General features: G+C 50.1%; 6 protein-coding genes and 1 long non-coding RNA gene across 12 annotated transcripts in view; 2 read left to right on the top strand and 5 right to left on the bottom strand.

The window, feature by feature from the left end:
• Window positions 1-2,268, top strand: part of ZNF546 (zinc finger protein 546) — a gene marked incomplete at its 5' end in the record, with an annotated part of 10,510 nt that extends 8,242 nt beyond the window's left edge. For all 3 annotated transcript variants that reach the window (XM_082863259.1, XM_082863260.1, XM_082863258.1), the window contains one exon: window positions 50-2,268. In XM_082863259.1, the coding sequence (XP_082719385.1) occupies window positions 50-2,166 (2,117 nt within the window). In that variant the 3' untranslated portion in view covers window positions 2,167-2,268. The remainder of the gene's footprint in view (window positions 1-49) is intronic.
• An 18,185-nt stretch (window positions 2,269-20,453) lies between these two features.
• Window positions 20,454-37,240, bottom strand: LOC309977252. Its single transcript, XR_014327038.1, has 3 exons — window positions 37,053-37,240; window positions 22,698-22,814; window positions 20,454-20,583 (listed from the first exon to the last, which is right to left on the bottom strand). It is a non-coding gene; the product is annotated as an uncharacterized lncRNA (long non-coding RNA).
• A 199-nt stretch (window positions 37,241-37,439) lies between these two features.
• On the top strand, window positions 37,440-53,688 carry MAP3K10 (mitogen-activated protein kinase kinase kinase 10; the record flags this gene model as incomplete). The annotated part of the gene is made up of 10 exons (XM_082862845.1): window positions 37,440-38,589; window positions 42,748-42,928; window positions 45,804-45,952; window positions 46,432-46,607; window positions 47,435-47,681; window positions 49,200-49,316; window positions 51,137-51,314; window positions 51,414-51,526; window positions 51,901-52,581; window positions 53,366-53,688. The coding sequence occupies exons 1-10, from the start codon at window positions 37,908-37,910 to the stop codon at window positions 53,686-53,688; spliced, it is 2,847 nt and encodes a 948-aa protein (XP_082718971.1). The 5' UTR covers window positions 37,440-37,907.
• Window positions 53,689-54,239: 551 nt separating this feature from the next.
• Window positions 54,240-56,393, bottom strand: TTC9B (tetratricopeptide repeat domain 9B; the record flags this gene model as incomplete). Its single annotated transcript, XM_082863151.1, has 3 exons — window positions 54,240-54,349; window positions 55,225-55,407; window positions 55,973-56,393. The coding sequence occupies 3 exons, from the start codon at window positions 56,391-56,393 to the stop codon at window positions 54,240-54,242; spliced, it is 714 nt and encodes a 237-aa protein (XP_082719277.1).
• Window positions 56,394-58,884: 2,491 nt separating this feature from the next.
• Window positions 58,885-63,194, bottom strand: CCNP (cyclin P). Its single transcript, XM_082862004.1, has 7 exons — window positions 63,123-63,194; window positions 62,846-63,043; window positions 61,323-61,412; window positions 61,089-61,244; window positions 60,108-60,266; window positions 59,867-60,018; window positions 58,885-59,109 (listed from the first exon to the last, which is right to left on the bottom strand). The coding sequence occupies exons 1-7, from the start codon at window positions 63,126-63,128 to the stop codon at window positions 58,944-58,946; spliced, it is 927 nt and encodes a 308-aa protein (XP_082718130.1). The 5' UTR covers window positions 63,129-63,194; the 3' UTR covers window positions 58,885-58,943.
• Window positions 63,195-68,642: 5,448 nt separating this feature from the next.
• Window positions 68,643-117,440, bottom strand: AKT2 (AKT serine/threonine kinase 2). Of its 2 annotated transcripts, none has more exons than XM_082862932.1 (14): window positions 117,330-117,440; window positions 98,030-98,159; window positions 88,687-88,815; window positions 87,077-87,192; window positions 78,419-78,568; window positions 77,803-77,934; window positions 75,942-76,007; window positions 74,770-74,838; window positions 73,862-73,984; window positions 72,626-72,754; window positions 72,194-72,408; window positions 71,639-71,726; window positions 71,427-71,529; window positions 68,643-70,316 (listed from the first exon to the last, which is right to left on the bottom strand). In XM_082862932.1, exons 2-14 carry the CDS (start codon window positions 98,073-98,075, stop codon window positions 70,237-70,239), a joined length of 1,446 nt encoding a protein of 481 aa, XP_082719058.1. In that variant the 5' UTR covers window positions 98,076-98,159; window positions 117,330-117,440; the 3' UTR covers window positions 68,643-70,236. The 2 variants fall into 2 exon arrangements, with proteins under 2 accessions (XP_082719058.1, XP_082719059.1); XM_082862933.1 differs by lacking the exon at window positions 117,330-117,440 and adding an exon at window positions 109,614-109,699.
• A 12,747-nt stretch (window positions 117,441-130,187) lies between these two features.
• The window catches only part of LOC309976551 (uncharacterized protein C19orf47), a gene marked incomplete at its 3' end in the record, with an annotated part of 15,526 nt that continues 3,826 nt past the window's right edge, over window positions 130,188-141,887 (bottom strand). The window contains exons 4-9 of one of the 3 annotated variants that reach the window (XM_082862201.1): window positions 140,528-140,609; window positions 136,309-136,446; window positions 134,633-134,782; window positions 133,409-133,479; window positions 130,963-131,311; window positions 130,188-130,288 (exon numbers count right to left, since the gene is read on the bottom strand). In XM_082862201.1, the coding sequence (XP_082718327.1) occupies window positions 130,188-130,288; window positions 130,963-131,311; window positions 133,409-133,479; window positions 134,633-134,782; window positions 136,309-136,446; window positions 140,528-140,609 (891 nt within the window). Of the gene's footprint in view, window positions 130,289-130,816; window positions 131,312-133,408; window positions 133,480-134,632; window positions 134,786-136,308; window positions 136,447-140,527; window positions 140,610-141,887 lie in introns of those variants that run through there. The other 2 variants (XM_082862200.1, XM_082862199.1) reach the window with 2 other exon arrangements.

Here is a 141,887-nt window from a genome sequence, read left to right on the forward strand (position 1 = left end):
TTCCTTCTTGGTTTTTTCTTCTGTTATTTTTTTTTTGTTTTTTTTCCAGATTTGGAGTCTAAGTATGTCACCAAGAAGTTATTTCCAGAAAAGGATATTTGTGAAATATATCTGTTTCAGTTGCAGAGAGTGGACAAAAGTAAAACTTACATCCGTGAGGATACCATTTTCAGAAATGATTTGCAGTGTAAACATGAATTTGAGAGACAAGAAGGACATCAAATGAGATGTGCTAGTCAAATGATAATCCAAAAACATATACCTCTTCTTCTGCATCAGAAAATTCATGCTAGAGAGAAATCATACGAATGTAAGGAATGTAAGAAGGCTTTTAGACAACAGTCATACCTTATTCAACATCTGAGAATTCATACTGGTGAGAGACCCTATAAATGTAAGGAATGTGGGAAAGCCTTTTGTCGTGTAGGGGACCTTAGAGTACATCAGACAATTCATGGTGGGGAGAGACCCTATGAATGTAACAATTGTGGAAAGACCTTTAGGCTTCATTATCATCTTACTGAACATCAGAGAATACATTCTGGTGTGAAACCCTATGAGTGTAATGAATGTGGGAAGGCCTTTAGTCGTGTTCGAGACCTTAGAGTACATCAGACAATTCATGCTGGGGAGAGACCTTATGAATGTAAAGAATGTGGGAAGGCCTTTAGACTTCACTATCAGCTCACTGAACATCAAAGAATTCATACTGGTGAGAGGCCTTATGAATGTAAGATTTGTGGAAAGACCTTTAGGGTACAACGACATATTAGTCAACATCAGAAAATTCATACTGGTGTAAAACCCTATAAATGTAATGACTGTGGGAAGGCCTTCAGTCATGGCTCATACCTAGTTCAACATCAGAAAATTCACACTGGTGACAAACCCTATGTATGTAAAGAATGTGGTAAGTCCTTTAGTTTTCATGCAGAACTTACTCGACATCATAGAATTCATACTGGTGAGAAACCCTATGAATGTAAAGAATGTAGAAAAGCCTTTCGTCTCCAAACAGAACTTACTAGGCATTGTAGAATTCATACTGGAGAGAAACCCTATGAATGTAAAGAATGTGGGAAGGCCTTTATTTGCGGCTATCAACTTACTTTACATCTGAGGGTTCATACTGGTGAGATTCCCTATGAATGTAAGGAATGTGGGAAAACCTTCAGTAGTCGCTATCATCTTACTCAACATTACAGAATTCATACTGGTGAGAAACCCTATGGATGTAAAGAATGTGGGAAGGCCTTTCGTCTTCAAGCAGAACTTACCAAACATCACAGAATTCATACTTGTGAAAAGCCCTATGAATGTAAGGAATGTGGGAAGGCCTTTATTCGTAGCAATCAACTTATTTCACACCAGCGAATTCACACCAATGAGAACACCTATGAGTGCAAGGAATGTGGGAAGATTTTTAGTCGTCGCTACAATCTTACTCAACATTATAAAATTCATACTGGTGAAAAACCCTATGTATGTAAAGAATGTGGAAAGGCCTTTCGCTTTCAGACAGAACTTACTCAGCATCACAGAATTCATACTGGTGAAAAACCCTATAAATGTAAGGAATGTGGGAAAGCCTTTATTCGTAGCAATCATCTTACTCAACATCTCAGAATTCATACTGGTGAGAAACCCTACAAATGTAAAGAATGTGGAAAGACCTTTAGTCGGCACTATCATCTTACTCAACATCACAGAATCCACACTGGTGAGAAACCCTACATATGTAATGAATGTGGGGATGCTTTTATTTGTAGTTATCAACTTACCTTACATCAAAGAATTCACACTGGTGAGATTCCGTATGAATGTAAGGAATGTGGAAAGACCTTTAGTCGCCGATATCATCTTACTCAACATTTTAGACTTCATACAGGTGAGAAGCCTTATGGGTGTAAAGAATGTGGGGATGCCTTTCGTCTTCAAGCAGAACTTACTCGACATCACACAATTCATACTGGTGAGAAACCCTATAAATGTAAAGAATGTGGGAAGGCCTTTAGTGTTAAGTCAGAACTTACACGACATCACAGAATTCATACTGGTGAGAAACCCTATAAATGTAAAGAATGTGGGAAAGCCTTTATTCGTAGTGATCAACTCACTTTACATCAGAGAAATCATATTAGTGAGGAACCCCCATTCATAATGTAAAGATACAGTGGCCTTTAGAAATGCCTTTTATAACAACAGAATTCATAATTGATTTAAGAAAGTTTTTACTTGTTAGGGAACATATAGGAATCCCTTTTGCTTCGTGCTCAAAACTTAACAGCAGTAGTTTTATACTATATATATTGATTTAAAGAGTTGAAAAATTACAGCATCGCCCAGCCTTGGTTAACTTTAGAGAATGATACTGCTGCAGTACATCTCAAACCAAGATAAAGGGTACCCCTTCCCCCCTCAAAATTGTTGTTGACCAATACTTTTACAAGATACAATGAAATTGGATTACCAGATACATGAAACTGAAAGAAAAACAAACATACAAAATGAAAGCCCCCAATTTTTTATTATTGGACTTAACAGACATAAATTAGCTCTGTCATTTTTCTGTAAATGTCTCTAAATGTTTGCTCTCGGTGTCTGTACCTTAAATCATTGCAGACCAGAAGCAAACAACCTGTGGACCAGCATCAGTACATGAACCACACTTTATATAGCATTGTAACAGAAAATAATTCTGTTAATGTAACAGATGTGGGAAAAGACTTCAGCCATAGCAAATCTTTACTATAGTTCTCATAATCCCACCCCTGCCTGTGTGGTATTGGCAAGCACTCCCCTCTGTGCTTTATTTTATTCTATTTTACTTTATTTAATTTCTTTTGTGCCTCAGTTTTAAAGTGGTGATTATAGTACCTACCTAATAGTACTTTTGTAAGGATGAAATGTTAATAAAAAACAAAACCTTTAGAAGAGCACTGTTCAATAAATATTATTTTATTATTAGTGATATTAGTAAGTTCATGTGAGAGGAAGACCCTGTGAATATAAAGAATTTGTAAAAACTGTCCACTACCTTTCATTTTGTTTACTTAAATTAATAATTAATTATGGATAAAGTTTAGTAAAATAAACTTTCACTTCTAAAATTCAGAAGTCATTTCTGAAAACTAATGTGAGAAAGGAATCTCTAGAGTTGATGGATATGGAGATTATGAGAGAAAGCTTTTGAAGAATCAGGGAGAGCTGTAAAGCTTTTTCTTTTATAATCCATAAAGCAGACGTGTTACAGTCTTCTTTTTCTGCCCCAAATTCATGATAAATGAGAAACTAACAATGAAAAGGCCACTGTCCATTTGGAAAAAAATAATAGTACAGGGAACACTTGTATGCCCTCTCTAGATTCAGTGATTGTTAAAACGTTGTCATATTTGGTTTGCTTCTGTATAATTTTTGACATTTTTTGCTGTGTTATTTAAGTATAAATGTAGACATTATAACATTTCACCTCTCTCTATATATATCATGTAACTCCTAAGAATAAAGGCTGCCTCCTACTTAATCACTATATAACTTCACACCGAAGGAGAGTAACAGCAGTACCATATCTGTAATATTACAGATAGATAAGCAGTGCCTTAACCCAACATATCTAAAAGAATGTTTCTGGCAACGGTAGTATTTAATGGTACTTGAAAAATGTTCTGTGGTCAGAGATACTTATGAACTTCTAAGTACTAAATCCCTTCCAAGAAAAAAATGTTAATTATCACGCTAGCAAAGGACTTAAGAGGCCTACAATAAAGAAAATTTGCTTGACTTAGTTTATCTTACTGTATCTTAAACTTTACTGAGGAAGTCCCATTCATAATACCTAATTTCTTTGGGATGTGAACCCACACTGACAAGGCTGCCATAACTGAAAAACAGTGACCCTAAAGATGGACACTCCAGATAACCATGGCAGGTGCTTAGCTATGTTGAGAAAGGAAATGCATGACGTATTTCTCTGCTGCTCACATCTCTTCCTCTGCAGTCAGTTGCTTGCCCTCTGAATGTAGGGCTGATACTTTCTACAAAATTAAAAACCCATTTGGTTTAGTTTTTTATATGAACATACCATGACATATTTAAACCTTCTCTTCTTTTTTAGTGTTTAACAATTTTTTTACTATTTCAGATATACTTCAGTGAATATCCTTGTCTGTGACTGTTCGTTTCTGTGAGCTGGAATTTCTTTACACATGTGGAAGTAGAACTGCTCATACATTATATATTCTTTCAGTTATGTTAGATATTGCTACATTGATCATAGGTCACATACACTTCCAATTCTATTAGATATTGCCAAATTGTTCTCTTAGACTCCTATCAAATTGAGTATTCCTACAGCCTTATATTAGGTATAAGTTTTAATAAATATTTTCACAAATTTCAATTTCAGTTGCACATTTTTTCAAACGTGTTTCTTGGCCAATCATTATTCCTTTACTTTGAATTTCCAATTCTTGACTTTCTCCATTATTATTGTTCTGTTGTTTGTTTGTTTTCTAATTGACTGGAATGGCATTCTGGATAATTCATTTGCAATTATTTTCTCCTACCTTAAATATAGCATTAGTTATGTATCTACTGAACACTCATTCTATTTTTATGAGACAGATTTCTAGGTTATACATTGTGTAATAATAAGTTTTATTTATTTTCTAATATTTATGTCTATTACTTTATTTACTTTTCTTTTTGAGATAGACTCTTCAGAACAAAATTGAATATTATGGTGATAGCCGTCATCAATTTCTCTGAATTTAATGGAAATTTCCCAACATTTAATCATTTACCATAATGTTCACTCTATTTGGAGATAAATTCTCTTTGTTGCCTCTAAATAATTTCCTTCAATATTTGTAGGGGACCAGAAGATATCTACTTTGTTTGGTAGTGATTGCTGAATTTTGTCCAAGGCCATTTTGTTATTTATTGGTATAATCTTATGTTTTCTCACCTTGAATTTATTGATGTATTGATTTGTTTTTATTAGTTCCTTGATATAAATTTATTGATGCACTGATTTGTTTTTATTTAAAATTGAATTTTAAACAATTCTGGTCATATACTGTGATTTTTCTCATACTGCTGAAGTACATTTGGTAATATCTTACTTAGAATTTTTCCATCTATAATCATATGTGAGGCAGTATTATAGTTTCCTTTTTCTTTGATAAGATTTTAGAATTCAAATTAACTGTTCTTTAAAAATTAGAAAAAACTTGTCTCTAAAATATGCTGAATTTTGTTTTCTATTTTTTGGCCATGCCAGTTGGCATGCGGGATCTTAGTTCCCTGACCAGGGATCGAACCTGCACTCCCTGCAGTGGAATGCAGCATCTTAATCACTGGACTGCCAGGGAAGTCCCTGTTGAATTTTTATATATTGACTATGTATTTGATATCCTTGCTATAAATTCACTTAGTTCTAGAAGGGTTTATTTTTTTTTATAAATTAGTTTTCTATAAACACAATCAAGACACATATCAATATAAAGATAATTCCTTTTTCATTTTCATTTCCTTTTATGTCCTTCAATTGCCTTATTGCACAGGCAAGGACAGTGTTGAAGAAGCACTCAGAATGGACCTTGTTTCTGACCTTAGGGAAAAAGCATTCAGTATTTTATCATAAAGTGTTATGTTAGCTGTTCATTTCCATAGATATCCTTATCCGATTGTGAAAGATTTTTTCATTACTTACTGAGAGCTTTATCGTGAACAGTGTTGAATTTTGTCAAATACATAAAAAGCACCTACTGACATGATCTTTTGGTTTCCCTCCATCTTTAATGTGGTGAATCGCTTTGATTAATTTTAGAATGTCATACCAGCCTTGTGTTCCTAGCTTATGCCCCATTTTGTCATGATGTATTATCCTTTATATATGTATATATTGCTGAATTCCACTTTCTGATTGTTTTTTGGAGATTTCTGTGTGTATGATTATTATTGATATTGATCTGTAATTTTTTTTTCTTATGATCTCTTTTTCAGGTTTTATTATCAGTTAAGTTGATGTCATAGAGTGAGATGGAAAGTGTTCTTTATATTCTGAAAGCAATATTGTAAGATTCATATTATTTCTTTCTTAAATTCTGGGTCAAACTGCCATTGAAACCATCTGAGCCTGGAGTTTTCTTTGTGGAAAAGATTTATAGTTTCAACGACAATATATGCCCCCAAATTGAATTTTTATATTATACCAAACTAGTGAAAATGAATTGTAAAAGAGAAAAGTTCCATTTTTAGAGAACATAAAATACATAGCAATAAGTTTAACAAAATGCATGCAGGACTACTGCTTAAAAATTATACAGTTTTGCTGAGAGAAGCTAGAGAATACCTAAATAAATGCAAAGATATGCCATAATCATGGGTGAGAAGACCCAAAAATGTATGAAAGGCAATTCTCCTCAAATTTACCTGTACATTCAATGGAAGGTAATCAAAATCCCAACAGGCATTTTTGTAGAAGGTGCTACGTTGATTGTAAAACATATATGGAGGGCTTCCCTGGTGGCGCAGTGGTTGAGAGTCCGCCTGCCGATGCAGGGGACACGGGTTCATGTCCCGGTCCGGGAAGATCCCACATGCCGCGGAGCGGCTGGGCCCGTGAGCCATGGCCGCTGAGCCTGCGCGTCCGGAGCCTGTGCTCCGCAACGGGAGAGGCCACAACGGTGAGAGGTCCGCATACCGAAAAAAAAAAAAATTCATAGTAGTTCATAATCCATAGAGACAGAAAGCAGAGTGGTGGTTGCCAGGGGCTGGGAGGAAGGAGGATTGGGAAGGGATGCTTAATCGGTGCCAGGTTTCCATTTGGAGTGATGAGTAAGTTCTAGAACTAGATAGTGGTGATGCACCACATTATAAATGTACTTAATGCCACAGAGTTGTACACTTTACAGTGGTTAAGCTGGCAACTGGTAAAATTGTATGTAATGTGTATTTTATCACTTTTTTTTTTTAATATGCTCACAAAGGACACAGAGAAAGGGTAAATGGATGAAGAAAGGCAAGTGTAGGGCAATAAAGAGGGAAGGGGACGGGGGCAACCCCTGAACAGGTCAGGCTGGTGATCACTACTCAGCTCAATCGATTGTCACCATGGGAGAATGTGGGTCAGATTTCAGAATTTCTCAAGTTAAGACAGAAATAGGGATTTCATGTGAAAACAACCCATCTGGATATGTGGCAAGTAAGTGAGGCTTTTAAAAACAGAATGTGGGCCTGCAGGTCCCCAGTTTACAACTTTGGCAGCAGGTGACCTTTTGGGTTCAGCCAGCTCTAGGAATGTGGTATATAGGGACAGGGACCAGGCACAGGGAGGTGTCCTACACGGTGACACACTCTGCGAGGGATGCAAGTCAGCTCTCTGACTGGAAAAGGAAACCAGCCGTGCATACACTGGAGTGCAGAGCCCCTATCTCTGAGGTTGGGATTAGGCACCAGCATACATTGGCTCCTCCCACTTCTGCAGTGGGCAGAATTTAGTTTCCCTCCCAGTTGATGGTGGGCATGGCCGCATGACTAGCTTTGGCCAAGGGAGGAATGTTAGCAGACACATAGGCGCACAAAGCTTTACAATGATGTTAAACACTCTAGCTCTTGAGGAAATTATGCCCCCTTCAGCCTGAGCTGCAGAGTAAACACATACAGAATAAACCTGAATCCAACCAACAGCTCAGGGCCAAGCCCAGCTAACATGGGGGCTGGTGCAGAGTCACCCACTGAAGCCTGCTCTAGATCAGACACACTGCAGCTGACCTCAGTCCAGTGATCAGGAAGCTAAGTGTTTGGTGAAGCCGCTGAAGTTTGTGGGTAGATTATTAAACAGGGTTGAGTCAATATCTGATACCACCGCCAGGAACCAAGTGGGTTTGGTAAATCCAAACCCCAATTCCTCGTTCTTAAACTTTGTGCCATTAGATAGCCTAATCTTTAAGCTATCTTTACACTCTTAAAAATTATTGAGGACCCCAACGCACTTTTATTTATGTGAGTTCTATCTGTCAATATTTACTATATTAGAAATTAAAACTGATAAATATTTAAAATACAAGAACAGTACTCAACATTAGCCATGAAAGAAATACAAATCAAAACCACAGTGAGGGGAATTCCCTGGTGGTTCAGTGGTTAAGACTCTGAACTTCCACTGCAGGGGGCACAGGTTCCATCCCTGGTCAGGGAACTAAGATCCCATGTGCTGCGCAGTGCAGCCAAAAAAACCCCACCAAAACCAAAACCAAACAAACAAACAAAACCCACAGTGGGATACCACTTCACACCTACTAGGATGGCTATAATCAAACAGACAGAAAATAGTTATTGGCAAAGATGTGGAGAAATCAGAATCCTCATACACCACTAGCGGGAATGGAAAATGATACAGCCACTTTGGAAAATAGTGGAGAAGTTCTTCAAAAGGTTAAACATAGAGTTAACAATTCCTCTCAAGGAATTCCCAACAATTCCTCTCAGAAGTATATATTTTTTTTCAAGAGAAATGAAAACATATGGCCACATAAAAACTTGTACACAAATGATCATAGCAGCATTATTCATAATAGCTCAGGGGTAGAAGCAATCCAGATTCCCCTCAACTGATGAATAGATAAATATAATGTGGTCTGTCCACACAATGGAATATTATCTGGCAATAAAAAAGAATGAAGTATTGATACAGACTACAATGTGGAGGAACCTTGAAAATATTATGCTAAGTAAAAGAAGTCAGTCACAAAAGACCACATATTGAATGATTCCATTTTATGTGAAATGTTCAGAATAAGCAAATCTATAGAGAAGAAAGTAGATTAGTAACTGCCGAAGGCTAGGGGTCGGGGGAACAGGGAGTAACTGCTAATGAGTGTGGGGTTTCTTTGGGGGGAGGTGAAAAGTTTCTAAAATTGATTGTGCTGATAGTTGCATACCTCTGAGGACATACTAATAACCACTGGATGGTATACTTTTTTCTTTTGGATAGTGTACTTTAAATAGGCAAATTGTATGGTATGTGAATTATATCTCAAAAAAAAAAAAACTATGCACACATTCCATTAGCTGGCAGAGTAATGACACCACCATACATGTAACCTCTGGAAAACTCCACTAAGTCCTCATGGGAGAGTGTAAGTCCTCGTGGGAGAGTGAAAGTGAAAGGGGAAAAAATATAAGGTCCAGGAATTAGTGCCAAATAGGGAACAACTCTAATGGGCTATCTATACTCCAGAGCCCCTCGTGGGGTCAACCAAGGTCAATGTTGTACCTGCATCACAGTTCAAATTCTCCATCCACGCAACCCTCGTGCCTCCCTCTCCCTTCCACACGTGTCTTGCACTTCAAACTGCATTTCAGTGTCAAACTGCAACAGGATTTATCGGCGTATGGATGGACTATGGAGCCTAGAAGTTGGATTTAACATATAGGCAAGCCCTAGTGTATTTCAGGCCTGTATTTCAGTACAGACTCATAACTGTACTGTGAGCCTGACATCCTGACCTGAAACACAAGAGAAGAATAAAAAATTGCTGCTAGAAGCACTATTTACAATAGCCAAGACATGGAAGAAAACTAAATGTCCATCGACAGATGAATGGATAAAGATGTGGTACATATATACAATGGAATATTATTCAGCTGTAAAAAAGAAAGAAATAATTGCATTTGCAGCAACATGAATGGACCTAGAGATTGTCATACTAAGTGAAGTAAGTCAGACAGAGAAAGACAAATATCTCATGATATCACTTATATGTGGAATCTAAAAAATGATACAAATGAACTTATTTACAAAACAGAAATAGACTCACTGACATAGAAAACAAACTTATGGTTACCAAAGGAGAAAGGCGGGGTGGGTAAATTAGGAATTTGGGATTAAAAGATACACATTACTATATATAAAACAGATAAACAATAAGGACCTGTATAGCTCAGGGAACTATATTCAATACCTTGTAATAGCCTATAATGGAAAAGAATCTGAAAAAGAATATATATATATATTTTTTTCCTGTACTTTGCTTTACACCTGAAACATTGTAAATCAACTACACTTCAATAAATTTTTTTTTTAACTTTAAAAAAGCGTATGGAATTCCCTAGCAGTCCAGTGGTTAGGACTCCATGCTCTCACTGCTGAGGGTCTGGGTTCAATCCTTGGTCGCGGAACTAAGATCCCACAAGCCACACGGCATGGCCAAAAGAAATTTTTTTTTTAATAATAAGAAGTGTAAAAAAAATAGCTGCTATAAGCATTTCCTAGAGGCCACAAAGGGAAAGAGCCAAAGATGCCCAACCTCATTAGAATTCAGTATTCAGAAAGATTCTAATTAAAACCATAATAGCATACCGTTTCATATCCAGCCGGCTGTCAAAACTTTAAAAGACTCTCAATATGATGTTTTAACCCACAGAATAAAACAGATATCCATGAGTCCATGGTGATCTAAGTAAATAATCAAATAAGTAACGGGGAGAAGGAACAGCTCTTTCTTTCAATAGAATTCCAACTAATAGACGTAGAGGAGAAAGGGACATGAAAAATCACTATTAGGCAAATGCCCCAGTAACAACTGTCGCAGACCAGATCCACCAACAGATGCTAAAATTAGCAGGTGCGAGTTTGAGGAGAATCAAGACTTGTATAGTCATGAAGTATCTCCCCCAAGATACTTATTAATTGCAAAGGGAAAGACAGTAACTTTACAGTGGAGAAGTGCAGCAGACTGTGCCTTAACCTAGTGACCAAGGTCAACATCGCCCATAACAAGACATACTGACATGTCTGATATGATGCACTGAGAAAGACACAGCATCATCTGTGTGGTGTTCCTGGCAAAAATGTATAACTTCATTTCAACCATGAAAAACATCAGACAAACCCAAATTTAGGGACATTTAATAAAAGAGCTGATAAATACTCCTTAAAAGTGTCAAGGTCATGAAAGACAAGGAAATGCAGAGGGACATGACCAAGCCAGCCTGGTCTTCCAGATGTGGAATTGAGCCGCCTTGGGAGGGAATTCCCCCAGCTCCATTCAAGCCTTCTGATGAGTGAGGCCCTGGCAGTGAGGATGAGCCAGGGCTTCGAGCCAGGAACATTCAGATAAGCCTCCCTCCAAAACCTGACTCACAGAAAGTGTGTGTGAGGTGACAAGCGTTTATTGCTTTGAGCAGCTTTTTTAGAGAAAATAATTGCTGTTGTGAACAGTGGTCACCAGATGGCGCCCGGATTCCAAGGATGGAAACAAAAATGACTGCCAACATTATAAGGAGGTCATTGCCCCTGAGTTCCTTTGTAAATGTATCACAAGCCTAATAAAAATGTCATTGGGGTTTTTTCCTAGAGCTAGACAACTTGATTATAAGGTTCATTTGAAAGTAAAACAGGCAAATATGGGGGGAAAAACTGAAAAATAAGAAGGAGGAGGAGAAAACAGATATTAAAAACCATATAGGGCTTCCCTGGTGGCGCAGTGGTTGAGAGTCCGCCTGCCGGTGCAGGGGACGTGGGTTCGTGCCCCGGTCCGGGAGGATCCCGCATGCCGCGGAGCGGCTGGGCCCGTGAGCCATGGCCGCTGAGCCTGTGCGTCCGGAGCCTGTGCTCCGCAGCGGGAGAGGTCACGGCAGTGAGAGGCCCGCGTACCGAAAAAAAAAAAAAAAGAAAAAACCGTATAAAACAATGTGTTATTGGTGCATCAATAAGTAAACAGATCAATCGAGAAATAGAAACAATTGCTTACGGAAATTAATATGATCATATAATACTTTTTAATTTAGGAAGGAACTTTAGGGAAGTTTTTAATTTAGTGGTATTAGAGCAACTAGATAAACAAAAAGAAAAGTTTGAGTCTGTTCCTCACACTGGATACCAGATTAAATTCGAAGTATATCAAAGAACTAAGTGGAAAAATACAACCTCATAAATAATAAAACACTGGTGAGTCTCCTAATGACCTGAGAATGTGGGAACAGGGTAAACTTGCCAAACTGGTCATCAAAGTCCAGAAGCAATGGGGCTTCCCTGGTGGCGCAGTGGTTGAGGGTCCGCCTGCCGATGCAGGTGACACGGGTTCGTGCCCCGGTCCGGGAAGATCCCACATGCCGCGGAGCGGCTGGGCCCGTGAGCCATGGCCGCTGAGCCTGTGCGTCCGGAGCCTCTGCTCCGCAACGGGAGACGCCATGGCAGTGAGAGGCCCGCGTACTGCCAAAAAAAAAAAAAAAAAAAAAAATCCAGAAGCAATGAAAGAGAATTTTGTCAAATGACCAAGCAAAAATGAAAACCTTTTGCAGGTTCAAAACATAAACCCACCAGGTGCAAACTAAAAACTACAGATGACAAAATGAAGGAAAAAAATTTACAACTTGTATCACAAAGGGTTAGTATCCCTAAAATATAGAGAGCATCTAAAAATTGAGGCAAAAAAGACCAAGAAACCTATTGGAAGTGGGCAAGATACATGAAGAAGTTCACATAAAAAGAAATGCCAATGTCCTCGACATATGCAAAAATATGCTCAACCCCACTCGTAATTTTTAAAAACCACAAATTCAAACCACACGGAGATTCTTTTTCTCACTTATCAGATTAGCAAAACTCCAAGCATTTGACAACACTCTGTTGGCAATGCCATGGGGACACAGGGGTTCTCACACCTTGCTAGTGGAACGCAAAGAAGTAAAGCCTCCATGGAGGAGAATTTGGCAATATCTAGCAAATTCACCCTTTGTCCCCACAATCCCACGGATTCTAACGCAAAGACACACACCAAGACCCTATGGCCATCTGCACCTGAGTATCTCTATTGGAACCTGATCAAATCCAAAAGCAAATCAATCGTCTCCACCACCATCACCCCATCCCTCTTCCTACATTGCCTGTATTGTGTGAACGGGCACCACAGTCCATCTGCGACCCAGGCCAGGAAAGTGGGAGCTGTCCTAGACTCCTCCCTCTGCTCAAATAGTAATCAAGACCTTTTAAATATCTTCTGTGTGTCCCTCTTCTCCACCCCACTCCCACTATACTCTAGTTTGGACAGTCTTCATCTTTAACTTGTATTACTGCAACAGGCTCTGGATCAGTCAGTCAGGGTCCAGTAAGGAGAGAGAAACCACACCAGGTACTCTAACAGAGGAAATTTAACACATGGACTATAATACAAGGAACTGCCAACTTGGTATAAAGTTGTTATCTAGACAACTGAAAGGGTAAAAAAAAAAAGAATTCTAAGGCAGCTTAGCTGTTCTTAAACCTTAGCCAAATCACCTGGAGGACTTGTTAAAAGGCAGACTGTTGAGGACAGCTACCAGAGTCTCTGATGGGTCTGGGATGGGGCTTGGAGTTTTGCAATTCTCACAAGTTCCCAGCTGATATTGATGCTGCTGGTCTGGGGACCACACTCTGAGAACTACAGCTCTAAGATAGGAGCGAAGTAGCAACTGCAGGAAGCAGGGACAACACCTAGAGCTGGGGGAACACAGATGCAAAAGAAGGGGCACTAGCCAGCTGGCGCTGCTGTTTCTGATGAGACTGGTTTTGCCAGAGTTAGAAAACTACAAATTGGATTCAGCAGCTGCTACAGGAAGACAGTACTGCTGCTGCTGCTGCCACTGCCACCACCATCAGAGTGAAGTGTTGCTGGGTAACACTCACAAGAACAGCGGGCAAGTCAGTCCCTTCTGCATAAGGTGACCAAGCACCCTGGGAAGAGTTTCCCAGGAAGCAGAACTTTCAGTGCTAAAACTGGAGAAGTCCTGGGAAAACCAGGATGAGTTAATCACCCCACTTCTGCAACCTCCTAGTAAACCCCATTGCCAGGGTCTAAAACAGAACCACCTGGTAAAGCAGAAATGTGGTTTCCCAGCTCAGCATCACAAAGCAAAACATAGGAGGGTGGGTTGGGAGCTCAGAGACAATAGCTTCATAATCGACGCTGACTACACGTGGTCTTCCCGGTCCTCTGCAATCCATCCTCAGGGGCGCCGTCAAGAGAAACTTTATAAATAGGTATAACCGATCACTTCAGACTCTTGCCAAAGTTTTTTCAATAGCTGCCTGTGATATTGTGATTCATATTAAGAAAGATACGTTTGGTTTTTGTCCCCTTTCCTGACACAGAGTCCCTAAAACCCTTGGATTTCTTAAGTGATGAGAGCGATAAAAGTGAAAAGAGTGTCTCATTCTTCACAAGCCCCTTTCAACCACACCCGAGTTTATGGTAATGCAGTGGCTGTTGCCAACTTTCACTGTGTCCCACACTTCGCCCTGTGAATCTCTTCCATTCAACCATTCCAGAGGTGCATCCTTTTTACAGGTAAGTAAACTGTTTTCCTGAGTTCTGTGAGCTGTTCTAGCAAATGATCGAACCCGAGGAGGGGGTGATGGGAACCCCCGATTTGTAGCCAAGTGGGACAGAGGTTGCAGGTAACCTGAAGACCCACTGCTTGCAATAGGTATCTGAGTTGGGGGTTAGGCTTGCGGGACTGAGCCCTTAACCTGGGTGGGATCTCAAGCTAACTCCAGGTAGGTGGTGTCAGAATTGAATTGAATTCTAAGACATGCAGTTGGTGTCCCCAGAGAATTGGAGAATTTCTTGGTGTGGGAAAAACCTCCACAGGTTTGCTGAGTGGTACTGACAGCTGAGTGGTGACTAGAGGAGGAAACAGCGTTTTTACTTTTCACTGCCTGCCAGCCAATCAGGGTGAAATTCCAACTTTATTTCTAAATTTAATTATTTACTTATTTATTATTTTTGGCTGCATTGGGTCTCCGTTGCTGTGCGCGGGCTTTCTCTAGTTGTGGAGAGCGGGGGCTACTCTTCATTGCCGTGCACAGGCTTCTCTTGTTGCGGAGCACGGGCTCTAGGTGCCGGCTTCAGTTGTTGTGGCACGCAGGCTTCATTAGTTGTGGCATGAAGGCTCTAGAGCACAGGCTCAGTAGCTGTGGGGCATGGGCTTAGCTGCTCTGCAGCATGTGGGATCTTCCCGGACCAGGGCTCAAACCCGTGTCCCCTGCTTTGGCAGGTGGATTCTTAACCACTGCGCTACCAGGGAAGTCCCCCAACTTTTTAATGTAGCATAAAAGGCTCTTCAAGGTTATCTTCAGCGCAGTCTCATCTCCTTTCCTGAACTTTATGTTCCAGAAATACAGAAATTTTTGAGTTTCCTAAAGCAAATCGTGTTCTCAAGTCGCTATGCTCTGAATATACTATTGCCTCATCTGTCGAAAAGCACATAAATTCCTTTTTCAGAGGAAAACAGAAGATCAGAATATGTGCTTCCCCTTTAAGAATGGAAGTAGGTTTTCAATCCATAAAATGTTAGCTGGATTTGAAGGCCAAAGACAATCTCAAAGCAAATGAGTTTTTTGAATTCCACAGCAGTTACTGTTCTCAAGTTTTTAACACCCAAGGAGAAAAAAGATAAGAACACTTCCAGTGTTAATGAAACTTGTTAGTTTTTTTGTCCTGTTAAAGATATTTATACTTGAATTTTTTTAAGGCTTGAAATATTTTTAGATGAAATCCATAAGTGAAAAGCAATGGTTGCTTTAAAAATTAGAGACGGTTTATAAAGTCGTAAAAATTAGAGTCGGTTATGAAGTCGTATAAAGATGATAAAAAAAGATTCAGTAATAATTTACAAAACTTGTTCTTAAATTCAAAGTCTATTAAGATCCTTATGTGGTTATGTGGTTAAGAGAGAGATTTTGCTTTTTTTCTGTTTCTACTGCAATACTTTTTGTTTTAATTAAGTGATTTATGACCAGTCTTGTTTGGTTTTTCTCCAGCATAAATTCCCCCGTGAAAAACGACTTCCAAGGCAAACACTGAGCTGTGTATAGGACCCCACTGGATTCAATATCTTCCTCCAGTGAGTTGGATTATAACTATTTGCATGACCATCCTTCCCCTACACTGATCCTCCTTTTAGCCAGTAACTGTGGGTTTTGGTCTTCAGACTCCACACTGGTAGCACAATATCTTTCGTAGGGTGGACGCCTGTGAGTGAATGTAACAGCACTTTTGATGAAACCGAGTTCCCACGCAGCCCAATGCAGATGATCGTTATTTAACCCTGGGCAAGCTTGACTTGGGCAATGGTTGCCTGACTCTCCGGTGACTCGCGGACAGAAGGCGGAGTGCAGGGGGCAGGAGTGAGCGCTCTGGAGTCAGACTGCTCTACTTGGCAGTTGCCCGTTCCGTGCACTTGGGCAAGTGATTGAACTGCCCAGGGCCTGCCTGCCTTTCCTATAGAATAGTGGTGGTAATGATGGTTCCACCTCCTCCTCCGTCGCAGTGAGGATTAAATGAGGGGATGCATGTTAGGTCCAGAGCACAATGCTTGACACTTTTGAGTGTAAATATTCACTGTTGGAGTTATTTTCTTTGAAACACGGTCAGTGGTACTCACTTCATAGTGTTTTGTTTTAAGGACTAAATGGAGTGACGTGGTCAGTGACTGACAGTGATCTGACATATAGCAGGCACTCCTGCTTGTCTCCTTTACTTATTCTGGGGCAGTTCTGTCTCCCCAAAATGCACCCAGCTGAGTGGCTAGCTCTGCTACTTCTTGTGTATCACCCAGGGGGAGAAAAAGTTCTTCTCCAAAAGAAGGAACACTGGCTTACGCCAGAACTAATGGAGTGGAGTTGAAGGGCAGCATTGAAGACTGGTGAGAGGTGAGGTAGGTGTTAGTTTGCTGGGGCTGCTATGACAGAATAGCATAGACTGGGTGGCTTAACAACAGAAATTTATTTTCTCACAGTTCTGGAGGTTGGAAGTCCAGTATCAAGGTGCCAGAAGGGTTGGTTTCTCTTGAGGCCTCTCTCCTTGGCTTGCAGACAGCCACCTTCTCACTGTGTCCTCACGTGGCCTTTTCTCTTCGTGCACATGCCTTTCATGTCTCTTCCTCTTCCAATAAGGACACCAGTCCTATTGGATTAGGGCCCCAGCCTTATAACCTCATTTAACCTTAATTACCTCCCTAAAAACCCTATCTCCAAACTCAGCCACACTTGGGGGTCAGGGCTTCAATGTACAGATTTGAGGGGGGAGGGCATTATTCAGTCCAGAACGATGTGATAAGGCAGGAGATGAGTAGGGACCAGAACCAGATCACAAATGGCTGGCTTGGGGGCTTTCTTCTTCACCCACCCACCCCTGGTCTCCTGGGAATTGGCTCCATGGAGAGTCTCTTTCTGTCCTTTACCTTCCAGACAGGACTAAGCAGAGCTCAAGGGTGCATTTTTCAAGGTTGCCTGGGATTAGGGAGTTCCCTGATGGCCTAGTGGTTAGGATTCCAGGCTTCCAATGCCATGGCCTGGGTTCAGTCCCTGGTCAGGGAACTGAGATCCTGTAAAGTGCATGGCACAGCCAAAAAATAAATTAAAAAGGGTTGCCTGGGTAAGAGCGGACCCAGTGGAAATCACTAGAGGGAAGTTGCCTGGACAGCAAGCACACCCGGGAGGGATTATGCAAATTAGATGTACAGGATTCCCCCCTCCCCCCACTCCCCCCCCCCCCCACAGTTAGGCTTCCTTTTTTTTTTGGCTGTGTTGGGTCTTCGTTGCTGCACGTGGGCTTTCTCTAGTTTCATCGAGAGGGGGTTACTCTTTGTTGTGGTATGTGGGCTTCTCACTGAGGTGGCTTCTCTTGCTGCAGAGCACTGGCTCTAGGCACGCGGGCTTCAGTGGTTGCAGTGCATGGGCTCTAGGGCGAGCGGGCTTCGGTAGTTGTGGCTCGCAGGCTCTAGAGAGCAGGCTCGGTAGTTGTGGCACACGGGCTTAGTTGCTCCACGGCATGTGGGATCTTCCCGGGCCAGGGCTCAAACCCATGTCCCCTGCACTGGCAGGCGGATTCCTAACCACTGTGCCACCAGGGAAGTACCAGGCTTCCTTCTTTGAGTCAGTGGCCCAGGGCTTTTGAAAAAGAGCCTAAACCTGAACAGAGCAGTCCATTAATTCCTGCATTCCACAAATCTGAGTGCCCACTGCTCCAGGGACTGTTCTAGGCCCTGGGGCTCTCGCAGAGTTTAGGTTCTAGGCCTGCACCGTCCAGTATAATATTATCAATATTAAGCACTTGGAATGTGGCTAGTCTGAATTGAGATGTCCTGAAGTATAAACTACACACCAGATTTCAAAGACAATATAAAACATCTCATTAATAATTTTTCTATTAAATGCATGCTAAAATCATATGTCCAATACACTGTATTAAATACAATATGTATTATTAAAGTTAATTCCATCTATTTCTTTTTAACGTATTTTTTTTAAACAGGATTCCTGGAAATTTGACATGATATATGTGACTCACATTTGTGGCTCACATTCTATTTCTCTTGGACTGCGCTGTTCTAGAAGCTCCACCTGGAGACTCTGATCAAGCTCCTTCTAATGGACATAATCAGAGGGGACCTTAACTTGGACCACCATTCTTAAGGATTAGGCAATTTGGAGCAAATGCCTCTAGCTGATGATAGCTGTTTTAAAGTAAGCTGTGAGGATGGGGGAAAAAAATGGGAAAAGGGGGGAAAGAAATGAGATCAGCAACAGCTGGAGAGACCAGAGAGGGACAAAGAGTGCTCTGAGGCCTGAGAGCACATTTCCAACTTGCCCTCTGTAGTAGGCAGAAAAATGACCCTCCAAAGATGTCCATGTCCTAATGCCTGGAACCTGTCCATATGTTATCTTACATGGCAAAAGGGAGACGCTGCAAATATGATTAAGCTAAGGATTCTGAGATGGGGAGAGGATTCCAGATTATCCAGGTAGACCCAATGTAATCACAAGCGTCCTTATAAGTGAAAGAGGGAGGCAGGAGAGTCAGAGAAGATGTGAGGATGGAAGCAGAGCTCGGAGTGATGTCACGCTGCCTCTGAAGATGAAGGAAGGGGCCACGAGCCAAGGAGTGCAGGTGGTCTCTAGAAGCTGGAAAAGGCAAGGAAATGGGTTCTCCCCTCAAGCCTCCATAAGGAATGCAGCCCTATGACACTTTGATTTTAGCCCAGTGAGAGGGATTTTACACTTCTAACCTCCAGAATTGTAAGACAGTAAATTCGTGTTCTTGTAAGCCACTAAGTTTTTGGTAATTTGTTATAGGAGCTATAGGAAACGAATCCACTTACTTGCCTGCTGGATCTTTCTTTCTTTTTCCTTTCTTTCTTTCTTTTCTTTCTTTCTTCTCTTTCTTTCTTTCTTTCTGTCTTTTTCCTTCCTTCCTTCCTTCCTCCCTCCCTTCCTTCCTCCCTCCCTTCCTTCCTTTCTTTCTTTTTCTCTCCCTCTCTTTTTTTTTCCTGGATATTTCTTTTAAGTCACACTCCTCACTAGCTGAGAGAGCCACTTCCTTCTAAGGCGTAGTGGGGAAAGCCCTGGCTGGGTCTTCAGTATACCCTGTGGGTCTCTGGACAAATCTCTTTTCCTCTGTTGAGGAGCAGGAGATTGGGAAAACTGTGTGGAGTTCTAGTGGAGAGGACTGGCATATTTGTCTGCACTGGGTATCAGCATAGACGCCTTTCTAAAATTAGGACAGAAGAAGTCCCAAAGAATTGGCTAGTTGTTCAACATGCTGAGTCCTTTAAATGAGATAAACCATCTCATTTAATTCTGAGAAGAGCCCTATGACTTAGATATCTATGAGTATCCCATTTTAAAGCTAAGGAAACCAAGGTCAGAGAGGTTAGGTAACTTGCCCACAATGACTAAGACAGAAAACTATGAGCCAAGAGTCAAACCTAGGTTTACAGACTGCTGAGAACCACCCTTCTTACTGATGGGAGAGACCATGACGAACAGGATGGATCCATAAGTTTTATTCATTCATTCATTCATCTCACAGGTAGCTGGGCCCCTGTGCTTAGAATTCAGGGTACAGTGATAAACAACTCAGGCCGGACTCTTACAGCATGGAAGTCTCATTCTATCAGAAGGACACCAACAACTCAGAAGCGAGCTGATTGTGATGAGAATGACGAGGAACATTAAGAGAGTAAAGTGAGAGGGAGTAGATGGGACTAGGAGGCTACCTTCTGAAGCAATATGTGGTTCTGAACTTGAGAGCCCACTGCCCTCCAAGGGGTGTCATGACCAAATTCATCATGTTTCCTCTCTTTTGTTTCCCTTGGTAATCCCCCCAAACACAAGCTCATCTCGTCATCTCAGCTTCTCTCATCTCCATCATTCTCTGTGTTGTCTTTTGCTCTACCGGCTCCTGCCTCACTCCATCCTTCCCAAACTCTTCCACTGCAACCCCTGTAAACCTTTCCCTCAATGTTCCCTCCAACTCTTACCTTAACTAAAACAGGACCATTCTCCAAAGATAATCCCACAATCCTAACTGAAGGCTCTTCATCCCCCCCGCTTGCCAAACACCTCAAGGTCTGGAGGAGGAGAGAAGTAATCAGGATATGCTGTGGAAACAAATGAACCCAAATCCCAGTGACTCACATAAACGTAGAGACTCACTCTTGTGCCATGTCCAACATGGGTGGGCTGGGCTCTGCTCCACTTCTTCCTTCGTTAACCTGGGCTGATGGGGCAGCCTCTGAAACACTGCCACCCTCCTGGCAGAGGGAAAAGAGACATGGACAGCCGTGAGCTGGCTCCTGAAGCTTCAGCTTGGAAGAGATGTACATCACGGTGTTCACATTTCATTGGCTAAAGCGAGTCATATGGCCAAGCTTGATATCAAGTGGGGATATTTCAGGAGAGACAGCAAACACTGTGGACAGTAATACACCCTGCCATTCCTTGGCGTCCCAAAGCTGTGTCCAGATATTATTATTCCTTCTCCATACTCAAAAAAAAAGATCCTTCTTCCCCTTAACAGACCTCCTAGAGTAACAGCTAGACCTCTTCTCTCCTCTCTCTTCTCTCCTGGCTCTTCTGTCTCCCTAGAAATCTGAGAGTCACACTTACCTCCACCTGCTCCCTCACTCCATATCAGATCCTTTACCATGTACCAGAGATTCAAAATCTGTCACTTCTCTCGGTCCCCACAGAAGCTACCCTCCTCCAAGCCATCACCATCTCTCTCCTGTACTACTACAACAGCAACCTTCCAAATCTTGCTCTACAATCCATTCATGATCTAGTAGTCACTTCCCTGCTTAATCCTTCTGTGGGCCCTTCCAGGGCCCCCACTGGGACCCCACGGACAGACCAGGGCCTCACCAGGACCCCATGGACAGACAAGGGCCCCACCAGGACTCCACGGTCAGATCAGGTCCCCCACCGGAACCCCACACAGAGACCAGACCATTGTCCTTCAGGGAGAGTCTAAAATCCTTATCCTTTCCCATTCCCAGATCCCTCTTCCCAGCAGGCTTCTGCTTGCTGCCTCAGCCTGGGCCACCATCCCCGTCACTCCACGGTCCCGCCACGTGGGGCTTCCTCAGTGTCAGGAACTGATACTTTAATTACTTTAGGGCTTTCACAACCCAGTTCTCTTGAATCTGAAACTCTCTCCCTTCCCACCCCTCCTCATCTTTCAGGTCTCAGCTTCCTCACTGAGGCCTTCAGGTCTAGTTGGTTCTTTCTGTGCCTGTGCTCCTGCAGCACCCCTACTGCCCCTTCTGAAACACTCACTCTTTTTTTTTTAATGATATTGTAGATGTATTTAATGTTTTTTTCTTCAACTTTTTCTTATTGCAGTATAGTTGATTTACAATGTGGGCCAATAACTGCTGTACGGCAAAGTGACTCATTTATACACTTATATACATTCTTTTTTGTATTCTTTTCCATTATGGTTTATCACAGGATAGTGAATCGAGTTCCCTGTGCTATACAGTAGGACCTTGTTGTTTAACCATTCTAAAGGTAATAGTGTGCACCTGCCAACCCCAAACTCCCAGTCCGTCCCTCTCCCTCCTCCCATCCCCCTTGGCAACCACAAGTCTGTTGTCTATGAGTCTGCTTCTGTTCTGGATCAATAGATAGGTTCATTTGTGCCACATTTTAGATTCCACGTACAAGTGATATCATATGGTATTTGTCTTTCTCTTTCTGACATACTTCACTGAGTATGATGATCTCTAGTTGCGTTGCATCCAGGATGCTGCAAATGCCATTATTCCATTCTTTTTTATGGCTGAGTAATATTCCGTTGTATATATGTACCACATCTTCTTTATCCATTCATCTGCTGATGGACATTACATTTATGTCAGAGAATGTTTTGCCTATGCTCTCTTCTGGGAGTTTTATGGTGTCATGTCTTATGTTTAAGTCTTTAAACCATTTTGTGAAACATTCACTCTTGTGAGAGCTTGCTCTCCCAGATTTAGAGCTGTGTGAAGGCAGAGACTGCCTGCTCAGCTGCTATATGCCCAATACATTGATTGTGCTCCGGAAATATTTTTCCAGTGAGAGAATGAATTTGTCATACATGAAGGCTGGGGGAGGGAATTAATACAGGTGAATAGATGCAATTATTTATGATTGAATGAGCCCCCCGAGTTAATCAAGAGAGGCAAAAGAGGGCTGGGATGCTTGCGCCACCGCTGAATCACTTAGTCCTAAACCCACTGGACATCATTCCCTTCCTGCATTTCCCCCTGTGTTTCTAGACGTCATAAAATGCCTTCCTCACCCGCACCTATTCAGAGAATCTGGTTTCGGGCCTGAGAGAGTGCTTCTGCCCCCCTTCCCCCTCTCTAACTCCTGCTGTCCTCACCTCTCCCTCAGTCCTCCTCAGCACATCCCACAGGTCCTCTACACCAAGTCAGCTGGAAAGGCTGGAGCATCACCAAGATGTTGCCTGGCCTCAGATTCATTCCTGAGCAGAAGGACCCTGAAAAAAGAAACATGATACATGAGTGAGACACATCCTAGGCCTGGGCTTGTTGAGTCTGTCTGCCAAACCAGGCTGTGCAATGGGTGTGATGGGAACAGCTTTGGAAAGGCCCCAGTGTCAAATCATAGTTCCTCCTTCTGTGCTACTAAGATGGTGTCTGAAATTATAGCATCGGAGACAGTATTAGTCTGCTGGGGCTGCCATAACAAAGTACCACAGATTGGGTGGCTTAAACAACAACAGAAATTTATTTCTCACAGTTCTGGAGACTAGATGCCCAAGATCAAGGTGTGGGCAGATTTGGCTTCTTCTGAGGTCTCTCTCCTTGGCTTGCAGATGACTGCCTTCTTTCCCCTGTGCACACACATCCCTGGTGTCTCTTCGGGGTTTTTTGTTTTATTTCGTTAAATATTTTATTTATTTATTTGGCTGCGCCTGATCTTAGTTGGGGCACGTGGGATCTTTTAGTTGCTGCATGCAGAATCTTTAGTTGTGGCATTTAGGGTCTTTAGTTGTGGCACGCAAACTCTTAGTTGCAACATATGGGATCTAGCTCCCTGACCAGGGATCGAACCCAGGCCCCCTGCATTGGAAGCACAGAGTCTTAGCCACTGGACCACCAGGGAACTCCCTCTGGTGTCTCTTTGTGTGTTCAATTTTCTTCTTATAAGGACACCAGTCACGATTAGATTAGGACCCACCCTAATGGCCTCGTTTCCACTTAACCTCTTTTTTTTTCAGTGTTTTAAGAGTTTTAATTTTAATTTGAAATGAAATACAATTATTCATTCAACAAATTGGAAAATATTAAAACAACTGACATTATCTAGAGTGGGGAAAGAAATAAAGTTTTATACACTGCTGACGTGACAGTAAATCATCACAACCTTTCAGGAAAGGCATTTCCTGTTAAAAGTTTTAAAAAAGGGGGCATAAAGCTGTGACAGAAGTGTTATCTTGAGGAATCCATACTACAGGAACGAAGGGATTAGTAGCTAAGGATATGCTTCAGTAGCTAAAGATATGTTGTATATAACAGCACTAGAAGGCAATCACAACAAAACCAATCTGAATTGGAGACCATCTGAACGTCTGCTAACAGGGAAATGACTGACTAAATTATGGTATTTCCAATTCTATGGCTCATTCATTCACTCACCATATATATTTTTCGAGGCAGGCATTGTTTTATCATATGCCAGGCATTGTTCTAGATACTGGGGGTAAGGAAGTGACTAATATAGATTTGACCTCTTTATCATGAAGCTTAGTGTCCGTGTGTGTGTGTGTGTGTGTGTGTGTGTGTGTGTGTGTATAGCAACGGACAGACAAAAATGATAAATGATAATAATAATAACAACAGCAACCATAAAACAAGTCAGTTAACCTTTAGAATAATTGCCTGTTTCTAGAGGCACGTACCTTGGGTACATCCAGATTTTTACTCTGCTTTGAAATCTTTGTGTCCTGATTAGTTGCTCCTGGTGTGTCCTCTCATTGTATTTTGGAAATTTTTTTTAACATCTTTATTGGGGTATAATTGCTTTACAATGGTGTGTTAGTTTCTGCTTTATAACAAAGTGAATCAGTTATACATATGTTCCATATCTCTTCCCTCTTGCTGTATTTTGGAAATTTTTAATGGCACTTATCCTACTTTATTTTTATGTTTTTTAAGTGAAACTTCAGACTTTATCTGGATTTCCCTAGTTTTTCCACCAATGTTCTTTTTCCTTTCCGGGATCCCAAGCAGGATGCCACATTGCATCTATTTTTATTTTTCCTAGCTTTATTGACATATAATTGACATGTAACAATTGTATAAGTTTAAGGTATATGATGGAACGATTCGATACATGCATATAGTACGAAATGATTACCACAATTAGGTTCGTTAGCACCTCTATCACCTCACATAATTACCATTTTTTTGTTGTCCACTTAACCTCTTTAGAGGCCCTATCTCCAAATACAGTCATTTTGAGGTACTGAGGATGAGGCCTTCAACATATGAGTTTGGGGGTGGGGTGGGGGGAGACACAATTCAGCCCGTAAGAAACATTCCTTAGTTTTAGGATATTAACAGTTCTTCAGTGTTCTCTGAATAAGAGAACTACCAGATTAATGAGTAATTGAATTTGCTGTCCATGAAAGCTAGGGACAGGATATAATTAATTTAAAAATGAATAGGTACAGTTAATTGTATGTAAACTAGCTCTCTGATTCAATGAGAGCAGGTGAGGCCTGGGGGCCCAGACACTTCCTCTTGGTTGGGCCATTCTTGAAGGAGAGACAGTGTGCCGTAAGTATATCCTTGCAGACCAAAACCAAGAAGCATGAATCCAGAGAAGTAAAGAGAGCTCTAGACTCAGCACTTTTCCTGGGGTTAACTGCATAAAGCCTGGGTGTTAATGAACCATTTTCACAGGAGAAAAGTCCTGGGACTTAAGCAGAGTGAGAGGAAAGATCAGAGACCTATATAAAAAATTCTAGAACCTGAGGGCAAACCTTCAGTTGGTACTTTTTTAAAAAGCTCTCCATCTGAAAAAGATGGTGGGAATATATGTTTGTCTCCGCCTTTATGATGAGTAAATCAAGAGAAAAAGATTTCCCCTGAGAATTCCTAACAGTAAGTCCATATTCCCGTGGGTTTAAAGCCTAAATTTGTACTATCTGTGTAACCTGAAAGACCTCCAGACAAAATTTTAGAGTGGTCCCAAGTTGGCTATTCCCATGGGTACACGGCATAAGCAAACACTAACTCTATCCAGGGAAATGCATTTTAAACCCAGGCTTTAAAGAATTTCCACAGATAAAATCCCAAGGAACATGAGTTCCACAAACCACACAAGCAGAAGCAATAAACCTCAGAACCATACTCAGAGTTGGTATAAATATTGAAATTATAAGGTACTGAATATAAAATAAATAAATGTTTAAAGAGATTGAAGATGGCGTTTAAAAAATACTGAAGGAAGAACAGAGTATCAAGATTGGCAAGGAAGATTTGAACAAGAAAAACTAGAAATTACATATATGAAAAATTTAAAACCCAGTGGATATATTAAATAGATTATATCACAGCTGAAAGGAGAAGAAACTAGAACACATATGTACTTGAAGAAATTATACAGGGACTTCCCTGGTGGCACAGTGGTTAAGAATCCGCCTGCCAATGTAGGGGACATGGGTTCAAGCCCTGGTCCGGGAAGATCCCACATGCTGCGGAGCAACTAAGCCCATGCGCCACAAATACTAAGCCCGCGTGCCACAGGTACTGAAGCCCACGCACCTAGAGCCCATGCTCCGCAACAAGAAAAGCCACCGCGATGAGAAGCCTGCGCACCACAACGAAGAGTAGCCCCTGCTTGCCACAACTAGAGAAAGCCCTCATGCAGCAACGAAGACCCAATGCAGCCAAAAATTAATTAATTAATTAATTTAAAAAAAAGAAAGAAATTACACAGAGCACAGCCCAGGGAGAAAAAAGACGGACATTATAAACAATGGGTTAAGAAATATGGGACAGAGTGGGAAGGTCCAATGTACATCTAATTCATTGTTTTAAATGTTTATTTATTTATTTGGTTGCGCTGGGTCTTAGTTGCGGCTCGCCAGCTCCTAAGTTGCAGCTCGCTGGCTCCTTAGTTGTGGCATGCAAACTCTTAGTTGCGGCACGCATGTGGGATCTAGTTCCCTGACCAGGGATCGAATCCAGGCCCCCTGCATTGGGAGCACAGAGTCTTAACAACGGTGCCACCAGGGAAGTCCCTAATTCATGGTTTAAGAACAAAAAAGATAACAGAACGGAGAGAAGCATATATGAAGAGATCATATCTGGGAATTTTTCAGAATTGATGAAAGATTCTTCCTCAAATTCAGGAAACCCAATGAATCCCAGGAAGAACATATTTTAAAACATCCAAGCTAGATATATAGTAAACTTTAGCACACTAAAGAGAAAATCATTAGACAAAGCCAAAGCATTACTTTTTATTTTTCAACAGCAATAATGGAAGCCAGAAGATAGTGGAATGAGACCCTCAGAGTGCCAAAATAAAATAACTGTCACACTAGAATTGTTTGTCCAGCAGAATGTCTTTCAAGAACAAAAATAAAATTATTGTTTAGACAAACCAAAAACTAGGAACTGATTCCCAAGACACCCTCTTCAAAAGAACTTCTAAGAGATATGCTTCAGGAAGAATAAAACTAATCCTAGAATGAAGGTCTGAAATACAAGAAGGAATGATAAGAAAAGGAAAAATAAACAAAAAAAAGGTAAACATATCAAAACTCTATCAAAAGTAGAGTAACAATGTCAAATTTAGGTGTTTAAAAAAGAACTAACATCTTGAAAAACTTATAAATGGAGAGGAGTTTGTTGAATACACATGAAGATATTTTTAGAGTAAACACTAAAAGAACAGCAAGTAAGTGTAAAACTTGCAACTAGCATAGAGGGGAAAATGGAAATGTTGGGAGGAGACTCAATCCAAATGAATGCCATAAGGAGAATAACAGAAGAAAGCAAAACAGGAATGGATAATATGACTGGAGGAATTCTGTATCTCCCCTGTTTGGAGAGCAGATGAGAGCATCTTTGTTCAAGATTAGGTGAAACATGATGTTTTATGGTTCTTAAATGGAAGTTCAAATATGTGTAGAAAGATATGTATGGATGCTGAGTGGTCAAAACCCACCCAAACCCACCCTTTTGCACTCTGCTTTGCGGCTCTGAGGCCGCCAGCTCCCTACTTGGTTCTTTTCAGAGGAAGCACAAGAAAGAAAGACAAAAGGCTGGAAGGAGAAAGTACGTGCTTCTTCCTGTTTTGCTTCCCTTTCCTGTTAGCATCACCCCAGCAGTGGTTCTTCCCCCTGATGGCAGCAGCTGACTCCTGTCTTTTCCAAACTCTCAGTCTCATTTTTCTCTCTCTGACATACAAAGACCAGCTGTCCCCTTGTCAGAGGCCTGGGTTCCAGCTCTACTGGAGTATTCCTTCAAACTTCTAGATTCTAATAACCCTACCATGATTTTAATAACTCTATTATGTTTACATAATAGTAAACAACTAGAAACCTATTCCCTTTGTTGCCCCAGTCCTAGGGGGTGAAAGCTAATTTCTGCATCTATTATCTCTGATTAATACAACATCCCCATTTTGTCATCTCAACATCTATTTCACTAACTCAACCAATTCCTTTTATTAAATTCTCTCTGCTAACGTAACTGGTTCACTTTCTGTTTTTAGTACTCTGTCTCCTGTAGCCATATGACTAATTTTTGGCCAGTGGGATATAAGCAGAAGTAAGGTGGGCAACTTCTGTGTCATGTGCTTAAAATGAAGCTAATTGTTCCATACTTCTTCATTCTGTCTTCTCACAGAGCGGAACACAGATTTGGTGACCCTAAGATGGCTTCAGCCGTATGAGTCAGGATGATGCGCAAAGCAGGGCAATAAGAAAGGTGGGACCTGATGACCTCTTGGGGTGAGGCCACCTACCTACTCTGGGATGTTTTGTGAAATAAATGTCTTCTGAGGCACTGCATTCTGGACTCTCTTCATTATACCATAGTTATCCATATCAGTGTAGATGACTCTAAAAAACAAAAATACAGAAGCCTGGAAACTTAAATAATATAATACGAATAACTATTGAGTTAAAAAATAAAACATAAAAGAAATAAATCCTTATAACTGAATGGCAACAAAAGCACTACCAAAGCAATGATTCAACGGTAATCTATTGCTTTGAATATTTCTTACCAAAAGATTGAAAACAAATGAAGGAAGCCTCATTTTAGGAACTTAAATATGAAACAACAGAGAAAAATCCAAAAAAAAAAAAAACAAGAAGAAAAAAATTTAAAGGCAGAAATTGACAAAGTAGAAAAATAGAGAAGATCAACAAAAACCGAAACTTGGCAACTTGAAATTCTAATAAGATAGAAATGCTTCAGGCAAGACTGATAGAAAAAAAGAAACATACAAATAAAAAACAAAATGCATAACTAAAAAGGGGGGAAACTATAGATATATTCGTAAATGATAAAGTAAATTTTTGAACGACATAAACCAATACACTTGAAAACTGACAAAATGGACAAATTTCCACAAGAATAGAAAATGCCAATACTGAAACAAGAAACAGTAAACTTTAAAAAGACCAACAACAATTAAAGAACCTGAAATTTTAGTTAAAAGAAGTCCCAGAAGGTTTAACAGGGGAATTCTACCAAGCTTTCAAGGAACAAGTAATACCTGCTGTATACAAATTATTACAGGGAGAAGAAGAGAAATTCATTTTACAAAGCTGGTATATCCTTGATTCCTAACGTGAATAGGGACAATTTAGGAAAAGAATATTAGAGGCCCATTTTACTTTCTAAGTGTAAATACAATTCCTAAATAAAATATTAGATAAGCAAATACAATAATGTATGAAAAATAAAACATAATTGAGTAGGTTTTAATAAACATCAGAAAGTTAACAATGTAATGCACTACATTATGGAATAAAGGAGGAAAGTCATATGGTCACCTCCATGGATTGAAAAAAACATTTAATAAACTTCAACATCTATTTATGATAAAAGCTCTCAGAAAACTAGGGATAGAAAGGAACTTCCATAATTTGAGAAGGACTATCTACTAAAAATCTACCACACACCACACAATTAAGACAGAATCTTGGGCTTCCCTGGTGGCGCAATGGTTAAGAATCCGCCTGCCAATGCAGGGGACACAGGTTCGAGCCCTGGTCCGGGAAGATCCCACATGCCGCGGAGCAACTAAGCCCATGTGCCACAACTACTGAGCCTGCGCTCTAGAGTCCGCGAGCCACGACTACTGAGCCCATGTGCCACAACTGTTGAGCCCGCATGCCACAACTACTGAAGTCCGTGCGCCTAGAGCCCGTGCTCCGCAACAAGAGAAGCCACCACAATGAGAAGCCCGTGCACGGCAAGGAAGAGTAGCCCCCACTCACCGCAACTAGAGAGAAGCCCATGCACAGCAACAAAGACCCAACGCAGCCAAAAATAAATAAATTTTAAAAAAAAAGATGGAACCTTAAGCTCATTCCCTTTAAGATCAGGAAGAACACAATCACTACTACTGTTCACTCCTAGGGGTCCTGACCATTGCAATAAGACATTATAAATATGTATATATGGAATGGGAGGGAGAATGACAAAATTGTCATTATTTGGATGTGATTTGGTATTCCATACAGAAACTCAAAACCATTAAAACTGTAAGTCAGCAAATTGGCCAAATAAAATATCAAACTGGAAAAATGAATAACATTCCTCTACATAATAGTAAACAACCAGAAACTCTAACAAAAAATAAGATTCCATTCAGAATAGTAACAAAAGTTTACAAGTAATCTAGGAATTCACCTGTCAATCCACAAGATGTTTATGAAGAAAAAAAGTTTAGGGAATTCCCTGGCGGTCCAGTGGTTAAGACTCCGAACTTTCACTGCTAAGGCCCAGAGTTTGATCCCAAAAAAGAGGAATTTTCTGTATCAGATAAGATATACCCAAAAGCCAGAGTAAAAAAAAAAAAGACAAAAGTGGAATGGCACATAAGCAGACAAACTGATCAAAGCAACAGAACAGAGAGGAAAGAAAGAGACACGTGTACATAAAAAACCTTGAGATATTTCAGAATAAGCATCCTAATCAAAAAGGAAAAGATGGATTGTTAAAGGATGGTATTGGGAAAACTGGTTCCTTATAAGGAGAAAAGAAAAGTTGGTTCCCTACCTCTCACCATAATATGAAGATCAAATAAATGGATTAGAGACCTAAATATGAAAGATAAATCTATAAAGCTAGTATATTCATTTCATAGGGCTGCCAGAACAAGGTACCACAAACTGCGCGGCTTAACACGACAGAGACGTATTGTCTCACAGTTCTGGAGGCTACCAGTACAAAATCAAGGTGTCAGCGGGGCCGTGCCCCCTCCGGAAGCTGTAGGGGAATCCTTCCTTGCCTCTTCTTAGCTTCTGGTGGTTTACTGGTAATCTTTGGAGAGCCTCAGCTTGCAGCTGCACTGCATAACTCCAATCTCAGCCTTCCTCATCACACGGTATTCTCCCTCTCTGTGTTTGTCTTCAAATGACTTCTTATAAGGACGTCAGTCATATCGGATTAGGGGCCCATCCTATGACAGTATGGCCTCATCTTAATTTAACTAATTACATCTGCAACTACTCTGCTTCCAAATGAGAGCACATTCTGGAGTATGGGGGCGGGGGGCGGTTAGGATTTCAACATATCTGTTTTTCGTTTTTTGTGTGTGTGTGTGTGGTACGCGGGCCTCTCACCGTTGCGGCCTCCTGTTGCGGAGCACAGGCTCCGGACGCACAGGCTCAGCGGCCATGGCTCACGGGCCCAGCCGCTCCGCGGTATGCGGGATCTTCCCGGATCGGGGCACGAACCCGTGTCCCCTGCGTCGGCAGGCGGACTCTCCACCACTGCGCCACCAGGGAAGCCCAACATATCTGTTTTTAAGAGAAACAGTTCAACCCAGAACAGCTAGTAGAAAAATATAGAATATTTTTATGACTTTGGAGTGAATAAAGTTGTTTAAACCAAGAAAATATAAACTATATGAGATGAATTTGACTAGACTAAGATTAAAGATTTCTTCCAAAGACATGATTGAAAAAGTTAACTAATAAGTGACAAACCGGGAGAAGACATTTTCAGCTTCAAAAAAAAATGTGATTAATATCCAGAATATACAATAAAATCCTGCAAATATTTAGGAGTAGGAATCCCAATATAAAAATGGAGGGACGGGTCTTCCCTGGTGGCGCAGTGCTTGAGGGTCCGCCTGCCGATGCAGGGGACACGGGTTCGTGCCGCGGTCCGGGAGGATCCCACGTGCCGTGGAGCGGCTGGGTCCGTGAGCCATGGCCGCTGAGCCCGCGTGCCCGGAGCCTGTGCTCCGTAACGGGAGAGGCCACGACGGTGAGAGGCCCGCGTACCGCCAAAAAAAAAAACCCGAGGGACTTCCCTGACAGTCCAGGGGTTAAGACTCCATGCTCCCAATGCAGGAGGCACAGGTTCGATCCCTGGTTGGGGAAGATCCCACATGCCGTGTGGGGCGGGGCAAAAGATATGAATAGGCAATTAACATAAAAGGAAATCTAGCTAGCTAACAAGTCTGAAGGGATGCTCAACCTCCCTCAAAATCAGTTAGAAAATTACAACATATTTTAAATTCATCAGAGTGGTCAAAATTAAAAGGTCAGAGAGGAGCTAGTATTAGTAAAGACATACAGAATTTGGAACTATCATGCACCTTTGGTTAGCATAATGCAGTATGTATATCCTATGATCCAGCAATCCCAATCTTGGTATATAATCCAGAGAAACTCTCACACAAGTCCCAAAGGATATAAGTACAAGATTGTTGATTGAAGTATTGTTTGTAGTAGCAAAGAATTCAAGGCAATGTAGGTCTTCTTCATTAGTAGGTGAATAATTAAGGATGGTGAACTAATAAATTGGAGTGCTGTGCAGCAAACAGACACAATTAACTAGATACACAAACAACACGGACTGCTCTTAAAACAATATTGAGCAAAAAAATGTAAAAATAGAAATGTACTTAGTATAATTTTTGTAAATTAAAAACACATACATATAGAAAGCACTATACATGTTTTAGAAATATAGACATATCCAAGAACCATAAATTAAACATAAATCAGAAAGTGTGTCTTTGAGGTGGAGGAAGAAATAAAAGTGGGAATGGGGATATGGAGAAAAAATAACATAAGAGGATAGCTTTACACAAACTATTGCTATAGTGTGTCAGAAATGAAGCAGTATGATAAAATCAACCCACAGAAAAAGAAAAAAGAAAAGAAGAATGAATGAAAGAGAACAGAAGTACCAAGGAAATGTTACGAAAAAAGACACATTAAAAGCAAAAATCATTACGAAGGACAGCAAAGGATATTTCATATTGATAAAAGGAATAATTCACTGGTGTCATATTAATATCATAAACCCTTATGCACCTGACAACATAACTTCAAAATATATGAAGTAAAAACTGATAGAGCTAAAATGAGAAATGAACATATCCTCACTCATAATGGGAGACTTTATTACACCTTCCAGAAGCCAACAGATCAAACAGGAAAAAAAGGGGCTTCCCTGGTGGCGCAGTGGTTGAGAGTCCGCCTGCCGATGCAGGGGACGCGGGTTCGTTCCCCCGTCCGGGAGGATCCCACATGCCGCGGAGCAGCTGGGCCCGTGAGCCATGGCCGCTGGTCCTGTGTGTCCGGAGCCTGTGCTCCGCAACGGGAGAGGCCGCAGCGGTGAGAGGCCCGCGACCGCAAAAAAAAAAAAAAAAAAAAACAAGATAAAAAAAAGGTAAGGATATAATAGTTAAGAATTAGATCATTAATAAACTTGTATAGTCATACCTCTTATCCCAACAACTAGAATGTACATCCTTTAAAAACAGGACACTTCCAAAACAAAACAAAAAAATGCCACATACTAGTTCATAAAGGAAATCTCAACAAATTCCTAAGAATTTATGTCATTTGAAATACATTCATTAAATAAAATTAGAAATCAACTACAAAAGATAATCAAGGAAAAATCCATATACCTAGATATTAAAAACCACATTTCTAAATAATTTGGGGGTTAAGGGGAATTGAAATTACACTTTTTTTTGGAACTGAATGACAATGAAAGCACTACAAATCAAAACCTGGGTATACATAACAACAAAATAAATACTAAAATGCAAAAAAATGAGTCAACAATTGAGGAAGAAATTAATGAAATAAAATACCCCCCCTCAAAACAAATAAGTAGAAGAGATCATCAATAGAACAAAAACCTGGGAGTTTTTCAAACACCAGTAAAACAATATTGAGCAAAAAATGTAAAAACAGAAATGTTTTTCTATTTAAATTTTTGGCAAATTTGATCCACAAAAATAAGAGAAGGAACAAATAAGCATCAGGAAAGCCAAAAGAAATATAACTTCAGATCCATAGGATTCATAAGAAATAAAATGCATAAAGTTATACGAATGAATCTGAAATCCTAGATAAAATATTGTTCTAGGCAAATATAAATTACAAAAATTTATCTCAGGAGAAAGTAAGAAATCTGAATAAACCAATATCCACAGAAGAGGTTGAAATTATAACCAAAGACCTACCAAAAAGGCACCAAGCATGGATGATCTTACAGTCAAATTCCACCACATGTTCAACAAACAGATAACTCCAATATATCACAAACTATTCCAGACTGCAGGAAAAGGTAGGTGGTTCCTCCAAATCGTAGAACAGAGTTAGCATTTCCCTTATGTCATAACTGGGCAAGGACAGCGCGAGAAAGAAAACCATGAGTCAGTCAATTCCATTCATGAAAACAAATGCACAACAACCCTAAAGAAAATGTTATTAAATCAAATCCAGCAATAGTGAAACAGAGGATGGTTCATCATTAACAGATTAAGGCGGAAAAGTCATCTGATCATATCAACAAATGCATAGAAAGCATTTGATAAAAGTCAATGCCTGCTTTTAAAAAAAATAAACTTCTCAGCAAATTAGGAATAAAATTTAGAAATCTACTGAAAACAACATACTTAATGATGAAACCTTAGGGGCATTCCTTTAAAATGTCTGGAACAAGACAAGCCTTGTCCATTATCACCACTGTCATTCAACATTGTATTGGGACCCTCAGCCAAAGGGCGAGGGGTAAGAAATGAGTTACAAAGATTGGAAAAACTAAACTGTCTTTTTTTCCCTGGACACCAGGGTCACCTAACTGGGACAGTATAGAGAATTATCTGTCAAGCTATTCTAGAACAAATAAGAGTGAGCTCAACAAGGTAGCCACATCCAAGTTCAGCATTAAAAACAGCAGTAACTGATTAGGAAAAAATAACAAAATCCCGGCCACAAGGAAATAAGTAAAAACAGTAAAATCCAGTGAGTGAACCAAAGAAAGCCATATAAGATATCCCAGGAAAAAAATTATACCTGTCCAAGAATAGAAGACTCAATATTACAAAGTCATATCCTCCCCAAATTAATAATTTATTCATTATAATCCCAATCAAAATCCGAAGGACTTTTTTATGGATTTGACAAATGCTATTCCACTCTCCATTTCCATTATAGAGCCTACCAGGTTTAGAACCAAGCCGGGTCCCTCTCCTCACCTAAGTCTAGGCATCTGCTTGGAGACCACCTGTTCTGCTGCCCACCTTCTTTGACTTGAATCACCCCATAAACAATTGGTAAACAGAGTAAGGATGTCAGCATACCACAGCCATGTTGGTTAATATGCAATTTTCTCTAGGAAGTTAACATTTTGAAGCAATCAAGGGCAAGGTTTCTCACAGGCAAAGAGGAAGCCTTAGTGATAAAAGAAGATCTTAAGGGGAAAAGCTGCAACTCTATAGAAATGTCTTCCTTTAGATCCACCGTGGATCGTTTAGTGATTTCAAAGACCCATTGCTTGCTACAATGGTATGGTATGTGGCAAAGCTGTGAAAGCAGATGAAGAAACTGCAACGATATTTTCCCACATTAAAATAACAGATTAATGAGGAAGACTACACCTTGGATCAGATTTTTAATTTTGAAGAAAATGGTCTCCATTAGAAGTTAGTATCTCCAGCCGGCATCTCTGTGAAGGAAGTACAAGCCCCAGCCTTTAAGACTGCAAAGAAGGCACTTAAAGTATTGATTGCTAAGCACAAATACCCCGTGTATATTTAACTGTGCTAGTATTTCTATTAGAATTGTTATTGGGACTTCCCTGGTGGTGCTGTGGATAAGACTCTGTGCTCCCAGTGCTGGGGGCCTCGGTTCCATTCCTGGTCAGGGAACTAGATCTCACATGCATGCCTTAACTAAGGAGCCCACGTGTGGCAACTAAGACCGGGTGCAACTAAACAAATATTAAAAAATAAATAAATAAGTAAACGTTATTGGTTTTGTAGCACTCTGATTACTAAGTTGCATACGTTTTGAGCTATCTGTCCCTAATTCTATTTTTCCCATAAAGCCTTGTCACTTTTAGTGCACTGTTTTGCAGAACTACAGGTTTTTCAGGAAAGCATGTATCAGGTTATAGCAGAAACGCCTGTACTCAGAATGAAGCGGGGCCTCTCTTCCAACAAGCATTCTTGAGAGGTCCAGAGTTTCCCTCACAGGAGAGCAGGTACCCACTTCCCTCTGAGCGCGGAACAATTTCCCAGGATACTGTGGGGCAGTTCTCTGGAGTTTGGGCACCAGAGCCCATCAAAGTTCCCCTCTTCTCTCCTCCCGCCAGACCCCCAGACCACTAAGGAGAGGCTAAGTGAAAAGACGCAGAATTTTGCTGCTTACAAGCTTACAGATCTTGAGCAAGTCATCGAACCTCTGCAGGACTCAGTTTCCTCACTCTTTAAATGGGAAGGCAGTGTTTTTAAAAATCATGATTGTCGTGGTGGTAGTTGTTTTTAATTTTAAAATATGCTTTTGAGGGGCTTTCCTGGCGGTCGAGTGGTTAAGACTCCGAGTTTCCACTGCAGGGGACACCGGTTCCATCCCTGGTTGGGGAACTAAGATCTGCCGCTCGGTGCGGCCAAAGAAAAAAGAAAAAGAGAGAGAGAAATATATGCCTTTGATTGTTGCTTTGCCATTTATAGTTGTGACCTTGGACAAGTGACTTTATTTCTCTATGCGTCATCTGTAAACTAGGGGCTTTGCGAGGATTTAACGCTACCATGTATGCAAAGCACTCAGCATAAGATGACCGTTAAGCCCCACAAAATTGAAATTCCCATTACGGAAGGCGGGGATTCTCGAGTTCCGACTGCAGAGGCAGAGGAACCCAGGGGAAAGCAGATGTGGTTGTGATTTACCCAGGGACTCTACAAACATCCTCCCAGCCCTGTCTTCTCCCAGAGGCCTCACCATCAGCCTGACCCCCCCCCCCCCCCAGCTTCCTGGAGCCACCAAGCAGCTCTCCCTTGCCCGCGGTTGGGGGACCGCCCCACGGCGCCGGTTCGCGAACGGACTACACTTCCCGGCGTGCACCTCGGGTCGGGGCCCCGAGGGGCAGTCCAACTGCGGGGACCTAGTCCTGGCCTGCGTTAGAGGCTCCGGACAGTAACCACCACTCACGCAGCTGCTACTTTTCGCTTTGCGAAGAGCGTCAGTCACCGTCAACCCCACCTTGGGCCGCGGCCCCCGCAGGGCCTGTGACGAGCGCTCGGCCCTCTCCTCCTCTCCTCCTCCAGGCGTCCGGCCCACGACGTCCCAGGGAGGGCCTGAGGCCAGGCTTATCTCCCCGGGAGAATTCCTTCGCCCACGCGCACTCCTCACTTCGGCCCGAGGCCCGCAGCCGGGCTCTGGAGGCTGGGTGACTGGGCACCGACCAGGAAGTCGCGCTGCCGGAGACTACAACTCCCAGGCGGCACCGCGGCGCGGCGGCAGCGTGCACGTCACTCAGGCACTGCCTGCGGCCCCGGGAAGCGGCGCGGGCGGGGGCAGGGGCTGGGGCCGACCGGGAGCCCGATGCTGAGGATGGGGGCCGCCCGGCCGCCCCGCGCGTGAGGAGGCCGAGGGGCGCGCCACCCCGTCCGGGGGGGGGGCTCCGCCAGCCCCGCCCGCCCGGCGATCGTGGCCCGGGATGCGGAGCCGGGGGCCGCCGGTGGAGCTGCGCGGGGTGAGAGGCGCGGGGAAGGGGGCTGCCTGCTTCCCTCACCCTCGTCCCCCACCGGCGGACCCCGGCAGGAATTCGGCAGCCGCGCGGCCAGGCCTTCTTAGCGCCCTGACGTTTAGGGGGGAGAGGTGAACCCGCCGCCCTTCCCCCACCCCACCCTGCCTGGACAGCTGAATCAGAGGGGACAACCCTGCCCTTTTAAAGAGGCTTTTTCTTGCTCCTGCGGAGGGCCCCCCAGCTATGGCCCCCAGGAGCCCCCAAGAACCCGCAGGGACTGCCCCCCATCCTGGCCGCCGGGGCCCGCCCTCTGCATCCCGCGGGCAGCCTGTGTGAAGCGGCCTCCCGCAGCCCCTGGCCCCACCCCCATGGAGGAGGAGGAGTTGGGGGCGGCCAAGGAGTGGGGCACGACCCCCGCGGGGCCCGTCTGGACCGCAGTGTTCGACTACGAGGCGGCGGGCGAGGAGGAGCTGACCCTGCGGAGGGGCGACCGCGTCCAGGTGCTTTCCCAGGACTGTGCCGTGTCGGGCGACGAGGGCTGGTGGACCGGGCAGCTACCCAGCGGCCGTGTGGGCGTCTTCCCCAGCAACTACGTGGCCCCTGGCACCCCCGCCGCGCCCGCGGACCTCCAGCTGCCCCAGGAGATCCCCTTCCACGAGCTGCAGCTGGAGGAGATGATCGGTGTAGGGGGCTTTGGCAAGGTCTATCGGGCCCTGTGGCATGGCGAGGAGGTGGCGGTCAAGGCCGCCCGGCTGGACCCTGAACGGGACCCAGCAGTGACAGCAGAGCAGGTGCGCCAGGAGGCCCGGCTCTTCGGAGCACTGCAGCACCCCAACATCATTGCCCTCAGGGGCGCCTGCCTCAGCCCCCCACACCTCTGCCTGGTGATGGAGTATGCCAGAGGGGGCGCACTGAGCAGGGTGCTGGCAGGGCGCAGGGTGCCCCCTCACGTGCTGGTCAACTGGGCTGTGCAGGTGGCCCGGGGCATGAACTACCTACACAATGATGCCCCTGTGCCCATCATCCACCGGGACCTCAAGTCCATCAACAGTAAGTGGTGTCCTCCCCAAAAAACTTGCTTCCGTAGAACCTTGTGAGGACAAGCCTAGGTGGCGGGATGGGGACGCCAGAAGACACTGCCTGGGGCAAGAAGGGGCAGCAGTATACCTTCAGGGCCAGGTGAGGCAGTCCTTGCCCCATTAAGAGAGGAAAAGGAGGCCCAGAAAGGTTGAAGGAGTACCTGCCTCCTAGGCTACAGTCACAGTAGCCCAATAAACGTGTATAAATGAACAGTGTGACAGGCCCTGTGCTCCCTGGTGTAAACAGGACAGGTACAGTGCCTGCCCTCATGGCACGCACTGTCCAGCCACGCTGCCAGAGTCCACCAGGCAGAGACAGATGGAACCTGGCCTGGAGTCGGGGTTGCTCAGTCGCAGCGCCATTGACATTTGGGGCCAGATGATTGCAGGGGGCTGTCCTGTGTGATGTAGGTTACTTAGTAGCATCCTTGGCCTCTACCCGCTAGATGCCATTAGCATTCTCCACCCCCCATCCCCCGGTTATGACAACCAAAAATGTCTCCAGACATTGCCGAATGTCCTCTGGAGGGCAGACTAGCCCTCAGTTGAGAACCACTTCCTGGTGTCCTCCTAGGCCTCTGCCCCAGCTAGCCAAGACACACTGGGAAAGATGAGGGAGGAGGAAAAGGGATGCGGCTTATGTAAAAGCATCTAAGCTGTCTGGCCTGTCATAGACTTTCAAAAGTTGATTGGTTGGTTGAATGAGGTCTGGGGCCAGATGGAAGGCAAGGTTCCCCAGAACCTACATCTAGTTCAAGGAGCTTCTCATGATGTCAAATATTAATTGAGCACCTATCAAGTAGAAGGCCAACAGGGACCAAAACAGCCATGGTTTCTGCCCTTACAGCACTCACAGTCATTCCCCGGATATTCATTCATTTCCCGGATATTTCCCGAGCACCTGTTGTGTATTAGGCCCTGTCCTGACCCTTAGGATACAGCAGGGAAAAAAATCCTACCTTCCTGGCTGTCCCGTCCTTCCTCTGCCTCATGTCACTCCCTTTCATTTCTGCATTTATTTGTTCAATTTATTCTTTCGTTTGGTATTTACTGGGCCAAATCATATACTAAGCAAGAGAGATCAGTAGTGAGTGGGGCCAGCATGTTCCCTGCCCTCACGTGATATGTGAGGGTTTTCTCTTTGTCCTCAGCCCTCACATCTCATCTATTTCTGACTCCTGTCAGTTCTACATCTTGAAGTTTGTTTGACCCCCATCCCACTGTTTCATGTTCGTTGCTAGGCCTCACCACCACCAACTGCAAGCCCCTAGAATAGAGGGACAGAGTCTTCCTTACCTGACAGGCCTGGCATTCATACACTCAACAGATAGATAGCTACCGAGTGCCCGGGGTGCGCCAAGCCCTGCACCAGCCCCAGAGAATTGAGCAAGACAGACTGATGGTCCCCATCTCCATTGATGCTGATGCTCTGACTCCTGAAATGCTGGGTAAATGGAGGCAGGACTGCCAACACACTCCTCTTGAAGGCTGGGGTCCCTTCTCAGCCCTGCCTCACCCCTGCTGATTCACAGCCTGCAGGTGGGGTATCAGGACATGCTCCCACGCCCCCAAGTTTTTCTGTAGCCAATGCCACTTGGACAAAGGGTTGGTGGGGCTCTTAGGCCAGGGCTTCCTGCTTGGGCAATGGAACTGCTCCATGCCTGAGACAGAGGAAACAGGGCCTCCACAGTACAGCTTCCCCCATTCAGCCTCCCCTGAGGAGATCCTCATCTGACGCCATTCATTCATTGTTTTATTCAACTAATAATTCTGAAGCAGAATTAAGTGTACTAGGCACTGTCCTGGGCTCTGGGATTACAGATGTGAACAAGACAAGACAGATGTGAATGAGGCAAGAACCCCCCCATAGAAGTTATAGTCTAGTGAACAAAAATAGGTGGTTGATATTTAAATAGATAACAAAATTTCAAAGAGTTTCAAGGACTCTGAAGGAAACAAAGTGGATTAAGGATGGGGCAGAGGGAGCTCTTTAGATCAGAGCTCCAGGAAGGCAACACTTGAGCAGAGACCTGAACCCAGAGGACCCAGCTTTACAAAGATCTAGGCATGGCAAAGGTCCTGAGGTGGGGATGAAGCTGCCTTGTTGGAGAAATAGCAAGGAGACCGAAGAGGTCAGAAGAGCAGGAGGGAGGCAGAGGTGGAAGGAAGTGAGGTCATAAAAGTAGATGGGCCAGATCCCAGTAACCTTGGGGGCCACCGTGAGTGCTTTGGATATTTTATTCAATGTAGTAGAAGCCATTAGAGGGTCTTAAGCAGGGGTAGCATAATCAGATAAATACTTTTTAAAGTGAATTGATTTAGGCCCAGCCTGGGAGAGGCAGAAATAAAGTGTAAGACCATGGGGTGTTCCCTCTGTCACAGGGTCACTCCACAAACAGGAAAGTTGGTGACTCGAGAAGGGAGAACTTCTGGGAGGTAGAGTCACATGCTAGAGAGTCTCGAGAGGCTTCCAGGAGGAGGTGACATTTGAGTTGGGTTTTAAAGAAGGAACAAGATTACTAACAGTGTTACCTTGGGCAGTGGTCTGAGCTCTCTAAAACTTAGTCTCTTCATCTGCCAAATGGGTATGACAGCAGAATTGCCTCATTGTTATGATGATTGGAGAAGTAGCCAGGAATGGCCAAAGATAAAGGTGGAGACATAAGGAACAGTTATGGCAACATCACACACTAATAAAGAGAGCTGATGCTTTTAGAGGGCCTACTATTGCTTCAGGAAATAATTCTTTACTACAACCCTAGAAGGCCAATGCCATTATCATCTCCATTTAACAGAGAAGAAATCGTAGTGTTAAAAATAAAGTAAATAAGATTATGCAACGAATAAGTGGCAGAGCTGGGATTCAAACCCAGGCAGGATACTACTGTACACTACCTTCTGTTTGACAGAAGGTAGTAGAATATCACGGCAGTTAAGAGATTGGACTCTGATGACAGATCTAGTTTGGGTCTTTGCCCCACCATTTTCTCTTTTTTTTAGCCACACTGTGCGCCTTGCGCGATCTCAGTTCCCCAACCCGGGATTGAACCCGGCCCACAACAGTGAAAGCCCGGAATCCTAACCGCTAGGCCACCCGCGAACTCCCCCCACCATTTTTTAGCTGTGTGATCTCGGCCAAGTGACTTCATCTCTCTGAGCCTCAGTTTGCTAGTCAATAAAGTGGGTTGCTTGCTAGTTAATTTGTATAAAGGGCTTAGCACAGTGCCTGTCATATAATAGGCTCCTAATAAACACTAGCCATGGTTGTTATTGTTGTTAGTAATAACCCTAGACAGCAAGTAAGTTGGAACCATTCAGTATGCTTGAGGGATATATCAGTCAGATTTTTGTCATAATAATGCTGTGTAACAACCCTCCCACCCTCCCTGAACTTGGTGTCTTAAAACTCAGTGTCCTTTATTACTGCTTATACATTTGCAGGCCTGATGGAGGGTAAACTGGTTTAGGCAGGGCTCAGCTGGAAAGGCTTTGCTCCGAGTATCTCTCATGTTCCTTGGACCAGCAGGCTAGCCGAGGCATGTTCTCATAGTGATGGCAGAAGGGCAAGAGGGCAAGCAGACATGAGAGGCCTGGGCTTGGAACTAGCATTCTGTCCCTTCTGCCTCATTTTATCAGACAAAGCAAGTCATACGGCCAACCCAGAGTAAAGGATGTGGAGATACAAAGAGTGTGACACAGAAAGGAGCAGAATTGGGGCCATGAATGCAGCTACCCACAGCAGGTGACAAAAAGGAAAGGAAAACCATCCCCTTCTGCTTATGGTTTGTAGTTGTCACTTCTGCGGTGGTTGGGAATTCAAGGCCTGGACCAAGGAGAACCAAGGCCGTGGCCATCGACATTTCACTGAGCTCCCCTGAGCCCAAGTTGGAGTCAGGAGGCCAGTGAACTCAGGAGAAGCTCCCCAACGCCTCGTGGGAGCCTGAGGCAGGGATTAGACCATCAGGAAAGCGTCCATGGTCTTCGAGGCCAGGAAAGGAGCTGCTGCAGAGGGGGGCGACCCCAGGCGGCAGGGAAAGAACAAGTAGGAGATTCCAGTTGAGGCGGGGGCAGGACACACGGGGCTGCAGCCAGCAGGTCTGGGGTGACCCACCTTTCTTCCTACCCACAGTCCTTATTCTGGAGGCCATCGAGAACCACAACCTCGCAGATACGGTGCTCAAAATCACAGACTTCGGCCTCGCCCGTGAGTGGCACAAGACCACCAAAATGAGCGCTGCGGGGACTTACGCCTGGATGGCTCCGGAGGTTATCCGTCTCTCCCTGTTCTCCAAAAGCAGTGACGTCTGGAGGTGCTGACGGTGGGACAGGGGAGGCCTCCTGGGAAGGGAGGAGGGAGGAAGGGGGAAACGGCAGAGTGGGAGGGACGGTCTGCCACTGCAGCGGGGATCCGAGTCTGGCAAAGGGGCCCGCCAGCAAGGCCAGACCATCAGACAAGCACAAAAGCAGGCGGCTGCTCTGCCAGCAGAAGTGGCAGCTGAGGAGGACTTGGATTACGTTTGAAAATTCCAGGAGTATAAAGATAGGTGGTCAGCACCAAAGACCCCTCAAACACCATCCGTTACTCTGCCCCCATTCATCAAACAGGAAATTGAGACCTTTGAAGGTAACCATTCATTCATTCATTCATCCATCCAACTGCACTGGGAGCTAGGGATACAGCAGTATAGAAAAACAGACCCATTTCCTGCCCACGGGAATAATACATACCTCAGAAGCTAAAAAAGCCTGTTTTTAAGTTGAAATTATAAAAATAATTTTTAAAAGGTAGTAAGTTAATCCACCAGAAAAGTACTAGACAGTGTTACGAGCTAGGAGGTTGATTGAAAGGCACTCTGAGGGCTGGAGGTGACTTTGGGAAAGGCTTTTCTGAGAAGTGGTACTTGAGCTGAGTTCTGAATGACAAGGAGCCGATCGTGCAAAGTTTAGGAGAAGAGGCTTTCCAGGAAGAGGAAACAGCTTCCACAAAGGAGGAACTGAGGTGAGAACGAGCATGGTGTGTTCCAGAAAGGAACATGTGGCTGGAGCAGAGCAGGCAAGGAGGAGAGTAGTAGGAAGTGATGGAGGAGGGAGAGCCGGAGGGCCTTGCAGGTGAGGGAGTAGATCCAGGTTTATTCTAAGTGCACTGGAAAGCCATTAGAGGCATTTGTGAATGACATGATCTGATTTAACATCGCAAAGGCTCCCTCGCCTGATGGATTGTAGGGGACAGGAGTTGGGGCGGGAGGCCAGTGAGGAGGCAGTTCATTGCCTGCGAGACCTGGTGACAGCAGAAAATTAACCTTCTACTTGCGGTGGGCAGACAAACCAAGATCATTCCCCGGCTGAGGCTCCAGATAGACCAAGCTTGCAAAGTCATGGTATTGGGGCAAACAGATAAGACAGGAATTCTCAACTAGAGCAGCGCAGCCCTTTGGGGGGAAGTTTAGTCTTGCTTCACATAAGGCATTCATTTATGGTCCCAAACATTTATAGGAGCCATATTTCAGTGGCAAGGAACAGAAAACCCAAAATAAGAACAAGACGGATGTTTTTGCTGTCATGTAAAAGCCCATGGCTTTTACACGGTCTAGTACCCCCAGCATTAGGGATTGAGTCCTAAATTAGGGTTTTTTACTGTGGTGTCATTGACACTGGGCAGGATAATTCTTCCTTGTGTGGTACTGTCCTGTACCTTTCAGGATGTTAAGTATCCATGATTCCCAGCCACCAAATGTCAGTAGCACTCCCCAGTCATTGTGACAATCAAAACATCCCCACAGGTTTCCAGAGACGTGGGAGAGGCTGTGAGGGGAGGGTCTGGCCCCCTCCAGTTACAAGCCACTGTTACTTTTCTCCACCTTGTGTAGCCTCCATTCCCAAGTCCACTTCATGGTCCAAAATGGCTGCTTGAGCTCCAGATTTTATGTCTATATTCCAACCAGGAGGAAGGAGAAAAGAGGAAAGGGGACCCCTTCCCTTTAAGGACACTTCCTGGAAGTTAGTTGCACACTACACACTCTTCTATATCCCACTGGCCAGAACCGTTGCCATATGGGCACACTTAGATGCAAAGGAGGATGGAAAATTATTTCAGGCAGCATTTGCCCAGCTCAAATTTACCAGTGCTGTCACTGAGAGGAGGGGACGCTGTCAGCTGCATGAGGGCAGGGATGGTGTCTATCTTATTCCAGTACCTGGAACAATGCCTGGCACACAGCAGACATTTAATAAGTGTATGTTGAATGAATGCATGGAACGGGGGAGCACGGGGATCTACTACGTGTTGGGCACTGCATGAAACAGGGGTCAGGATCCAGAAGGAGAACAGTTTACTGGAGAAGATGGACACGCAGGTGATCGTAGCACAGTGATGCAGCTCTGGAATTATGTAGCCATTAAGGACGCTGTCGTGGGCATCAGACAGACCTAAGTCTCAGTGTGGCTCCATCACTTATGAGCAGTGTGACTTTAAGCAAACAGCTTAACCTCTCTCTGCCTGCACCTGCTCATTGGATAAAATGAGGGTCATTCCAGTGCCTTCTGCCTTACAGGACTGTTGTGAGGCCTCGAGCAGTGCTGGCCTGGAGTAAGTGCTTTATAAATATTAAATAGTGTTAACTTGTTTTTAGAGGTAAGTGCAGAGGGTTCTATGGAAACATAGTGAAGGGGCTTCCAACCCTGCTTTGGAGGCTGTGGAATCAAGGAAGGCTTCCAGGTAGAGGGGGCACCTGAGTTGTGACTTAAAGGACCGTTAGGCAAAGGAAAGGGTGTTCTCGACCAAGGGAACAGCATGTGCAAAGGCCAGAGGTTAGGAAGAACAGCGTTTGTTCAACTGTTCAGCATGGCTGCAAGATGAAGCTGGGAGTGGTACGGGGCTGAGAGTGTTTAGAGGCAAGGCTGCAGGGGTCATCAAGATCAGAGCTAAGAAGGGTGGATTTGCTCAGTGGGCATGGGGAACCCACCGAAGGTTTTCAGGCAGAAGAGAGGCAGAGCAAAGGAGAGACATCAGAGAACCAACCCCACCAGATCAGGCCGATAGGGGTCAAATCAGGTTCTTGCAGCCTCATTGGCCAGGGCTGGCTGCTGGGGGGAGGAAGGCCCACCATGGGACTGGAGGCAGGGCTGGGGTGTAGGTGGGGATTAGGGTGGGCTGTGGCATCACCCCTCCCTCTCCCCCACCTGCAGCTTCGGAGTACTGCTCTGGGAGCTACTGACGGGTGAGGTCCCCTACCGTGAAATCGACGCCTTGGCCGTGGCATATGGTGTGGCTATGAACAAGCTGACTCTGCCCATTCCCTCCACATGCCCCGAGCCCTTTGCCCGCCTACTGGAGGGTGAGCCAGGGCCCCGTGGAGAGGGTAGGCTCAGCTAGGGGTGGCAGGGGCCCTCAGGCCCAGACCTCACTCTTTCACACCCATCCATACCTTTGGGCCCAGGAGTGAGGGACAAGGGGCTGGAACCATGGGACCATGAACAGTCTCCCCCACAGTTGGCTCCGTGGCCTCCAGACCTGTGTTCTGGCTAGGCCCACAGCTCTTGAGGGCAACCTGTTAGGACTCACTGGCCCTGGGATTCCTCCCTGATCCTCGATTCTACCACCAGTCAGGGAACAGGTCCCTGCCGTTTCTCTCCCCAGAGTTTCACCAAGTGAAACATTGCCAGGAATTTGGCTTTGAATTCCTTCCCCTGGGCTCCATGGGAGCTGTTTGTCCACAGTCCCGTAAAGTCCTGCCTCCACTGAGCAGGCCGATGCCCCAGAGCATGGCCACTGACATTTCCACTCCCACTGCTGTCCTCTCCACCCCCACCCCAGAATGCTGGGACCCAGACCCCCACGGGCGGCCAGATTTTGGCAGCATCTTGAAGCAACTTGAAGTCATCGAACAGTCAGCCCTGTTCCAGATGCCGCTGGAGTCTTTCCACTCACTGCAGGAAGACTGGAAGCTGGAGATTCAACACATGTTCGATGACCTCCGGACCAAGGAGAAGGTGAAGGCAGGAGGCAAGGTGGGAGGGATGGAGCAAGATCCCTGAGTTCTGATGCCTTGGATGGGGCAGAGTCCCTTCCCCTGAGCCCAGGGGTCTTTGGGTCCATGCATGGCCAAGGGAGCCTTTTTTGCGTATTAAGAGAAGACAGCCTCCTGTTGGAAGGTTGATTAAAAAAAGGCACCCTCAGGGGCTTCCCTGGTGGCGCAGTGGTTGAGAGTCCGCCTGCCGATGCAGGGGACACAGGTTCGTGCCCCAGTCTGGGAAGATCCCACATGCCGCGGAGCGGCTGGGCCCGTGAGCCATGGCCACTGAGCCTGCGTGTCCGGAGCCTGTGCTCCGCAACGAGAGACCACAACAGTGAGAGGCCCGCATACCGCAAAAAAAAAAAAAAAAAAGGCACCGTGCACTGAAGTACTTACAAGTGACACTGCATGAGGTCTGGGACTGGCTTTAAAATCCTACAGCAAAAATGGGGAGAGAGGAGAGAAGGAAGGTGATACATGAAAAAAGATTTGCAAAGTATAGAAAATTATTGAAGTTGGATGATGGGCACACTTTTTTCTCCTTTTGTGGATGTTTTCCAAATTGAAGACTTAAAAAATCAAAGAGGAAGGAAAAAAGAAAAGCCACCCCTTTCTTTGAGCTAAGACAGTCCCCTGCCCTGGCACCCAGCCTGGCTAGTGAAGTGTAAGTTGGATTGTGCCCCCCGTTTGCCCCACAGCAGGACAGCCCTGAGCAGGACACCAACCAGACCCAGCAGCCCTGGAGCCATCCCCAGGGGCAGAGTAGCTAAGCTCCTAGCCCCAAGCCCCTCATCTCCTCTCCAGGAGCTCCGTAGCCGTGAGGAGGAGCTGCTGCGGGCGGCGCAGGAGCAGCGGTTCCAGGAAGAGCAGCTGCGGCGGCGCGAGCAGGAGCTGGCCGAGCGCGAGATGGACATCGTGGAGCGGGAGCTGCACCTGCTCATGTGCCAGCTGAGCCAGGAGAAGCCCAGGGTCCGCAGACGCAGGGGCAACTTCAAGCGCAGCCGCCTGCTCAAGCTGCGAGAAGGCAGCAGCCACATCAGCCTGCCCTCCGGTACCCGCCCACGTCCCCTGAGCATCCCCGAGAGGCCTCTGAGAACATCCCTGACCTGGGGCTTATCTCTTCCTTTTATTTATTTATTTTTAAACTTTTTTATTGCTAAATATATCACACATTAGTAGAATCTCTCCCATGAAAGCAGGGAGAACCTACAGCCACCCCATATGCCTCCACACGCCCTGTCCAAACACATCCCCCTGCCGCTCCCTAAGAGTAACCCCTGTCTTGACTTTTAGGGCAATCACTTCCTTACTTTTCCTTATAGTTTTATCTCCCAGCAATTTGTTTAATATCTTTTAATATTTGTTTAATACCTTTTTTTCCTCCTTGCCAATAATTGGTTGAGGAACTGCATCATTTATCCTGTAGCATTTCCCACAGTCTGATTTTGCTGCTTGCATCTCCCTGGTATCTTTTAACATGTCGCTCTGTCCCCTGAATTTCCTATAAACTGGTATTAGGTTAAACCATGTGAAACTGCTGACGTTCAGCCATTTTTGACCTACAGAAACAGAAGTTTCACATGGCTCAACCTAATAGTTGGATCTCAGGGCTTAATCAGTTTCAAGTTCAGGTTTGATTTTTTTTTTTTTTTTAAATATTGCTTCCTAGGTAACATCAGAAGGCACATCATACTGATTTTTCTCTCTTTGTTACAAGAGATGTTACAAGCCCTAAAGCAGTGCCTAGAATAGCACCAGCCAACAGAAATATAATGCAAGCCACATGTGTAATTTTACATTTTCTAGTAGCCATATGAAAAAGGGGAAAAAACAGGTGAAATTAACTTTAATATATTTTGTTTAGCCAAATATACCCAAAATGTTGTAGTTTCACGTGTAGTCAGTACAAGAAAAGTTGTTAATGAGATATTTTAGCTTCTTGTTTTCACACTAAATCTTTGAAATCCAGGGTGTATTTTATATTTACAGTGCATCTCAATCTGGGCTCTAAATTTTCATCAAAAAATCTTGAGCTGTATTTAGATTTCATAAAATGTACAGTTGAAAAGGCAGATCCACATACCAAAGTTGTTCCAAACATGCCTAAATGTTTCCGATGACTGAACTGAGGGTCTGTTTTGAAAGGTAAACTTGAATTACTTACAATTAAATAAAGGTAGAACTCTCCAGTTCCTCAGCTGCACAAGCCACATTTCAAGCGCTCACTTGCCGTGTGTGGCTAATGACCACCATATTGGACACTCAGGCCTAGATCCTCAGGGCAGCAGCTCTCAGACCCGAGTGTGCATCAGAGGTAACTGGGGGGCTCTTACACCGCAGCTAGATCGCTGCACCTCCCCCCCACAGTTCCTGATTAAGGGAGGGCCCAAGAATCTGCATTTCCAAGAGGTTTCCACTTGACGTTGATGCTGCTGGTCTGGGAACACACTTTGAGAACCACCGCGTGAAGGAATACAAAATGGTAGCATTCCTTCTATCCTTCTACAAAGGGAACCGCTCTTTGGCTACCCATGGAACCGTGTGCTTAGGGAAGTCTTTCTTTTCGCAGGCTTTGAACATAAGATCACAGTCCAGGCCTCTCCAACCCTGGACAAACGGAAAGGATCAGATGGGGTCAGCCCGCCCGCAAGCCCCAGCATCATCCCCCGGCTGAGGGCCATTCGCCGTGAGTATCTCCCAAGGCCCTGACCAGTCAGTCAGTGAACAGACTTCGCTGAGCACATACCTTGTACCAACCCAGAGCAACACCAGGGGACCAGGTGGGCAGGGTCCCCTCCCTCATTCTCATGAGGGGAAACAGACAACAAGTAAACAAGCTGGTGAGCAGGATAATTTCCTGTAGTGATAAGCGCTATAAAGGAAACCAGGGAAGGGAATAAAACAGAAGAGTTGCTGTTTTGAAATCACAAGGAAGGCCTGTCAGAGAAGCTGAGGTTTGCGCAGGGACCTGCAATGGTAAGGAGGAGTGACACACGCAGAGATCTGAAGGAACAGCACCCCTGGCAGAGGGAACAGCAAAGACGAAGGCCCAGAGGCAGGAACAAGCATGGTGTGTTTATCAGCTGGGAAGGCCAACTTGGCCGGAGTAGGATGGATGGGAGAGACAGCACTAGGCTTATGGTCAAGGGTTCAGCAGGGGAGGATCACACTGGGCCTTAAGAGCTGGGATAAGGAATCTGGATTTTATTTTAAATGAGACGGGGGAGTCTCTGGAGGGCTGTGAGCAAGGCAGTGATGTGGTAAAATTAATCTTTTCCCTCTGGCCACCGTGAGGAGTAGGGATTGGAGGACAGCAGGAGTCAAGGTGGGAGACAAGTGAGACGAGGGGGCTGGGCCAGGGCGGGGGCCTTGAAGAGGGGAGAGGGCGAGTCAGCTACATGGCAGAGGTACAGTTGTCAGGGTTTGCTGATGAGTTGAAGGGTACCCGGCCGGCTCCCCCGTCTGTTCTGCCCCATCATTCACCCCTGGCCTCGCCCCACACACCCCCCCACACACACACTTCTGTTTGGGCACCTGCTTTGTACCAGGCCCCAGAGGTCATTCTCCTGGGGGGATGCAAAGACAAATAATGACCAAACAGTGAGTCAGGACTAGCATCGGGGTACGTTCAACATGTGATAGGAACAGAGGAGAGAGAGCGACTGACGCTGCAGGGAACAAGTCTGCTCCAGAACACTCCACAGGGCCTCAGCATCTGCTGTTCCCTCTGCCTGAAAGGCTCCTCTCCCTTGTATCAGCCTGACTCGCTCCCTCACCTCCTTCAAGTCTTTGCTCATATTCCTCCTCCTCACACATGAGACCTTCCCTCACTCCCCAAACCCCTTACCTGCTTTATGTTTCCCACAGCGCTTATCACCTCCTAGCCCCCTACCCAGGTGATGTACCTAGTGTGACTCTTGTTGATCGTCTGTCTTCACCCACTAAAACGCAAACTCCTCAGGGCAGGGACTTTTTTTTTTTTTTAATATTTATTTATTTATTTGACTGCACCAGGTCTTAGTTGTGGCATGCAGGATCTTCGTTGCCCCGTGTGGGATCTTTAGTTGCAGCATGTGGGCTCTAGTTCCCTGACAAGGGATTGAACCCGGGCCCCCTGCAGTGGGAGTGCGGAGTCTTAGCCACTGGACCACCAGGGAAGTCCCCAGGGCAGGGACTTTTGTCTGCTTTGACCACTGCTGTCTTCTCAGGACCTGCCACGGGCTTGGCACATAGCACGTGCTAGTAAACCTTTGGGAATGAATGGATGGCTGAAAGGTATAGGCTGTGAGAAGTGACGGGTGATGAAACTGAGGAAGCTGGACGTCGTCCTGACAGCAGTGGGGAGCTATGGAAGGATGTAGAGCAGGGGAGGGTCATGATTGGAGTTGGAGTCCAAGCTCCCTTGGGCTTCCAGGTGGAGGGTGGGACCAAGGGGAGAAGAGTAAGGCTGGGAGCTCAGCGGGGACAGACTAAGACCCACTAACCAAGTGGCTTCTCTCGGCCCAGTGACTCCTGTGGATGGTGGTGGAGGTAGCAGCAGTGGCAGCAGCAGTGGTGGCAGTGGGACGTGGGGCCGCAACAGTGGACCCCCAAAGAAGGAAGAACTGGTTGGGGGCAAGAAGAAGGGCCGGACCTGGGGGCCCAGCTCCACGCTGCAGAAGGAGCGGGCTGGAGGAGAGGAGAGGTATTGGCTACATGGAGCCCATCCCACACCCTGTGCCTCTTCCCCAGGCCCTTGGCAGCCAGGAGGCCTATAACCCCCCATCTTTGGTGACCCCTGCAGGCTGAAGGCCCTGGGAGAAGGAAGCAAACAGTGGTCATCAAGTGCCCCCAACCTGGGCAAATCCCCCAAACACACTCCCATCACCCCAGGCTTTGCTAGCCTCAATGAGATGGGTAAGAGGGTGAGGGTGCCTTTAAAAGGGAGGGGGAAGGAATATTCCCTGGCAAAGGGGACCGTAACCCAAGACCAAGGGGTGACCATTCCCCAGGGCTGCAAGGAGGGAGCCGGATTTCACTGGGCTGGAGGGTAGGACACATACCTGGGATGGGAGCAGCCGGTCCCTGGGGTGTGGGGATCGTTCCCCGGAGGAGGGGTTTTGAGGGGAGAAATAGTCGAGAACCACGCTTAGTGGGCCTTGGTGCTCTTGTTGGAGGGGTCATTTCATTGGGGCAACCCCTTGCCTCCAGATCCGAGGGGGGTGGGCCGAGGGGCCAGGCGCCTAGAGTTAAGTGAGTCGAGTCCAGTGACGGCCCTCTCCCGGTTGCAGAGGAGTTCGCGGAGGCGGACGGAGGCAGCAGCGTGCCCCCCTCGCCCTACACCACCCCGTCCTACCTCACGGTGCCGCTGCCCAGCCAGCCCTCCCCCGGGGCGCGGGCGCCGTGGGAGCCAACGCCGCCCGCCCGGCCCGGGCACGGCTCCCGGCGGCGCTGCGAGCTCGCGCTGCTGGGCTGCGCCACGCTGCTGGGCGCCGTGGGCCTGGGCGCCGACGTGGCCGAGGTGCGCTCGGTCAACGGCGAGGAGCCGCGGAGCTGGCTCGATGGCCTCTTCTTCCCCCGCGGCGGCCGCTTCCCGCGGGGCCTCAGCCCACCCGGGCGCTCCCCGAGCCGCCGCGATGACGCGGCCCCCGGCCCGGGCCTGGCGCCCTCGGCCACCCTCGTGTCGCTGTCGTCCGTGTCCGACTGCAACTCCACGCGTTCGCTGCTGCGCTCCGACAGCGACGAGGCCGCGCCGGCCGCGCCCTCCCCGCCGCCCTCCCCACCCGCACCCGCGCCCAGCACAAACCCCCTGGTGGACCTGGAGCTGGAGAGCTTCAAGAAGGACCCCCGCCAGTCACTCACACCCACCCACGTCACGGCCGCGCGCGCTGTGAGCCGCGGGCACCGGAGGACGCCGTCAGACGGGGCGCTGGGGCAGCGGGGGGCGCCCGAGCCCACCGGCCCTGGCCTTGGTGAGTGAGGCTCCACGCACCCACGGCACAGAAAAAGGCCCATCTCCCGTGCCCCCCGCCAGAGCCCTGTGTCCCAGCCCAGCGACGACCCCCTGGATGCTAAGGCATCCTCCCCTGCTTAGCAAGGGGAGGGGGGGGGGGCCTGTGTCCCCATGGCCCCCACTGCTTTGTGAGGCATTGTGAGTCCCTGGGTAATTGAGACGCAGGGTGCAGTAGGGCTGGCAAACTCTAATGCCTACAGGGGCCAGGCAGGTGACATTAATGGCAACAACAATTACTAGAGGTAATACCCATGTGCTATGCCCTGTTCTATATAGTTTACTAACTCACAATGATTAGAACAGATAGGAGCTAAGGGCTTCCTATCAGGCACTGTGCTACTTGTTCTACAATTACTGTTACCATTTTATTTAATCCTCACCTATGGAGCAAGGTGCTGTCATCCCCATTCACAGACAGCAACATGCCTGAGGAGTCTCTGTGGGTCTTTGTGAACCTGGCCCAGTGTCAGAGAGGTGCGAGGGATGAGGGCTTTGTCTAGAGTAGCAGCAAGGAAATGGGCTCTGAAAGATAAAGGACTGTGCCCAGAGTTGCACCCAGATGATTGAGCAGTTGCGGGGCGGGGGTGGCTAGGTAAAGGTCCAAACCCTGCTGGAAAGTGGGCCCAACAAAATCAGCAGATTTTTCAAGAGAAGTCAAATTCCAATTTCATGCAAATGCTCCTGGCTTTTAAACACCACCCTCTGGCCCACGCCACTCACCTCATCTGATCCTCTCTTACCAGGCCCTCGAGATCCTCTGGACTTCCCCCGCCTGCCCGACCCCCAGGGCCTGTTTCCCACCCGCCGTCAGCCCCCCGAGTTCCCTGGCCGTCCCACCACCCTGACCTTCGCCCCACGACCCCGGCCAGCTGCCAGCCGTCCCCGCCTGGACCCCTGGAAACTGGTCTCCTTTGGCCAGACACTCAGCATCTCTCCTCCCAGCAGGCCGGACACTCCGGAGAGCCCCGGGCCCCCCAGCATGCAGCCCACGCTGCTTGACATGGACATGGAGGGGCAGAGCCAGGACAGCACAGTGCCCCTGTGTGGGGCCCACGGCTCCTTCTGAGGCCTGCCCGCCACCGCCCGCCTGGGCAGCCATGAATGTAGCGCCCCAGGCCCCGCCCCAGCCCACCGTGCCACAAGGCAGGGGAGGCCCTGGGCAGGATACTCACTCTATTTATTGGGGAAGGGGGGGAGGGAGGGCAATTAATTTATTCCTTTGTACCCGGGGGTGGGGGGGCCCTGTGCCTGCCCTGCGGTGGGGGGGAGGGTGGGCAGGGATACTCAGGGACAGGGCATGATGGGGGATTCGGCACAAAACGCAGCATTAAAGGTAACCCCTGCCCCCTACCACGCTTGGCTGTGTGTCCTTCCCTGTGCCGGGCCCTGATCCTAGATCGTGCCCAGTGGGACACCACCCCCCCCCCCATGCTCCCAAGGCCTCGCTGGATCTCCGAGGTCCAGGCCCATGTCCCCACCCGGGCCCCCGCAAGAACACCACACGGAGAGGTTATGGTCACCAGCGACAAGTGCTTTACCAGCAAACACATGAGTCAGGGGAAGTTACATGGTGAGGTGGGGGGCAGTGGGGGTAGGGACGGTCCCCCCAAGTTGGCCTCAGCCAGTGACACCCCGGGACGCGGCCCCAGCCCCACTGTCTTCCCGCTGGAGGCTGCAACGGTTCATCTTCAGCTGAGTCAGCTGGATGTAGCGCAGGACGTTGGTGTCTGCAGGGGAGGTGGGCAGGGCATTATCTGCGTGTCCCGGGGCAGCAGGTGACATCTGCACCACCTCGGCTCACACTTCATGGTCCCCGGCCTTCGGCGGCCCACCCCGCCACGGCTGGTAGAGCCAGAGCCCTTCTCCCAAAGCCCCAACCGAGCAGGCAGAGCAGGGCGTGTCACACGTCCACACTTCTGCATCTGCTGTGCCCTCTGCCAGGAATGCCTCTTCTCAGAGACTCCTGTCACACTTCTTACCCTCCAGTGATAACTGTAAGAAGCCTGTTCCCTCCAAACCGCTCAGCAGGAAAACTCATCTTGCCCCTGCTCCCACACCCTGTGCCATGCACCTGCTATGCTCCCTCTTCAGTGGCCCCTAATACAGAACTGACTATTGTGTCTGCCGCCACCCCACCGCACACACACCCTATGACCTCCCACAGGGCAAGGAACAAGCCTCCAGCTCTGCCAACCCCGCCCCCTGCCAATCTCCTGGCACTGCCGGGAAACAGGTGAAAGAATAGGTGAGTGTGTGAACAGGTTAGTGAGCAGATGAATTAATTCAGGGGGAGGGGAAAATGGCGATGGGGGAGGGGGTTGTGAGTGGCCAGGGAAGTGGCTGAGTAGGTAAATGGGAAGCAGCAGGACGGGCTCAGGACGGAACAGATGAGAGGTGGTTGGGTGAACGCCAGAGGAACGAGGGGTGAGTGGGCGCGAACGAACGGCAGGTGAGTGGAGGAGTGGGTGTGCAAGGAGTAGATGGGTGGAGGCCGGACGTGGGGTGAGGGGTACAGCATTCATTGAAGCAGCTCTGCCCTGATCCTCCTGCCCTTGTTTCCTCCTCTCTAGCCCCTTTCCCTGCTCCCTCCCCGCCCCCTCACCTGTGGGCTCGCGGCTGCGGGCCTCCTGCAGGTAGCGCAAAGCACGTGCATAGTCGCCCAGGTGGTAGAAGGCAATGCCGGCGCGGTAGGTCGCCTTGAAGTTGCCCTGCTGCTTCTCCAGCACCTTGAGACAGTACTCGCGCACCCGCTCGTAGTTCACCAGCTCCGACTGCAGCAGGCAGGCTGCGGGGGCACCACGACCGACACTCGCAGAGCCTGTCGACACCCCAGGCCTCACCTGACCGCGAGGAGCCTGGCCTTCAGGCTGCGGAGGACCCCTTCCCTTTCCCATGGCTGAACCCGGCCTAAGGGATTGCTCAGGCCACCGGGGGCCGCCAAGCTTCTGACCAATCAAGACAGAATCGATCTGCACCGCCGCTAGAAGGCGCGAAAAACACAGACAGGGGCTCACAGGTGCTTAGCTGGGAGGTGTCTGTAGGGGAGAGTACTAAGGGTGATCTCAGAGGTGAGGGACGGGTCCTTGAATGGCTCATCCAAGGTAGGTTTTTCTCACCTGAGGTTCGCAGGTCGCAGCCCAAAGCCCATTTCCTGCATCCCAGCTCCTTCCATTCCCTGTGGTCCCCTAGACTCCCAACCCCTCTTCCTGATCAAGTTCTGAGGTCTCCCACCACAGACCCCAGCCCTAGCCCCTTGAAGCCTCCAGCCGCCCCCCCAAGGCTTGACTAGTGCCTCTCACGTCCCACCCCTCTCACATATGCACCCTCTGCGCTCCCCGACGGCCCCGTACCAGTGAGAGAGTCATAACATTCCACCTCCGTGTTCTCCACCAGGCGCCGCTGCTCCTCGCTGAGGCGGGCTGGCCCTTGGCTGGTGGCGGGCCCGGGGGCGGGGGCGGGAGCGGGCAGGCCTCCAGGGCGGGCCCCCTGCGCCGCCTTCAGTTGCAGCAGTGCCCGATGATACTTGCCGATGGCTTCCCGGAACTTCTTCTCTCGGTAGCAGCGCTGACCCTCCGCCTTAAACGCCACGGCGGCCCGCAGGCTGCTGTCGAGAGCCGCACCCAGGCCCCCCGACGGCTCTGGGGCAGGACTGGACCGAGCCGACCCATGGCGGGGGCTGGGGCCCGGCGGGGAAAGGGCGGGAGGCGGGCACGGCGGAGGCTCCGGGGCAGCGCTGAGCATCAGCACCGGGGACAGCGCGCCGCGCTGCATTGTGGGAAACTCCTGCGGCCGCCGCTGCAGCTACCGCATCGCCCCCCCGCGGGGCTGGTCCCCATTCTTTCTCCGCCCCCGCACCTCCGGTAGCCGACTCCGGCTGCCCCCTATGGGTCTAGAGAAACCCCTCAAGACTTCCCCACTGTCTCCTTCAAATCCCTTCTTCGCACTCCCCTTACCCTCCCAATCCTCCTGCTTGCTCTCCTCTCTCATGCCCAAAGCTCCTAAACCTTTCTAGAAGGAAAGAACAAGTCTGGGAGAAAGAGCAGGAAGATAACAACCTCGTGGAAGGATGGTTTTCAGACCGCTAGGCATTTGGCATATTGGATAAGAACACAGGCTATGGATGCAAGCTGCCCAGATTCAAATACCTGCTTATTTTCTCACTAGTTGTATGACTTAGATAAATCACCTGAATTACCTGGAACTCTGTATCCTCATCAGTAACATGGGACTATGATAGCAACTTTGGAACCCATTCATTTATCTATGCAACAAACAAATATTCACTGATATCTTTCTGTGCCCAACTCTGGGGCTGCGTGATGCTGGGACATAGCAGGGACTGAGAGAGCCTCAGATTCTACCCTCACTGGGTCCCTAGGGAAGTGGGGGAGACAGACCAATGACCAGACAGTGGCAGCCCAGAGTGGGCTAGCCTGGGAAGTACAGGCAGGGGGGTCGGGGCTGGGACGCGGGAAGCACAACAGGCTCTGACGGCCCAGAGGAGGTACCCAGCATAGGCTGAGGTGGTGAGTGAAGACTTCCTGGAAGAGGGGAGAACTCGATGAACAAGAGAGATCTGCTTCTTGCCCTTATCGAGCTCACTGTCTGGGTAGGAAAACCAGTGGGAAAGCAGTCAAGTGACAGCCCAGAGTGAGGAACACAATAATAAAAGAGTGTAGAGAAGGAAATACATGAGAGGCTTTCGAGAGAAAAACTGAGGGTGAATGATTGTCCTTCAACACTCCTTAGCCGCTTACTCAGGGGTGGGACCTTGGCCAAGCTCCTTGGTCTTCCTCCACCTTCCTTCTGTGTAACAGGGAGGTAACAAGTGAGCTTACTTCAGAGTAGCTGTAGGAACTGAATTATATTATGCAGGTAAAGCACAGGGCCTGGTACAGTAATGGGCAAATAACAGCCAGTGTTTCTTATCGTCCATGAGACTGAGATATGTGGTCGTAAGTGCCTGACGCTGAGTCGGCATCCACATATAGTTGTTGAATAAATGAGTAACTACGTATTAGCACCATTACCCGCCCCCCTCCCCCCCACACACACCCAAGACCCTAGCTGGAGTCTCATTCCCAAGCACCAAGCCGGCATTTCCACTGTCCCCTCCCCCTCCCACTGCACATCCTTCCCCCGGAGGTCCCATGGCAGTTCCCACCCAACAGGCCCAAACCTGAACATGACACCTTTCATCCCAACTGCAGTATCTGCTTCTATATTTTATTGTACTTTGCTGAGTCTCTCCCTGATCCCCAATCCTCCAAACCTGAACACCTCAGTGGTGAAAACTTCCTCCTCTCTGCACCTCCAAACCCAGGCTTGGTTAAGAGTCTAATATTCCCGAGATTGGATTCCAGAACAGCATTGGTCACCTTTCTGCACCTCGGGCATGTTTTTGTTTTAATTAAAAACTTGGAAACCCACTGATTCATAACAATTATTTTCTGAACGCCTACCAAATGGCTAGGTGCTAGGGGCTCGGTAGAAACAGGGGACAACTGTACCTCACAATCCTGCTAGGATGCAATGCTAGCACATTCGCAACACCTACTAAGTGTCAGACACGGTCCTAAAGCTTTAGGTTTATGTTAACTCACGTCCTCATCACACCACCAAGAGGTCGGTATTATATTATACCTAACGACACTGTGGCACTTCAGAGGTTAAGTAAATCACATCCCATTTAACAAACTCTTGCCATCAAAGGCCCATACTATCACAAACTGATGACCCTCACAGGCCAGTATATGTAATGTGTTAGATTTGTGCAACCGTTAAAAATATTGAATTAGTTGCCAGCATTAGAAGAGCAGAGATATTTATGGAATCACAGATTTTCAGCTTCCTTCGTGAACAAAATCTGAAAATCTGGCAACATCAAGGTAGCTAGCATTCCTCATGACTAGGACAGGCATTCTCAGTTTCTCACAGTCGCCATTGCTCCTAGCTTCTCCCCAACCCGAAGACCGAGTTTCCTTCGCTTGCATTGCGATTTTCCTCTCAGCATCCCTAACTCCCGCAAGCGTTTGCGTTAGGGATCCCCGTTTTGTCCCGCTCAGCGGTGCTTGCGGCAGCCCGCCACTGCCCCCTGGCGGCGGAGTCCAGAATTCGCATCGCGTCTCCCAGCAGCCATTAAGGGACTTGGTGAGAACATCCAATCAGATGGGTGAGAAGCCCGGGAAGTGACCAATCAAAAGCGACAGAGGGGCCAGAATTCGACCACTGAGGATAGAGAGCGCTCGGAATAAAAAACTCTTTTATTGAAGTGGGAGACAGACGCACAAAGAGAGTCTTTTTTTGCTGGGGTCTCGGGGCTCAGGGAGGCCCGGCCGGGGCGTGGCGGAGCAGGCGGGCGGCGACGAGGCTGGTGCCCTGGCGTTGGGGCCGCGCGTACTTGAGGAAGATGGCGGCGAGGCCGGGCGCAGGGCCTCGGAGCGCGGCGCGGACCATGCACGGCTCGACCGGGCCCAGCTCCGCCCGGCTGCGGCGGAGAGACGGAGAAACAGAGATGAGGCAGGGGTAGCGGGGAATAGGAGACGACCTGTCCTCGGAGCTTGGGGCTCGAGGCTGAGAAGACAAGCTGACTTGGGTCCCCGAGGACTTCTCAGGAGTTCTCTCGAGGTCGGACACGCGGTCCATCATCTAGAGTGACTGGAGGGCGCTGACGAGGGGCGGACCCCCTATTTTTCCCTCAGAGCGCGGCTATGGGAGAGCCAGGACCCGCGGAGAGGGAAGGACTGGGGCTGAGGCTGGGCGGACAGACATCCAGCTCTACCCTAGGGCACGGGCTGGAGGAAAAGATGATTCACCCTGCCCCGCGGTGGCGTGGTTAACAAGGAGATGAGGGACTCCAGCAGCTAAGGGGACACCAATTCGTGGCCAGGAAGGGAGCTAAGGGACTCGAGGCTGGCAGACCTCTCGTTCTCAACCCTGGAACGCAGTTAGAGCATCTTCTGGGCCTGAGGAGATCCTATTTTTCACCCTGGGGCAAGGTTAAGGGCCCCCACATCTGAACAAACACCCCAGTCTCTCAGACACCCCCAGAGAAAAGCAAATGGGACCCCCCAGACGAGGCAGACACCCCATTCTCTCTCGCACCCAGCAAACAAGTCTAGCCCCACCCCAGCCCCCAGCCCCCCGCACACATACCTAATTGTCTCACATTCTCTGAGACGGGAAAGACGGCGACCAAGAAGGGTAGGCCCTGAAGCCACAGAGAACCTCCGCCGCGGCCATACCTGTAAAGCGCCGGCTCGGGCCCGGAACCCGCCCCGTGGAGCACCCGGTGTGCCAGGCTCAGTGCTGCAGCGGCACGGCGACCCGGCTCCCATCCTGCTGCCTCGGCCTCCAGCAGAGACAGCTCCAGGAAGTAAGTGGCAAGTAGCAACACCTGCCATTGTGGCGGGGAGCAATCAAGTCACGCCCCTTCCCTGCAGGCCACGCCCCTAGCCGCGCAGGTCACGCCCCTGCCCCGCGCACCTGGGGGCCGCTCCGGGCCAGCGCAGCAAGCAGCCCGAGGCAAAGTAGCGGGCCCGGGTGGTGCAGCCGGAAATCCAAGCGGCTCAGGATGCGGCGCTCCGCGCACAGAAGCTCGGCCCGCGAGAAGGAGCCATCGCCCAGGAGGCAGAGGGAGGCGGGCTGGGAATTGGGGGGAAAGAGGTGGAGGAATCTTGAACCCCGGCTCGTTAGTCCCTGCCCTTGAGCTCCTGGGATCGGTTCAGTCCCTGTGCTGGACCTCAGTTTCCTGGTCTGTAAAATGGGGCCATTGATTTGTTGTCTGGAAATCGTGGGAAGCAGAGGCTTCAGAGTCAGATAGACTTGGTTCCCGAGCTCAAACCTTACCATTTACTCTCTGTGTGACATGGACATCCACTGAAGCTCTCTAAGATTCAGTTTCTTCATCCATAAAACGGAGATGTTACTCCCTACTTCACCAGGCACTTCTGATACGGCACTGAGTTTATGCATGTTAACTATAACTACTCAAGAAGGACTATAGGGGCTTCCCTGGTGGCGCAGTGGTTGACAGTCCGCCTGCCGATGCGGGGGACACGGCTTCGTGCCCCGGTCCGGGAGGATCCCACATGCCGCGGAGCGGCTGGGCCCGTGAGCCATGGCCGCTGAGCCTGCGCGTCCGGAGCCTGTGCTCCGCAATGGGAGAGGCCACAACAGTGAGAGGCCCGCGTACCGCAAAAAAAAAAAAAAAAAAAAAAAGGACTATAACTACTCTAACTATTCAAGACTGAGTTCAAGTCCCAAATGTGCCTTTGGGCAAATGTCTTCCTCTCTCTGGGCCTCAGTCTCTTCCTCTGTTAAAGGGACACACTGGTAGCCTCTACCACAGGCAGACATGCTGGGATTCCAAGAGTAGGTAAAGTGCTCGCTTGGCACACAGTAGGCATTTAATCTGTGATGCGGCGAGGAAGGGCTCCACCCTCCCAAGCCCCGCCCCGGGAGTACCTCTGGAAGCACGCACTCTTCCATTTTGCACGCCACGAACAGGCAGGCCACGCCCAGCAGCTGCAGGCGGTGTAGGCGCACTCGGCCCGCGCCTAGGTAGGAATCGAGCAGGTGCACGGCCAGGTAGAGCGTGTCCCCCGCCAGGCCCAGGTACTCCTGGGGAGAGGCGCAGGTAATCACCATGGTTCTAGGATGCTACGCAGGCCCAGCCCTTTCTCCCTCCCCATTACGTACGTGAACCTGCACTAGCCAGTCCACCACTAGCGCGCGCATCTCCGGGGTCACGGTGCGGGGCAGCGCCCTCCGGGGCAGCGCGCGGCACACCTGGGGTCGGGCAGGAACGGCCTCACTCTCCTCACCTGTGCCTCGGCTTCTCTCCCGGTCTCCAGCCCTGGGTGCAGCAATCTCCTCGCACCAGTTGGATGTCCCGAGTGCCACACACAAACTGGCTTCCGACGTCCCCTCCGAATATGCTTTTCCGTGTCCCCATCTAGAACCCTGGACGCCTCACTTTCCATCTCTCCAGTCTAGCCCCCATGGCCACAGGACTTCCTGAGCATCTCCTCCCGGGTTCCCAGACTCCAATCTTAGTCACCAAGCCTCAACCCATCCTCCTCAGAGCACCCAGAGGGTCTTTCTAAAGTATAAATCTGACCAAGGAACTCCCCTGCTTAAAACCCTTCCTTGGCTTTCAGTACCCTTAGGAGAAAATCCCAATTGCTCTCAGACTCTCTCAGGCCCTGCTCCAACATCACCTCTTCCCTCTCTCCCCTCACAACCCACACTCCTGCTCCAGCGTTCTTTTGGCCCTAGACTATGCCAAGCTCATTCGTACCTCAGGACCTTTGCACTTATGTACCGGCCATTCCCTCCAGCTGAAATGGTCATTCCCCACTCCTTGCATTGCTGACTTCTCGGTCATTCCAGTCTCAGCTAAAATTTCCCTGACTTTTTCTATACTTTTCCTTGCATGCCATCATCTCTATCTCATTGCTTTATTTTCTTCATAGTATTTCAGTCTGGAGATACCCTGTGTTTCCTTGAATGTTTTGTCTTTTTGCCCCACTAGACTGCTGGCACCACGAGGGCAGGGATTTCTGTTCAGATCACAGCTGTGTCTTGGTTCCTAACAGAGACCCTGACCCAGGAGAGATGCTCACAAGATGTTTGTTAAATAAACACATCCCTTCAGTATTTCTTCTGGCAGTGCCTGTCTCAGACAGTTAACTGTGGACCACCGTGGCCTGTGTTTGGTTTTTGTGGCCCTTCTGAAATTATCACCCGCATTTGTTTGTCTCCCCACAGTGAGGACAGACTATCTCATGTTGTCCATCGCAGCATCCCCAGTGCCTAGAACATGCTCAGAAACATTTGTTATAACTCGCTAAATAGTTGGTAAGTGAGTAAATGTGAGGGACAAGTACGAGAGGTTATGCAATACCAAAGGAGGGGCTGCAGACAGCCTGGGGAAGATGGGAAAGGGCATTCCCGGCAGTGGAAACCACACAGGTAACAGTGCGAGAGAAAAGCCAAGTTGTGGATGGCAGTGGTGTAAAAGCTGCAAAGTCGGGTGGGAAGCGAGGTGAGAGGCTGGCGAGGTGGGAGTTAGGGGATGCTTGCTGAGTGGGCGTTGGGCGAGCGAGTCAGCTTTGGCTTCCTCTAACCCGACAGCCTCTGCCGCCCTCCAGGGATGTGGGCGGCGCCAGAGTTGCCCAAAGCCCGCTGGTCCACGAGTGTCCCGCCCCGGTCCCACTCACCATGACTTCGGCGAAGATATCCCCGGCGTACTCACGTTCTCCCTCCAGCCCCAGCGCGCTCAGAGCCTCCTCCAGCCCCGGCGGCGCGCACGGCCCGGGGGGCCTCTCCGGGCATCCTGGGGAGGCCCTCCTGCCCGCGGGGACGCCGTCGGGGACTGGGGTGCTCCGAGGCTCGGGATCGAGGTGGGCAGTTGGACTCTGCAAGGGAGAGGGGGTGGGGTCAGGGCCTGGAGAAAGGCCCAAGCCAGGAGGTGGGAACCTGGCTCCTGTATCTCACCAGCATCCTTCAGGCTGGAGTCAAGGGCCAAGCCGAACTCCCGCCTCTTCCCGCTGGAGCTGAGGACCCGCGGTGGGCGCTTTAAATGCGCCTGGGCGCATGCGCGCTGAGCACGCCTCACCTGGGCAGGCGCACAGGCAATGGCGAATGCTACGCGGGCTGGCTCTGCACCCTCCAAACCTTCTAGGTCAGACAGCTGGATCAAATCCTCTTCCTGCTACTTACTATATGACTGACGCAGGCCCTCTGAGCCTCACTCTCCTGACCTATAAAGTAAGGATTTGAAAACTTAGCCGACAGAGTTATCCTGAGGAATTTGTAAGATGGTTTAAGTGTCCAGCACAGGGATTAATACAGTTAAAGCTCAAGGCATGGGAGCTATAAAATCACATAACAAATATTAATAGAGGGCCTCTGTCCCCTGTAGTGGGTATTCAGGGATGAGCAAACCACCTGTGGTCGCTGCCTTTACCAAGCCCACACAGCCTACTGTGGAGGTGACCGGCACAAGACCAGCGATCAGTCTGGACTAGTGCAGCGGCCTCTTTACTGCTCTCCCTGTACCCATCCTCTATAGTCTGCTACCCACATGCAGTTGGAAATGACCCTGTGACACCTAATAAGTCAGATCACACTCTGCCTCTCTTCAGAACATGTGGCTCCCATATCCCCCAAGTTGAAAGTCCAAGTGGCCCTATATTAGCTTCCCATCCCAAACACACCTTTGAGCTCATCTCCTACCCCCCTCACTCATTCCTCTCCCACCACACTGGCCTCCTGGCTCATCCTCACCCACACCAGGCACAGTCCTACCTCAGGGCCTTTGCACTGGCTATTCCCTCTGCGTGGAACCTCTTCTGTCAGAGATCCTTCATTTCCTGTAAAGTGTTTACTCAGATGTTACCTTCTCCATAAAAAGTGCCATCCTAAGCATTTCCTGTTCCCATTCTTTCGATGCACTTATTCTCCTCTTAGCACTTACTGCTTTATTTATTGTCTCCCTCCTGACTAGAATGTGAACCCCATGAGGGCAGGGCTTATCTAGTTTTTTGTTTGTTTTTCATTGCTGTATTCTCAGTGCCTAGAACAGGGCTTAGCACATAGTCGGTACTCAAACGTTTGTTGAATGAATGAATGAACAGGCTGGATGTAATTTTTATTTTTTTAAATTTATTATTATTATTATTTTTTTTGCGGTACGTGGGCCTCTCACTGTTGTGGCCTCTCCCATGGCGGAGCACAGGCTCCGGACGCGCAGGCTCAGCGGCCATGGCTCACGGGCCCAGCCCCTCCGCGGCATGTGGGATCTTCCCGGACCGGGGCACGAACCCGTGTCCCCTGCATCGGCAGGCGGACTCTCAACCACTGCGCCACCAGGGAAGCCCTGGATGTAATTTTTAAATGATCTGGAAGGGCCTCTTTGAGGAGGTGATGTTGAAACTGAAACCTGTAAGAGGAGGAGCCAGAAACACAAAGAGAGGGGAGAATATCCCAGGTGGAGTGAACAGCAGGAGCAAAGGCCCTGAGGTAGGAGAGCTTGCTATTTTCAGGCATTGAGAGGTCAGTGAGGCTGGAAAAGTGAGCAGAGAGAAGAGTGTGAGATCCCGGACCACTGGCCTTCTGTCATACTTAAAATAAAACAAACTCCTTACCTTCAGCATAAGGTCCTTTGGGCACATTGTTACCTCTCTAAACTCATTTCCTTCTACTCTCCCCATTCCTCAGTCTTTCTGAAATACCCTGTCTTCTTTATGTTCCCCAAACACATCAGACACCTGCCTGCCTCAGGACCTTTGCACTTGCTGTTCCCTTTGCCTGAACCCCTGATGAGAACCTGGATATTTATATGCTCAGAGTATCTCTACACAGTACAGGCAGACCTCAGAGACAGTGCAGGTTTGGTTCCAGACCACCCCAGTAAAGCAAATATCACAATAAAGTGAGTCACACACATTCTTTTGGTTTCCCAGTGCACATACAAGTTGTGTACACTGTACTGTAGTCTATTAAGTGTGCAATTGTATTATGTCTAAAGAAACAATGTGCATACCTTCATTTTAAAATGCTTTATTGAAAAAAATCACACACACGCAAAACAACAAAAGAAAAACAAAAAACACGCTAACCATCATCTGACAATACAGGGTTGCCACAAACCTTCAATTTGTAAAACATGCCGTATCTGCCAAGTGCAATAAAGCAAAACACAATAAAATGAGATATGCCTGTACGAAATAACTACAAAGGGAAAGTAGTAACTTTACAGAGGAGAAATCTGACAGACGCCACCTTAACCAAGGAATCAAAGTCATCACCAGGAATAGGACAGATCACCTCATGTGCCTCCTGATAGGATGCACTGAGAGGGGCATCTCATTTGGGGGAATTCCTTTCAAAAACAGCTTACATATAACCACAAGGAAACATCAGGCAACAAACTCTGAGGAGCATTCTGCAAAATAACTGCCCTGTAAGCTTCAAACCAGACAACTGAATGCAACGTGTGAGCCCGGACTGAGTCATTAGCCAGGACTTTTCTTTTGTATTTGGGGACATTAATGTGACTATCAGTAAAATCTGATCAAGGTCCAAGAGAAAAGCATTGTATCAATGTTAATTTCCCGACCTTGATAACTGGACCGTGATTATGTAAGAGAATGGTCTTGTTTGGGGACAGATACATAAATATCGGGGCGGGGGGATAAAATCAGTGTAGCATATCACGGAGAACCTGCGTGAAGGGTAGATGAAAATTTTTCGTACTTTTTAAAAATTAATTTTGGAGATTTATGGGAAGTTGCAAAGAGAGGACAGAGTCCCCATATACCCAGACCCAGTTTCCCCTATTAACATTTTAGTGTGGTCTTGTCACAATTTAATGAACCAATAGGAACATAGTATTATTCAAGTCCACGCACTATTCACATTTCCTGACTTTTTACCTAATGTCTTCTCTGTCCCAGGACCCCATTCAGGACACCACATTACATTTAGTCTTCATGCTTCCTAAGGCTTCTCTCGGCTGTGACAGCTTCTCAGGTTCTCCTTGTTTTGAACAACCTTGACAGTTCTGAGAACCAGTGGTCGGGTCTTGTGCAGAACATCCCTCAGCTGGAATTTTCCTGATGCGTGTTTTCTCTTTATTAGACTGAGAGTGTATGTTTCAGGAAGACCCCAGAGGTAAAGTATCATCTAATCGCCTCCCGTAGGAGGTACACATTGCCGACATGATTCACCACTTGACGTTGACCTTGACCACCTGCCTGATGCAGCTCCACTTTCTCCACTAAACAGTTGCCTTCCCCCCTTTCCATACTGTACTCTTTGGAAGCAAGTCACTTTGCAGTCCATACCAAAGGAGCGGGGGCCATGTTTCCCCTCTTTGAAGGCAGACTATTTACAGGTATTATCTGGAATTCTGTACAGATATGTCTGTTCTCACCATTTGTCATTTATATCAGCACAGACTCATTCATTTTACCCCTTGGGTATAACCCAATACTATGCTATTTATTGTCGCTCAAATTGCTTTCAGCTGTGGCCACTGGGGGCTCTTTCCCATTGGCTCCTGTGTCCCTTCAACGCCCCGTCAGTGAGGGTATGGTTTGGTTCTAGTAGGTCCTTATTTTCGGGCACAAGATGTTCGGGTTCATCTTGTACATTTTCTGCTCCAGTCCTAGAATCACTGTGGTACTATTTTTAAAGTTTCAAAGTTTTCAACGAGTCTGCAATTATCTCAAAATTAAAGTTAAAAATATGTGAATCGCTACACTTTTGGGGAAAGCTATCTGACATGTATTAAAATACAGCAACTCTAGAATGCAGGCCACAAAAACTTAAAAAGCACAAGCGCGCTAAGATGGATTGTTACACTGTCAAAGGTTTATTACAGCACTGCTGGTGGCAGCAAACTGGGAGCCAAGTGAATTCTTGTCGACAGGGGGCAGCTGAATCGGCTGGGGCACATCCAAGCCGAGAAAGCAGAGAAAGCTCGTGAAGCGGCTGGAGGCACGACAAGCGCCCACGAGGAGTCCCCCCAATGCAGAGAAGTGGCTCAGAGAGGAGGATCTCATTCCTACCAATGACCCAGCAAGCCTACTGATGTACATATGCTGGCGGGGGGTGGGGAGGGGGAAGATGCAGCAGTATAGAGCCCAGCAGCTTGACGACCTCAGCTGGGAGGAAAGAGTTATGCAGACAGAGGGACAGCCTTTCACGGCACTGTGTCCACTGGCACAGGGGTAACATGAGGACCAGAATGACCCACTCAAGGCCTGGGGGCGGTTTTGAGTTTCCTCCTCCTTTCACAAAACTTGTGAAACTGTCTAAATGCACATGACAAAAGACAGATCTAGTCAAAATTTAATTTTCCTAATTGGTAAAATTGATTAAAACACTCCCCTCTAAAACTCCCTATTTGGGAAAAGTTCTCCTACCGAAAAAAGAAGCACCACTACAGCTACAGATATACATTCAACTGAGGGCAGCAGCTGAGGGACCCGTGGGAGGCCTCCGTGGACTGTTAAGACAACCACTAACTGGCTGAGGTAGATACGGGGGTGGACCCACACGAAGGTCTGAGTGACAGTGTGGTGTGACAAGAAAATCTAGCACCGGTCACCTCCAGGGGCTGGACAAGAGGGAAGAGTAAAAGGCTTTTCTTTTCAATTAATTTTTATTGGAGTATAGTTGCTTTTAAAAGGCTTCTCTCTATAAGCCTCTCTGACGTTTATCATATGACCACCAGGACATACTTTTGTAACTCAATTCATAATAAAGTCCATATGAAGTTAGAAAACAAAAAAAATGCCTTGAGTCTTGGTTGTAGCATCTGACTTTTCCTCTACCCCCATTTACAATCTCAAAGCCTCCGTGTGTGTGAAGGCCTACACCTTCCGGCAAAATCTGACGTTAAATTCACCTGTGCCGGGGCTCCGCAGGGGCAGCCCTGGCCCTGGGGTCTGAGAGGAGTGACTCAAGCATGGTGACTCCAGGATTAAAGGGACAGGTGCCAGAGGGGTCCCAGAGCTGTGAAGGCTGTAACCCAACCTGAGGTGCTCCCAGCCGACCGCCACCACACATCCCATTGATCCACCAAGGGTTGTGTATCAGAATTGGGGGCCACAGGTAAGATGGGGTGAGCATGCAGTGCCCCCTTCCAGGGCTCAAGGGCCACAGGAAATGAGTCCTCTCCCTCCCACACCCACTCCAGGGCCCAGCGACACCACGCACCCCTTCCACCCCCATCTCTCCACCCCACCTCTTTTTTCCCAAGCAGCTTCCGAGGGACTGCAATGGTCTCTGTCCTCTGTACCCCCCGCCCAGGCGCCTTCCCCAAACTCTTGGGCAGCTTCCGCCCAGCGGCCCCCACCCTCCACCCTGAGCTTGCGCACACCTCCCCCCCTCCTCGTGGCTCCCAGGCCCTGGGGCCAGAAGGACGGGAGCCGCAGGCAGCTGCTGCCCGGGGGCCAGACTCCGGAAGCAAGGAAAGGCCCGGGGGTTGGGCCCCAGGCTGAAATGAGTGTCTTTATTGCTTGTACCGTACAAACACAAGGGATGCGGACAGGCCGGTGGGAGGAGGGAGAACTGTCAGGTTAAGGACATACACACACAGACAGGAAAAGTCAGAACCCACCCACCCAAACCAACCCCCCACCCCACCCCAGAATGTCTCTCTGTGACCTACCTACAGAAGGTGGGCTGAGGTGATCAAAACCACAGAAACTAAATCCCAAACCCCAGAGATGCTGGGGGGAACGGGGCAGGGGGGACAGGGCAACAAGTGGACCTCAGGTGTGGCTCCCCTGCTAGGCTAGCACCCCTCCCGCTCGGGTTGAAATGCTTGAGCCAGGGGCGGGGCCCGAGCCCACACACACCACGCACACTCGAGGCCGGGACTCGCTTGCCCTCGCACACACATACCCAACACACATGCACACACACACACCCCACGTGCATCTGCATCCCAGATGCACAGGCACGCCCACAGACACACACAGCCTGAGGCACGCACGTTGAGTGCCCACAGCACTGACACGTTCACCTTAAGGCTGCAGAACGCGGGGCCCGGAGAGGGGGAAGGAGTGAGGTGGCCCGGAGCCTCCCTTCTCAGAGGCCCCTACCTCGGTTCGTACCAGACACCCAGCCCCACCCACTCTTCGACCCAAGTCCAGCGGGCCCAATACTGTCTCGGTGCGAGATGTGTAACAGCCGAGGCTGGCGCCCCTCCGCCCCAGGCAGAGAGAAGGGGGAGATCCCGGCCCCCATCCTCAGAAGGGGCGGGGCCAGGCCCAGGCTCCAGCAGGAGGTAAGGAACAGGGCTGGTGGGTGGGGAAGCCAGCCCCCAGATGCTCCTCCTGCCTCATCCCCAGGGTCAGAAGAGCAGCTTAGGGGATGGGGGAAGACAGGGCCAGGAGGCAGCGCCCATCCCCTGGGCCCCCTCCCGGTTCCCCACGGGGTAGAGCAGGCCCCCTCCTCACGAGGGAGTCCTGAACCCCCAATCCTGCATGCGGCTTCCAAAGGCCCTCGCCTACTCCCGCACCTCCGATCCCTGGACATTATTGCTTTTCCGCCCCCATGGGAGAAGGAGGCTGGATTGCCCCACGCCAGGCCACTCCGCGCCTAACGACAGGGCAGGGAAGGCAGCACCAGGGCGCTGTCCACCGGGTGGCCCACCACAAGGCAGCCTCTGACAGAAGCAGCAACCCAGAGGCAGGGCTGCCCATGGGTGCCCCAGCCAGAAATTCAGGTGGGCCCCATGGCTCCATGCTTCGCCCCTCACTGGGGCTTTATGTTGATTAAAAACCGGCATCTCTCCAACCGCCCAAAGGCCTGGTCCTGGGGCAGGCAGTGGAGAGTCCCCCAAATCCTGGTCTGGGCACAAAGGTGAGGGCAGGATAGGATCCTGTAGGCAGGGCCACTAGGACCACTGAGGTGAGTTTGGCAGAGGGCTGAAGAAAAAACTGGAAATGGGGGTCAGAAGGTGAGGGATAGGGACACAAACAAAGAAGGCAAAATAAAAAGTTTTAAAAAAAAGCCCCCCCCAACCCGGTGGTGACGGCAGCCGCGCGTGCGTCCTGTGGCAGTGGCAGCGGCGGCAGGCAGCTCACTCTGCTCACTCTCGGATGCTGGCCGAATAGGAGAACTGGGGGAAGTGGGTCCGCTGGTCCAGTTCGAGTAAGCCCAGGCTGTCATCTGCGGGGGTCAGTGGAGGTGGATTGGGGAGAAGCGGTCTGCAGGGGGCCCGGCACCCCACCCAGCCCCAGGAAGGGCTGCGGCCAGACCACAGTGCAACCCCCAGCTGGCGCGCTGTCCCCAAGAACGAGAACGGGGACCACCGGACCGAGGCTCAGGGGCTTCCTCTCAGCCACAGCTCCACCCCGGGCCAGAGCCCTGGCCCACAGGCCCCACCGCCTGCTCACTCAGCCTCCCGAGCTCCCCCCAGCTCCTCTGCCCCAGGCCACACCGGGGTCCAGCCCAGACTTCTATGGCCCAGCCCCTGCCCTGGGCGCCACTCCTACCCCCAGCAATCCTCCCCTCCACATGCAGCCGAGGCGGGGGTACTTGCTAAAGCCCTGATGCAACCCTTCCCTCCTCTGCCCAAGACCCTTCCATGGCTCCCCGTGCAACACATCCGTACTCCTCCAGTGGCCCCCGATATCCTCCTGCTCTGGCCCTGATGCCCTCGCCCATCCCCCATCTATTCTGACCTCTGCAATGCTCCCATTTCTGGGAGTCCCGTATGCCACTCCTTCTGCCAAGAGCAAGTCTCAGCTGCCATGTCTCCTTCTCCAGGAAGCCCTCCCTGACTCACAGGCCAAGTCAGGCATTTCCTCTGAGCTTCTCCAGACCCTGTACTTCTAATACCACAGGCCTGATCACTCTGGGCTGTCACCCAACGTGGACTCTGAGCTCCCTGAGGGCAGGACCCAGGGCTGTCTCGTCACGGCTGTGTCTCCAGCACCGGGCAGGTGAGAGTAAGAACTCAAACAGCTACAGAATCACTGAACCCATCCAGCCCCGAAGACCTGAGCAACTTGGGAGACAACTATGGGCACTGATGGCTCCTCAAGTGTCTCCTGCCCAGACCTCTCCCCCAAGTGCTGCGGCCAGTGGCTCCTGGTGACCCTCACCAGGTCCACCGGTGGGCCAACGGCGAAAGCCCTGGCGAACATACTGCAGGGTAAAATGCCCAGACACGGAGGGGGACCTGTGAGCTTCCTCCTGGAGAACTGCGCCAAGAGCAGACCCCACCCCTCCACCGCCCAGCCAGGCCCACGGGGAGAGGGGGCCTCAGACACTCACAGCGGTCCGGGGGTGTGATTGTGATGGACTGGGCGGTGAACTCGTCGTCAAAGTACCTTGTGTCAACCTCAGATGTGACCTGAGGTTTGAAGGGTGGCAGGAGCTGTGGAGGAGACGAGTCCAGGCTCAGGTCCCTGAGAAGCGGAGGCCCCAGCCAAGGTCCCCCAGGAGCGGCCGGGCTCCCGCAGGGAGCAGGCAGGCAGTGGGCTCACCTTCTTCTGCACCACGTCCTGCCAGTTGATACTGAGGAAGAACCTGTGCTCCATGACCTCCGTGGCATCACTGGGCCCCCCGCCGAGCCTGGGCAGAGACGGCCATCAGCACCCGCCTCCCGGGGCAGCCAGGGCCTGGGAGACGGGCTTTCGGTGCAGGCCCTGAACAACCTTTAATGATTCTGTCCCGCCACAGACCACCACCTCACAGAGGAGGAATCTGAGGCTCAGGGAGGGAGCTCCTGTGCCCAGGGTCACATCCTGCGAGCTGAGAGGGTGGGCTTGGCAGACGGCCGCTTCACATCCTGGCTCTGCCACCCTAGGCTGGGTACAGGGCCACCCTGTTCCTCAGTGTCGCCATGAAACCAGGCAGGGAGGCCAGAGGGCTAAGCACAGGCCTAGGCAAGGGAGTGCTCCCTAAGTGCCAGCTGTGGGGACGATCAACACACATCAAGCACCCCACGGGCGAGTGCACCTGTGGGCGCTGCCCCCTCCAGGCCGACGGAAGTGGCAGCAGGTGACACTGGGCTGGGCAGGGCAGACGCCAGCCCTCACCTCTGCTTGGGGTCCTTCTTAAGCAGCCCAGCAAGCAGGGACTTGGCCTCAGGGCTGAGCGTGCGCGGGAAGCGGATCTCCTCCATGAGGATGAGCTCGAAGAGGCGCTCGTGGTCCTGGTTGTAGAAGGGCAGGCGGCCGCACATCATCTCGTACATGACCACGCCCAGCCCCCACCAGTCCACCGCCCGGCCGTAGTCGTTGTCCTCCAGCACCTGAGCAAGGGGGGGCGATGAGGGGCCAGGCCCACATCCCCCGGGGCCAAGGCGCTGAGAGGGGCCCGAGGGGGACACGGCCCTGCCCGGGGCTGGGAGGGCCACCTAAGGAATTGGAGCCCTGCCCTCAGAGGGTCTGGGCGGGGGAAACACACAGGGCTGAGGGCCCCCTCCTCCCTTGGCCTCACACGCCCCTGGGCCCTCCAGCCCCAGACACCTCGGGCGCCAGGTATTCAGGGGTCCCACAGAAGGTTTTCATGGTGGCCCCGTCACTGACGCCCTCTTTGCACAGGCCGAAGTCAGTGATCTTGATGTGGCCATCTTTGTCCAGCATGAGGTTTTCCAGCTGTAGGAAAAGCCAGTGAGTCAGGGACACAACGTACCTCAGGGTTTCCTGCCACCCCTGAAACCCCACACACCCCTGCCCTTCCCTGGAGGAGGCTGTGGCCTGGGGTAGTGGCAGCTGTGCCAGGGGCTCCAGGGGGGACCAGAGGTCACACCCCAGCAGAGGGTTAGGCCCTCCGAGGCTCAGGGGGAGGCCAGATCCGACACCTCCCCAGCGCCCCTGCCCCCAGGGAGCTGGTAAAAAGCGGGGCAGGGAGAGACAGGAGCCAGGTCCTGCCCAAACTGCTTCCCCCACTGCGGGCTGCGGCTGTCACACTTTGGACATAAGGAACACTGTCTTTCTTTCTCCTCTTTTTTCCTAAACTTAACACAAATGGGCACTTTAGTGGGCCTCTGTGTAACCTCCACCAGGTCAATAAAGACCACCACCTGCCCCTTAGGAGCCCCACGTGCCCCTTCCCTGTTATTAGCCACCACCTCCTCCAACACAGAAAGAACTTTCCTTCTCTGCTTTTTAACATTTTTTCCACCTCTATATATACACACTGTAAACGACGCAGACTCCCCTCATCTGTCCTGGCTTTCCCCTCAGCCTCAGCCCGTGAGACCCGCCCAGGCTATCGTGTGTGGCTGTAGCTGGTCCTCTTGAACTGCTGTGCAGACTTCCACTGTGTGGATACACCTTCATGTCTTTCACCCACTTTCCGACAACGGACACTTGGGTTGCTTCCAGTTTGGGGTCAGTGTACACAGTGCCGCTAGGAGCTTGTGCGTCCACATTGAGACAGACACAGGCACCTGTTCCCGCACACGCTCCTAGGGCAGAATGACTGTCTCACAGGGGACACGTGTGTCTGGCGTTGGTGGGCTCAGCCGGGCCATCTCCTAAAGCGCTTGGACCAACTGACACCCTCTGGCTGCACAGCAGGAAGCCTGGAAGGGCCCCACGCAGGGCCACCTGCTGTGGAACCACCCACCTTGGGCCTGGGTGGGAGGCTCAGCTCTGAGAAGGACAAGACAGACAGACCCTCCATGGAAGGGGAAGCTCAGCAGACGGGCAGAAGGCCTGTGCACGGCCTGCCCAGCCAGGAGGCGACGGCACGCTCACCTTGATGTCACGGTACACCACGTCCCGCGAGTGCAGGTACTCCAGGGCTGAGACGATCTCCGCACCATAAAAGCGGGCCCGCTCCTCTGTGAAGACGCGTTCCCGGGACAGGTGGAAGAACAGCTGCCAGCAGAGGAGGCAGGGGAGGTGAGACCCCGGCCCAGAGGAGGGGAGGAGGGGACCGTGTGTGGCCCCGGCACCCAGCCCACTGATGAGGTGACACCTGCCCCACGAACCGGCAAGTGACGGCAAGAAAGCCCAAGTGAGGGGCGGCGAGTAGAGAAGAACTCACGTGAGCCAAAAAAAAGAAAAGAGAAAGAAAAAAGGAGCAAGGGATAAAGAGCAAAGGATAGACACCAGGCGCTGAGAGGAGAGTGAGGCGGGTGGCAGGAGGGGGCAGGCGAACGAGGAGCGACAGCCAGCAAGCAGAGGACCACGACTCAGGAGCAAGTGACAAGCTGTGAGACCAAATGGGAGAGATGAAGCCAGTGAGTGACACCCGCGTGGAGAGAAGGGTGTGAGGGGCGAGGAGCGGGTGACGGTGAGCGACAGCAAGTGGCTGAGCGCTCGCATCAGGAGGCCGCACTGACAGCAGAGGAACGGGGGATCCTGACCCGCAGACGCTTTCTCCGCGCCTTTAAGAACGTCCTTGTAGCGCTGTTTGCCAAGCACCCACACAGCCCTCCGCACAGCTTTCTGGACCTCAGTTTGCATCCTGCCTACCAACTCACTAGCTGTGGGAACTTGGACAAGTCACTTAACTGCTCTGAGCCTGTTTTCCCTCCTGCACGACAGAAATGGTGATGCCTGCCTCAAGGGGAGGGGGGCGGATGGAACAAGATGACACCCAGCAAGTCTCCCTCTGCCCCCCACACCCGGAAAGGCAGCCAGGGGGCAGCGCAGCTCACCTCGCCACCGTTGGCGTACTCCATCACGAAGCACAGGCGGTCGTGGGTCTGGAAGGCGTACTTCAGCGCCTGTGGGGAAGGAAGGCGGCCGGGATAGGAGGTGGGAAAAAGGAGGGCCCTCCGCTCGGCCCTGGGAGGCAGGGGCGCTGCTGGTTCTGCACATACACCCCCCGGCCTGGCTCAGGCCGTGGGAATCAGGTGGCCAGGTTTCAGGTCTCAGCTTCACCTTTTGTGGCGTATGAGTGAGCTCACGCCCTGACAGCAGGGAAAGGGTTACTGTGCTCAACGAGCCTGTATTCTGCCTTCAACTAGGCCTCCAAGAGGCACAGCCAGGGGAGAAACTATGTTCTGAGCAACCAGAGCTGTTTCACATCTCTCCTCCTCCCATGTTACAGTCAAATGGGTCAACCTACACACACCCCCACATCCACACACACGCGGTTTGCTGGCTGGGAGTTGGCAGTGGGAGCCAACCCCCAAAACAGGCTGGACAAGCGATCTGCCAACAAACAAGTAGTTCTCAAACTGCGTTCTAAGGAGCCCTACAGAGAGTTCCTAGGAGAACCCCTAGGTGACCCCCTGCTCACAACAACTCTGCTGCTCCCTGTCTTCCACGCTGAAGAACCTGGTAAGATTTCATCTGAACAAGTGCTTTGGCTCAGTAGGACTCCTGGCCAGCAAGTGAGCTAGAGAAACAACCCGTAAGCCATCTTCAACCTGGTCCATTCAACTGATGGCTGCTGGCCTTGATGGAGACTGTAGCCAAAGAGGTGTCTTGTCTGCTCAGCCTAAGTTGATAGGCAGCACAATAATAATACATCTGCTCCTAGGATTACCTCTCAAAACATAAAAAAATAACGTTCCCACTCCGACCAGCCGGACAAAGTGCCTCTAACCCATAAGGACAGCAGCCATGCTCTCCTGGGGCCATCTTATAACCTGGTATCATCCATCAGCCGAAGGCACCATCTACGAAGAAGCTGCCACCCCTGGTGTCTTGGTTCAGGCTGCCCGGAGAGCCCACAACACCGTGCCCCAGCCATCTGGCCAACACCAAGTTTGTTCTTCACAGTGGCAGGGGTCAGGCTCTTCCCCTGAGCTCTGTCCTAGGGGGCCGGCCTGGAGGCCCCACAGGCAGGCGAGGCCCTGCCTGGGACAAGAGTGCTACTCACAGTGAGGAACGGGTGCCTGGTGTTCTGGAGGACCCGGCTCTCGGTGACCGTGTGGGCGACTTCATCCTGCAGACAGAGGCTGGGTGAGGGGCTGGAGGGTCCCACCACGTCAGCCACACACACACCCCCCCTGCCCAACTTGAGAGATGGGAGAGCAACATCTCAGTGATATCCAATTCCATTCCTAGTCAATACACAGACAGAATGGCAGGAGCAGAATGCTACCATTCACGAGCCCTGATGAAATACCACACCCAGGCAAGCACACTCCGTGGCTCGCTCTCAAAACCATAAGGCGAGAAGCTGATGGTGACTTCGCAAGGGAGGATCAGGCTGTCACCACCTGAACCCACGGGCCAATTCTGACATCCTTGCGGGGGGGGGGGGGGGGGGGCGAGCAGACATTTTGAGACCCCTAAGGTGATGCCACAGGCCACGGGAATCACCACCTATAAATGTTCTTGAAGGACCTGGATCTAATCAGGACGCTAGGCTGTGAGCAGTGGTTCTCCACGTGTGGTCCCCACACTGGCAGCAACAGCGCCGCCTGGGAACTTGGAAAAATGCAAATTATTGGGCCCCCTCCTCGGACCCATGAATCAGAAACTCAGGGGGGGCTTCCCTGGTGGCGCAGTGGTTGAGGGTCCGCCTGCCGATGCAGGGGACACGGGTTCGTGCCCCGGTCTGGGAAGATCCCATATGCTGTGGAGCGGCTGGGCCTATGGGGCATGGCCTCTGGGCCTGCGCGTCCGGAGCCTGTGCTCCGCAGGGGGAGAGGCCACAGCGATGAGAGGCCCGCGTACCGCAAAAAAAAAAAACCCCAAAAAAACAAAAAAACAAAAAAAAGAAACTCAGGGGGCAGGCCCAGCACAGCGTCACAGGCCCTCCCCTCCCAGGACTCTAACATGGGCTTGAGTTTGGTATCGGAGTGCATGGCAGTAGCCCAGAGAGCTGCAGTGCCCAGACACTGGCTCTCCAAGGGGCAAGTCTGTCTCCAGGGGATAATGTAATACCATCGGTAGTAATGTCCAAGAACATTTTTGACTATCACAGCTCGGGGGTGGAGGGGTGCCCTGGTAGAGGCCAGGGGTGCTGCTACATGTCCCACAGTGCACAAGACTGCCCCACAGCAGAGAATGGTCTGGTCCAAATGTCAGCGCTGAGGCTGAGAAACCCTGCCGTGGACCGATGACACCAGGGATTGTTAATTCTGTTGGATATGATCACAGTACCGTGATTATAGTCTTTAAAATCATCATCTGTCAAAGACACATCTAAGTAGGTATGGCTGAAGATCTGTGACGTCTAGGACATGCCTTAGAGTACTCCAGAACAACAGACGAGCAGGGCAGAGGTAATGAAACAAGACTGGCCAAACGTTAGTTAATGTTGACGCTGATGACTGCTAAATGGGAGTCCATTATATTTATTTTTCTTTAAAAAATTTTATGTACATTAGGAATTTCCTATTTTAAAAACTTTAAATAAGGAAAAAAAGGAACAGAACTCCATTCCTGGCCCAGCCTCCTCCTGAGACACCCTGAGCCAGGCCCCACCCTTGTGGCCTCCCCACAGGCCCTCTGCCGCCACAGGGGCTTCCTTCAGGCCTGACAGCACCTGCTGGGTGAGGCACCAGTCACACTCCCCCTACCTTCCTTCCTGGTGCCCAGAGGGTGGGGGACTCAGCAGGCAGGGCCCCACTCTCTGGGCCTCAGGCTCCCTTTCTCTAGGGACTCACGGGTTGGGGGACACAGCAGCAGACCCGGGAAGCAGCCCGCCCAGTGCGTGCTCCTGACCTCCGTCAGGCTCCGAACTGTGTCCCCCACAGCGGCCAGCCCGCAGCAGCCCTGGGAAGGCCCACCTTAGCGATGATAACCTCCTTCCGCAAGATCTTCATGGCGTAGTAGCGGCCACTGGCCTTCTCCCGCACCAGGATGACTTTGCCAAAGGTGCCCTTGCCCAGGAGCTTGAGATAGTCGAAGTCATTCATGGTCTGCCCGGGATGGGAAGAGAGTCGGAGAGTCAGTGTTTGGCACGTGGCCCATGGGAAGAAATTTTAACAAAGAAAAGAGAAAAATCAAAGAAAACTGTTGCCAAAATGCTCAGGCAGGAGCAGGAAGGGAGGCTCCGGGCAGCAACTGTTTGTTCTGAAGTGGCCTTCAGACCAAGGCTCTCCCACCATTCAGCTCTCCCAGGGACGGGGCCCTGGGAGGCTGAGCCTAGGGTTCTGACGTGGGGGTAGACGGATCTTCACAACCCCCCGGGATAAGGCTGCCCCTCACCCTGTGGGCCCAGAGCAGCACCGGGGCATCTACAACCTGAAATCACCCAGTCTACAGGGCAGTCATGAAGTGTCCTGGCTGGGCCCGTGCTCTCGGTATGGAAATCAAGGGCGGCAGGGCCAGGGTAGAGAGGGAGAGGGGTGCTCACAGACTGGCAGGCCCCAACCGCTGGCCACCGGCCTTCCCAGCACTTACCACCTTGGCCCGCGCCTTGCTAACTGCCACTTCCATCTCCTCGGCTGCAGAAGAGTCGCTGGGGGAGCCACACTTGTAGTCCATGGGATCCTCACCTGGGCCCCGCTGCTTGAGGCTGTTGGCAACCATTTGGATGGCCTGCATCCACTCCTCCCTGTGTGGGGACACATCCAGGGAGCTAAGAGTCCTGGGGCGCCTGTGCCTCGGGGCAGGAAAGGCCGAGCCCCATATGCCCCACGATGGACGAGCAAATGGCCAAACACCTTCGGGCATTTTGCTGAGATGTGTCTGACCTAGTGGAGCTGGAGGGACCAGACTGAAATTTGACAGACCCTCTGGCTGTGGTGGGTGGGAGAGGGCAATAGCTGGATAAGGACAGAGACCATCTGTGTCCCAGAAGGGGCCTGACCTGAGGGCCACTTGAAGTCAGGCAGCAATTACGTGACTAGAGGGGAGATTGCCTTTCTTCACAGCCCCCTAAAAATAAGCCGCCACCCTGAACCCTGAATGAGAGACAGTGCTCCTCTGAGCCCCTCAGAACGAATGACAAGCTCACGTGTGCAAGTGACCGGTGTTCTGCAAAAGAGAATCAAGCGCAGAAGGAGGCGTTCATTAGCCAAAAAAGCTGCCGATCTTACAAAGCAAGAGGTGACCGACATGACTCCTTGGAGGTGCCTGTCTGCTGGGAGGCCAGGTCAGGGACCATCCTGGTGGGGCAGGGACCGGGGAGAGAAGGTGGTGGACACGGAAGCAGGTCCCAGCAGAAGGCAGACGGGTTTAAGAACAATACACTAGTTCTGTCACTCATGATTTAGAACTTGCTGGGAAAGAATTTTCTTTTGATACTTGCAGAAGTTCTTTCTGTAGAGAGGGAATAGATGCATATCTAGGAGCAAAAAGACCACACACCAAAAAGAAAAAAATACGAAGCTGAACGATACTAAACTGTCCACACCTCCCCATCATCTGGGACCCACCACACAACTTTAGGTGGCTGAGCCCAATACTTGTTGACCCCCCCATGGATTTTGCTTAGGTCTATAAAAGCCACGGGAACAGTTCTGGCTGAGCTCCGTGCCTCGCTGAGCAAAGCAGCCGCCCAGCCGACGGGTCCCAGCTCACACCTAGAAGCTCTGCCTGTCCAAGTGGCCTCACTCACATGAGATCACGCTTCCTAAGACAGATGCACGTGTACCATGAGCACCAATATCAGGTGCTGGCCCACCAGCCCTCCCCAAGCCTGAGCAGAGCCTGAGGGCCCTGTAAGCCACATGTGTCCACACCCCCGCACGAGGCCATGGATTTGGTCTGTTCATACATGGTGGGAGCCAGCATCCCGGCGGGTACTCGGTAAGCATCTGGGGAGTGACTGGCAACCCAAACCCCCAGTGGCCCCAAGCCCAGCGCACACCCAGGCAGAGCAGCGCAAGCCTCTTCCCTCCTTGACCCACTGCCTCAGGTTGGCATTTCCCAACGCGTTTTACCCATGCCCTCTTTGGAACAAATAACAGTACAAATCCCTATCCCTACGTTAATATTCCTGTTTTTCAAAAAAATAGGGGTAGGGGGAGCATATCCCGTGATAGGCTTTATCCGATCGTAACTGTCCTCTTAGAAATTTTAAAATGTTGACTTTGGGTATATGACTGTGGACTGAAAAAAAAAAAATCACCGATCTCCTAAGACGTGCTGAATATACTAAAAAGAAAAAAATACGTATATACCTCACATATACAGATCTCGAGGGACTGTCACATAAAAAAAGCAACTTGCAGACCAAGATATGTAGTGTGCTATCATCTTGTTTGTAAGGGAGAACGCAGTCCATCAACAGGAGCCTGAATGAACGAGAGATTGGAGCCTCCACACCACAGGAGGGAGCACGGGAGGCAGCTCTGTGGGGCCTCTCTGGGCAGCAGAGCTGGTGCTCAGAGCTGGGGCTCAAACAGCAACTCTGCCACCTGCGCAAGCCCAGGGCTCCCAGCTCGCCCCCTCCTTGGTACACTGGGGGCACTGAGACGCTAGTGAGCTGCTGTGTGCAAAGCCTGCACCCAGAGAAAGTGCTTGACTCAAGGACGGGGCTAAAGACACTGGTGAGACCTGGACCCAACCCATCTGGAGCCAGAACCCACGGAGATGCAGGAGGCTGGTCGGGGGTAACTCTCCCGCTGCCCGACAAGCCCCCGATCCTGTTCCAACTAGACCGAGGTGGCAAGGTTGCAGCACTCAGAATTGCAGAGAGAAAGCACGGGCCTCCGTCCAGGATACTCCCCAAGGGTTTGCAACATGGTGTCTGGGGCAGAGGGGAGCTCCTCCCCAGGGCCGGGGCTGACGTGCCTTCCAACCCTCAGAGGAGAGCCCCCAGGGGAAAGAGCCTCCTGCCCCCAGGGACACGCAGAGAAAAATAACGCACACCACCGCATTCCGTGCTCCTCAAGAGGGCTGGAGGGGGAGGGGCCGTGCTTCTGATGAGAAAACTGAGGCGCGTGAGATGGAGTCACCTGCGGAGGTCACGCTGCCCGCCCTGATGAGCGGCAGCTTCCTCCCAGACCAGGCCCACCAGGCCCCGGAGGAGCAAGCAGGGCAAACTCGCGGGAAGGCTCAGGGAATAAGGGCCACCGTGCCGAGGAGCCCAGAAGCGGGCGAAGGAAAAGCCGCCTGTCGGGAGTCCTGCCCCTTCCCGGAGGCAACACCGGGCAGGACACTTGACCTTCCGGGGCCTCAGTGGGCTGACACGTGGAGCGGGGACCAGAGGGTCGTGTGAGGGTGCACGCGATACAAAGCGCTCAGGACAGTGCCAGGCACAGAGAATTCACCCAGCCAGCCTGCAAATCCCTCCCGAGTGTCTTCTACGTGCCAGGCCTTGTTCTGGGTGCTGAGGGTGCAGCAGGGAACAAGCCCCACTGGAGCTCCAGGCCTAAGGGAGAAGACAAGTATGTCATGGCTCAAAGGCAGGGGCTGGAGAGGAAGCCCCTTCTCAGAGGGTGGTCAGGGAAGGCTGCTCTGAGGAGGTGGCACATAAGCCGGGATCTGGAAGACACCCCTGGAACGTGGGACATCCCCAGTGCCAAGACCAGGGACTTAGCTGTGAAATAAATGAAACGGAGGGAAGGAGGCAGGCCTTCGAAGTGCCAAGAGGGAAAAGAATACAGGCAGAGTGACCAGCGCGGCCAAGGGCCCGAGGAGGGCGCCTGGGGTGTCTATGGAAGGCACAGCAGGTGCCAGCACGTGTGGAGCCAACAGAGAGAGGAATGGAAGGGATGAGGGTAGGAGGGAGGGCAGGCCACGCCCGGCTCCACCAGCCACTGTGGGAGGGATTTATGTCTTGATCCTTAACATCACAGGAAGTCCTGGAAGGGTTTATCAGGGGGGTGACAGGATCTGATTTCGGCTTTAAGTAGGCAGCTGCCGTGTGGGGTACGGACTGGGAGTCGAGACAGGAAGCGAGAGGGGCTATGGTAGTACCGAGGCAAAAGGAGCCAGTGGCACAGGAGACAGAGGAGAAAAAAGGCGCCAACAAGTGCGATTCCATGGGGCGCCCAAGCCAGGCACGTCCACATCCATGTCCTCCTCGTCCCTCACGACAGCCAGGGAACTGAGCCCCACTGCGAAAGTGGCACGGTGGCTGGTCTGACTCCAGACCCTGGGCCCCAGCCCTGGGCTACCCTGCTGAGCAGAACGAACTGCACCCTGGAGGGAAGCTTGGTGAACTGGAGGTGGCCGAGCTGTCCTTAGTGCACAGGCCTGTCCTCGTCACAGCCTCAGAAATAACAGCTGACTGCTGGTCTAATGGCAGATGGGGACCTCTCTCCCTAACAAGGGCCCTCCTCTGAACCAGAGGGGTGTTCACAGCTGGAGGGCATCTGGGGTCTCCCTCTGTTCAGACACTCTCAGATGGGCTGACTTGGCTGACCCAGGTCCAGCCCTGCCTGGTAGGGAAAACCCAGGCCCTTCAAATCTTCTTTCTTTTACTCTGTAACTCTCTGTGCCTCAGCTTCACCATCACTATGCCTCTTTAGCAGGAGAGGAACTCCCTCCTAGACATGTTGTGAGGATAAAGGAGTTAATACATGTAAAGACCTTAGAGTGAGGTCTGGCTCAACAGAGCATTCGTTCTAATTATTCTTTTATTCATTCAACAAACATTTACTGAACACCTAGTTATATTCCCGGCACAAATAAATAAATGGGAAATGTCAGGAATTCCCTGGTGGTCCAGTGGTTAGGACTCTGCGCTTCTACTGCAGGCCCCTGCAGGGCACGGGCTCGATCCCTGGTTGGGGAACTAGGATCCCGCAAGCTGTACTGCATGGCCGAAAAAACAAGAAGAAAAAAAGAAAATGTCACACCAGGTAGGGTAGGTGCTATGAAGAAAAATAAAGCAGGGTAAAGGTAACAGTCATGGAAGGCAGAGCAGGACACTCTGAGAAGGTGGCATTTGAGCAGAGACCTCACAAAGTTAGAAAGAGAACTGTAATGATATCTGGGGAAAGAGGATTCTAAGCAAAGGAAACAGCAAGTGCGAAGGTCCTGAGGTAGGAAGTGTGCTTGGCATGTTTAAGCAACACCATGGAGACCACGGTGGCTGAAGTTGAGGGAATTGGTGGTAGGAAATGATTCTGGAGAGGAGTCCAGATCACGTAGGACTTTGTAGAGTAGAGCATCAACTTTGGAGTTTACTCCAAGTGGAACTAAAAGCCACTAAGAGTCCTAAACAGAGAAATTACAATATAAGATTTACATTAAAAAGATCACACTAATGTGATGCACTATTAAGCGTACCTGCCAAGACCAAGGGTCTGCAAACTTCTCCTGGAAAGGGCCAAATAATAAATATTTTAGGCCTTGCAGATCACACAGTCCCTGTCACAGCTTGGTCACTACTCAATTCTGCCACAGGACAGCAAAAGCAGTCATAGATAATTGGTAAATAAACGGGTGTGTTATGTTCCAATAAAACTTTATTTATAAAAATAGGAGGCTAGGGACTTCCCTGGTGGCACAGTGGTTAAGAATCCACCTGCCAATGCAGGGGACATGGGTTCGAGCCCTGGTCCGGGAAGATCCCACATGCCGTGGAGCAACTAAGCCCGTGTGCCACAACTACTGAGCCTGCGCTCTAAAGCCTGCAAGCCACAACTCCTGAGCCCACGTGCCACAACTACTGAAGCCCGTGCGCCTAGAGCCCATGCTCCACAACAAGAGAAGCCACAGCAATTAGAAGCCAGCACACCGCAACGAAGAGTAGCCCCCACTCACCACAAGTGGAGGAAGCCCGCGCGCAGCAACAAAGACCCAATGCAGCCAAAAATAAATTAATTAACTTAAAAAAAAAAAAAAAGGAGGCCAGGCAATAGTTTGCCAACCTTGCTTCAGACCTTATTTCTGGTTTACAGGAAAATACAGGCACGGAGGAACAAAGAAAACAGTGCCAAAAAGCAAAAATAAGACACATCCAGAGTATGCGACATCCTACAAGACAACTAGTCTGGCTTGTCAAAAAAAAAAATTAATGTCATGGTCGGGGAAGAAAGACAAAGGCTGAACTAGATTAAAATAGGCCAGAGACAACATGTACCTTGGTTTTTCAAATCTTGGTCTGAAAAACAACATTTTGAGGACAACTGGGGAAATTCAACTACGGCACAGATCTAGAGAGGATGTTAGTAAATACATATTATCAATGATCATCTCAGGCACGATAAGGGCACCAGGATTCTGTAGAAGAAAGTCCTTATTCTTAGGAGATGCCTGCTGATGTATTAAGGAGAAACGTGTCACAAAGTACGAACAGAAGTTCAAGATACAGCATAAAACACAGCCGGGGGGCTTCCCTGGTGGCGCAGTGGTTGAGAGTTCACCTGCCGATGCAGGGGACACGGGTTCGTGCCCCGGTCCGGGAGGATCCCACATGCCGCAGAGCGGCTGGGCCCATGAGCCATGGCCACTGAGCCTGCGCGTCCGGAGCCTGTGCTCCGCAACAGGAGAGGCCACAACAGTGAGAGGCCCGCGTAACGCAAAAAAAAAAAAGCAACACAGCCAGATGAGGCAAACATGGCAGATGCTGAATTGCTGAACCTAGGTGCAGGCTATCTAGCTGCTCATTTACGATACTGTTCTTTCAACTGTTCTGTCCACCTGAAACAACAAGTTGGGGCAGGGAGTAGGGGAATCGCTCTAGGTGCCCCGGGGAGAGCCGACTGGGTGAGGAAGTGAGCAGGCCGCTGCAGCATCCAGGCAGCCACCGGTCACCAGCGTGGCCCCTGTCGGTCCTCACCCCGCCCCCACCCCTCCCCAGGCTCAGGCCTGCGCAGGGCAGTGAGGACAGCCATGAGCAGAGCAGCCTCCCTCTTCTGGGTTTCTGGCTCACACCTTCCCTGGGGTTAAGGTCAGCAATCTGGGGTTTGGTCTCAGAGCAATCCTATCAGATTTCTTTCTAGTGGCAGTGGCAGGTACGAAGAGAAGGAGGAAGCTGGGGGCTCTCTAGCCCGCACAGTCTTAGTAAAGGGATTCTTCCCCACGCCAAAGAGCATGGTATCTTCCTATAATGGAAACTGCAGCAGGTCTCTCGCCTACTAAAGCGTTTTGCCAGCTCCCCACTGCTCCCTCTCCAGGCTTGCGAAGTGTGTGCCAGGTACTGCTGAGTCAAGGGCTTCCTGTTTATCATCCCCCTGAATCTTTTAGCAACCCTGTGACAAACCCCAATCGATTCACTGCTTGCCAAGCCCTGTGGGGACCTCCATCTGGAGTCCAGGCGCCAGCTGAGCTTGCCAGCTTCAAGGCCTCCACTTCCCCTCTTCCAAGACCCCTGGCCCTTGATTCTTTAGTGATGCTTAACCCTCTTGTCCCTGGAATGACAAGCTGCCTCGCCTCCAGGCCTTTTCACATGCTGGTCCCTTTTCCTGAAGCCACCTTCTTCTTCCTATCTCCATGGCCAACTCCTACCCATTCCTCAAAACTCAGCCCAACACCTAGACCCTATGCACCTGCCGGTCTCAATTTGCTTTTACTGGCAGTCCATGTTTCTGTGCCCAGTTTTCATCTGAGTAACACCTCAGCGGGCCTGCGATGGTCACCCTGTTCCCCATGGTGGGGCAGGTATATCTTTAATCTTGGGAAGCTTTGCAATGACAATTACAGTATAGATTACAGTAATATGTCTTATGATACTGTTTTGTGTATGCTCTAGAAATGCACTGTCCACTAGCCATATGGGGCTATTTAAAAATTTAAGATAATTAAATAAAATACAAAATTCCATTTTCAGTCTCATTAGCCACATTTCACATTTCAAATGCTCAACAGGCACATGTGAGTCGTGGCTACCCTCTTGGACACCACAGCTGTTGAACATTTTTATCATGGCAGAGACTCCTCTTGGACGGCACTGTTGTAGGTTTCTCCAGAGGATCAGCTGAATCCTCACCCCACAGACAAGCTAAAGGAATATTTCTCAAAGTGAAGCCAAAGGGCCAAAGTGAGGGAAAAATATTTGCCACTCATTACAAAGATCTAAGCGCTCTTATAAAGAGCTTTCAGAAATGAATAAGCAAAAGACCAAGTACCCAAAAGAAAAACAGACAAAGGATATGAACAGACAGTTCAGAAAGGGAAACTCACATGGCCCCTGAACACGAAAGGACACTCAAACTCACCAAACGTTTGGTAAAAATCCAAGCGTTTGAAAACACAAGGCTGTGAGGACACTCTTAGACATGGCCTAAAAGAAGCATTTCTCAAAATTACAAATGCATATTCCCCCGTGACCCAGCAATCCCACATCTAAGAATTCATCTTACAGATTTAACTATAAGTATGTCGAACAAGATAAGCACAAGGTACTGCTTATCTAATTCTAATTATCTCATTATTCTAATGAGCCCAAAAGGCTGAGCAACCCCAGTCACCATGAATAAAGGACTGCTAAACAAACTCGGGGACACAGACGTGCAGCTGTTAAAAAACAAATGCAGCAGCAGCAACTCTATATATACTGAAGTAGAGAGTGTCCCCAACATACATTAAATAAAAAGCAAGTTCAGAACAGTTTGGGTACAATGCCACCTTCTGTGTAAAAAGAAAAAACAAGGGGAGCAGGGCACCGGAGTCCTATCTGAGTGAGCTTGTCTGCGTTCACGGTGAGGGAGCTCTTGCAGGATACGTAAGAACAGCGGTTAACTTGCGGGTCGGGGATGGTGGGGTGTTACGGGGCTACAGTGAGAGCGAAGCTTTCACTAGACACCTCCTTCTGCTGTTTGATTTCTCAACTAGGTGAATCTGTATCTCTTCTGATTATCAAATTGATCTTTTAAAGACCTGAGTTTCTAGACCACCTGCCTCGAAATTAATGGAGATGCTCATTAAAAATGCAGCTCCCTGACCCTCTGCAGATCTCTAGACAATCAGAGGCCCCGAAGTGGCCCAGAGCGCCTCACTGTTAACAAGCCCCCCCGCGATTCCAATGCAGCCCCCAGTCTGAGGACACGGGGCGGTGTGGACGGGAGTCTGTGGGCTGAGAAGCCCTGCACGTCCTAGCTGGCAAAAGGGCTGAGATGGGAAACTCCTAAGGAGGGGCTCAGGGCGATCTATCCATCTGCACCCCTTCTCCTCACGCAGAGCCTGGCCGCTCTCGAAGGGCTGCCACACAGAGGCCCAGACTTGCCTCTCATCCGGGGAGTCTACATGGAAGGTCCTCTCGATGACTGTGGTCCACTGCAGGCAGCGTATGACGAAGGTGTTGGGCCGCGGTCTCTCGGTCTTCATCAGCTGGCATTCTGCAGAAGAGGGATGTGAGCAGGGAGGGTAAAGGGACAGCCCTGCCAGTCTGCACCCCACATTCCCCAAGCCACCTCCTGTGTGCCAGCCCCATGACACTTTAGTGACCGAGACAGCCCTGGCCTTGCCCCGCAGGGCTCAAGGCCCAGTGTGCGTATGTGGAAGGGAGACAGCCCTTCCAGTGATGGCCCAGTGGTCGGGGCTGTGACCAGGGTGGGGAGCCTAAGAGGCAGCCAACCCAGCCCAGGGGCTCAGGAGGCTTTCCCTGAGGAAGGGGCATCTCTGCACTGAGCTCTGAAGGCAGAAGGGTGCGCCGTATACAGAAGCCTAGAGGTGAGAGAGGGCCCAGCTTACTTAGGGAAGAGCAAATTCCGTGTGAGGCGGGGAGAAGTGAGAGACAGGCTGGAGAGGTGAGCAGAGGCCAGCCTGCGGGGCGCAGGGGGCATGGCGAGGAATCTGGACTTTGTCTTGAGGGCAGCAGGCAGCCATGGAAGGCTTTAAATAGGGAAGGGACATGAACAGATTTAGACGGATCCCTCTGGCTGCCGTGCAGAGGGCGAGAGAGAATGGAGGCCGGGAGCCCAGGAGGCCGGGGCTACACGGGAGTGCGGCAGGGGAGGGGAGGGAAAGACAGGTAGATGGGCCACAGAGGAGGTACAGAGAGGCATCTGGGATGACACCCTGGCCTCTGGCCTGCGGATGAAGGGGCAACAGGGCCCTCCCAGAGAAGGAGATGGGGAGCAGAAGGTTGGGGAGGGAGAGGAGACCCAAAGGCCAGTTTGGGACACGTTGGGTATCCCACGTTGGGTATCCCACGGTGGGCATCCCAGGGAGAAACATGCAGGAAGCTCCTTGGCGCAGGTGGGGAGAGCTCAGGAGGGAAGGCAGGGCTGGGGACAGCCACGTGGGGGTCACGAGCACACAGGAAAGCCACCAGGACAAGGCTTTAAGCAGGACAGAGAGGGGTGTGGGGGCTGGATTGCAGAGCGACCAGGTGGGGTGGCCTCAAGAGGCGAGGCTGGGGAAGAGGCTAGAGCAGGGAGCTAGCGGGGAGGGGACAGTGGTCTGGGCTACGAGGTGGCGGTGGAGGTGAGTATCTTTGAAATGTTCTGAGGAGGTGGGACAAGGATGTGGTGACCAATCAGGTCAGCGGGGAAGGAAGGTGGCAGCGGGCTGGGGGCAGGTTCTGTGAGGCCCAGGCAAGGGCTTTGCACCGGCCAAGCTTTCACTGGTCAGTGTCTGGCAGGAAGGCACCACTTCGGGTACCACAGAGGGGACAGAAGGCCGGAAAATGCCCCAGCTTCTCTCTGCTTCCCGCTCTCCACTGCTGACCAATACACCCCCCAGGCCCAGTAACACAGCGGTGGAGCAGGGAAAGGGTGCGAAATAGATCTGAGGGCAAAGAGGCCCCAGACAGGCCCACAGCCCAAGAATGATCAAGCCCCACGTGTCCCCAACACCTGCCAGCCGTTCTCTGAGCCCCTGAGACGCACCTGCAACAGAGAAGTTGTTTAAGGGGGGCAGGGTCTGGTCGGGGGCCTCGGGCCGCTCCTTATATCCAATGAAGGAGCCGTCGCTCTTCAGCAGGAAGTACCGGGGCCGCCAGGTCTTGATGTATTCACCTGTACAAAGGCAGGGCGGGAGGGAGAGAGGTCAGGGCAGCCAGCCCAGTGTGGCAGTGCCTCACAAGGGGCACCACACTGGGAGGAGGATGGACAAGAGGGTGGGCAGGAGGGTGCTTCTCCTGGAGAAACCCTCGAGGTGGCCCCTGCTAGTGCAGGCTGGGCACTGGGCTGGGCCCAGTGGTCCAGAGGTCATGCCTGGCAGGAAGGCGCCTGCTGCAGCGCCTCAGGGCACCAGCTGCCTCAGCGTGTGTCCAGCAGTGAGCCATCCTTGCCAGCGCGTGGCCCAGTCCCAGGGGAGGCCCAGGCTTCCAAACACACATGCCCTGTGGCCCTGTAAGGCCAAATCCCATGGGCGGGTATTCACCAGTACAGCTGTGCAGGTGGATCAAATGTCAAAACACTGTGCCAGGCGGGGTATAACTGTTGCTGTGCCCTCCAAATGCTCCTTGACCCCTTCCATTTTTTCTAACCATGAATATCCAGGCACCCTGTACACACATACACACAGGTGCACACTAGAAGGACCCACTCCTCAGAGGGCTGCTAAGGACTAAAATAAGACGGTGAAACATACATCCACACAAAAAACATAGATGTCCACAGCAACATTATTCATTATAGTAAAGGGTGGAGGGACTTGCCTGGTGGTCCAGTGGTAAAGAATCCACCTTATAATGCAGGGGACGCGGGCTCGATCCCTGGTTGGGGAACTAAGATCCCACATGCCACACTACTGAGCTCGAGCGTCTCAACTAGAGAGGCTGCGTGTCGCAAACTACAGAGCCCACGCGCCCTGGAGCCCATGCACCACAACTAGAGAAGAGAAAACCCGCACGCCACAACTAGAGAGAAGCCCAGCACCGCATCGCAAAAGCCCATGTGCTGCAACAAAAGATCCCACATGCCTCAACGAAAGATCCCACATGCCTCAACGAAGATCCGGTGTGCTGCAGTTGCAGCTAAGACCCGATGCAGCCAATAATAATAAATTAAATAAATAAATAAATAAATAATAAATCTTAAAAAAAACAAAGAGTGGAAACTCAAAAGTTCATCAACTAATGAATGGATAAACAAAACATGACATATCCGTATGATGGAATATTAATATTAGTCATAAAAAAAATGAAATATTGGGAATTCCCTGTTGGTCCAGTGGTTAGCACTCCGTACTTCCAGTACAGGGAGCACGGGTTCGATCCCTGATTGGGGAACTAAGATCCCTCATGTCGTGCAATGCGGCCAAAAGAAAAAAAAAAAAAAAGGAAATGAAGTATTAATACATGCTACAAGGTTGATGAATCATACCTTATGCTAAGTGAAAGAAGCCTGTCACGAAGGATCACAAATTATATGATTTCATTTACATAAAATGTCCAGAATAGGGAAACTTACAGATCTGAAAAGTTGATCAGCGGTTGCCTATGGCTGAGGAGGGGGCGAGTCTGGGGGGAGATTGGAGGGTGATGGCCAAGGGGGAGTCCTTTTCAGGGTAGTGAGAATGTTCTGAAATCGACTGTGGTGATGCACGCACAACTCTAAATACCCTGAAAGCCACTGAACTGTACACTTTAAATGGCTGAATTGTATGGTATGTGAATTATATCTCAAGTTGCTAAAAAAAAAATGAGATTTCAAATATAAAGCAAACATAAAGCACCCAGCCTAGCTAGGGCCCAGCACACCAATAAATCAATAAATACTCTTTATCATCAGTCCACTGGGCAAGCAAAGAGTGTGCCAGGCCCTTCACTCACATAGCACGTGGAGAGGCAGCATGGCAGGTGCGCTCCAGTAAGTCACCTCACTTCTCTATGTCTTTGTTTCCTCTTATGAGGATATCCATCAATTAATGATGATGATCAGATAGTACTATACAGCGGTACTTTGTGCCTGCCAAGCACTGTCCTAAGTATCTTATAGGTTTTAACTTGTTAAATTCTTTCAAATGTAGATACTAAATGATTCCATGTATGTAAGGTTCAGAAACTAGCAAAACCCCAAATTCAACAGCACAATAAAAGGACTATATACCATGACCAAGTGGGTTTTATCCCAGGACTGCCAGGGTGGTTCAAATACATGAAAATCAATCAATGCAGTATATATCATGAAGGGTAAAAAACACAAGGTCATCCAGATTGACACAGAAAAGGCATCTGACAAAATCCAACGCTCTTTCATGATAAAAATACTCAGTAAGCTAGGAAGAGAAGGGAATTTCTTCCACAGGATAAAGGACATCTGTGAAAAACCCACAAGTTAACAACATACTCAATGATGAAAGGATGAAAACTTTCCCCTAAGATCAGGAACAAGACAAAGATGTCCACTTTCACCACTGCTATGAAACACTGTAATGGAAGTTCTAACCAGAGAAAAAGAAAAAGATAAAAAGTATCCAACTTGAAAAGGAATAAGTAAAGGTATCTCATTTGCAGATAACATGATCTTATATACAGAAAATCACAAATAATCCACAAAACAATTACTAGAGCTAACAAATTCAGCCAAAGCAACACACAGAAACAAACTGTTTCTATACACCAGCAATGAATAATCCAAAAAGGAAATTAAGAAAACAATTCCATTTACAACAGCACAAGGAGGCAAAGATTTATACGCTGAAAACTACAAACACTGCTGAAAGAAATTAAAGACCTAAATAAATTCAAAGATCCTGTGTTCATGGATTGGAAGACCTGATATTAAGATTACAACACTATCCAAAGCCATCTACAGATTCAACACATTCCCTGTCAAAATTCCAATAGCCTTTTTTGCTGTTGAGGAAGAGTCAACCCTCAAATTTACATGGAATTCAAATTCATGTGGCAAGGGGTTCCAAACAGCCAAAGCAATGTTGAAAAAGAAGAACAAGGCTTCCCTGGTGGTGCAGTGGTTGGGAGTCCGCCTGCCAATGCAGGGGACGCGGGTTCGTTCCCCAGTCTGGGAGGATCCCGCGTGCCGCGGAGCGGCTGGGCCCATGAGCCATGGCCACTGAGCCTGTGCATCCGGAGCCTGTGCTCCGCAACGGGAGAGGCCACAACAGTGAGAGGCCTGCGTATCACAAAAAAAAAAAAAAAAAGAAGAACAAAGTAAAAGGACTCATACTTCCTGATTTCAAAACTTACTACAAAGCAACAATAATCAAATCAGTGTGGTATAAAGATAAACATATAGACCAATGGAGTAGAACTGTGAGTCAAAAAATAAACCTACACACTTACGGGCAACTGATTTTCAACAACAATACCAAGACCATTCCAGGGGGGAAGACCAGTCTCTTCAACAAATGATGCGGGGACAACTGGATACCCATATGCAAAAGAACAGAGTTGGAACCCTATACCACATAAAAAAATTAACTCACAGTGGATCTACCTAAATATAAGAGCTAAAACTATAAAACTCTTAGAAAACTACACTGGGGTAAATCTTCGTGACACTGGACTTGGCAACAGATTCTTAGATATGACAACAAAGGAAAAAATAGATCAAGTGGACTCACTGAAATAAAAAACTTTTGTGCAAAGGATGCTATCAAGAAAATAAAAAGACAACCAAACAGAATGGGTGAAAATATTTGCAAATCATATACCTGATAAGAATCTAGTATCCAGAATATATAAAGAACTCTTACAACTAAGCAATAAAAACACAGTCTGATTAAAAAATGGGTGAAGGGGGGGGAAGGGTAAGCTGGGATGAAGTGAGAGAGTAGCATTGACATATATACACTACGAAATGTAAAATAGATAGCTAGTAGGAAGCAGCCGCATAGCACAGGGAGATCAGCTCAGTGCTTTGTGTCCACCTAGAGGGGTGGGATAGGGAGGGTGGGAGGGAGACGCAAGAGGGAGGGGATATGGGGATATATGTATACATATAGCTGATTCACTTTGTTTTACAGCAGAAATTAACACAACATTGTAAAATGGTTATACTCCAATAAAGATGTAAAAAAAAAAATTAAAGAGCAAAAAAACTTGATAGACTTGATTGTATAAAACTATGAACTATATGCCAAAAATCAGTATTGACACTTTTGAAGAGTTAAAATCTTAAAATACATACATAACATAATCAATACAACAAGATATGAATAGGCATAAAAATAAAAATAATTTATCCAAATCTTAAAAGAAAAAAAAGGGTGAAGGACTTAAACAGACATCTCACCGAAGATATACAAATGGTCAACAAGCACATAAAAAGATGCTCAACATCATCAGTCATTAGGGAAATGCAAATCAAAACGAGATACCACTTAATACCCACCAGGATGGCTTTTATTTAAAAAAAACAAAAAACTAAAAGAAAAAGAACAGGTGTGGGTGAGGATGTGGAGAAATGGAAACCCTGTGCACTGCTGGTGGGAATGTAAAGTGGTGCAACCCTGTGGAAGCTTGGCGCTTCCTCAAAAAGTTAAATACAGGGCTTCCCTGGTGGCGCAGTGGTTAAGAGTCCGCCTGCCGATGCAGGGGACACGGGTTTGTGCCCCGGTCTGGGAAGATCCCACGTGCCGCAGAGCGGCTGGGCCCGTGAGCCATGGCCGCTGAGCCTGCGCGTCCGGAGCCTGTGCTCCGCAACGGGAGAGGCCACAACAGTGAGAGGCCCGCGTACCACAAAAAAAAAAAAAAAAAAAGTTAAATACAGAATACACTGTACATTACACATACAGAATGTATGACCCAGGTTTTATACATTTCTTACCCACATTATCTAACTATATTTAATAGATTATAAATAATCTAATAGATATATACGTCCCGCAATTCCACTCCTAGGTGTATACCCCCCCAAAACTGAAAACAAGTACTCAAATCCTTGTATACAAATGTTCATAGCAGCACTATTCACAACAGCCAAAAGGCAGAAATACCTTAGATGTCCATCAACAGACATACGGATAAAGAAAATGTGGTATATTCATACAATGGAATATTGTTTGGCTATAAAAGGGAATGAAGGGGCTTCCCTGGTGGCGCAGTGGTTAAGAATCCGCCTGCCAATGCAGGGGACACGGGTTCGAGCCCTGGTCCAGGAAGATCTCACATGCCATGGAGCAACTAAGCCCATGCGCCACGACTACTGAGCCTGCGCTCTAGAGCCTGCGAGCCACAACTACCGAGACCTCATGCCACAACTACTGAAGCCCGCGCGCCTAGAGCCCGTGCTCCCCAACAAGAGAAGCCACCGCAATGAGAATCCCGCGCACTGCAACAAAGAGTAGCCCCCGCTCACCGCAACTAGAGAAAGCCCGGGAGCAGCAACAAAGACCCAACACAGCCAAAAATAAATAAATAAATTTAAAAAGAAAAAAAAAAAAGGAATGAAGTAGTGATACGTGCTACAGCATGGATGAACTTCAAAAACATTATACTGGGGGCTTTCCTGGTGGCGCAGTGGTTAAGACTCTGCCTGCCAATGCAGGGGACACAGGTTCGAGCCCTGGTCCGGGAAGATCCCACATGCCACGGAGCAACTAAGCCCGTGCGCCACAACTACTGAGCCTGCGCTCTAGAGCCCGCGAGCCACAACTACTGAGCTCGCGTGCCACAACTACTGAAGCCCGCGCGCCTAGAGCCCGTGCTCCACAACAAGAGAAGCCACAGCAATGAGAAGCCCGCTCACCGCAACGAAGAGTAGCCCCCGCTCGCCACAAATCAAGAAAGCCCGTGAGCAGCAGCGAAGACCCAATACGGCCAAAAATAAAAAAATAAATAAATTTATTTTTTAAAAAAAGTTATGCTAAGTGAAAGAAACCAGACTTTTGTGGCCACATATTGTATGATTCATTTATATGAAATGTCCAAAATAAGTAAATCCATAAAAACGGAAAACAAATTGATGGCTGCCAGGGGCTGGGAGGAGGGGGAATGAGAACTGACTACTTAACAAGTACAGGGCTTTCTTTCAGGCAGATGAAAATGTTTGGGAACTAGACAGAGGTAGTGGTTACACAACACTGTGAATGTACTAAAGGCCACTGAATTGTGCACTTGAAAACAGTTAATTCAGTGTTATGTAAATTTTACCTCAATTTTAGAAAGAAAAACAAAACCAGAAAAATTCATCTACTCTATTGGAGGTTGGGAGAGTGGTTACTGCTTGGGAGAGGCACAGGGGCTTCTGGGGACTGACTGACTCTATTTCCTGCCCTGGACACAGGTTTGGGGGTAAGCTTATAATCCAGGCACTTACCTGTGGTGCTTTATGTATCGATAACAAGCTAAGAAAAAAAAGAAACCTCGAAGGAAAAATATCCTCACAACAATCCCATTTTACAAGTGAGGAAACTGAGGCACAAAGAGGTTTCATTACCTGCCTGAGGCTCACAGTTGTTGACCGGGAGAGCTGGGATTGGAACCCAGGTTTGCTCTGTCCAGAGTCCACGTTCTTGACCACTACGCCGTCTGCCTCTAAATTGGCCGACGGGGCCTGGCCTGGTGGGGCCTGGGAGAGAGTATGCTGAGGCTGTGTCAGAAAGGACACCCGCACATGGAATAAGGGACCCATTCCTTGAGTGGACCTTGCTGAGCAAGAGGCAGCATGTGAGCCAGGAGCTGTCTCAGGAGCTGGAGCCTGAACCTCAGCACCACCACCTCCTTGCCGAGACCTCAAGCGAGTCAGTCTCCCTGCCGAGCTTCAGCTTCCTAGTCTGCGAGACGGTGCCCACCTGATGGGGCAGTAATGGAAATGCAACAAAACTGGGTCTGCCTAGAGCAGAGCCCCAGGCCTGGCAGAGTGGGCACACAGTAAGCCGGAGCTGCTGTTATGTCAACCACCAGGGGTGGGGTGGGGTGGGGTAGCGGGGGTGTCCAAACAGCTGCAGGGCCCACTTTGCCTTACCCACCTCTGCCAGCTGCTGCTCAGAAGGACAGGCACTGGAGAGACCCAGGAGTGACACTCACGCATGTGTGTAGCTATGGTACAAACCCAAGGCAGGTGGTCATCTCAGCAGCTTGTCTGGGTCCATGCAGGTAAGTGGAGACACTGAAGGTCTAGGAGGGGCTGAGATCCACTTAATGCCATCAGCATTGATGCCAGAGACAAAGCCCTGCCCCGGCCACAGTTCTCGGGCCACCCTCAGGGCTCTGCCAACCCAGCCTAGCGAGCCACGGGCCACGGAAACTCAGGAGCCTGAGACCCTGGCACACCCTAACACACTCGCACTATCCACACACACAATCCCAAACGCTCATTCAACAGTTACCGAGTGCCTACTGCATGCCAAGCACTTTTCTAGGGCACTGGGGACATCTCAGTGAACAAGCCAGATAAAATCCCTGCCCTCATGAAGCTGACAATCTCAGAGGCCTGGGTTGTTGACCCACTTTACAGATGTGAAACCAAGGTTCAGAGAGATGACACAGCTTACCCAGTCACACTGAGAGGAGGTGGCAGAGCCAGGGCTGACGCCTGCCAAGGTTCAGAAAGCTCCGTCAGCAGCCCCACACTCAGGGCCCAATCGGGTGGGTAGGCCAAGGTGTCCTGAGTACCACCCTGCCTGGAAAGGGCAGCAGGAAAGGACTCTCCCCGCTCAGTGTGATGGGGGGAGGCCTGGCCTGGGGAGCCACCTCCGTCCCTCATCACTGCTCCATGTCTGCGGGCTGGGACAGGGCAGGATGGGCGGGCACGTCTCCCAGTTTCTACAGGGCCAGCCCCACCAGCCTCCTCGCCCCCTTTAAACATGCCTGGCCCACTCCCCTCTGTGGACTCATGGGCTGTCCCCTTCGCCCTTGCCCCAGTTAACTGTGGGGCTCACTCCCCCGCATCCCTTCAGATCTTTATTCAAACCCCCCTTCTCAGTGAGATCCTCACTGACCACCCCATTTGGGACAGCCCCCCTCACACCCCTCCTCCTGCTCACACCTGTCTACTCAGGTGCCATGGGCTCTCCCCCGCAATGTTAGACATCAACAAAAGGATGGGGACTTTTGGCTCATCTGGTTCACTGCTGTGTCTCCAGCACCTAGAACAGTGCCTGGAACACAGGAGCTGCTCAACAGATGTCTGCTGAGTGAATGAAAGCGCACAGAGCGGCTACCCCCAGGCCTGGCGTCCCCCTCCGCAGGGGAAGGTCTGCGGAAGCCAGGACAGTCTGCCTCCTTCGCTCCTGGGCGCCTGGACAAGCTGACTCCCAGCACGTGCCTCTTCCTAGCTGCCGCTGCACACGGCAGCGTGGGCGTTAAGTGTGCTGGTTCTGGGGCAGGGGCCTGGGGCCTAAGGGTCTAGTCTCTTAGTCTCTTCCCTGTAAATGACCGCATTTCTCAGCTGCCCACCAGCACAAGCAGACCGGGTCACGCGCCGGCTCACAACATCCTGGGCTTCTGAACGCCTGGAGAGTTAGAGCCCTTTCCATGGGGTCGAGGGCGGACGGCCTGATGCTGCATCACCGCTCTGCCCACCTCCTCCAGCTCGCCCTCGCTCGCTCTGCGCCAGCCACACTGGTCACCTCTCCGGTCCAGACACAGTCCCACCTTTGTCCTTGCTGTCTCATTCCCTGCAACGCCCTTGCCTGTCTATCCGTGTGGCTCACTCCCTCACCTCCTCCAGGCCTCTGTTCACTGTCCCCTCCTCAGAGCCGCTTCCACTGAACCCCATCTTTCTCCAGTCCGTTCTCCCTCACAGCTCCTATTTTTCACAACGGCACTTGCCGCCTGACATGATGTCTGTCTATCTGTTTACTGTCTGTCCCCACCCCCCAACGGATTGCAAACTCCACGAGGGCACCACAGCGTCCTCGGAGCCTGGGGCGGCCAGCCCAGCATACCACACACTCCGTGAGTATTTGCTGAATGAATAAATGCTGAATATCACCTCACTGTGCTACTTCAGTTAAGTGACTGACCCTCTCTGAGCCTCAGTTTCTTCATTTATAAAATGGGGCTACAAACAGGATCACTAATGCAGAGGCAGAACTTGAGGCGTGGCCTGGCGGCTCATGCAGGAGGTCCAGCTAGGCCTGGAGGCTCAGGTCCAGGCACAGCCACAGTCCCTCTGTCCAGACTACTTTCAAAGATCCCATGAAATGGGCTGGTAAGGAGCTACTGGCCAGGGGCAGGGAGGGAGGCAGGCAGGGCTTGGAATGCTGGCTCCTCAGGTGGTAAAGACCCTGTACCTCTGCCTCTCAGGGCACAGCTGCCAGGAGAGCCAGGGCGCAAAGGGGAGACACGCAATCCTGTGGGCAAAAGCAGCCCCTTACCGCGCTTGTGGAGCCAGCCTTCTTTGATGACAGACACCTCGTTCATGGTGGCAGCGTGACAGGCTGTCACCTAGCTCGGGACAGCTCAGGGCAGCAGGACATGCAGGAGGTGCGGTGGACAGAGCACAGTCTGCAAGACAAGAGAGGAGCCTGTCAGAGTGGGAGGGGGATTGGGCCTCTGCGCCTTCCCTGGGGACAGCCCTCCTCTGAGGCCCCTCAGGCTGCTCTGACAGGGTGGAGCCAGGGAGGGTGGGGCGACACCTGGGACCTGCCCTGGGGCCCAGGCTGAGGGGGAAGAGGTGGCCATGTCCCCAGGGAGACCAGTCTTTGGGGGAAAGGACACGAGCTTGCCCTCAGAGCCCACTCTGGAAGGAGCACAGCTCCCTGGCCTGTGCCCGGACACTCAGGACACCCGTGCTGAGCAGAGGCAGCCCCTCCACCCACCGTCACTCCTGGCGGGGCGGGGTGGGGCGGGAGGCAGGCGAGGAGCTGCAGCTCCGCCCCCTGCGTCACTCCCATGCCCCAGCGCTGAGGTCACCTGGGCTGAATCAGACAGCCCTGGGCACCTGAGGGAGTGCTCAAAACCACCAGTACCTGCCTGCCAGCCCCAAACACACACACACACACACACACACACACACACACACACACACACACACGCACACGCAAACGCACACGCACACACTCCCTCTCTCGCTCGCTCTCTCTCACTCACTCACTCTCTCCTTTCCAAACCAAGGAGCCACCAACCTGCCACCTTTAGCAAACCGAGTACCCCACCCCACCCCGGCACCAGGCCACCTCATATCACTCCCACAGCCTCAGTTCGCTCCTTGTCCCCTTGTCCCCACCAGATGACAGAGGAAAGCAAGGTCTCAGTGCTCCGGATCTTCAACAAGAAAGGAACCTACTGCGTGTACACTTATCTGGGGCCCAGGAGCCAGTCCTGGGGGCTTGACCGAGGCCCTGGTCCCCTCCCAGAGACCTCTGCTTCCGTCCTCAGGGACCAGCAGCCAACAGACTGACGGACGCCGAGGCCGCTGCTTCGTCTCAGGTTCCCGGGGCAGAGGGGAGAAAGGGGGGAAGGCAGCCACCAGCTGGGCCCCTACCTGGAGCCACAGGCCTGGACAGGGGCCATGGAGCTCAAGGCGCCTTTCGCCTTTCCTGGCCTGGGGTTATTTGCGGACAGCAGGTCAGGAGCTACGGTGGCCCCCAGAGAAGTGGCAGCTGGCTCTGGGGACACCGTGGGCATCAGCTTTCTCTTGTGCCCCAGGGGAGCTGGTGGGTTGGACACACTACTGCCTGGCATGTGACGGTGGCAGGCTGCCCGGGCCCCAGGCAGAGGGAAGGGAGGTAAGTGGGAGGAAGCCAGAGGAAGACAAGATGGACAGTGACAGGGAAGTAAACAGCGGGGGAGAAATCACGTTCTGGCCTCTGAGCTGCAAAGACAGGGTCCAGCAGGGGCTCTGTCCCCCAGCAGGTATGGCTGGCACCTCCGGGGCTCACACCCACAGACTGAACACACCCAGGACCGCCAGATCTTCGCTCCCAAACATCCACCAATCTGTGCTTCAGTCTTAATGGGACCAGGGTTTCCACCCCAGCCTCCCTACAACGTGGCTCAGGTCCAACGCTGTCCTCTCCCAGGAGGACTCACCCCACCTCTTCCCCAGCCTCCCATCCTCCCATCTGTCTCCCTCAGCACCTAGAGGTACCCTCAAATCTGACCCGTGGCTTCCCCGGGGCCTCGGGAAAGAGCCAGGCTCCTCAGCTTGGGATTCCAGGCCCCTCAGGCCCTGGCCTCTGCTGCTTCCCACCCCTGCTCCGCCCGTTGTCCTCTCTGCCCGTCCACCAGCTTCCTGATCCTCTCCTGCCCCGCCTCCCCTCCCACCCTGGCTTTCTCCCTGGGTTCCCAGCCTGTGCTCTCAACCCCTGTACTCCATCCTAAATCTGACCCTGTCCCTCTCTGTTCAAAACCCTTCCATGGCTCCCCAGTGTGCTCAGAACACAGAACAAGGTCCTTTCCCACAAGAAGGCCCGGCATAAGCAGAAAGGCACCTAGAAAGCTCTCAAGAAAGGCTAATGACCGTGACAATGATTACCACACCAGCCACTACCCACCTCCCCAGCCCCTCCTCCCAGACCCTCACTCTCTGCCAGGCTTCTGGCACTCAGGTCCTTCCCTCTGGCCTCCATCCCCAACACCTTCTGTGAGTTCCCCCTCTTCCTTAAGGTCTCAGCTGAACCAATGCCTCCTCCAGGAAGCCTTCCTGACCTCAGAGGCTGGACTGGGTCCTCTGCATGCACCTCCTTGTCAACTCTCCCCACACCTCTAAACACTAATTCAGCGCACCAGCCCAGTGTCTGGCTCTCTGTTGAATGCACAATGAACGAACCCAAGTCTCCCCAGAAGATCCCCAGCCCAGGACCGGACACAGCCTCAGAAACAATTCCAGAATCTATTCACGCCACCAATCTTTTTCTGAGCATGTCCTAAGCTCCAGACTCTGTCCTGGGTTCCAGAGACAGAGAGTCACTAAGACACAGCCCCTGCCTTCAGGAAGCTCACATTCCAGTGGGGGAGGCAGACAGTACACAGGTCACAACGTCAGGTGGCAGCAAAGAAAAATGAACAGGGGAAAGGAGGGCAGGGAATGGGTGCTGTGTTAGCCACGCTGTATGAGGGACAGGTGAGCCAACGTGTAGGGAGCAAATTTCAGGCAGGGGAAGAGCAAGTGCAAAGCCCCTGAGGAAGCTTGGGAAGGAGCTTGGGGAACGTGGCTGGCACAGGGTAAGGAGCCGGGGCAGGGGGCACACTGGGGCCTGGAGGCAGGCGTGGTGGGGAGTTAGGGAATTCCTCTCCAACACGGGGGCCAACGCTGCACCTTCCCCTGGTACGAGCTCAGCTCAGAATAGGGCTGGGTTCCCAAACAGCGCTGGGATGGAGAACCCAGAGTCCAAAGGAAGGGTGGATGTGCAAAGGACAGGGGCCTCGTGTCCAATCTCAGCTCTCCCCTCCCCTCCCCTCCCCGCCCTCCCCAGCCCAGCAACTTCACCTCTCGGAGCCTGCGTGATTCAGCAGCACCAGGGCTGTCAGCAGCATGAAAGCACCCACTGTGTGCAGAGGCTCGGCCCACTGCCTGGCCCCCAGTGAACACCCAAACACGTGGCTGATCAGAGAGAGGTGAAGGCAGCCGGGTGTGGCCGAGAGTGGTCAGGGTTGCAGAGTCCAGGAGCCAATGCCAGCTGGGTGGCCTTGAGCGTGAGGGCGCTCCTCCAGAGCCTCTCCTGATCACTCCCAGCCACCCCACCAGAGGGCCATGACCATGCCCAGGGCAGGGCAGAGGCTGAGAGAGGGGAACTGTTTGCTTTGGGTCTCCCAGCTGAGGAGCTCGGCACACCAGAGCCCCTTTTTACATTCTCACTTCAGCGACTAAAAAGCCAGCAAGCAGCAGCTCGGGCGAGGGTGGGGGAGGAACTGGAAGATCCCCTGCATCCTGCCTGGATCCTGCCCATCCTCCCGCTGAGGGTGGCACGTCAGCTGAGGTATCTGTGACGCAGTCCTGCAGTGACGAAACACCATCACCACAGCCAAGAAGATGGCCTGCTCCCTGGGGAGCTCCCAATGGAGGACACCCAGACCTGCCTCTGGAAGCCAGGCATCAGCACAGCAGGGGAGTGTCTGCATGGCCCCACCCCACCCACTGCTCCGTAGGGTGTCTGGGCTTCAGTCGCTGAGGGTCTGGGCAGGAGCTACAGCTGTCAGTTAGAGGTGAGCCACCTGGGAGGCAAGGTGAAAAGAGCAAGGGCACCTCAAAGGAGAGGACACTCACACAGTGAAGGAACGCACACAATTTCATTAGTTATGGGGAAACGCAAATTGAAACCACCCACCAGGATGGCTAAAATTTTAAAAACTGACAACTCCAAGCGTTGTCAAAAACGTAAAGGAATCGGTACTGCTGGGAGTATAACATGGTTCAACCACTATGGAAAATTGTTTGGCAGTAACAATTAAAACTCAATTAAAAACTACCCCATGAACCAGCAATTCCACAGCCCTCTAACAGAAATGAGTGCCTTTGTTTACCAAATGACATGTACTACAATGTTCACAGCAGCAACATTCACAGTAACCTCAAAACTAGAAACAGACCAGGTATCCACCCACAGGAGAATGGATAAACAACTAAGGTAAAATTCATAGAGCACAACACCACACAGGGACCAAACTACTGATACCTACAACAGGGATGAAGCGTAACAACTTTACACGGAGTGAAAGAAGCCAGATGCCAAATGACACATCAAGTATGAGGCCGTGGACAGCAAGTTCACAACAGGCAACATGACACCATTTGTTTCTCACTTGTAAAACTGTGCAGAAGATCAAGGAAGCAAATAACCAAAAGTCAGGAGGGTTGTTACATTTGGGAGTAACAGAGGAGGGAGGTTTCTGGGAGCTGACAATGTTCTATTATGATTACAGAGAATCACAGCTTTACAGTTATTTGTTATACTGTACTGTATAAAATACGTTGAACATCTTTTTCTGTATTTTATGATGAAGTCACAATAAAAAACAACCTGGGTTTGGGAGTCCAGAAGATATAGGGGAGCTAAAATCAGGCCTCCTGGCTTCTGGGGCTCCCCCCAACCCCAAGGCTGGCTTGCCTGGATTTTCACCTCAGGGCCAGTCACCAATGAATAAGGAAGAGGAATCTGGGGTTCGCAGGCTCTGGATTTCAGCCCCAGGCTTTGCTGCTCCTTGGCTGTGCAGCTGCAAGCGACACCCTCATTGGCCTTAGCGCTCCCACCTGTACAATGATCTGGCCGGAGGAGGGACGTGCACCCCGGAGGGGCAAGGCTGGAGTGTTGGTGAGTATGTTTAACACAGAAGAAAGCTGAAAGGGAATGAAAATCACCATCCACAGTGGCCAGCTCTGAGCAGGGAAAGGAGAGGTAACTGGAGATGGGTCCCTAAGGGCAAGGTTTGATGTTTTAAATATCTGCTAAGTACATGGATTTCACTGACTCATTCTAGTGTATGTCTTAAACACTCTAGTAATTTCTTTTTTTTAATTTTAGGACTTTTATTTTGGCTGTGCCGTGCAGCATGCGGGATCTTAGTTCCCCGACCATGGATCGAACCTGTCCCCCCTGCATTGGAAGCACAGAGTCTTCACCACTAGTCCGACAGGGAAGTCCCTAATTTTAGGACTTTTTATTTCTGTCTGCCTAGGAGGTCTTATTTCTCAATGGTTTCCAAACTGTAGCTCTCTCAGAAGCTTCATCTCACCTTGCTGGAGTCACGTCCATTAGAGGTGATTTACAGGATGACACAGGGCCACGGGGAGACAGGCCCTCAGATGACTGCCTCGTCCTAGCTGGTAGCCTCGGGAAGGGACTGGGTCCTGGAAAGGGTCCTTCCAAACCTCTTTTCTCATCTGTAAAATTAAGGTCACGGTGGCTCCTGCTACTAGAGGGACCGTGTGGCCTAGATGAGCGGCTCTAGTGCTCCTGTCCTCGCCCCTCCTACAATCTGGGACCCTGTGACCACCTGAGTCAGAGCAAACCCTCTCCTCTGCTCAACCCCTCCCAAGTCCCCATCTCACCCAGAGTAAAAGAAGCCGAAGTCCTTTCAGGAGCCCAGGACCCTATTCTGCATCATCCCCTGCTTCACCTCTCTGAACCCTCCATGGCACTGGTGCCTCCAACACACCTGGACCCCCTACCTTGGGGCCCTTGCACATGCTGCCCCCTCAGTCAGAAGCGTCTTCTCCAAGTATCCGTGGGGCCCTGCCCCACTTTCTTCAGCCTCAGCTCACATGTCTCTTTCTCCGTGAAGCCTCCATACCCTCCGTGGTCAAGAGGACCTCCTGTTATCCTTTATGAAAGTAAAGCGCTCATCATCACCGCCTCGACTGTACATATTTACTTGTTTACAAGCTTACTGTCGACCTCTCTCCATTGTGATGTCAGCATGGCAAGGGCAGGGGCTCTGGCCTGCTCGGGCACTGCAGAACCCGATCCTCACAACCTTGAGCAGTGCTAGGTCCACAGTGGGCACTTAATAACTATCTGTGAAATGAACGTGGGTAAGAGTGAAGCTCTGTGCCCAGAACACGTTCAAAGTAAGTTAAATTCCTTTCCTCGCCCCTTGTCAAGTCCTTTTTCTCTCGCCCCCTCTCCCTGACCTGCTTTCCATGCCAGACAGCACAGATGGGATAAGGAGGCAGGAGGGGGAGGCAGAGGCTCTGCATCTCCTGCAGCTGCAGACAATGGGGCGGGGCTCCGTCCTGACACGCTGACCCCCCAGGAGCCTCTATCACCTGCTCTGTAATCTGCGCCGCACCTACAAGTCCCAGGAGGACTTGCTCAGGAGAGAAATTCAAAGACAATACGAACCTGTGGTTCGACAGGCAGCGTCTGCCGGTGGGAATGTGGGAGGAAAGGCGCACAGGGCAAGCGAAACGACTCCCTCATTCACCACCCGCAGCTCTGTGAACTGGACCCGTGTTTTGTGCGGGCACTTTAGCAAAACTGATAAAGTGGAAAATGCACATGTCCTTGGAGCAATTTCTCTTGCAGAAAACGCTTATGCAGGTGCACACAGGTTCTCAGGCAGGGTTACTCAACCTCGGTACTAGTGACATTTAGATAATTCTGGTCATGGGGCTGTTCTGCCAACTGTAAGAGGTTTTAGCAGCATTCCTGGTCTCTACTTGCTAAAACCAACAGCTCAACCTCCCTTGGAGTTCTGACCATCAAAAATGTCTTCCGCCATGACCAAATGTCCCCTGGGGGCAAAGCCATCCCCTTGGTGAGAATTGCTGTTCTGAGAATACTGTTGCTGGAATAGTGAAACCCAGGAAGCAACCTAAATGCCCACAACAAGGGCCTGGTATCGTCACAACGGTTAATATGATGCCGGTACGAAAGAGCCAATGCCTACGCAGCACCTGGCACACGCCAGGCACACCTAAGTGCTTTGTACATGAGAATTCAACTCTCGCAGAAACCCTATGCGGCAGGCACTCTTTAGCTGAGGGTTTTTTTTTTTTTCCATCTCCTTCTATAATTATATTTAAACTTTTTCTTTTTCTTTTTCAGTTTTTTGGCTGCGCCACACGGACTGCAGGATCTTGGTTCCCCAACCAGGGATTGAACCAAGGCTCCAGGCAGTGAAAGCAGAGTCCTAACCACTGGACTGCCAGGGAATTCCCAAGGCACTCTTATTATCATCTCCATTTTTATGAAGATACTAAGTCACAGGGGTGAAATAACTTGCCCCATCACCTGATCAGGAAGTATGGAGCTGGGCTGGGACCCCATGGGCCCAAGTGGCCTGTGGAGTTAAGGCACACCTGGATTCACGTCCCTGCCCGTCAACTTTATAGCCTCCCCAAGTCTCAGTTTTCTCTGCAATGCAATGGAGATGACAGCAGGGCCTCCATCACAGGCTCATGTGTGGGAAGAGCCCAGCAAAGCACCCAACCCTCGGTGAAGGTCCACCCACCAGAGAGAACATGATGCAACCTCAACATGACATGCTGACACTGCCTGTCAGCGTTCAGTGTGCTCACGGCACAAGACAACATCGACCTGATCCCCTTCTGAAGCACAAACGTGTATGCACCACATCACCTCAATTCCGATATGCTTATTTTTTCACAGGCTGACAATACTGAGATTGACGTGCATCTCACAAACCACGTATAAACTTCATCTGCAGCATCCTTTTCAGAAAAGTGGTTATGTGATCAACAGTGGATCTTACGGGGAATGGTGTCTTCCACGGGAGGGCACGAGGTATATGTTAAACGTCATGTGCAGAGAAGGAACTGTGCCAAAGAGCCAACAGAGGCAGAATAATGGGAGCAGGAGTGAAGGTGACCACGGGAACCAAATGCATTTCAACCTCAGCTCCGCCACTTGCTGTGTGACGTTGGGCAAATCACTTCCCCTTTCTCCACCACGGTTTCCTCATCCGAAGGTTAGAGATAACAATGGAGCAAAGGTCCAAGGCTGCTGTGAGGATTAAATGAATTTATCCACATAAAGGCCTTCAAACAGAGCCCAATACGATTGACTGCTCAACACCTATCAGGTGTTAGCATTTCCCCAGCAGGTGGAGACACGGGGACCATCACTTCCTACATGACACGCTTCTGTAATGTGCATTTTTACCTATACTGTCTCTTTGGTAAGAAGGCAGTATAGTGAAGACACTTTTTCTTCTCCTGAGCACTACATGCTCCCCACAACTGCCCCATCTGTCTACTTGGAGCAGGTAAGACTGGAGGCAGGCTGAAGGCGTGGGTGGGCTGCAAACAATACTGGGACAAGAATAAGCACCAGAGCAGACTTCCTTCTCCTCCCTGCCACCAGCCCCACACTGCCTTGCTCTGCCCGCCTTTCAGCATCCACAGAAATCATGTCAAATGTTTAAGTCTGCCTGGCCACAGACCCGTAACACTCGAGAGCACCATGTCGCAGTTAGAGGGACCCTCCAAAAACAGCTCTGCTCTGGGATCACGTCACAGGCCCTTACGGAGGCCACAAAGGCCCACTTGAGGTGGCCCCTGCCTGTTCTCCAGCCTCATTGGTAAGCATGCTCTCCCTGCCCCTCCACTGTCCCCTTAACTCTTTGCTCGCCCTCTCTCCCTCACCCCAGGGCCTTTGCACATGCTAGTCCCCCACCCATCTTCATCTGCCAAATCCCTGTTTCCTCAGGGAAACCTGCCCTGACTGCCCCCTGCCTCACGAGTCACAGACCTTCAGAGCTCGGCTTTCCTGTCCCCTCACAGCACTTACCACCTCTACCGTGCTCAGTCACTCGTATAATTAATTATCCACCTCCCACACCAGACTCAGAGCTCCGCGAGGCAGAGACAGGGCCTGTCCTGGTCTGCACTGTGTCCCCAGCCCCACACAACCAGGGCCAGGCCCAGAGCTTTCATCAATTCAGGGTGGGGGTGGCAAACAGAACCACAGCTTCTGAGCTCAGAGTTCTGCCAAGTGGAGGGGGGAAACAAAAAAACCTGCATTCACTCATTCCACAAGTATGGCACCCATGCTGTGTCAGCACTGCTCTGGTCCCCAGAGAGTCAGCAGTGACCAAAACAGAACTCCCTGTCCTGGAAGAATTTATGGGGTGGGGGGCGGTTGGACAGGCATTAAAACAAATAATTTAAATAAACAGATAAGTTATACAGTACACCAGAAGGACAAATGTTATGGAGAAAAGAAGTATATAGAGGACTAGGTGTGTGGGAAGCGGGCAAAGGTTTCCAATTCTATAAACGGTGGTCAGAGCAGGGCTCACTGAGACAGTGGAATCTGAGCACAAACCTGAAGGAGATGAGGCGGCCACTTGGAGACCTGGGGGAGAATGGGCCAGGCCAAGAAAGAACAGCGCCAGGCGTGGCCTGCGTGAGACACAGGAGGTGGCGGAGGGGAGCGAGGCGTGTGTGGCTACAGAGGAAGCCGGGGACCTGGCTGGGCAGGGCCTGGGAGGCCACTATAAGGGCTGTGGCTAGGATTCCCCGGAGGTCCAGTGGTTAGAACTCGGCACTCTCACTGCCAGGGCCCGGGTCCCTGGTCGGGGAACTAAGATCCTGCAAGCCTCGCGGTGCAGCCAAAACAAAAAACAAAAACAAAAACAAAAAACCAACAAAGGGCTGTGGCTATTGCTTGGAGAGAGATGGCAAGTGTCAGCTTGAAGAGGGTGCAGTGTATGGAATCCCCTGGCCCCAGGGAGGCAGGAGCTGTATCCCAGCCTTCTCCTCCAGGAATTGTGCCCAGAAGAAGCCCTATGCACTGGCCTGACACTCCCACCACCTGGCTCACTTGCGGACCACAAGGACCCATACTTCACAGATGGGGAAAACTGAGGACAGGAAGGCTGGACAGCTAGGACACAGCTGAGGAGACTGAACCACGGCGTCCCAGCCTGAGCCTCTTCCACCTCCCTCTACCCTCACTCTCAAGAAACCGGGCCCCTCCCACACCCCAGCCAGCCCTCTCTTACCATCCTCGATGCACTGCAGAAGAACAGGGCCACCCTGCCCCCCGCCCCCACACACACACACTCACACGGCCCCTCCCATCTGGCTGAGGGGTTCCTCCCTCACAGGAGCGGCTCCGCACCGCCATCCTCTGCCTGCCTCCCCAGGCAAGCCCTGAGGCAGGGCCTGGTGGTGTGAGTCCCCACGTCATCCCTAGGGCACCTTGGAACAAACAGGCAGGATCCTCACCAGGGCTAATATTTACTGAGCGCTCGCAACGTGCCAGGCCTGGATTCATATTAATAATCCTCACAGCCACCTTGTGAGGCAGATATTATTACTAACCCCATTCTTTGGAAGAGGAAACAGAGACCTAGAGAGAATAAATTGTGTGCCCAAGGCCATAACAGCGGGTGAGCGCAGGACATGGCTGATCTAGACAACAGAATTTTCTGTAATGATGGAAATGTGGCTACTGGGGCTAGTCCAACTAAAGAACTAAATTTTCACTTTAATTTTAACTACTTAAAATTTAAATAGCCACACATGGCTAGCGGCTAGCATACTGGAGGTGTGGCTCTATAGAACCTCTCTTAATGAGGCACCAGGAGCCGAAGGCAGGGGCGGGGGTGAGGGCGGGCCAAGTACCATGGATGCTCACAGGCCCAGGGCTGGACCGTCCGTCCCCTGCCGATGACGCTCCCACGCTACACCATCACTCCCGAGCCACGACCTGCTCACCCCAGGGAGCTGGAACAGGGCTCCGAGGCCCAAACCCATACCTGGAGTCCTGCTGGACTCAAATCCCGACTTCCACTTCCAGGCTGCAAGGGATGCTTCTCTGAACGTCAGCATCCTCGGTCTATAAAATCTGATCTTAATACCAACCAGACCAAGCATTTATTATGTTATTTCAAAAGATGACTTTTTTGACAACCCAGGGTCGTCGTGGGGACCCAATGAAACGTGCTTCCAGCACAGTTGGGGGTGAGGCCGGTGCTTTGGAAGACAGGAAGCAATTACACAAAGGTGAATTCCAAAGTCAAGGGCCAGCCTGAGCCTCAGTTAGCCAGAGCTATGGAAGTGGCAGCTATGTTAATACTGTCAGTAGCTGGTTAAAAGGAATCAGCCAGATGATTCATGACATGCCCATATTAACTTTTTAAAAAATATCATATAAATGAAAACACACAGCTAGAAAGAAAGCAGGTAACTCGCAGACACCACCCCAAAACACATGCTCAACACCCTCACCGGCCACCCCCCACCTAGGTCTCTGGACACCAGTTTGAGAAGCACAGCCCTAGGGGACCCCAGACCTGCCCGAACAACCTGGGTTCCGCCATCCCCCGCTCCCTCCCTCTCCCCTAGCTCCACCACAGTGGCCTACTCTCAGTATCACCACCACATCAAGGTACCTCCCACCTCAGGGCCTTTACCCAGACTCTACCCTGCCTGGCCCATTCCTGAATGCCTCACCTCAGGAGACTTCCCTAACGCACCCCGCCGCCCCCGCCCATGGCCAGCTTAGATCTCTGTTCCCTTCCTCAGAGCACCAGTAAGGCAAACATTACCTCTCCGCGGCTTCCTTTAGACTAGGTGTTGCTCCCTGGTGTCCAGAACTATACATGGCACAAAGTAGGTACTCAGTAAATTATCTGGTGAGAGAATGGAATATACAAGTGACCAGAAACAGCCAAAGCTGGCTCCAGAGGCCATTCAGGAATCAGTGCCTGCCACCCTCATCCCTTCCCCCTGGCCCCTGGGGAAGGATGGAGCTGGCCAAGGTCAGGGCCCCACGGGCATGAGAGGCAGCCGCAACCTCTCTCCCAAACAGGCATCAAGTGGATCTAACTCACTCATTTCCAGGACAACTGAGGCTTTCCTTGTGCCAGCTCTGTCTAGAAGAAGAGAAAGCAAAAAAGAACAGAAATAACAATCCCAGAAACAGTGGCCGTGGCATTGGTCAGAGGCAGAAGAGCCAGTCTTAAAAAGGCAGACTTGACCCCAGATAGAGCTGGGTTCAAATTTCATGTCTGTCACCTATTAAAACTTTAACTTTGGGTAAATCCAATGACCTCCTGGGCCTTCATCTGGGGAGGAGAGCTGCACCGAGCTCCCAGGTCGTGGTGGGAAGCAGGCATGTACAGCCCTGGAGCAGTGCCTGGCACAGAGAGCCCACCGTGCCAGCTCTTAGCAAAACACGGGCCTTCTATGTAGTGCTCTGCACCTCAATTTCCTCTCCACAAAATGGGGTGACTGCTGCCTACCTCACGGCCTGCCATGTGTCTGAAAGCATGCACGGAGTGCTCACAGCGTCTGGCCAAGCCCCTGCTGAGCGACGGTGCCCTCTCCAGTGGGAACCTCAGCCAAGTGGCCTGCCACTGCTTCCCTGCCAACCAACAAGCCCGAGCTGGCCACATCCAGAGCCCCTTCTCTGCTCTCAGGTGCCCAGGCTGACGACCTGCAGCAACAGCAGCTCAGATCCACTGAGCACCTTCTTTGGAGGCCCCGTGCCACGTACTTTCTGACATGTTAGCTCCCTGAATCCTTCCTACAGCCCCTCTCGGCAGGGATGTGCCGTCAGCTGAGCAAAATGCATCTCCAAGGAATGAAATCAGGCCCCCACCGTTGCATGGCAACCAAGACAGGAGCCAGGAGCAGGGTTCACACTCAGGTTGGCTGCTCCCAGCCCGGACCACTACACAGATGATGAACACCTTGAAACCAGGCTGCAAAGGCCTGGGGAGGGGGGCAAAGGAGCGGCAGCCACCCCAGCCCGTTTGGAAAGGGCCCACAAGGTGGCAAACCAAGGCAGCCTTGGATTTCTGGCCTCACCCTTAGAAACAACATCTGCGGAAGAGCTTCCTGGGCAGGACAGCTGGGCCTGAGGAACTTCCTGCAGGAACCTCCGACATGTAGTCTCTCCTTGGCCAGCCCTGGCTTGCTGCCCCCTGCTCCCGCACCCAGGACAACCGGGACCTGACGTGGGTGCCGAGTTGGCAGCAGGTCCTGCCCCCGAGGGGCCAGGCCGAGCTCCCACTCCACCACCCCTCCCACCCCTGCTCCCTCCCTCCCTCCCTCCCTCCTTCCCTCCTGGTCTGCTCCCAGGGCTGTCTCCCCAAGCTGGGCCTCCTGCTGCTTGGCTGGCTGTCCAGAAGAGCCTGCCACGGAACCACCCCACCGTGCAGCCCAGAGGCCTGGTGCTTGAGAGCCTTCCACTGAGAGCTCTTGGGAAGTTGAAGAGGGGCCCAGGGAGGGGTGTCCCTGGGTCCCCCAGAGGCTTGGAGATCAACTGAGAAAAATACTCCTTTCCATCCCCCCCATCCCAAGGGATTTCTGGAGGCCCAAGGATGCATCCTCTGAGGGGCTCTGCTCCTTCCAGGAAGACACTCCAGACTGAGCCTGGGAAAATCAACAGCCAGGCTCCTGCTTACTGCGCTAAGCCTTAAGTTCCAGGCTCCGGTGTGGGATTAGAAGTCCATGGTTACCAAGCACCTTCCTGGGCTGGGGGGACTCTGGAGCCACTCTGCCCAAATACAAAGCCTGTCGGTGTTGGGGGGCCCTGCACAGATTACCGAGGCTCTCCAGGCCTCATTCCTCACCCCTGGGAGGTGGGAACCACAGCTGATTCCTCCTCGGTCTGAGGGGTTTTCACTCAAGTCTCCCATGGCTCTTCACTGCACACCAGTCCTACCTACAGGCCACCTCCCCAGGGAGGCCCTCCCTGATCATTCCAGCTAAAACATAACGTCCCCACTCTCTCTTTCCCCTGACCCTCATTCATTTTGCCTTTGAAACGTTCATCACAACCTGATGTCCTATTATTCGTTTGTTTGCTGGGTACTTGCCTCCAATAGAAGGCAGGCCCATAAGGCCCAGTCTTCCAAGTTCTAGAGCAGCGCCAGGAACGTTGCAGGCCCTCAGGCCACAAGCTGAGTGGAAGGCAGAATCAGCAGGAACAGTTTTTAGCAGGTATTATTGTTGTTCTGTGCTGGTATCTGATATTAGCTGTTTAGTTGGGGAAGGGTGGGCAGAAAATCAGCCCCCTGAGCCCCGCCATCTGTCCCTAAAGGGAAAAGCCACGGGCCCTGGGAAACACGGTGTGAAAACCACAGAGGAGGGAGGCAGCCAACAAGGCCTTCGCTCTTTCTACGGCAGAGATTCTACTCAAGGGGGAAGTGGGAGGCATGTGAAACTCCCTGACCGGCTCTAAAATCTACCCCCATGCCAGGCAGAAGCCTGAGAACCTCTCATATGGCAAAAGGCATCTTCTAAAACCCTCAATCTGACCAAGCTGCTCTTCAAGATGGTCTACAAGGCTCTGAGTGACCCTGCCTGCCCTCAGCTGCACCTCACCTCACCCTGCAGGGCCTCACGGGCCTCTGCGCAGCCTGTCCCTGCACCTCGCTGAGCTCAGTCCTCCCTGCAATTTTTGCACTGTGGTTCCCCCCACAACCCAAGGCTGTTCCTTCTCCTCAGGTCACCTTGTCAATCTGAGATCAGCTCAGAGGCCTTGCTGACAGCCCATCGCACCTGATTTTAATTGCCAAGCACCTCCCTTTAACCTGCCCCTTGTTTATTCAGCAGGTTCAGGGTTTGCCTCCCTCAGCTCCACGGGGGTAGGGCCTTTGTTGAGTGCCCCGCTGTATCCCCGGCACCTGAAGCAATGCCAGACACAGAACAGGTGTTCAATAAATGGTGGCGGATGAATGAAAACCTTTCCTCAGCTCTGCAATGCCTTCGGGATCAAAGCCACACTTCCTGCCCAGGCCCACGAGGCTGTGAGAGGCCTGGCCCCTGACTCCCATAAGCACTGCTGCTACCCTCCCTGTTGGAGACCACCCTTCTGCCTCTCGGCCTTCAAAAGGACTGTTCTCACCCAGGTCAAGGCCGGTACCACCACTCCTGGGAGCTATGGTGGAGAGTCAATAAAAGCACAGGTAGGAAAAGGGTTTAGCAGAGTATAACATCCGGAAAGGACCTAGAATTTCGACCTCAAGGAGGGGCTCCGGGCAGCAACTGTGTAGGAGATGGCGGGGACCTGGGGGTTGCATTTGCCCCGCCCCTCAAGCCTCCAGAACCTCCTGTTTCCTCACCTGGAAAATGGAGATGCTAATTTCAGCCCTGCCCTCCTCCCGGTGTTACCTGACCAGGCTCTGTAACCTGGGAAGGGCCTTCAAAATCCTAGCAGAAGTAATAAGAATTACAATTGTTAAGATATCCTGAGGGCTCACCATGTGCCAAGCACTCTTCTTAAATAGTGATAACTGGAAACGTTTACTGCAGGCTTACTGTTACACCTGCACAGTTATAAGTGCTCTCCAGAAATTAACCCATTTAACCTTCACGACAACCTATCAGGAGGGAATTATCATCATCCCATGACACAAATGATGAAATGAGCTCAGAAGAATTGAGAACATGCTCAGAGTCGCACAGGCAGCAAGTGGTAGGGCTGGATTTGAAGCACTGAAGCACTTCAGTACAGCTCTTTACAGAGTTTAGAAACCAGGACAGCAGATTCCCGGATCCTGGCTGGGCCAGGCTGGGGGGCTGGATTCCAGGATGATGCCTGAGAGGACTGAGGGTGGGGGCGGTGGGGAAGGATCGATGCCCTCAGACTGCCACCGGAGCATTTATTCAGTGCCAGGCACCATTCTAGGAGCTCCTCTTGGATTCATTCATTCATGAAAGCCTGAGGGGGATGTCATTCTGAGCCCATTGCACGGAGGTGAACACTGTGGCCCAAGGTCACACAACTAGAACATGAAAGCACCAGAACTTGCACACATGCCCACTACACCATCCTTGTGCAGGGACCTCAAACACGGGTCCCCTAGTAGCTGTGTCACCCCCTACATGTCTCTCCTGCTGTTTCCTCCCAGCTCCCAGCAGACATTCTGCCCCAGGTTAAAAGATGCCCTGGCTCAACCCTGAGGAGGGACCAAGTTTTATCAGCAAGCCCAGAAACTGCTAGACTGGCTGCCGGCAGAGGTGCTCATGGCAGCCCTAGGCTCCAAGGGTGAGGGGAAGGAAATGCCCGCAGTTGGCAGGGTCTAGGGCAGGAGCTTTGAGGTGACAGAGACCCTCTCCAGCTTTGGGACCATGAGCAAAGAATTCATTCAAACCCCAGTCTGGCCCCCAAGCATCTGACAGACCTAGAACAAAGCAATTCCTCCTCTGAGCCCCAATTTCTGACTCTGAAAAATGGACAGAAACACCATATCCACCCCTGGATTCAACTAAACCACTGTTCCAGTTACATGTTGACAAGCGGTTTACTGTGAGGCTAAACCAGGCCAGGAGTTCACGTCCCAGCTCTACCACTTCCAACTTTGAGATGTCGGGCAAATCATTTCACTTCCTAGCAAGTGTCTTGGTTTCCTCATCTGTAAAATGGGTATCACACTGCTACCTAGCTCATAGGAGTCTATAAAACAGGCATAACCATACCTACCCCATGGGTGTGTTTTGAGATTTAAATGAGGTCATGGGGTACTTCCCTGGTGGTGCAGTGGTTAAGAATCCGCCTGCCAATGCAGGGGACACGGGTTCAAGCCCTGGCCCGGGAAGATCCCACATGCCTTGTAGCAACTAATCCCATGCGCCACACTACTGAGCCTGTGTTCTAGAGCCCGCGAGCCACAACTATTGAGCCTGCGTGCCACAACTACCGAAGCCTGCAAACCTAGAGCCCATGCTCCTCAACAAGAGAAGCCACCGCAATGAGAAGCCCATGCGCCACAACGAAGAGTAGCCCCCACTCGCCGCAACTAGAGAAAGCCCACGTGTAGAAACGAAGACCCAACGCAACCAAAAATAAATAAATAAATAAATAAAAATAAAAGAATAAAAGATAAATGAAGTAATGTGTGTAAAAGGCCTGTCACATGCCTGACATAGGGTGAACATTCAATAAAATTCAGTAGGGTTTCCCCGGTGGCGCAGTGGTTGAGAATCTGCCTGCCAATGCAGGGGACACGGGGTCGAGCCCTGGTCCGGGAGGATCCCACATGCTGTGGAGCAAGTAGGCCCGTGAGCCACCACTACTGAGCCTGCGCGTCTGGAGCCTGTGCTCCGCAACAAGAGAGGCCGTGATAGTGAGAGGCCTGCGCACCGCGATGAAGAGTGGCCCCCGCTTGCCGCAACTGAAGAAAGCCCTCGCACAGAAACGAAGACCCAACACAGCAAAAATAAATATTAAAAAATAAATAAATAAAAGAGTGTTTCTAAAGAAATTTAAAAATAAGTTAAAATAATAATAATAAAATTCAGTAGCTCTGGAAATGATTTGCCACTCTGTGCCTCAGTTTCCCCTTCTAAAGTGGAGATCATGACAACAGTACACAAAGCTCTAGGCTGTGGGCATTCTGCAAGTTAATCCACGTGAAGCATTCTGAACAGTGTATGGCACACAGAATGCACTCAATAAATATCAGCCATTGGTCTCAAGATTATTGTTTTTACTACTGCTGTTAATCCCATCAGGCAAACCCTCTAAAAGCTGGCAGACCAGAGAAAGAAACCCCTGGCGCAGAGAAATTCTACAGAGCCACCGTGGCCTCACAGAGACTCAGGGACCGTTCTCTCCAGCAACCACAACCCATGGAAGCCAGTTAGCTAGGAAGCTGATGATGTGGACCAGAGCGACTGTCTGCCCCCTTTGACCACATCACCAGCCCACATTAGCTGGGTCAATCAGGGATTATGGCCAGCCCTCCGGGAACTCCAGACCCAGGACAAAGGTTACCGAGCAAGCCAAGGTCACAGGCTGGCCTGAGGAGCCAAGCTCCCACCCAGCAACCACAGTGAGAAACCAGATTCGTGGGGGATTTGGCCGCCCCAAGTCCTTCGCCTCCCTGGGTTAGTGTGGGGCAGGGGCACCGCCACCAAGTCCCCTTGGCCTATGCAGAGAGGAACAGCTGGGAAAACAGCACTCAGCCTCATTGCCGCCTAATGGTGAAGCCAACTGTTATCGCCTGGTGGGGAGCGTAAACATGATGAGCGGCTGGACCAAGGAGACACAAACATGTGTCTGGCCTCATGGCCAGGATGCAGGGGCCTGGGGTGGTGCCTGGCCCCTTGGCACCCACCACCAACCACTCTCAGGCCAGAGCTCCGGATGCTTCTCTGACAGAGGAAGAGTAAACAAGGTTCAAGGGCAGACCATGGAAGACCTAATTACGCCCAGGCCTCTTGCTGAGCCCAAGTGCCTTCCAAATGAGAGGAAAGGGGTGCTCAGAATTCTAAGGATAAAGATGTCCCAGCCACCCTCCCCTCGGGGAGAAGTGTCCCTCAAAGCACTCCTTCCTCCCAAGTCTTAAGCAGATCCAGGGACACAGATCCTCAAATCCAAGCTCCATACCCCCTCCCCTCCCTAATATGGAGCCAAAAGCTCAGAAAACAAGCGGCTTCTAAGACGTCTCCCCCAACGCCCCAACCAAAACCACTGGAAGAATTTGCCACAGAGGTGTCCCAACACACCTTAAAATGAGGTTTAATAACACGAAAAGGTTCTAGGGTAGACAGCAGTCCCACTGACCATCCACTTCCCCTCAAAGTCAATAAGAAGTTCAATAAAGGGTGATTCCCCCTCCAGCTCAGCGTAAACCCCCAAGCTCCACCCACCAAACACAGGAGGCAGAACCCCCTCCTCGCTCGGCATTACAGCGCTCCCAAAGTAACTCCCCTGAACACCCACTCGGGCCCGTCCCCCCGCCGTCCCTCAAAATTATAAACATCACAGCCCTCCTCCTTTGATATACCGCGGCTCTACGTTCTAAGGATGGCTCCCCCCAGGACCTCAGTGGTACAACCCAGAGGGCGCTACCCGGGCCACACTAGATACAGCTCTCTCCCCAGAAGCCCCTACCTCTCTAAGCACGCTCTAGGAACTATTTCCACAGCCCCCTACACTTGGTAAGACGCGCCCCATCAAAGGCTTAGCCTTCGCACACCAGGCGGGCTCTCCCCTCCCAGCCCTCTGGCTCAACCCCCAGCTCAGCACGCAGGGGTCTACGCCTCCAGCCCTTCAGTGGTTCGGTCCCCACACTTTGATATGCGCCCCCTGCAGCTTCAGTGGTACTGCCCGCCGCCCCCGCCCCCTCGGGGCTAGTCCAACCGCCCCCGCACAGCCTCCCCAACTCAGTCCCGGAAGGGGGGGGCTCAAGGACTACGGTCCCCGCCCAGTGGGCACCGGTGGTACGGCCCAGCGCGGCTTTGCTGGGGGTCCGGACGCGACCATCGCGGGGGGGGGGGCGCTTGGGGACACGCGCTGGCGCACTCACCTGTCACCGGCGGCCGCCCAGCCTCTCTGGCGGGGTTCTACTCCTGCCCATCGCCACGCTACGCTTGATCCCGCTCCTTGTGTTTCTGGCGGCGGCGGCGGCAGCACCAGCAGCAACGCCTTAGCGGAGCCAGGCCCAACGGCTCGCGCGGCGCGGCCCCCCCGCCCCCTCCCCCCAGCCCCCGCTTACCGCCCCCTCCCACCCTCTGGACGGAAATACCGCCTTCTCCCGCCACAAACAGGAACTGACGTGAGAGAGGGAGAAAGGAACTCGAAGAGAGCTAGAGCGCAAGCGCAAGGAAGGGGAGGTGGCCGACTCAGAGAAGGGCGCCTGCGTACATTAGGCAAGCTTGAACCGGTGTGGGAAAGGGATGTGCCTCGCGCAGGCGCCGGACGGAAAAAAAAAAAAAAAAAAAAAAGATTGCGCAGGCTCAGTAAGACTCTGACGCCCGCTCTCCCTGGAGGCTAGCCGCGATGATATTTCCCGGCAGCCCCTGGTCCTTTATTTACATACGCTTTGATCTGGTTTTACTCCGCTCTCGCCTTTAGTTCAGGTTCCGAGGCTCTTAAAGAGCCTTGGAGCGGGCGTTAGGAAGGGTTTCCTTTTCGGTATTTCCTCTCATGGTTGAGCACAGGCACTGAAGCCACACAAACCCAGCTTTGCATTTCCTTACTGGTGACTGTGGGCAGAAGGCTTTACCATTTTCTGTGCCTCAGTAGCCACATCTGCAAAATGGAAACAATCATAGCTGCGTCCCTGGGCTATTTTATGTAAACAGAACGGTGTATGTCAATTAGATATGCTATAACTCCAAAATATTAATCCTATCTGTTCATGATATATATATGCAATTAAATATGGGGTATAACTTTTTCACGGGGTAACTTGGGCCTACAAATGCCTTAAAATCGCCCTGGGAAAAAAAAAAAAAAAAGAGCACAGATCCTGGCCCGTGTATTAGCTAGTGTAGTAGACAGCTGTGAGACATCCGGATCCCAGTTCCTGCTCTCTCATGGGTTGGGTGGGGCTTCCTACTTTATGAATTTGGGTTCTAGTAATGCCACACAGAAGGCCTGGCTGGGAGTTGAAGAACCCTGGGTCCACCTAAGTCTGCAAGAGTGTCTCAGGCAAAGTCCTCTCAGGGGTGGTAGTTTCTCCAAAGGTAAACCTACTGCTGGAACTAGCCCTCTGCTGGTGGGTCTCCAGCTTGGCTCTGTGTTCCTAATTCCTGGTCTTCCCCCATCACACTCTGACCAGAGCCTCCCCCCTACAGCCCTGCCCATTTTAGCCTCTCACTGCCTGTTAACAGATCTGTCTTCTCCATTGCACAGTGAGCCCCAAGAGGGAAGAGTCCAGGACTATCTTAGTCATCGCTGTGTACCTAACACTAACCAGCAAAGGTCCTGGCACAGAGTGGGCTCTCGAGGAATATTTGTTTCAAAAAGTAGCCCTTCTGCTCTGATCTAGACTCAAGGTTACTCTGGCCTACTCGATTTACTCCACTCCAGGATGAACAGCTCATAGTCCATTCCCCTACCTCTAAGTCTTCCTGGGCTGGCTCGAATCCCTGCCCCTCCTGGGAAACAGGATGGATTACAAGACACAGAGATGTCACTGAAAGCTTCCGTGTGCTTGTGTCTGAACTTGTAGGGGCACTAGTAGTAAAGGGTGATGGCTTTCAAACTATTTTAAGACCTAGTAGGAATTCCCTGGTGGCCCAGCGGTTAGGACTGGGCACTTTCACTGCCAAGGGCCCGGGTTCAATCCTTGGTTGGGGAACTAAGATCCCGCAAGCCATGGCGCAATCAAAAAAAAAAAAAAAAAAAGACTGAGAACACACAGATGTATACTTACAATCCCGTGAAACAAAAGTGTCACCAAAGGGAACTCCCTGGCAGTCCAGTGGTTAGGACTCTGTGCTCTCACTGCTGAGGGCCTGGGTTCAGTCCCTGGTTGGGGAACTAAGATCCCACAAGCTGTGAGGTGCAGCTAAGGGAAAAAAAAAAGTGCAACCAAATGCTATTTACCCTATGTATGATGCACTCTGATATTTAATATTTTTTTCAGTGCTGTTTGAGACCCCGCTGAACTAATTTTCTGACCCACTAATGGGTCGTGCCTTGCAGTTTGAAAAACACTAGTCTGGGAGCAAACAACACTTACTTGCTTTGGAAATAGATAGGCCCTAGTTCTAATCATGCCTCTCCTGTGTCCTTGTCAAAATAACATCATTTCTCTGAGCCTGCCTTTCCTCGTTGCAAAACAGTAGCAACAGAATTCATTTAGCAGTTACTACAGGCCAGGTTCTGTTCCTGACACAATCTCACCAATGCTATCCTGTTGCTGTCAACACAATCTTGGAGGTTAAGTGGGACAGTATGTTAACGGGCTTGCTCAGGGTCCCAGGACAAGTTAGGGCTGGAGGCGGGATTTGAACTCAGGTAGTCTGATACAAGAGCCTGTGCTTTGAACTCATATCATGCCGGAAAATGAAAAGTAATAGCCCTACTTCTGTCCCTTGTGTTGCTTTGGCAAACCACTTAATTATTGTTTGGGGGTCTCAGTCTCTCAATTTCCACATCAAGGGTGATTGAGGAGAAAATTTCCTAAAACCCCAAATTGCTCTCTACCCTCTAATCTACTCTGTGAACTTCCCGCCTATGACTATAAATATGGGCTGCACAGGCACTTTTCTGGGGAGAAGGGCCCAAAGCTTCTCATCTTTAGTCTGCTCAAAGGCCTCTTGATTCAAAAAAGATGATGAAGAATCCTGCCCTGAGGGATGGAGAGGGCATCTCCTCAAAGTCCCCTTCTGTCCCCAGGGAATGGGAATAAGCCCCTAGAGTTCATTTCAACCCTACTCAAAGATTGCGCTCCGATGGTGATGGGTCAAGCTGCCTGGGCCAGCCATAAAGAACCTCCTGGTAGCCCCAGATGGGGAGGCTTCCACTCCACCCGACAAAGTCTGGAGGGGTCTATCCCTGGCAGTGGCTCTGGCGGGGGGGACCCTCCCTGCTACATGGGTGATCAGGAGATACAAGCAGGAATACTCAGATTTCCGCTTTCTTCATCCTAAGCGGAGCATTTTCAAGGGAGAAAGTCCATAGCATTGATCAGATTCCCAAAGAAGACTGGAACTGTTAAAAAAAATTTTTTTTTTATTTAAAAGAGTTTCCCACACTATACAGAAATGTTGAAATAATATCTTTGACGCCGCAGCCAGAAGTTACTAAGCCCCACCCTAGATGCTACTGTGTTGGAAAGATCCTTTTAGAGTCATTTTAAGTGTTTGGCAGTAGTACAGATAAGGGATTCTGTAAATGTTGGTTCCAATTTCCTTTTTATAAAATGTTTTATCGTTCAAAAATTCTAATAGAAGATACCATGCACCATGCACATTCAACTTTTTAACACATCGCAGATTTCCAAAACGTGTAAGGTGAGGCTAAATGTGCTTTAGTGCAAACCTTGGGATAAAACTTTTTCTACTCTTAAGACTGAACACCTTATCGATCTGCTCTGACCACACAGATGGCTTCTCATCCCGCATGAAAGAAAAGCTAAAGGCCTCACCATGGTCTTCAGGGACCTATGTGAGCTGCCCCTATCTTACTAACTTCATCTCAAGCTACTCTCACCCTTGACCACCGTATCCTAGACACACAAAACTCTTCTCTGCCCCACCAAAAAGACAAGCTTGTTCCTACCGCAGTGCCTTTGCACTTGCTGTTCCTTTTGCCTGGACTGGTCACCCCCCTGATCCTGATCTTTGCATGACTGACTCCTTCTTGTCTTTCAGAACTCAGTTCAAATCTCATCTCTGTAGAGAGGCTTTCCCTGGTCACCCCAAATCCAAAAGAGCCACACTGTCACTTCTTTTCAGCATATTTGAATTCTCTACCTAGCACTTAACACTAAAGAATTTTAAAAAAAATTTTGTAACTGTCTTCCCCCAAAACCAGAACATAAATTTGCCCATGAGGGCAAAGACTTGTCTTGGGCTGTATTCCCAGCATCTAGAACAATGCCTAACACACAGTTGGGACTTGGGGATCAATAAATATTTGTTGACTGAATGTGGTTTTGGTTAGGAAAGTTAAAGCTCTGTACTGGGGTGAATTTTACTTCAGGTCTGAACTTGTCTACTCACAAAAAGTTGAACAAATAATAATAATCTCTTAACCTTTATTGAAGAAATCCCACATATCAGGCACAGTGCTGGTAACTATATCCATGACCTGAATATGTTCCTGCAGGTAGAAGTCTCTGTAAGGCCTATTTTGCAGAAGTAAACATAGGCCCAGAGAGGGGAAGTCTCTTGCAAAATATCACTTAGCCAGAATGTGGCGCCCAGATCCATTCCCAAAGATGTCTCAGGCCAAGTCCTCGTTTTTACCCACAGCACTGGACTTCACCTGCGTGAGTCCAGATTTGAGATACAGCAAAATCTCATTTTATGCTAAGTTAAGGTATGTGGATTATTTGAATTGAGAAAAAAAATATTTTTAAGATTTAATTTTATTTATTTTTGGCTGTGTTGGGTCTTCATTGCTGTGCACAGGCTTTCTCTAGTTGCGGCGAGCAGGGGCTACTCTTCGTTGTGGTGCGCGGGCTTCTCATTGCGGTGGCTTCTCTTGTGCGGAGCACGGGCTCTAGGCGTGCGGGCTTCAGTAGTTGTGGCACATGGGCTTAATCGCTCCGGGGCATGTGGGATCTTCCTGGGCCAGGGCTTGAGCCCGTGTCCCCTGCAATGGCAGGCGGATTCTTATCCACTGCGCCATCAGGAAAGACCGAAAAATATTTAAAACATAGTTTCCCACATTATTAAGAAAAAATGAGATGATATGAATATCACCTAATTTCTTTTTAGGTTAAATCACTTCACAGCTGCCCAAGGAGACGATTTATAAACTCTATTTGTGCTGTTACCACAAGATGGCGCCACGTGAGCTGACCATCCCGGCTGGAACCCAGCTGACTTGCAGGCATCAAGCCTTCCGGGAGAAAGTTGGACCTTTGTGTTGTTATGGAAACATTCACTGTTTAAAAGGAAACTGTGACATAACACCTAAACGTAACACATGATTGGAACTAGATTCTGAGCCGGGGATAAAAATGGCAATAATGAAGTTTATTGGGACAATTGATGAAATTGGAATATGAACTGGGGTTTAGATAAGAGTACTATATCCTCATTAAATTTCTTGGTTTTGATGGTTGTACTGTGCTTATGAAACAAAATGTTCTTGTTCTTAGGAAATACACACTGAAGTATTGCGAGGTAAAGGGACGTCATGTTCAACTGAACTCTCAAATGGTTCAAAAACACAGCATAGGGCTTCCCTGGTGGCGCAGTGGTTGAGAGTCCTCCTGCCGATGAGGCCACAACAGTGAGAGGCCCGTGTAGCGTAAAAACAAAAAACAAAAAAACCACAGCGCGCGCACGCGCGCGTGTGTGTGTGTGTGTGTGTGTGTCACGCACTTATGGAGACGGGGAGAGGAGGGGAGAAGAGAGAATGATAAGACAAATGGAGCAAACAGTTGACAAATCTGGCTGAAGAGTACACAGGAATCTCTTGTACTATTTTTGCTACTTTGCTGTAAGTTTATATTAAAATAAAGAGTTACCCCAAAAGCTCTTTTTCGTAGCCAATGAGAATGTCACTAAAGGGTTCGTTAAGTGGTGACGCTAATGCTGGTATGGAAAATCTTCCCTGAAAATCATCAATTTCAGACAGATTAGATAACCACACTGTGCCAGGCACTGTTTAAGCCCTTCACATGAACTGACTCATTTAATCCTCATAATCATCCTGTGAGGTGGATGCTACTATTACTCCCATCTTAGTGAGGAGGTAACTAAAGCACAGAGAGGTTGAGTAACTTGCCCAAGATCACACAGCTGCTCTTAATCATAACAGCTCAAGCTCTTAACCATAATAGACCATCAAGGAGGCCAAATGATCACCAGGATATGCTATGTTGGTTATTTAGGAACAAGCACTGCATTAAATATGAGGGAGCAGAAAAGGCAGCTCTAGGGGAAAACTTTGGAAAAATGAATGTAGGTTTATGTGCTCTGAACCCCTGCCTCAACCTGACATTCAAGTCTATGTAAAAGTCAGTCTTGAATTATGCAAGGTTTAGCCAAAATAAAATAGGGAAATAAAATGGCTGCTTATTCTGATGTGAACCTGCTAGCCGTCAACACTGGAGGAAAAATTAGAATGTTCCTCAAACAAATCTGATTGTTCTCAATATTTACTTTTAAATACACAAATGGCATAAGTTCAAACTTATAAAACAGGAGCATTCCCTTTGCCCCTGCAGTTTAGCTCCTAGATATTTACCCTGTGGATATGCTCACACGTGAGCAAACAATGGTATATACAAGAGGCGCTGTTTGTGATAGAAAAAGACTTAGAAACCACCTAAATGCCCACAGTAAGGGGCTGGTTCAAAGGTACATCCACACAAGGGAATACTATGCAGTTAGTTTAAAAGGAAGCTCTTTCCAATAAGGACATTAAAAGGTGTTTAAGGACTTCCCTGGTGGTGCAGTGGATAAGAATCCGCCTGCCAGTGCAGGGGACACAGGTGTGAGCCCTGATTCGGGAAGATCCCACATGCCGCGGAGCAACCAAGCCCATGCACCGCAATTACTGAGCCTGAGCTCTAGAGCCCGCGAGCCACAACTACTGAGTCTCCGTGCCACAACTACTGAAGCCGGCGTGCCTAGAGCCCACGCTCCTCAACAAGAGAAGCCACTGCAATGAGAAGCCCGCGCACCGCAACGAAGAGTAGCCCCCGCTCACCGCAACTAGAGAAAGCCCATGCGCAGCAACGAAGACTCAACGCGGCCAAAAATTAATCAATTAATTTTTAAAAAAGATGTTTACGATTATTAGCCATCAGGGAAGTGCAAATCGAAACCACAGTGATATCATTCCAAACCCACTAGGATGGCAATAATCAAGAAGACAGATAATTAAGTGTTGGCAAGGATATGGAGAAATTGGAACCCTCATACCCTACTGGTGGGAAAGTAAAATGGTACAGCCACTTTGAAAAACAGTCCAGCAGTTCCTGACATGATTAAAAACAGAATTAACTTATGATCCAACAATTCTACTCCTCGGTATATACCCAAGAGAATTGAAAACATACGTCTACACAAAATTTGTACATGAATGTTCATAGCAACATTATTCGTAATAGCCAAAAAGTGGAAACAACCCAATGTCCACACAATGCAATATTACTCATCAACAAAAAGAAATGAAGTACTGCCACATGCTACAACATGGATGAACCCTGAAAACCTGCTAAGTGGAAGAAACCAGACACAAAAGGCCACATATTGTATGATTCCATTTATATGAAATGTCCAGAAGAGGAAAATCTATACAGACAGAAAGCAAATTACTGGTTGCCAAGGGCTTGGAGCAGGGGGGGTGGGGTAGAGTATGAGAGGACTTGGGGATTGATGCTTAAGGAGTGTGGGTGTTTCTTTTCAGGATAATGAAAATATTCTAAACTTGTGGTGATGGACACAACTCTGTGAATAACCAAAAGCCACTGAAGTGTGCATTTTAAATGGGTGAATGGTCGCATATGTGAATTATATCTCAATAAAGTATTTTTCTTAAGTTCTTTATGTACTGATATGAAATGATCTCCAGGATACATATTAAGTAAAAAAAGCAAAGTGTAAAACTATCACATATTCTACCATCCGAGTGAGAAAATATAGTTATGTTTATAAATGAAATGTTTCTGGAAGGACACATAAAACCCCAGTAACACTGATTGCTCCTGGAGAGGGGAACTGGACGACTGAGGCATCTAGAGTAGGAGAGAGAATTGGTTTTTTTAAACTGGTAATAGATACCAAGAAAGTATTAGAACTTTGAACACAATGAACACCTGTGTGCCCACCACCCAACTTTAAAAACCACTACCATACAGTTGGACCCCATGTGCACCCCTCCAGTCACATCCCATCCCACCCCTGAACGGATCCACTGTCCTACATTTGGAGTTTATCATTCCCACGCATTTTATACTTCCATTACACTCTAAGTATGTATAACCAATATGCATTATTTTGCTTTTTTTGTTGTTGGTCACGCGGCTTGCGGGATCTGTTCCCCGACCAGGGGCTGAACCTGGGCCACGGCAGTGAAAGCCCAAAATCCTAACCACTAGGCCACCAGGGAACTCCCTATTTTGCATATTTTAAAACTACACATATTCTTCTGTAATTTGCTTTTATCACCCAATGTTTTGCTTTATTCATATTGATATGTACAACTTTAGTTCATTTTCATTGAAGTGTAATATTCCACATCCAATACATAATGTAATACATCCAGTATCGATGTACTGGATTGGCCCAAAAGTTCGTTCAGGGTTTTCCTTGTCATCTTACCAAAACCCGAATGAGTTTTTTGGCCAATCCTATATAATTTTCCAAGGGGTCCACAACATGATCTCTCAGCCCATATGCTCTTCTTACAATGAGACACTGACATTCCTGTCACTGAGAAGTAAGGCCTATGGTCCCTCTTGAATCTAGGTGGGCTAGTGACTATGGCAGAAGTGAAGCAATGTGAGTGACTTCCACTGCTAGGTTAGAAAAGGCAATACAGTTTTCCCTGAGTCTCTTGAGAAGCTTGCTCTTTGAACCCAGCTGCCATGTTGTAAGGAAGGCCAGGCCACACGCAGGCATTCTGGCTGATAGCCCACACTCAGGTTTTACCTAAGTGCCAGTATTGGTTAACCACCAGACGACTGGGGAAGCTTTCAAGAGGACACCAGCCCCAGCCAAGATCTTACAGCAAGCGCACGAGAGCGCCCAAGTTATAACAGTCTAATTGCGCAAGTCAGCACCCAGAGCCGTAAGAGATACTGATTATTGATCTGAGCCACTAAGTATTGAGGTGATTCACTATGCATTAGATAATTAGAACATCTATGTCACAATCTGCCCATTCTCCAGCAGACGGATATTTGGGTTGTTTCCAAGTTTTTTATGGCATTACAACAGTGATCTTATGAACATTCTGGTACATGTCCTGTGTGCATGTGTAAGCTCCTCCAGAAGGGTAGTTACTGGGTTGGAGAATATGTCATCTTCAATTACACTACAACCTATCAAACTATTTTCCAAAATGGTTGATACCAACTTACATTCCAACAGCAGTATAGACGCTCCTATTACTCCAAATCTTCCCCAACACTTGAGACTTTAATTTTTTTTTTGCTAGTCTTTTGCCCAGTAGGGCACAAAACAGTCTTACTGTATATATCCTTTTGTACCTTTGAATTTTGTGTTGTTTGCATGAATTAATGCAAAATAAACATTTAACTGTATGCTAATAAATTACTGCTTTTCTGTTTTAAGCATGTTTTATATATTGGGGTTCCCCCGTTACTTTTTTTCTTTTTTGGCCATACCACGTCTCTCATTATCCAGCAGGCTAGCCCAGGCTCATCTACACAGTGGTGGCTGCAGGGTTCCCAAAGGCAGCACAGGCGGCAGGCCCCAGTGCACAAAGCACCTCTTAAGCCCTACCAACTTAGCAAAGCACGTATTTTACACTTCCTAGGTGGTGGTCCATATTAGCTCTTAGCATCCCCTGATCCGCTTCCTCCAGGGGTCTCCAATTAGAGGAGTCCAACTGCTCTTAATTCCTTTTTGGAATGGGGTGATATATGTATAAGTAAATCAACTGAAGAGTGCCAATAATCTTGGGGGAGAACCTCATTCAGACCTGCTACTGACCCAATAACAGTGTTTGCACTAAAGTGATATGATTGGAGTTCTTCAAATTCACCCCTGAATCGACCCCACCTTTCTCCATTGCAGCACTACTTGTAATAACAAGGAACTGGAAACAACCTGAATTCCCTTCCAAAAAGGATTGGGTAAGTAAGCTAGGCCGTTAACGTGCGTGTGTGCTCGACTGTGTGCACTGTGTGTTCCTCTTGTATGTGTGAATGTATGTGTGTGTGTGTACACGCGCACGCAAGCACACACATCTCTGGAAGGCTTATCCAAGACACTGGTAACACTAGTGGCCTCTGAGGAGTGGACTGGGGAGCTAGGAGACTTGGGAAGAGACTTTTCACCATGAAGCCCTTTGTATCTTGGCATTTTGCACCATGTGTATGTATTATTTATGCTCAAATATGTTTCACAGAACCAGAGAAAAAATAACGCACCCCTGTGGGCCACAGCTGTTGGGGCTGGTTTGGAGGAAACGCCATATCAAATGAGTGGGACACTGGCACTCTGGAGCGGCTGGCTAGGAGGCCAAGGAGGTGTCCGGCTCCACCCTGTCTGGCAGCCGGTGGCAGGATGGGCATGGCCCTCAAGGCCCGAGGTCTCCCAGAGCTGCAAATGCTCCCTAGGGTAAGTTGGTGGGGGCAGGGTAACATGTACACACAGTCAACTATAGCAAGTCCAAAACCACTCTCCTATGACCCTACCCTCCCCTTTCCAAAAGGGCCTTGTCTCAAATCTGCGGTTGAGGCAGCACAGGGCACGGGCTAAAGGGCGAGGCTCCTGGCCACCTCCCTGATGGCAAGCCCAGGGCTGCCACTTCCCAGCTGGTGAGGACTTCAGCAGTTCGTTCCCCTCTGCGCCTCTGGAAGGAGGCAAGAGTGACTCGACTAACCTCATCAGCTTTTCGTGAGAAGTGAGCTATAAATGCTTTTATATCATTTCAGTCCCTATTACACATCAAGAAATTACCCCGTGCTCTTAAATTTAGTAACTGGAACTCTTCCAGTTAACCCTGGCAGTTGCTAAAATTATCCATGAAGTGGAACTCAAGGAAATTACCGGGGGGGGGGGGGGGGGGGGTTGTAGGGCGGTAAAAAGAGGAGTTGAAGATCAGCAAGAAACCTGTGTATATGTGTGAGCGCCCCCTGGTGGCCCTGACACAAAAGGGCGGCCTCTGGAATCTTCTTGACATTGCTGTCCTTTGCCGTCCTTCTGAGGTCCAGAAGGTCCACGAGGGTCTGGCCTGGGCCTCACCAGGAAAGGGGTCTATGGGTCCTCCCTCTACCACTCTACCACTGCCCCTCATACTGAAGTCCGGCTCCTCACACCCAGGCCCAGTGCTTGGGATGCCGCCTGACACACAGTAGCCTCCCCAAATGACATTACTAAAAACCTAAAAATAAGTGGATGATCACTTACGAAGACAAAAACAGGTCTGGAGAGGGATGATGGTAATGGTTATACAACAATATGAATGTACTTAATGCCACTGAACAGTAGCTGAAAAACGGTGCAAACGGTGAATTCTGGGTTATGTATATTTTACCACAATGAAAACAAACAAAAAAATGGATGAGTTCTAATCTCAGCTTTACCTGCAGTGAGTTCTCCTCCAAACCCCTTGCCCACTCCTTGGTAATCTCCTTATCAGATCCTGTTCTCTACATGGGAAAAGGGCCCCGACTCCCTTCTGGGTCCCCTCCTCTCTCTATACCCTTTTCCAGCTGGTATCGCCAGGCCCTCGGCTTTGAACACGGCTGTACTCTGAGCACCCCCCAAGCTGTCGCCCCAGCAGCCCGCTCACCTCTCAGTCAACGCCTGACAGCTGAGCGCCCTCCCGCCCCAGCCGGCTCCACAGACAGCACCTTCCTCTAGATGCTCAAGTCCTCCATCTAGGTGTGATCCAGCCCCTCTCCTTGCCCCAATTTCCAATCCACCCGTGTGGAGAGTCCTGCTGCCCCTTCCGAAGCGCACCCAAGGTCTTCCCACTGCCTCCCCCACCCACCATCTCTCCCCACGCTGCCTACCCGCCTCCGCCCCTGCCCTCCCGGCAACTTGTCCTCCTCACAGTGGCCCAAGCAATCTTCGTAAAAGGCAACTCAGACCATCACTTGCCTGCTTTAAACCCCCCCAGACTCCTCAGCACTCTTGGGAGGAGGTCCAGATTCCTCCGGCCCCTCACTCACCTGCCAGCCACGCTGGTGTTCTCCGTGTTCACTGTCCCGCCTCAGAGCTGCGGCCCTGGCTGTTTCCTCTGCCTGAACTGCACACAGGCCACCCTACAGGTCACCTCCACTGAAAGGCCTTCTTGCCCCAAACATCTAAGAGGCCCTGGTCACTTGCAGTCACCCTTCCAATTCTTTGGGCACCCCCGGAACAGTACACTTAAAAATGGTTCAAATGGCAAATTGTGGTTTACTGATTACCGCCTGTCTCCCTGGCTAGAGAGGTCAGCCACGCGGGAAGAGACTTGTCTGCCTTGCTCATGGATGGATCCCCAGCTCCTAGAACAGGCCTGGCACAGAGTAGGTGCTGTGCAGTGCTGAGTAGGTAAATGGTCAAATCCACAGGCACCCACACAAATGAAGCCTGCAGTCTGGAAAGCCATCCACAGGCAGAGTGGCAGAAACAGGGGAAATCTGTGGAAGGGGAGGGCAGAGGGACAGAAGCCCTGCGCGTTGCCGAGGGGAGGAGGAGGCCCAACTAGATGGTGACCATGACCGTGACTCCCTTCACCTCGGGGCCTGCAGCAAAAACACGGCCCACCTATGTATGTGGGGAGCTTGACCCTCAGAGACGAGGCCCAACCCTTCGTGGGTGCCCCGCCCGCACTATGCTTCATGCAGAAAAACAGTCCTGCGACTCGCCCTGAAGGAGGGGAGGGAAACAGTCTGAAAGTCACAAAAATATATTAAAATAGCTGTTTTCTTCTCTCGGTGCTGGCTTCCCTTCTTAGTGCCCCTTACCCACCACCCGCCACCGACTTTCAGGGAAAAAGATGCCCAGGCAGGTGCCCCAGCTGCAGCCTGGGGTCTGGGGAGGTCCCTCCAGCCTAGGAGTGACGGCGGCTAACAGTCTCTACAGGCTCGACGCCACCGCCGCCGACGAGGGGGCCGCTGGGAGGCCGGAGGTGCAGGAGGGTCAGGCAGGACGCAGCGGACAGTCGGGCCTTGCCACAGGGACAGAAAACAGAAAAGAAATGAACAGAGTGAAGAGACGGAGAGAGAGAAGTCAAAGCATCGGGGGGAGGGGGCAGAGGAGGGAGGGAAGTGAGGAAGCCAGGGCGGTGGGGGATACGGGAGCCCCTTCAGACGACACCCACCCTGGGGGACAGGGAGGCCCGGAGCCGGGGTTTGAGGCAGCAGATGTTGCTGAGAGGGAGGATGGGGAATGGAGGACAGGAAAAGGGCACTTGGCACTTGGAGAGGTAGAAAAGTGTGTCCTGCCAAGGCCACGGTCAGAGAGGAGAGAACAGAGGACGCGAGAGAAGGGAAAGTCCCAGAGCGGCAAGGCCGGGCCACAATGACCGTCTCAGACTCAGAAACACCGGGCGAATCCCCAGGAAGCTCAGGCTGGCGGAATGCCTGAGGGAGACAAGCAGTGTCACCCGGCAGCCGGCAGGGGGCGTGCGCGCGCCCTCGCTGAAGACTCTGATGGAGCCTGGAGGCTGGAGAGGGGCCTGCGCCCCGCCCTTGGGCTAGAAGGTCCTGCGGCCCAGTCTTTTGAACACGCTCACAGTGCCCGCGTGGTCCATCTGGGCACCAAGGCCCTCGCTGGAGCTGCTCCCCCGGGGCCCCACCAGAGTCCTCTTAATGGTGACCTTGACCTCAGCCGAGGACTTACTCTTGGTGCTCGTGACCTGGCTGTCCTGGGCCTCCGGCACGAGGGCAGCCTTGCCCAGTCTCTGGACGATGCTGACTTTGGATAGGGACTCTGGCTTCCTCTCGAGCCCAGGTCGTGAGGAAAATGCCAGGCGCCGCAGCGTTGGGGCAGCGGCCGTTGCCACCGAGCTTGTGGCCTTGGCTTTGACAGTTAGTGCGGGCTGGGGACTGGCTTTGGCTGGGGCCCGGCCTAGCTTCTTCAGGACCCCGGCATACTGCAGGACAGAGCTGCTGCTGTCGTTGTCACTGTCCCAAGCCAGATCCTCGTCGGTCTCTTGGGTGGCCCCCAGGCGGCTGAAGACTCCTGTGGGCTGTGGAGGTCAGAGACAGGACAAGTGAGTCACTTAGTCACTCAACATGCATTCACAGAGAGCTGCCTCATCTGTGCCTACGTCACGGGGCTCACAGTCAGGAAAAACACCCATCGGCGACGCACCGGACAGTGATCAGAGTCATGAGAGGGCAAGGCCAGGGAGCTGGAGGAGGCCAGGAGAGGAAGGCTCCCTGGAGAGGGACATCAGAGATGAGATCTGAAAGCCGAGTGGAAGTGAGTCGAATAAAGAGGGAGCGGGAGGGGAGGCGAAAGGGAAGACCATTTGCAAAGGTCTACAGGCGAACGTGAGAGAAAAGGCAAATTTGGTCATTCGCTCCACAGACATTCTCTGAGTCCCAGGTCAATACCTGGCCCTGTGTTGGGCAGTGCTGGGGACCCAGTGGTGACCAAGACAGGCCTGGTCCTGCTCTCAGGGGGCTCACAGTCCAGTGGGAAAAACAGACCCAGCATCGGATACAGCACAAGTAATTCTCTAATTACGAGAGGGAATTCCCTGGAGGTTCAGTGGTTAGGACTCTGCGCTCTCACTGCCAAGGGCCCAGGCTCAATCCCTGGGAATTAAGATCCCATGAGCCTTAATTAGTGCTCTTGGGAGGAGAGCGGAGCGCTGGAGAGCAGGGTACAGGGAGGCCTCATCTCCTTTCAGAGTTCAGGACAGCCTTCTCTGAGGCATCAACGTTTAAGAGAGTAAAGAGTGCCGTCTAAGTCCCCAAGACAGGAATAAGAATCATATTTACGGCACACTCACTACGTGCGAAGCTCTTTCCATGGCTGCACCTTCAAGCCACGTGATCCTGAGTGCTATTATCACACTCATGATAAGATTTAGGCAGTGAGAAAAAGCCAGAGTGGGTGAGCCCTGGTGAGCAAGGAACAAAAGGCAGCTGGGGAGCTCCACCAGAGTTACTCAAAGGTGCCACTTAAAGATGCTCACCAGGGCTTCCCTGGTGGCGCAGTGGTTAGGAATCCGCCCGCCAACGCAGGGGACACGGGTTCGAGCCCTGGTCCGGGGACATCCCACGTGCCGCGGAGCAATTAAGCCCGTGCGCCACAGCTACTGAGCCTGCGCTCTAGAGCCCGCGAGTCACAACTACTGAGCCCCCATGCCACAACTACTGAAGCCCACGCGCCTAGAGCCCGTGCTCGGCAACAAGAAGCCACCGCAGTGAGAAGCCCGCGCACCACGACGAAGAGTAGCCCCCGCTCGCCGCAACTAGAGAAAGCCCGTGCGCAGCAACGAAGACCCAACGCAGCCAAAAATAAAATTTAAAAAATTTAAAAATAAATAAAGATGCTCACCACTGCACCAGACAGCCCCCGCGCTACGCAGCTATACCTCACTCAGTCCTCACGACCACGCTGTGAGGTACTATACGGAGGAGGAAACTGAGGTACAAAGGGCTTAAGTGACACAGTCAAGGCCATGCAGCCAGGCGGTGGCAGAGACGGATTTGTGCCAGGCGATGGGCTCAGGCTGCGTCTCCCAAGCACATGCCGTGGTCAGGCCTGCGGGACCGCAGGTGGAGGAAGAAGAGCGGGCTGCGCCTGAGCACGTGGTGAAAAGCCTCTGAAGGGTTTCCCGAGGGCGAGGGGGGAGGGCCCGTCCTGGAGGCAGCACATGCTGCCGCTGTGGGCGAAGGGCTGGAGGGGTTCACAGGAGCTGTGCAGAGACCAGCTAGGAGGCCACTGCCCTACGCAGGCAGGGAGAGGTGGCAGACAGGTGGGGACAGATGGCCCCATCAGACTCAAGACTGCCTGGAGTGGGGACGGTGGGGCACCCGAGACAGGGCCCAGGGGACGTTTTGCTTTGGGGAAAGATGCTGAGGACAGTTTGGGGACATGGTGGTGGGAGGGGTCCGAGGGCGGCATCCATGAGTTGCCAGACCCCCGGGGCTGGAAATCGGGAGAGAGGTCGGGATAGAAGACAGACAGGGAAGCCACCAGTGCAGAGAAGGGCACTGGGCCTGGAAAGGTGGGTGAGACAGGGTGAGATGTATGTGGGAAATGCCAGGAACAACACCCAGGGAAGACAAGAATTGGAGAGTCCCCAGTGGCTCCCCCATTTCCAACTCACTTTATTCCCCATCGTCGTGTCTGCCTTGGTCTCGGCGCCAAGGCGGTCAAACACAGACGTCCTGTGGAGACCTGGGAGGGAAGTGAGGCCATGAGCCAGTGCCTGCTGGGTGGCCCCTGGGGGCCCAGGCCTGGCTGAGCGCCGTGCAGACAGGGAGGGGTCGACACAGCCAGCCCAGACCCCAGGCAGCTCTGGTCCAAGCAGGCACCGACTGGGCCCAGTTAGGTTTTACGTCTATGCTGTCGGCTAACACTGACCTTAACCCACACACTTCTGGCTAGTGCCAAATATGGGAAGGATCCACTAAAATGGACACTTCCGGTCCTCACACCTTAGTACCAATTCATGAAGTGTATGTGCGGGAAGAGTTCTTAATCCCTTCTGGTTCCTTTCCCTATTTTGGGGGCCATGGGCCTCTCAGAGAACCTGATGAATGGTAATGCTCTCCCTAAGTTACAGCCTGAAGAGCCACTAACAGGAGAATGCTTACTAGATTACAGCACAGAAGTACTATGAAAATATTCAACGACCATTAAAAAGAATGAAGAAGATGGAAAGATCTTCAGTAAAAAAGTTACAGAACAATACATATAGGACAATGCTATTTGTGCTTAAAAAGAAAAAAATGCCTGGATATGTGTAAATGTACAAACAGACGCATTTACATTCATAGATGCTGGTCTGGAAAGGTTAACAATACGTGTGGGACATGGGAGGGAGGGGAGAGAGTTTGTTCTTACTGTACATGCTTCTGCATCCGCTGGATGTTTTTCCATGAGAACGTTTACAATATTCTAAATGGAACACTGTAAGGAAGACCATCTCTGTAGCACCAGATTCAAATCCCAGCTGTGGACTGAATCTCAACCAGACACCTCTGGCTCGTAACGACAGTTCCTACTGTCTTGGGCACCTGCCCTCAGCCAGGCACAGTCACTCACTTAACAGGCAGGCTAGCACTGAATCCGTGCCACGGTCCCTCGGGGAAGAGGTGCCAGCTGAGGCACCGAGGAGCCCTGCTATGCTAACTGCAGGACAAGAAGACAGAGGCAGTGATGCGTCCTCCTCTACTATGGCCACCATCACTGTCCCCTCCGTCCAAGGCCCCCTGGACCCCATCAGAGCCTGCTTCTGGGCCACTGCCTGTAGGACGTGACCAACCCTGCAAGATGCAGCAAAAGGGAAACACAGTCTGTGCCCCCCACTCCCCACCGGGGCCAGTACCTTTCGCTGCCTGCTGCTGCTCCAGGATCTTACGGGTCCGGGCAGTGGTGCCTTTGGGCATGTTGATAATGTACTTCCCCTCCATCTCGGCCGTGACCCGGCGCCGCTTGGTGGGACCAGTCAAGCTCTCCTCCTCCTGGCGGGCCAGGGCTGCTGGGGGAGGAGGGGGTGGTGAGCGTCTTCTGGGATGGAATGTTCTCCTGGGGTGGGGGCTGGATGCCCTGCAAAGGGCACACACGTGCCCTTTATCGCCATGCTTTCACCTGACTGGAATCCTTTATCCTCCCAGCCACCCCCAAGGCCACTGGCTGAACCACCGGGAAACTCAGGGGTCTGGGCACAGTGGGGTCGCAGAAGGCTGTGGCGAGCCTCCCAGGCTCTCTGTGGCTCTGGCCCTCTGTCCCCCAGCAGGCTCACCTCCCAGCCCAGGCAGAATCCCCTCAGATGGGGAAACTGCTGGGTGGTGGAAAAGCCATGTAGGTGGTGCTTTCACAGGTGTAATCACTTTTTAAAAATTAGTCAAGGTATATACTTACAATCTGTGCACCGTGCATAAGTAAATTACACCTCAATTTAAAAGAAAGACTCTCCTCAAATGTGTTGAGTTGAAGAGAGCCAGTCCCTCCCAGGCTCCCCATCTTTTCAATACTTTAGAAATGAATTTTAACTTTCTTGCTCATGGCACATAAATCGAAAGATCAGAAGGAGGATGAGGCACTTGCAGAACACGTGGTCAAAAGGGGGCACGTGTGATGGAGGTGTACGGGGTGTGATGGGGCTGGGGGCCAGGACAGCCAAGCCCCCACCCTGGGCCTCTGTTTCAACTTGGGCCAAGATCACTGCTGTGGGGATGGGTCCAACAAAGGCAGGAGAGCGTGATGGACAGGAGGGCCTGGAATCCCAAAGGCCAGAGTCCCATTCCCAGCTTAGCAGCTGAGACCTGGAAGAGGAACAGCGGCCAAGCATGGAAAAGTCTGTGGAAGAGGAAGGTCTGGGAGAAGGGAACATCAGGGCAAAGGCCCCACGACGGGAAGCAGCCTGGAGGGGAACCGAGGCAGCAAGCGAGATGTGAACCCACGTGTCGCAGGGCCCAGTAAGGCCATGGGGAAAGATGACCTTATTAGTGGAACAACGGGAAGCCCTGGAGAGTTCTAGACAGGGGTGTGAAAGGATCAGATTGAAGGTTTTAAAGGATCCCTCTGGCCGCTAAGAGGAAAGGTAGCTTCTTTACCTTTGACCCCAGGCATCAAGCACAGGGCCGGGCACCACTGCGGGGCTCAGTGACCATCTGTTAAAAAAGACTGAACCACCCATAGTCAACAATACTGTACTGTACACTTAAAATTTTGTGAAGAGGGTAGAGCTCACGTTAAGTGTTCTTACCACAATAAAATAAGAAGTACAAAAAGACTGAAACAGCCACTGCATGAGAACTGCAGTGCACCCACGCTTAAAGACACCATCTCGAGTGCTTCCAACCATCCTCTGGGGAGGGTGTCACCAGCCCCCTTCTACAGTGAGGCCCACAGAGGTGCAGTGATCTGACCAAGTCTGAACACTCTGGACACCTTTAGCCTCCAAAGCACCCTGCAACGTTGGGAACATGTCCCCCAAATACCGTCTGCCAACCCACATTCGCCCCCAGCTCCTCCCACCACCTGCCTGAGTCCCCTCACCGGCAGCCTTGGCACTCTTTGCTGCCATCTTGTTGGACACAGTGACAGAGATCTTGGAGGTGCTGGTGTCCGGCCGCCTGGGGGGAGTGCCAGGTGGGGAGTCTCGGTTCAGGCTGTTGGTGATCATCCGGGAGGCGGCTGCCAGGAGGAAAGAGGAGAGTCCAGTGGGGCGGGGCCCTGGGAAGGGGTCAGGATGGGGAAGGCAACCTTGGGACCGCAGCATGGGGAAAGGGCAGCCAGAGGCACCCTGTGGCTGCACTGTCAAGGCAGGCATGCGTGGGGTGGGCCTGTGTTCCCAGGAACTAGCCCGCCCCTCCCTGCCCTGGGGGCCTTTCCTGAGGCCCCAGACCAGATGGGTTCCTAGCACACTTCACCTATCAGTTACCCAGCCCTGCACTGAGCATTTCCCTCCCCTCTCCCTCCACAACGCTGGCCTCCAGGATCTTCCTCATTCAGCAAGTACACGCCCATTCAGGGCACTCTGCTGTTCATAGGTCTGGCGTGCAGCTCCCCCAGTAGCAATGGGCTTGCTCTGTCTCTGCGTTCAGGTCTCCTCTCAGACGGCATCTCCTCAGAGAATACTTCCCTGCCCTTATTACTGCTTGACATGAAAATTACATTTGTTTGTTTACTGGTAGACTCTCCCACAAGACTGTACTGATAATAACACAGAGGAGACACTGTCTGTTTATCGCTGTATCCCCAGTGCCAACCACAGTTTCTGGTACTTCACAGGTCTTCAGTAAACATCTACTGAAAAGATGAACACGGTCACCGAACCTCCCAACACCCCTACTAGACAGGCTTCACTGTAAACCAATTTTATAGATGAGGAAACTGAGACTCGGGGAGTGGGGTCACTCAGCCAGGGCCCTGGGCAATGTGGGTCTGGCTCCAGTTGGGCTGGGGCAAGAAAAGAGGTGACCTCCCTCAGGGGTGGAAAGCAGTCTCTGGCCCCCCTGAATTCTGTGGAGCAGGAGAAGGGATGTCCCAGGGTGCAAGGTGGGCTACAGCGAGCAGACTGGAGGGCCAACTCCAGCGGGGGGAGGACTGTGTCTCCAGGTGCAGCTGCTGCTAGCTTCAGGGTACGGGTTTGCTGAGCTCTTGGGGAAGCCCTGCAGGGAGGGGAGAGGGGGAACCTTCACGCTACTACCGCTTGCTCAGCAGGCCCAGCACCAACCCCCGCCCCACAATGGCTTTCAGACTTTGATATTTTGTCCTACCTACCCCCAAAAAAGCCTTCTCTCTTTCTGCCATGTGCTGTCTCTCAAAGCCTCCTGAAGTCCCCCATAATGACCCTCAACACCTGATTATAATTCCATATTGCTTGGTTACTTTTTAAACTATAACTACAGCATACAGAAAAAGACATCAAACCTACACAGATCGTTTAACATCAATTCCCATATACCCACCACCCAGGTCAGGAACGGGAGCACTGCTGGCACCCAGAAGTCCAGGGATTGGCCCTTCCCAACGAGACCTTCTCCCTCCCCACCACCCAGGAAGAAATGGTCGGTTTTCAGGCCTGCTCACTGCTGTTGATGATTTGGCGTACACCCTCCCGTGATCTTCCCAAGACACTGCATCAGCCCGATAGGGGTGGCTTACTTTCTTTTTTTTTTTGGCCTTGCCCGGGCCCCGGCAGTGAAATCGCCGAGTCCTAACCATTGGACCACCAGGGAATTCCCAGGGGTGGCTTTCTGATGAGTGGCTGTGTGGAATCTGCGCCCAGAGCCTCTACTCACAGCACTCTGACAGGCCAAATGCAACACGATCGGGATTTTCTGCTACAAAACATAAGCAGTTGAGAGGGCCTGCCTCTTGCAATGGCCACAGAGGGCAAGGTCTTGCTTAAAAGAGATATGGTGTTTTCTCACGCCAGGTAAGCATCACCTGGGTGGAGGGAAAACAGCTCTGTCTGTGAGCCACTGAAGCTGAGTTGCAGTCAGACGCCAGAGTACAACGAACTGTTCTCTGTTCCTCCCAGTGCGGACACACGTGTTCAATATTACAAAGTGTACACAAGTGACCGGAATGTTTTGGGGTACTCTTCTCCACCCTTTTCCATCTGTGCCTGTTTCCCCTACTCTTTTAACTGCCTATTTTCTCCATCAGTATTTTTGTTTTAATTTTTTAAACTTATTTTAAACTATTTAAGAGACTCAAAATGGCAAAAAAAGTACATACTACCTGCTTACATTTATATAGGTTTGAAAGACTGGCAAAACTAACCAAAGCTGTTAGAAATCAGGGCAGTGGATACCCCTGAGAGGTGGTGAGTGATGTCAGTCATCTTTTCTGTTTCTGGATTTGGACGCTGCAGGCTACACGCGTGCTCCATTTGTGAAAAGTCATTCAGCTGCCCCTTTGTCATCGGAACCCTTTTCTGTATGTCAGCTGAGGGGGACCACTGCAGAAACGAACCCAATTTGTTCAACTTCCCTTCGTCCATGCCTTTGGGTAGGCCCTGACCACACTGATGCTGGGCTTAGCCATGTGACTGGCTTTGGCCAATGGGACAGAAGCAAATGTTATACAAGCAGAGACTTAAGAGGTGTTTTGCACATTGGGTCCTGCCTTCTCATGCTGCTTTTGGGAACCCTACAATCACCACAGTGTAGATGAGCCTGGGCTAGCCTGCTGGATAATGAGAGACGTGTGGCCAAGTCACCTCTTTTGGCCCAGATGACACCAAGCCAACCATCAGATGTGTGAGGGAGGCCATCCTAGATCAAGAGATCTAGGAGCTGCCAAGTGACCACTGAGATCAGCTGAGCTGTCCCGGAGCAGAAGTGACCAGCCAAGTCACAGAACCACGAGAAATAAAAGTCTGTGTTTTCAGCAACATGGATGGACCTAGAGATTATCATACTAAGTGAAGTAAATCATAAAGACTTAAAAAAATGATACGAATGAACTTATTTACTAAACAGAAATAGACTCACAGACAGAGAAAACAAACTTATAGTTACCAAAGGGGAAAGGGCGGGGGGGGGGGGGCTGGATAATTTAGGAGTTTGGGATTCAAATATACACACTACTATATATGCAGTAGATAACCAACAAGGACCTACTGTGTAACACAGGGAACTATATTCACTGTTTTATAATAACCTATAATGGAAAAGAATCTGGAAAAAGAACATATATATAGGGAATTCCCTGGCGGTCCAGTGGTTAGGACTCTGAGCTTTTGTTCCACTGCAGGGGGCACGGGTTCGATCCCTGGTCAGGGAACTAAGATATATATGTGTGTGAGTGTGTGTGTGTGTGTATAACTGAATCACTTTGCTGTATACCTGAAACTAACACAACACTGTAAATCAACTATATTTCAATAAAAATTTTTGTTAAAAAGTCTGTGTTTAAGCCAGTTTTGTGGTGGCTTGTTAAGCAGCAAAAGCTAATTAATACATATGTTAAATATTTTAAGTGTCACACGGCTGAAAAAAACAAAAGTATAAATACAGTTGATTCTTACCATTCAGATTCCATTTTGTAAATTCGCCTGTTCACAAATTTATTCGTAACCTCAAAACGAATTCTCGTGCTGCTCTGTGGTCATTCACAGACATGCACAGAGAGGCAAAAAACTTGAGTCGCCCAACACACGTTCCCAACGGAGGTCAAACAAGGCGACGCTCTGCCTTCCTGTTGCAGCTCTCACTTAGTAAACAAGTCTATTTAGTGCCACAGTCTATTTACGGTCTCCTTATTGCTATTTTCACATCTTTGTGCTTTTTGTTAGTGATTTTGCTGTTTAAAATGGCCCCCAAGCATGGTGATAAGGTGCTGTCTAGTGTCCCAAGTTCAAGAAGGCTGGGATGTGCCTTATGGAAAAAATACGTGCGTTCAATAAGCTTCGTTCAGGCAGTTTTAGTGCTGCGGGCTGTGAGTTCAATGTTTATGAATCAACACCATATATTAAATAAGGTGTCTTGGAACAGAAACACACACAAATAAAGTTGTGTATTGGTCAGACGATGAAAACGTGGTGACCCCATATTCCCCTGGGAGAAGTGATTCAGTATTCACTGACTCGGTGTTCGCAGTGGCTGTGTAGAATGGAACGACCACAAACGAATATCCACTGTATATACAGCCACTCACTACCTAAGAGACGAGAGCCTCGGATGCCTTTGCTTCCACCTCTGCGAACTCCAAGTGTGTCCCCTTCACTGCCGAAGGAAAGGAGGCCTGAACGCATGGGACTCACCGCTAGAGGCGCCTCGGCGAATCTCGCCTGGAAGGGGGCTGGGGCTGCAGGGCACGGACTCAGTGGCAGCTTTGCACATGTCCTGTAAAGAAAACAGGTGCCCGGTTACCATGGGGACAGGGGCATAAGCTGGCGGAAGAGGGAACCCAGATATCTGAGCAAAACTCGGGGAATCAGAGCCTGAGCTGTTAGTGGTTTCAAAACGTTTCCCTCATAATCATAATGAAGCATCAGACACACCCAAACTGAGGGACATGCTGCTACAGAACACCTGACCAGCACTCTCCAAAACTGTGATGGTCATCAAAAACCTGGGAAGACTAGGAAACTGTCCCAAATCAAAAGAGACTAAGGAGACGTGAGAAGTAATGCCATGTGGTATCCTGGAACAGAAAAATGACATTAGTGGAAAATCTAAGGAAATCCAAATAGTCTATAATTTAGTTAACAATAGCATACTACTAATGTCCATTTCTTAGTTTTGACAAATGGACCATGGCTATGGAAGATGTTAACCTTAAGGGAAGCTGGGTGAAGGAAGTACAGAAACTTTCTGTACTACTGTTGGAACTTTTCTATAAATCTAAAATTGGTCTCAAATTTAAAAGTTTAAAGAAATCGTTTTGCTCAGTGACCTCCGTGATAACTCAGCTAACGTCCCTGGTTGAGAAAGCCCTCGCTGCGGGGTCTTGCCCTGGATGGTGGACAGACGAAGGCCTGTCCCTGGGATGGAGGGAGCTACTAAAATTGATGAGAATAACCCCAGCTGCCATCACTCGGTCAAGTGGAGTGCTGGAGAGCGCAGCTCTGAAGCAAGCTTCCTTCTCAGTCAAGTGCAGGGAGGAGTAAGTGAGGTCATATTCGTAGAGGACGAAGACAGGGCCTGACAGGCCACGGCAAGTGCTTGGTAAGTGCTAACTATCATAACTAAATGAGCTCTTCACTGCAGGCCTGGCACTTGGTGCCACATACACTCTCTGGTAAATGGCCACAGCGACCCCATGCAGCAGGGCTGTGTGAAAAGCCTGTTTCAGAGACTCGGGGAGGTGAAATCACTAGTCCAAGGTCACTGTAAGCAGAAGGGCCAAGAAGGGAACCACCATGTTGTTGGCCAAGCCACCAACTGGGTCCCACATAGAGAGCTCCTGTTCTGGGGACAGAGAAAGAGTCCTGGTACGGATAACTATCATGAGGAAGATGAAAACTAGTAATAATAATACTTAAAGCGAGCCCCTACCGCGGCCTGCTGTTTACACTGTCCTAGGGCTTTATATAACTTAGTACTCACAACCCTCCTGCGAAACTGGTTTGCCTACGTACATCCTACAGGTGGAGAAAGTAAGGTTCAGAGAGGTTGGGC

This window comes from Leucopleurus acutus (assembly GCF_964270905.1).
Source record: "Leucopleurus acutus genome assembly, chromosome: 20".
NCBI classification, from domain to species: Eukaryota; Metazoa; Chordata; class Mammalia; order Artiodactyla; family Delphinidae; genus Leucopleurus; species Leucopleurus acutus.

Bases quoted from the DNA above. Each gene is read 5' to 3' on its own strand.
- CCNP (XM_082862004.1), bottom strand. The intron at 60,267-61,088 runs GTACTCCCGGGG...CCCAATTCCCAG, and splicing joins AAGAGTGCGTGCTTCCAGAG to CCCGCCTCCCTCTGCCTCCT. The intron at 59,110-59,866 runs GTATGGCCGCGG...TCTCCGCCGCAG, and splicing joins CCCGAGCCGGCGCTTTACAG to CCGGGCGGAGCTGGGCCCGG.
- AKT2 (XM_082862932.1), bottom strand. From the start codon at position 98,075: ATGAACGAGGTGTCTGTCATCAAAGAAGGCTGGCTCCACAAGCGCG. The intron at 78,569-87,076 runs GTCTGGGCCTCT...CCACACAGGGAG, and splicing joins ACTCCCCGGATGAGAGGCAA to GAGTGGATGCAGGCCATCCA. The intron at 72,755-73,861 runs GTGAGCGTGCCG...CTTTTCCTACAG, and splicing joins TGGTGTACCGTGACATCAAG to CTGGAAAACCTCATGCTGGA.